General features: G+C 43.3%; 2 protein-coding genes across 2 annotated transcripts; both read left to right on the top strand.

Annotated features, from left to right (window-relative positions):
- The first annotated feature begins 20,981 nt into the window (after nt 1–20,981).
- LOC308117932 (integrin alpha-1-like) lies at nt 20,982–105,400 on the top strand. Its single transcript, XM_080477052.1, is given in 31 exon segments — nt 20,982–21,201; nt 46,904–47,024; nt 51,983–52,092; nt 59,916–60,004; nt 62,011–62,125; nt 64,001–64,128; nt 64,832–64,980; nt 66,147–66,297; nt 66,543–66,717; nt 67,929–67,993; nt 67,995–68,003; nt 70,050–70,197; nt 72,389–72,534; nt 74,234–74,377; nt 74,463–74,714; nt 77,111–77,238; nt 79,487–79,662; nt 79,823–79,974; nt 82,227–82,337; nt 92,277–92,353; nt 95,006–95,135; nt 95,214–95,291; nt 95,367–95,443; nt 95,567–95,656; nt 96,650–96,752; nt 96,849–96,965; nt 97,038–97,130; nt 97,838–97,942; nt 98,013–98,108; nt 101,417–101,530; nt 103,551–105,400. Coding segments are annotated over 31 exon segments (3,555 nt in total). The 5' UTR covers nt 20,982–21,152; the 3' UTR covers nt 103,608–105,400.
- Nucleotides 105,401–112,850: 7,450 nt separating this feature from the next.
- On the top strand, nt 112,851–129,553 carry kcmf1 (potassium channel modulatory factor 1). The gene is made up of 7 exons (XM_080476599.1): nt 112,851–113,045; nt 120,882–121,049; nt 121,138–121,277; nt 124,928–125,029; nt 125,110–125,293; nt 126,860–127,154; nt 127,911–129,553. The coding sequence occupies exons 1-7, from the start codon at nt 113,030–113,032 to the stop codon at nt 128,173–128,175; spliced, it is 1,170 nt and encodes a 389-aa protein (XP_080332725.1). The 5' UTR covers nt 112,851–113,029; the 3' UTR covers nt 128,176–129,553.
- The last annotated feature ends 2,034 nt before the right edge of the window (nt 129,554–131,587 follow it).

Genomic DNA, 131,587 nt, shown 5'->3' with positions numbered 1-131,587 from the left:
TGTTCCCCACTCGCCGAGTTTCGTGTTTCTGCTTCACTGACAAAATCCAGCTTCGCTGCATCTGACAACCGGTGATCAAACAGTTTCACAGAGCCCCTGGATGGTATTGCAGTAAAAGTCATGAGCACGTAGCTATAATGTTACACCGAATCCAGATGGAGGGAAAATACCATCAAGTCGCTGATCTGGAGCTTCAACAGAGGATACAGGATGTGGAATTTATGTGAATTTTGATGTGCAGTATAGCTGTATTTCATTATGAACTTATCAGTTTGTTAAAAGCCCTTTGTACAGTAAGCATGAGAAAAAACTGAACATGAATCAAGACAATCAAGCAGTTTGATTTTGCTTAATTTATTTTAGGCTTTTATTATGATCAATTGTTTGCAATATCTAGATCACAAATGTTGATATCCTGATTCATATAAGCTTTCAATCTACAAATTATATTAAATACAATACTAAATTTAAATAAATTAAACTCTCTTCCGGTGTCCTCCAGGGCCCTGTCCTTGGCCCCTTCCTCTTCATTATCTAGCTCCTCCCCCTTTGCTACATTTTTTCGTAAGTGTAATATTCCACTTTACGGCTATGCAGATGATACCCAACTCTACCTTTCCACCCGTCGATCCAATGCAATTCAGCATTATTCCAATGTTTTGTTTACTCTATTTTAACATCTTGATTGTGTTAACCATTAAAGTTACTTCTCCAAGTCACTGTGCGTTACTATTGTAGTGTCCCGCAAGATGAGTTTCTTGCTTGCAAAGCCGCTTTATTATTAAACAGAACTGGGCCACTCCTCCATTGTCCTCCAAACTGACACATCCAGTGTAAGCTCACCTGCCCCGCCCCCTTCTCCACTCTCAGCCAATTACAGGCCAACACACTCTAACACAAAAGAACCTGAACCAACAAACATCATCAATAAACCTTATCATGGCAACAAGAACACACCTGCAGAGATGTTACACTATTTTTGTAAATTTCCTGAGTAAAAAGACATATTGGCAGGAAGCCCCGCCCCTTCTTCAATCAATCAATCGATCAATGACAGACTTAATTTGTCCCCGGGGGCCAATTAAATGGTAGCTTACAGCAGGCAGTGCAAATGAATGAATAGATAAGTAATGTAACAACAGACTTCAACTACATCTCCGGGTAAATAAATACTAGTAATAGTAAAAATATGATTATGAAAGCGTGAGTCAGACATAAATACAACAAAGAATGAAGGTCAGAGGTTAAACTATCAACATGGTGCAGGAGGTCAGAGGTTAAAATATAAACATGGTGTAGGAGGTTAAAGGTTAAACTATAAACATGATGCAGGAGGTTAAACTATAAACATGGTGCAGGAGGTTAAAGGTTACAATATAAACATGGTGCAGGAGGTTAAAGGTTAAACTATAAACATGGTGCAGGAGGTTAAAGGTTAAACTATAAACATTGTGCAGGAGGTTAAAGGTTAAACTATAAACATGATGCAGGAGGTTAAAGGTTAAACTATAAACATGGTGCAGGAGGTTAAAGGTTAAACTATAAACATGGTGCAGGAGGTTAAAGGTTAAACTATAAACATGGTGCAGGAGGTTAAAGGTTAAACTTTAAACATGGTGCAGGACGCAGGGATCAGCAGAGGTTTCTCATTTTCATGTTGAGACGATGGGGGGTGTTGTCAGCAGCTGCTTAAAGTAACTCAAATATTACTTGTAATCTAACTTAGTTACTTTAAAAACAAGTCATCAGTAAAGTAACTAAGTTACGTTTTAATAGAATAACTAGTAATCAGTAACTGGATTACTTTTTCAATGTAACTGTGGCAACACTGGTCGTACCCACCAAATTTAAAAAGAATAAAAAGGAAGTTCGGAGTAACGTGATGCACCTGAACGCATCTCCCATGTATCGGTGGTATGAAGCTCATTAACTTGTAAAAATCCATAAAATAGCCGAGTCATTGTTTAAGCCAGAGTTCAAAGAGTGTGAAAAAAAGTAGTGGCTTATTGTCTGGAAATTCTGGTGGTATTATTATTGTTATTATTTTTTTTATTATTAAGTATCTAATGTAACTATGAACACTACAAAGACCTTCAAAGTTAATCTTCAAAGAATTTTGTGACTTTTTTCTGTTTAAATAACCTGTCATGTATTTCAAAACAATGACTGACTGTAGTCAAGGACTTTCCAAACACTGCTTACAACATCAATAAATTAATCAAGAAAAATGCGAGGCCTGTTCCCATGAACTTTCGGACTCATCCATCCGCCGCCGCCTCCCTCTCGCCGTTAGTTTGGGCGCTTTGCTGACTTCGTTGTTCTGCCTTACTGAGCTGATTGCGAAGGTAGAATTTAACAGCCGTAAAGAATGTTTACGTTGCATTCAGCTGATTGATGAAAGTAAGCAGCTCTTAAAGTTGATTTATAAGACGTTAAGCAGGCGCTGATGGGGAAAAGCAACATGTGTTACCAATACTGTTAATCATGACTAAGTCTTGTGTAACTTTCCCGTTCTATTTGCCCAATGAACATCTCTGCTCCTGTCCTCTGTTGTGTTTGAGCAATTGTCATCTCAGTAGTCGTAAAACTTAATGTGTGACTTTCTGTCATTATGATGAAGTGTTTGGTCTTGCAGGGTGTTTTTCTCGGGACATTTTGAAAACTTAATAGATCAGCGTCTCTGGTTGAGTGGGTGTGCTGCGAGTTCACAGGAAAAATGAATAAATGCACACTGCTTCTATAATGACTCGCAATAAATTATGAACATAACTTTGGGAATTCCCTCTTCGGGTCTGTCATGTCAGATGTCACGCTGAAAAAAACTCAAGCCAAACGAGTTGTCCTCCAATCACATTTCGTCTGTGTGACATGTCAAGAATGTGATGTAGCATGCGGGAAACAACTGTGTGTGTGTGTGTACACATGTCTATTAATATAAATCCATTCATGTCTGACTGCTGGCACAAGAGAAGATAGTTAATAAAGCAAATCCTCACAGTGTCGCGCTACAGCAGAAAGTAACTGCAGTCCTGTCACTTAATGAACGGTTCATTCTTCTGAGCGAAGGCCCAAACAAGTTTCCTGACACCACAGCGAGAGGGACAGATGGTAACGGAAATCACATTCCTGTCATTGTTGGGTAGCCACAGTCATAAAAAACCCCTAATATAACGGCCTCCACTTCCACCTCAATGCTGCTGCAGTTTTTCTTTATCAAGTATCTGTGATGAGAAAGTCTATATTTTCAAAGAATTAGAACCAAAAATGGCAATGATCTCAATAAGAAGCCAATTTTAATGAATGGGGGTGGGAGGGCTTCAAGCAAAATTGAGTAGGTTTTTTTTTTTTTCTGTCTTTTTTAAGGTAAAGCATCTTCCAAGCCCTTTCGAGGAGTGTCTGCACCTTGTTGGACCACCAGGGGGCAGTGCAGCGCGCCAACATTTCAATGAACTGAGTTAACAAAACAACCAGTGAGCACAAAGCAGCATATGTAAACAACAACGGGAGGGTTCACGGCAGATGAGCTATTTAAATATTGGGGGCTTGTTGAGAGTAACGTTGGTCACTACCAATCAGCAGACGGCAGTCTTGGAGACGCTCCTCATAGAACCATACTAATCTGCTCGGTACCCGTACGGAGGGGAAAATCGTAACCATTGGGTACGTTTCTATCCACAACTTTTGTCAGTGGCGGCACTCAAAAAGCCATGTGGTTCTGCCCCGTCGCAGCACATACTGCGCAGTAGACCCACAGCTGAAGAGATGAGGTGTGAGGTGGAGCCTGGGGATCAAGTGAAAACACGACAACGTTCCCAGTGACAACACTTATCTGTTTGGCCCTATTTACATGACAATGGAAATGAATGTAACTGCCAAACTTTTGGGGGAACCGCTTACACAACACCAGTGCTCGGATGCACTGCAACCGTAACTTTTTCATACCAGTGCCCAAGGAGGCACTTTTAGTCACAGTCCCACTGCGCTGTTTGTGCCAGGACAGGGCGGGACGGGTTTTCATGCAGCCGCACTGACAAAGGTTGTGGATGGTACTGAAACAACCGTCACCAGTGGTTTTGATTTTTTGAAACACCTCCATTGACGTACCCAGCATGACGGAACAGGTCTCATAAGGAGGAGTCTGCTGATTGGTAGTGACTATCATCGCGCTCGACAAGCCTCCAATATTTAAATATCTCATCTTTCATAAATAAACCCAATCGTCGGTTACTCTTGATTTTGTTTATGCTTATAGTGCATTTTTCTCGGAACACATGTATGTGTGGTTTCATTTCAAAAACCAGCAGCAGCACGAAGAAAGTTTTGCGGTTACACTTGTTTTTGTTGTGGTGTAAATGGAGCCTAAGAATCTACCATCCGAGGTGTGAGAATGTTAAAAGCAAGTTAAAATGTGAGGTAGTGCCCAGCCTCAAGTGGGAAGCTTGGTTTAGGCAGAAGTTGATGAGACAATTTCAAATTGTGAGCAGTTATGCAAGAAACCAACATGTGATGTGTATGACTTAGGAAAAACAGTGTGTACTTTTCATAAAGAAAGCTGTGTATATTAAACACCAGACCTGATGCGCACCGCACGTAAAATGCACACCACACAGAGACCCCCCCCCCCATAACACCCCTGAATTAAATGGAGCTTTTGGAAACGTTGAGGAGGAACTCAATAACTTTACTTTCAAAGTTAAGTAAACAGATCTGATGAGTTGTTTGATTGACCTGATGAGCTGAAAATTCCCAGTGTCTCAGGGTAAATGATGTCTGAGTGTGGCTCACACTGTGCAGGTTCATTTCTAAATGCCTGAGCTGAAGGTGATTTACTCCGGTTGAGTAATTACATTCAAGGTTTTATTTTCCTAAAAACCTACATACTATCTCGTATTCATTTTCTAGATCAGCAGTGTCAAGCACGTTGTAGTTCTGGGGCCACATATGGTCCAATTTTATTTTGAGTGAACTGGACAAGGAAAATCTTTGTCGTGGCACAGAGTATACATTATGAAAATTTCTAAATGTTCACAAAAAACTACAACGGAAAATGACTATAATACCAACACAACGTCAATTTTAATGAAACCTATTAGTGCACGTGTGTATAACTGTTGTATTCTGAGTGTTTTTACAAACTCCCCCTGGCAGCACGGCTTTAAGGCTAACGCTCGTGTGCAGCACCATTGTTATCTCCGCTCAGGTCTCAGTGTCGTGTCACAACTCATAAGAAATTAGTTATTTTTTAAATCAATGTTTTCTTTAAAATTTGTACAATCAACTTGGTGTTTTGGTCGGATTAGATTAGAGCCTCTTTATATATTTAATTATTTTATTTAGCCAGGAGAACCACATTGAGATTAATAATCTTACTAAGCTCTTTTACAAGTGAGTCCTGGAGAGCTGGGGGGCTGAGGGTCTTGCTCAGACAGAATTTTCCTCAATCTCCACTGTGGCTAGAGTTCTTAGGAATCATCGCTTATGCATAAATGCACGAAATACAAAGAAATCCGAACTGTTTACTTAAATACCCAGGTACGTTGAAACGTGGTCCGAGTTCATGTCATTCAATAACAATTGAAATATTTGCACCTGTTATACAAAACAAAAGCTAGAACCTGCAGATTTTTACTACAACTGCAGCTTTGTGAGTTTCTTAAGTGTAGTGCAAGCACGTAATTACACTGCAAGTGGATGATCATTTCTGAAATTTGCAAAGTTTTCATGTTTGGTAAGTTGCAGATGAACACACCCTCATGATTCAGGATGTCAATTTAAGTCATGCTGTAATTCACACGCTCGCTTCTGCAAAACACAGACAACGTCTGGGGGAATTTCATTGATTTATGACCTAAACTCAGAGACGAGTTCATCGGGAGCATAATGAAGCGCAGCAGCTTCAGCTGGGTTTTAGGTGGAGGACCAGCAGCTGAATGTGAAACTCTACCTCTGTTGACGGAGTCAAAAGGTGGTGACCCCGCGCGCGAGACCCTACACAATGAAGTGAAGGTCCAGCTCCTGTCACTAACCCAAAGGTGAAGAGGCAGAAAGAGAGCTCTAATTGTTCCCCACATGTGTCAGATTGCTGTTTTCCTCTGCCCAGGGGGGATTGGAGGATCGCTTTAAAGACAAAGTGCGTATTTAGACTCACGTGCTTCCAGTTAAGCAGCAGGATCAAACATGAATCAGCATGAGTTCACACTCCAACCTAATTGTTTTGTTTCTCTGTTCAAGAGAAATGCAACGTAATGAACTCCTAGATCACTGGAAGGTTAACAATTCGTACATATATTTACACAAACATCCACAGTATATGAATAAATAATAATCATCTGTTGCCCCCCAGGACTTTTACAAGAAAAAATAGTAATATAAATAATAAAACATCTTTACAGCCGTTTCTACAGTCCATCCTCCCTGTTCTTTGTGAGCACCATTGTTGTGTACTGAAGAATCTGTCACAAACGGGTTTGATTCTATTCGATTCATTTAAAGCAACTTTTACAGAGGAAAAAGCAACAATTCCTCTTGTCTTGATCAAGGCGCAAGAAGATGCTGAAAGGGAAGAACTCCTTTTTAAAAAGTGAAGAAACCGGCAGAACCAGGTTCAGAGGAGGAGACTTTCTGCTCAACCAGAGTCAGAGACTTTCAAGGCCTTGAGATTTTCACACTCAGTTCATCAACCCTGGAATCACTGTTTTCCCCCTGAACTGTGTCCCTTCGTACTGTTGACAAGTAGAACCTGTGAGGAGCGGACCCGGTCAGAGCTCCACCCTGTACTGGACACATCACTTTGCACAGAGACACATTTACCTGTTAACACACCTTAATGAGGACAACCTGCCTGATGAGGACAACAGACAGGTTCTCCTGGTAAATTTCAAGCTGAGCGACACTGAAACAGCCAAATTACTTGGGCTGGACCAGATTATTGGAACATTCAGGCCGCGGGTGATACATGATTGCATCCATACTCCACTCTGGACTCACTTCCTTAACGTTCCATAACGTAACGTTCCAGAAACTATCTCCACTTCTGCAGCCCGGTGGGGAAGATTCTACCTTGCTGACATGTTAACATGTCAGCAAGGTAGAATCTTTCCTGCATCTACCTGTTGTTAAAAAAGAGTCTATAATATATGAGGTTTATTGATGTGTACATTGACAACTGGAACTCTGTGCAGGATGCTCTTGTCCTGCGCAGATCCTCCATGTACCAGCAAGTACTGGCACCAGCTGGGTACTTTCTGCTGGGCGATGGAGGAAGTACTGTATCTACCAGGTACTTTCTGCTGGGTGACAGAGGAAGTACTATATCCATGCCTGCATGGATATAGCAGGACTGCACAGGTCCGTTTCGATGCGTCCTCGATAAAGTGGGCGGAGCGAGGATACATCCGGGTATTCCATGTGTACTCGGTGAGAAACGGCCTAAGAATTGGAACAGTACTTGGACTCCCACTGATGACGTTTCACGGGTACACGAGAGCACAAGTATGGACGAGTATGGGTACTGGAGAACGGCCTGACTTTTGAATCAGAGAGGCGGTTCTCCTTCCGTCTCTGTGAACCGCCACCTGTGACCACTTCCTGCTTACACTCTGCACCAATCACAATGGACTCTGTTCTCTGAGGCTCCAGTCTTAGGTCACTTCCTTGTTTACGCATCAACAGGTTGTTGTCTGAGTATCAATGAAACCAACATGGAGGAAAATGGAGGTAAAAACACATGGGAGTATGTAATCCTATTGTCTGTAACAGTGAAGCTGAAATGACTCCATAGAAGAATTCTATTGAAAATAATCTGACAGATGTATACAAGTTTTATTTTGACATTTCATTGCATTTTGCTCCAGAATGTTTCATTAAAATTGACTTTATGTGGAGATTGTAATCATTTTCAGTACTAACTGTTCGATCTTGCAAGAATGTAGACAAATCCATTACATAGACTGTGACCACAACAAAGAAAAACTTTGAAGTTCAATATCAGCTGGTCCTACAATTTGTCCTCGTGACCCGTCCCTCTGAAGAAAGAACGCCTGTCTTCAGGGGACACTTGCCCTTGAATTGTAGGGCGTCCCTACATCACAGGTTTTACCGAACTGTCTAATTAACCGTATAAGGAGAATTTCAACACTCGGGTGTTGTTAAACATATTTGTGTTTGTGTCTTTTTTAGAGACTTCTTAAAAAAAAACAAATATTGATATTTACATAAGCTAAAATTATCACTGAACCTTTTGAAAAGTGTTACACGCATGATGTCTGGTCCTAATCATCTAATTTCCAGCAAATAAATGTGAATTTATGAGACAGGTGATGTGTCATTAAGTTATTTAATAAGAAGCCAGCAAAGGTTAGGGAAGAAGTCTATGTTTACATTTGCGTGGATTTATTTATTTGTTGGTTTGTATATATGTATTTTACCGGCATTTCGCAAAAACTACTCAATCGAATTGCATGAAGGGAGGGATGATTTTTCATCATCCAAGGATCAATCCATCAGATTTTGAGACGTTAATGACTGTTTCTGAATAAATCCCCCAAAAACTGAAAACCTGTCCCATACAGAGTGGATGAGAGAGGTACCTCATAGAGGAGATCAAAGGAGAGCAGCGTCTGTTGCCATGGAGACGCTCTCTGCTCAGTGTTTCACAGTGATGTAGTGACCTGTCAGGCTCATTAGCATTGATATGAGCTAATGGCTATCATGCTAGTGATGCTAAGTTCCACAAACAAATGTGGCATTGGTGAAGGTCTGCGCTCTACCAAGTGTAGCTCTAGTTTATTTATCTACTCAGAAGCAAGAAAAAGCTGTCAGTGAACATATTTGGTTGCTTGTTCACTTCATTACTTCCCACCTCTGCAAAAGGGGAAGTTCTCAGGATTAGTGTACAAGTCAGGGCCACTGTGTCTCATCAAGGAAAGAAAGCTGCTGCTCCGTCTTGATACAAGCGTTTTCCCACGTGTGAGAGCTTTTAAAACACTGACAAATGGCCTGGATAAAGAAATACACAGAGGAGGAAGATAAGGAAAACACGGGACCCAGAAAACAAAGTGTTCGCTTCAAGACTCTGAACTCCACATGTACTTCCATCGACTCTGTTTCGCGTCAGAGTTCAAAACATATGGTCAAAAGCAGTTCTCAAAGAGGAATCAGTTCAGGATGGATCTGCTTTCTTTCACTCCAAGCTGCCACTGGTCTCACGTGTCCTCCCCCCGAGCTCGAGCTCGACCTCTGCGTTTTTGGCGAACGTGGAGCAGAGAAGGAGTAAAAAAATGAAGCTCTTATCGTAGATTATTTCTGTGGCTGTTTGCTGCAGATTACAGAACTAAAAGTCAAGCATACCCATATAAAGCTGCGAGCTGATGAGTGAAACCCCTCAAGAACCTCCTCGTTCTGTAGCTTCACATTCGTGTGGCTGAAATATCAGAGCAAAACCTTAAATGACCACTTGAAAGCAATACCACGTGTCGTGTTTTTCTATATTTAACAGGTTTCATACACTTCATATAAAGCATGTTTCATAACAGGCTCACTGCCTGCAGCTACTTTGTCACTTAAAAATCATCATAAGATGGTGGAGATGAATGTTTTGTCTTTGAGCATGAAGAAATCACAAAGCCGCGTCACCCTCGCCTCAATTCAGTTCAATTCATTTTAATTCAATTCCGTTTTATTCAATTAAATTCTATTTGGTGCAAAAGACAACATAGTCAAGTCACAATTCCACATGAGCAAGTAGAGGAGACTGTGGGAAGAAAAAAACTTTCATTTGTTTGTTTTGTTTTAACAGGAACAAACCTGCAGAACCAGACCTGCCTGGTAAACCTCGAAGGGGGCCCAGACCAACTCAACAGGCTCAATGCGGAGGAATAGCGGCTCCACTTTAAGGCCCAGTCCACTCAAGCCCAAACTATTTTTTGTTCTCCCTGGCGTTCTCAAACAAAAAGAAAAAAAACACAATTCCATCCACATGTCACTAAGAACACGGCTCAACTCGAGGCCTAAGGGTATGTAGTACATATGCCAGGCCTTTAGGGGTGCTGTGACTCACCAGATACACCAAGAAAAGCAGAAGATGTTGGATTATTTTCACTTGATAATTCTTTCATTTATTCTGCCAGTTTAGCCTCACTGTTACCGAAAAAATAACTTTGCATTCTACCATGTTGGTTTCATTGATACTCTCAGACAATAGCCTTCGTAAAAATGTAAACAAGGACCCACTGAAACCCGCCTCAGAGGACAGGAGTCCATTGTGATTGGCCAGAGTGGTCAAAGGGTCAAGGGTCACAGGGAGGACCCGGATAGAGGAAGTCCGCCTCGCTCATTCGAAAGTCTGTGTTTGTTTAGTTTCACCCTCTGTTGGTGAGAGTACGGCCGTTCTGCGCAAGCTACCACGTGGTGAGAATGTCTTTGTTTAATAAATAATTGTGTTACTCGGTAACTATCTCAGATCTGTTGTTTCCTCATCCAGCCACAGTACGGGAGTATGCAGAATCCAGAGAGAAAAGAATAAAAATATCTTATAAAGACACAGAACATGGAAAGAAGGTGACTCCTGCTCATAGACTTCTATATAACTCTGAGATATATAAGTCTATGCTTCTGGTCCTTCTGGTCCTTCTGGTCCTTCTGGTCCTTCTGGTCCTTCTGGTCCTCCAAAAATCCAACCTATCGCCTTATTAAAGTGACTAGTATCATTAGCTTCTGTTCTCGTCCAGAGGCCTGTACTACGAACCTGATCAACACATCCAGGATCTCTCTGTTTCCTGGTTGACTGATCCAGACACTTTGGATCCTGATCACCGTTTCTACCAAGCAGGTTATCGACTCGCTGGTTCAACCCAGACGTAGATGTGCATGTTCACATGAAAGGGGCGGAGTTTGCAGCGTCTGACCAATCACACACAGAGAAACTCTGCAGAGCAGTTTACAGATTACTGAAGGAGCAGTGAGCCCCCGGCCGGCTCAGTTGGTAGAGCATGAGACTCTCAATCTCAAGGTAGAGGGTTCATGTCCCACGCCGGGCGCCACCTTCACCTGCAGGAAAGGTTCTTAATGGTGCAATGTGATCTGGGTGACGGTGCTCAGACTGACGCCACCCGGGAAGGGAGAAGATGGATGGATGGATGGATGGATGGATGGATGGATGGATGGATGGATGACTGAAGGAGCTGTTATTCTGTGAGATTATGAAGAATTCAAACTCATCCAGCAGCTAAAAGCAACACTGCTGCTGCAGCCAAAGCCAGAACATTCCTGACTTGTTAATGCTGACTTGGTGAGATTATACCAGATTAATTTATCAGTGATATAAAGGAACAGCACTGTGATCACTCAGTTTCACTTTATTCCAGCAGAAAGGTTCCAGGCTGAACTTCCTCACTGATCTTCTTTTACTTTAGATTCTCCATCACTTGTTCTGAGGCTGAGTTTCTCTTGTGTTTTGTGTTGGAATATTAATTCATCACCGTGACGACACGAGTAGTTCTGGTTCCATAAATTCATGGTTCTGCAGTTCTGTCAGGTGTGATCATTCACCTCATTATTCCAGATAAACAGACCTTGAACAAGTCAAGAACAAGAACAAGAACCTCCTTCAGAGCCTCAGAGACCAGGATTTATTTTATTATGTCAAAAAGATTGTTCTGAATTAATTTATCATCTCCTCTCTGCTGCAGCTCAGAGCTGAGCCTGCCCACCAATCACCATCATTTAAGAATGGGCGGGGCCTTTTCCAAGAGATCTGATTATTCAGGAGGCGGAGCTCTGACCTCTTATCCAGAACATAACCTGCTCCGGAGCATGTTAGACTTTCAGTAGTACAGAAAACCAGAGTTAATCCTGAAGTCATCTGGATTTTTTTTCCTCGTTCTTTTCTCAACACAAAACATGTATGCATAAATAAAGACAATAACAACAAGGCAAATGGTAGACTGGTTCTAGTATTGATGAGATGAGGCTAGACAAAATAAAAAACTGGATGATGTTGAGAGGAAAAACATTCATGTATGGAAAGGAGGTAAGGAGCTCAATCCATTATTATAAGAACAGAGAGGATGTCATAATTCCTTAATTTTGTTATTGTTGAGAGACAAGCAGTCTTCGCCAGTTTTTATACGAGTTCAAAAGTGATCGCCCTCTTCTGTATTTGTCTGTTAAGCATAGATTCATTGGATGCATTCTCAATCGTTATATTTGTCCATTCCTTTATGTTAAGAGGTCCAGCTGTTTTCCAAAGTCTCAAATTAATTCTGGAAGCAGTAATCGGTCCAACCATAACAACAGGATTTTCACCTTTGGTGTATTTGGGATTTGGGCTGTGTCTCCCAGCAGGCAGAGTTCAGAGGTCTCCTCTTCACCGGGCCGGACCAGTAGCTCAGAACCTTCAGAACCTGAACCCAGAATGGTCTCACTAGTCTACATTCCCACAAACACTGGAGGAAAGTTCCAACCCCCGTCTTACACTTCCAACAAAAACTGTCCATCAACTTCATTCTATGAAGCCTTGATAGAGTATGGTAATATCTGTGTGTAACTTTATATTATGTGAACTTCCCATTTACTTCATTTATATACTTTCGAAAATCTGCCAGAATATTCAGTGCCTCACTTGGTTCAAAGTTTGTATTTAAGACCTATCTGCCATATCAGCTTCAAACTGGATAAATCACAGCTTACAAAATAAATGAGAAAAATGCGAAGCGGTTTGGCATTCTTGTGGAAAATCTATATATTCCAAAATATGGTTCTCTGCGTTGTCAGTTTTTAAAAAAATAAACAATCTTATTTGCAGATATGTCCAAAAGTTGTGTCGACCCTCTAGATTGAATCGACGAGCCAAATCCCCACAAGGCATTAGTTTATCATCTTGAGTCAAGTCCCCAATAGTATGTGTGCCATTCACACGCCACTATTTCCAACAAATGGGCTGTTTCCCAATACAAATAGCAGGGAACATACAATCCACAAAATGAAGAGGAAACTAACAGGACCCTTTCTTTCCTGGACATGAACATGGACATCACAGTATACAAGAAACCCACACACACAGACCAGAACCTCCTCTGGACATCAGAACTCCCCACAGGATACACAATTTCTGTTGTCAGGACACTTTATGAACGGACCGCCATCATAACACAAAAGACAAACAAAGAGGAGGACAAACATCAAGAACACACTCACACAGAGTCAATATCCAAAATGGGCCATAAACAAAGGAAAACAACAAATCAAGAATAAAGAAAAGAGAAAAGAAAGGAAAAGAAACCAGATAAGAGCAAAAACAAGATCACCATCCCATACATCCGGGGAATAACAGAACCCAGACTACAAACAACGAAAAAACACAACAGCACAGCAGTGAAACCACACAAAACTCTGACAGTTACTCGTATAGCCTAAAGACAAAATAGACCCTGAGAACAGATGTCTCACATGAAATCCATGTAAATCATGTAACAGAACGTACATTGGTGAAAGAGGCAGATCATTTCATATAAAGAAAGAAGAACATCAAACAGGATGTTAAAAAGAAACAGCAAGACGACTCACAAGATCAAACAACGACACTGCAGAAGAAGAAAATGCTAAATCAGTACCGCCGACCACTGCAGATGAAACGAGCACATCATGACCTGGAATGAGGGAAGCGTCAGAACATCGGAGGAGAACAAGTTCAAACGGTGGATAAAGGAGGCCGGCGAGATCAGGAAGCAGGAGATCATCAACCAGGACGAGGGCGCCTACATCCTGTCACACACCTGGGGCTCCATCCTCCAGAGACCACCGGACGGCAGGGAGCGTGGCCGGACGGCGGGGGCGTGGCCGTACGGCGGGGGGCGTGGCCGTCCTGACAGATTCTGACAGATCTGTCAGGACGGCCACCTGATAAAGACCAACACATCATCACACGTCAGATGAGGTTCTGAGGAAGACTGCAGTCACAGCCGAAACATGTCAGCAAGGTAAAAAACTCTTCCTGCATTTACCTGTCCTTAATAAAAAGAATCTCTACATTAATTGCAGAATTATGCCATATCGAAGAATATTTCTGCATATATTGTGATACCTTGTACATCTGATGCACCTTCGTCCATGCTTGTCTGGAGTGAATGAGGATTGGATCTTTTTATATTGTCGTGTTGAGACGACCTCTCTTTTGGACTGAATGCTGAGGATAACTAACTCAATATCTAGCCAGTCTGCTCTATTGTCTTTTATTTCTCAGTATTTAGTCAGTTTGCCATTTCAAATGATAAACAATATAGTTTCAGGTGTACCCCCTTTGTCAGTGGGAACACACAATTCACTTAATTTAATTCTTGGTTTTTTTCCCACTTCTCTAAATACTTTTACATTTTTTTGCAGTAATGGGTTAAAATTCAGAGATGGCAGTTCTCCCAGATCCTGACAGAGTTTAATTCCTAGGTATTTTAGACCTTCTGGAACCCACTTAGATTTAAAATTTTCAACCATGCTGGAAAAGCATGAGGCCGAAAGAGGCATAGCTTCAGATTTATTACAATTGACAGTGTAACCTGATAATTTTGAAAATGACTACAAGGTTTTCATCAAGGGAGGCAGAGATGTTAACGGGTTAGTTACTTCAGCTAGAATATCATCTGCATAAAGAAGTAATTTGTCTTACTGGCCACCAGCCTCAGCACCCCTTGTTTATTTTGATATGAATGCCTCATATTCCAATATAAGTATACATTCACCTTCTGACCACCACCAACCACTCACTCTCTCACTGCATTCACCATCTGACCACCCCCAACCACTCACTCTCTCACTGCATTCACCCTCTGACCACCACCAACCACTCATTCTCTCACTGCATTCACCATCTGACCACCACAAACCACTCACTCTCTCACCCTCTGACCACCACCAACCACTCACTCTCTCACTGCATTCACCCTCTTACCACCCAGGCTTCCTGGTGTTTCCTCATAGTCCATCATCCAGGTACTGACCAGCCCCTATGTCGCTTAGCTTACCAGATCTGATGGGATCGGGGATCCACAAGGTGTTATGTTTTAAATACTCCGAACATTCTAAGTGAGCGGTACAATCCAAGGACCAATCAGGATATTGTAAAAAAATAGGCAGGTCATTTTCAAGAGATCTGGTCAGGAGACGATGATTTTATGCTCTGCAGTTCGGCTGCAGGGTGATTTATCCTGGTAAGAAGTAAACCTGCCTAGCACTACGAAAATCCCAGGGTTAATCCTGAAGTTACCCTGATAAAAGAAAATCCTGACGCGTACTATAAATCAGAGGCTGATTTGTGGCAACATAGTTTAGCAATATATTTACATCCACAGGCCGTGTTTTACACTGAAGTCACGTTTGACTACACAGGATTTGGAATATTGAGTGTAAAGAACCTGACACTTTGCTGGAGAATCAAATATTATGGTGAGCTCCTGAGTCACACCACACAGTGTCAGTTCACAAGGGGAAAGGCTTGTGCGATCTGTCTTTTGTGATCATCAAGTGTGTGGGGTCTAAATCTGTGAAGATTTGAAAAATCCTGTAGTGTGTACCGGCCTTAACCAAGACAACACGAACAAAGTTGGCTTCTTCCTTTAAAGCTGTCTCACAATGATCTGCTGTACAGAGAAGAACTCCACAAGCCTGTTGAGATGCGATCCAGGGCTTTATTCACACGTGTGCTCCTTCACGACAGCCAATATTTGCATCAATACTGGCTTATATTTCCAGGTATCGCGTCTGACTTCGAGGAGACAACAGAGAATACCATACATAGTATATATTTACCGCGAGCTGTCATCTTTCACGTACAAGCATGACCCTTGTGTATACAGTACAGATTCCTCAGATTCTCCCAGTGCAAAGAAGATCTTTCACTAGATGAGACTTTGCCTGCAGAGAAATAGTCTCTTACATTTTTATTTAAGCGATTGACTTGGGCTAACATGCACATTATGTTTTTATTACGTTAGTACTCAGATTGTGGCGCATGGGGGAAAAAAAGCCTCTGATGCATTCAGGACGCAGGCAGACCTCAATGCCTTTTTCCTGTCTGCATGTGTACATGCAGTTAAAGTAAAACACATTAGAATAGACCTCCACGGCTAATCCAGGAACAGAGCATGTCGGGGTGAGAGGAGGAAACCGAGTCAGACGGTTAAAAATGAAAACGGAGAGCGCCATTAGTTCATACATTGTTAGCAGGGGGAACAAAAGCGCACGAGAGGATGAGGTGGGGAAGGTTATGTTGTATTGAGGAAGTGCATGGAAACTAATCAGTCTTCCTGAGTGTCGGTCCGACGTCTCGGGACACAGGATGGGCTCCAGTAAACCGTCTCAGATCCGATCGGGTTCAGACAGGGACACAACACCACACCGCCGCTCGCACACACAAAGGGATTGCGCTCGTTATGTCACACAGATGAAATGAGTCCCAACGTATAAACAGAGTGATGATATTTACACTCAGACGTGGAAGGGGATGTGTGTGCTGCTGCTGGAGAAATGGATTCAAGTGTGCAGGTTTGTGTGAGAGTTATCTTAAACTGAGTGAGTCAAACACAGCTGTTATACTCAAAGAAAAGGAACCTTGCAAAGAGGAAAGTGATTTACATCACAGCCTTTAGTCAGAACGACGTGTCTTCGTGATGATTTTCTACACTAGGCTTCATAAACAACTGGTTTCTACTGTTTTCCTGGAAATGGACATCATCTAAATGTAAAATCTTTCAGAAAAGAAAATGCAAAAACTATGCATTTTAATTTGAAATGGGCCTTATTCTCAAAAAAAAAGTAAATCATCAACTCCATCGTGCTTCCAGAACTGCTGGTTGCATGAATTCTTTTCATTTTTTCACTTGAATAAAATGCATTTTACCAATTTAAAAGGATGAAAAGTGAAAAAAAAAAAAGTTTTGCGTCTGTTGAAGTAATTGGATTCAACTGTCTAGGGTAACGCACATCTCTGCTGCTCACCCCACAAATGCATGTTCCCTACAGTTGAAAGCGATTAATGTTACTTGTAGTCAGTGTAAATATGTGCACAGGCGGTGCATTTTCTCTGTTTTCTGGTGAAAAGTGGTCTCTCAGGTGTCGGAAGAGGAACACCGGTGGTTTCTGAGCTGTAATCATGTGGCTGCCCACCGGTAATTACCAGCATGGGGTCTGATACCACTGCCTTTACCCCCCGGTAGCCCGACACGAGCCCAGCCTGTGAGGGACTTGTGGATGGTTTCAAGATGGGAATACCTGAGAAAATGCAGAGACGGACTTGGCTTTAGGAGCTGTGTGGTGATATTGGGTAACAAGGCTTTATTATGGGATTACGTGTGAGAATATGGCAGAGTGGGTGGTGAAAGTGGACCTGTTTGCCATTAGACAGTGTTTCTGGATCGGGGGGGGGGGGGGTAACTTTACACTTGGTTGGATGTCATCAAGCATCCAGCCGCTGCTCACCACCCTCAATGAAATAATCCTCTAATAATCTGACTGGGATTAGTGTGAGATCTCCACAGCTGTGCATCGCTGGAATTGTCATTCTGTAACTGGAGGCCCGATGTAATATAATAGGTCATCAGTGGCTTCGTTAGTTTCAACTCGGAGCTCCTCGGTAAACAAACGTGTCACTCACTTTCTGTTTTTCATACTTTATTTATTCCTTCAACTCTGAACCAAGCGGTGAAAAGTTTCCACTGCTGCATATAATGCTCTATATGTTGACCACAGCCAATCACTGCAAAGAGCTGCAGCACATTGTTTAGTCTATGGCTTTGTATATCGCATAGAGAAAGGACAAATAGGCAGTACATGAGAAATTGTACTATTTACTTAGTTTTCCCTCTATAAGGCAATGAGAAAGGGTTTTAGTTTTCCACTCAGTCTGAGATATATTTCAGTGACCACACAGAACCCGGGCAGGCTGCGAGACCACTCAGACCCCCAGGAAATGGATTATTTACAGGGAGAGTTGAGCATCACCAGGAGGTTCAGTGCAATTTTTGCTAAATTTACCCAAGAGGACCCCGAGAAGATGTCTGTTTACATTTCTCTCCTCGTTTTTCAGTTAGTTCACATGCTTTTTTTTTACTCTGGTCTCGTTCACTGTTATTCACAGCGATTACTGATAACAGCTTCCAGCCGGGGGAGTCGAACTTGAGGAAAGTGTGAAAATATATGAATATGTTATCAATAACGATCACATAGAATCCTTCTAATGCAGGAGTGTCAGTGACATTTTAGCTCAGGGGCCACATAATACAGACTTTTTTTTTTTTAAGTGAGCCAGACTGGTCGTATAGTCCTATAATAAGCTATGAATTTAGGCCAGGTTTACACGTACCCGGGCATTTAAAAAATTGGTGATAATTCTCTGCGTTTCTTGCATTTATACAAATTCAGTTACGAGACTCCACAAATGATGATTCCTGAAAACTCCGGCCACAGTGGAGATTCCAAAAAACTTGGTGTCTCTAGTTGCTTCTAAAGAGGGGAGGCGGATATTTACATCACAATTTGCGAAACCGTGTTCTTTCCAGCACACTGATTGGCTATCATGTCTTCATGCTTCTTGTTACACTTCCCCCTACAGGTTTGACTGCTCATAGTAGCTCTCAACCAGGTGGATATGCGGTCTGTGTAAATAAAGATTTTTTTTTGTAAATGTAGATGAGGAATATCCGTTTTTGCAAAAACCCGGGGATGTGTAAACGTGCCCTTAAATCTTCAGGTTTTTCTTGATGGAGTGTACACAATGAAAACGTCTAAATTTTTGCAAAACCAAACAATTACTAAGGACCCAGAACAGAACCCTGTGGTACACAACACACCAAAGAAACTGATTCAGATGTAAACAACACTACCAAGAACAGCGAATATTCTACAGAATTCTTAAGTAATGACACTTGATTGACAAAAAATTCACAAAAACCAAACAATTACTCCGGAAAATCGTATCTCAACATAAAGCCAATTTCAATGAAACATTCTGGTGCGAAATACAGTGAAACGCCCCTTAAAAAACTTCTCCTATAACTGTTGCATTCTTGGTGTTTTTATGAACTCCCTCTGACAGTATGATTTTGAGGCTAATGCTAGTTTGATAGATTTCATGACAGCTTCCCTGAAATCTCAGTGGGGTCTCAGTGTTGTGTGCTCGTCTTAAAAAATTGGTACAAAAATCCAGTGCTTTCTTTGATATTTTTACAAGTTGCCTGGTGGTTTGACTGGATTAGAGCCTCTTGGCCCATGGGCCTTATTTTTCACACCTCTAAATTAGGTGGACAACAATAACGGACCCAGAACAGAACCCTGTGGTACACCACATATCAAAGAAACTGATGCAGACTTTAGCAGTGGTCCCACCATGCAGTACGTGCCGCAGTGGGCCAGGACTCTGTCACACGGTCCCACCGCACAAAGTAAGGTTAAGGTAGGTGGGGTTGTGAACGGAGCAGGGACGTATCAGGCGAAGAACCAGGAAGTAGCCGGCGAGTAAAGCCTTGAGCCTCGTTCTCCGTGACTCAACTTAAATTTCTACTTGTTAGCAGCAGCATCCAGCTCCTGCTGAAGATCCGCCTCCTGTTACTGAGAGGAGCGTCTGAACCTCGCTGAAAAACCGCTGTGCTGTGCAGCGCCAATGTTTCAATAAACCATGTAAACAACAAGGGAGGGTTTACGGCCGATGAAATATTTAAATATTGTGGGCAAGTCGAGTGATGCTCAATACTGACCAATCAGAAGACGGCTGTGTTGTAGCTCCATCTTCTGAGACCCTTCCTCAGCGCTAGGTACCTCAATGGAGGGGTGACGGAAAATCATGGCTGGTGGTCGCAGTTTCTTTCCGTACCATCCATAACTTTTTCAGTGGGACCACATGAAAACCCGGACCCGAACCCTAACCCATCCCAGCACAGAAAGTACAGTGTGACCGTGGCTATAATCACCACTACCAGCGAGCAGGTTGTATTGAAATGCAAAATAATGACACTTATCTGCTAAGAATTTCACAAAAACCAAACAATTCCTCCAGAAAAGGACTTCAATGTCAAAATGAAGTCAAATTTTACTTTGAAATAGTTATAATTTGCTCGGTGGTTTGGCCAGATTAGAGCTTCTTTCGGGACAGTTTTGGCCCACGGGCCTTATATTTAACACCCTGCTCTTGCTTTATGTCTAATTATATCCGTCTATCACCTTAGTGAATAGAAATAGGGCCCTGAGCTCTTTGGTATTATTTTAGAAGAGCAACTCAGTAAATTCCGTTCCATCGCCTCTTCTACTTGCTCATGTGGAATTTTTTCTCTCTCTGTAAAATTGACTATTTGACCCTATACAAATAAAATAAAATTGATTTGACTAATTCTTGATTTTGTATCACGGGAAAAAATTCGAGGTAAAAAAAGTGAGGAATCAAACTGTGAATTCCTCACTGTGTGGAAATTATGCAGTCTAGCTAACCACTACATTGCGATAAGAAATCACAAATACCCATATTACTGTATTTAAGATGTGTTTTAGGGTTATTTTCAAAATCAGATGTCACTTGAGTGGCCGAATTGATGCTCAGATTAAAGTTTTTCATATATAAATATATATAAATATATATATATAAACTGCCTATTCTATTTGAGTAGAATATAGTGGTTTTAACTTGATTAGAAAGCTTCTTCCCTCCCCTGCCCGTCTGTAGACAGTCATAATGTGTCCTGGTGCAGCACTGAGGACATCAGCTGTCAAGCTTTTCTGGACTAATTGTCGCGTCTCCAGACGCCGCTGCGCTCGCTGTTATTGAGGCTGGTAAGATTTTCCCATGCGCTGCTGTGGCGAGCCAAGCACCACGAATGCAGCTTATAAGGTCCTGTGCATGAGTGAACTCCTCACAACTACCCCACCCGCCCCCTCTTTCCTCCTCTTCCTCCTCCTTCTGCCCCTCCCTGTTTTTGTCAGTCCCGCTCAGCTCAGCTCGGCTCATCAGACCCTGAGAGGATAGGAGCTTGAACACAGCTGTGGATGCTGCAGCGCATGATATGTGTGCCCGCTCTTGTTAGTCTTCTACAGATTACACTTCTCCGAGGATCTCCGCGCAGTTCGACGCGAGGTCAAGTGGAATTATTGAAGCCGCTGGGCACGCGTCGTGCTTCAGGATGTTCGTCGGGAGTCCACATTTCACTTTGACAGCACTGGCAGTTGCTGGTGAGTAATCTCTCAGATGTAATCTCATTATTTATGAGTACTTACGCATGGACAAAATGCCCTCTCCTCTCCACGTCAAAGTCTCCAGGCGCGTCTTTACGCACGGCTTGGATCGTGCGTAATTGCCGACTCGCGCTACTAAAAAGCACGCATTAGGTGCGTCACTCAGATTGCCCCTTTAGAAGGTGGTGGCACCACAGTGTCCTGACACAGCCCTGGAATACTTTTTTAATTCGCCCCTACTGCCCAGATGTCATTTATTATGACTGCAGAGGGAAACCGCAGAGGCACTGAATTGTTTCTCCGTGCAGCAGCAGCAGCAGCACGAGCAGCATAGCACATCACAGCAAAGCCTCACTGTCAAGCTGCTGCACTAATTGAATGTTGCGCATGCCACTGTTTACACAGCACTGCCAAGACTTCCTGGAAAAGTTTTGATCCTGCCTCAAAGAAACAAGCAAACAAACATCTGAAATCACCCTCTTCACTTGGCAAGTCACATACTTTCACAGAAACCATAGGTGTCAGCAGTTACTAATTTGTCAGGAGGTCAAAAGTGAGCCCAGAGAGACAGTCAGGGATATATGTCATGCTCAATCGGTTCAGACCTGAAGGAAAGGGAATGAAGAGAGGATGAAGAAGGAGAGCAAACCAAACAGTCCCCGCCTCGCTTCCATGTGATGCCGGCTTGTGACGGCCAGCAGAGAATCAAGTTAGGAATGAATGTGTGCAAGTCTGCAGGGATCAGTCAAATCTCAGATAGCGAGTAATTACCATCCTATCGGCACATTGGGAAACACAGTCATGTTCATTATTTAACCCTGAAGCCCCTGCGTTTAGCTCGATCAGCCCCCAGTCACTCGCTCCGGTTGGTGGATTTGTGTAGATTGAGCCGGCGGCGGATTAGAATCTGGGTTTGAGACCATACTGGGAGATCCCGCGTTGTGCCGTGGGAGCTGCCTCAGAGGCCCACATGCGGTTATTGTAGTGGCGGCATTTAATCTCCATAAATTCCATACGGAGATGAGGAGCCGCAGGTGGTTTGAGTTTGGTCCATCTGGCTTCCATCAGCAGCACACGTCAGACCGCAGTGGCCAAGCTGAAGACACCTACACTGTAAAACAGCGACAGCATGACGGGTCAGAAGTCGTGCTTCGTTCAAATCTGCTGTAAAACTTTTCCCTTTGGAAACGAACAAGGAATTCTGATTCCGAACAACATTTTCAAGTGAAACTGTCAACATTTTGTAATGTTTACAGGGGTCCGTTTACATGACGACAGTGCTTGAAGCCACTGATAAGGCCACTTTTCAAAAATGCTGGGACGCTATGTAAGCGGGCTCTCAACAACTATATGAAAGTTTTGTGTTTTCACATGAAAACATTGTGTGGAAACAGGACTTCCTTCTCAAACGGACACTTACCTCCCGGCTGAAGAGGCTATAGACGATGAAATTGCTAAAAAAAAATGGCTGAAACATTTTAGAATGACAAAGAAAAACGGCCAAAATGTCAAAAAGAATCAATACATAATATACATGATAAAGTCAACGGGCCGAAATGGCCAAAACAGTAAAATTCATTACAAAAAAAGGTTCTTGAAAACTGCACCTGAGGTGGACTCAGTTTCTATGGAAACGGGGGGAAAAACACAACTTTTGTGAAATGCCTCTTTAGGTCCTGGTCACCGCGGCCATAGTAACTAATACTTGTGCACATGCTCAGTAGCTGGACAATAAGAACAATCCAATCCCTCGACATTCCTTCAGAAACGCCGCGATGCTTTTACTTCCCGACACTTTCCCACATCTCGGATTGTGGAATCCTTCGTTTCTCGTTCACACGGGATGCTGCTGCAGATGAGCGGAGGAGGCGGCTCACTGAAAGCTTGTGGGGTGGGGGGGGGCACTTCTTCAAACATTAAAGCTCTGAATTGAATTTATGAGCTAGGCGAGACTTGGCGGTGGACCCAGCCATCTCCGTCATTAACAATACGTCTACTTCTCCTCCCCGGCTGCCCAGACAGTTTAACTTTAACCTCTTCAAACCTTTTGGGTCCAAGTTGACTCATTTTGAGATTTGAAAGCTTTAAAAATACCCAACATTTAAGTCTTTTTTTCCAGAAATATGATTACTTTCCATAACGTGACACAAAATACACGGTGATACTACAAATCTCTGAGAGCTCACTTCTGTGAAATTCGACTTTATATCCATGAATGCGGGTTAAATAAAGGGAACTATATTGTCCATTAATTGAGCCACTTAAAAAGTAGATTACAGCAAACGGTCAAGTTTAATGTACATGACAAAATGAAGTTTATTTTTCTTAAAAATGTAATTAAATACATGCAACTAATTAGTTTGTTTGACCTACATAATAAATTCCTGTTAGTTATACTTGTAAATTTTTATTCACAACATTTGACAAATTCAGTAATTTATACAAACTTTACTTTGGCTTCATTTTCTTGACATTACGTTCACTTTACTTGGATCCAATTTTTTATGGAAAAAAAAAAAAGTAGTTTTAACATCAACAATCATTCTTTATCAACAGAAAAAAAAAAACGTTGCCTCTTTTTTAGTGTATCTAGTAGGATATTTTTATCAGTGTAGTAGTTGAGTCAGACCTGAATGTCATCTGTTTTATTAGGGGTGCACGTTTGTATATTTATGTGTAAATATGTAGAGTGGGGAATTGGTGACTGGTTAAAACAGTGTATTGTATAAAGGTTGAATGTGATTATGATTTTTCTGTTTGCTTCGGTACTTTATTATTATAATTTTCAGTAATGTTAATTTAGGGTGGGTTACACACCCCTTGGGCATTTGTTTATCCCAACCTGTCCTGATTGGCCCCGTTCAGGGTGGGGCTGGGCTTATTTAAGGAGGCACACCTTCGGTGTCGGGGGGTCTGTGAGGTCTGTCTGACGCCACGACGTCACTTCCTTTAGTGAGCTACAAACAAACTGAGGTGATATTCGTTGTATTGAGATCATGTTCTCAGTCATTGGAATGGATTTCAAAACTATTGAAAAAGTTCAGCCAGTGTAAAACTGATGCCAAACAACAGTTTTCCGATTCCCGAAGAGGAAAAAACTAAACCAAGTCCACATTCTCCATCTTTGAGATTTTTTTGATTTACATAAATGATACAAGAGAAATTGATCAAGTCTTTGCTTTTAAAATTTTTTTTTTAATATTATTTTTAGTTTGGAGCTTCATTTCTGATTTGATGTTTACATAACCCCCCGGCTGGCTCAGCTGGTAGAGCATGAGACTCTCATGGTTCATGTCCCCCGCCGGGCGCCACCTTCCTGTGGGCTCACCACCTGCAGGAAGGTTCTTAATGGGTGCAATGTGATCTGGGTGACGGTGCTCAGACTGACACCCCCACCACCCGGGAACGGATAAGAGGGACAAGATGGAGGGATGGATGTTTACATAAATCATGTACAGGATTTTTTTATCTTAAACTTGGAGACCGACTGCATTGCGTTCAAACTCGGGCTCCGTTGACACAACAACGTTTTTTGCCAAGTTTTGGAAAGTGGCTTCCAAAGGTGGAACTTTTCAAAAAGGCTGCAACTCCATCCCCATGGAAACGGGGGTGAGATGCAACGGGCAAAGGCAACCATTTGAAAATGCTCCGTCTCCATCTCCTTGCCAACGAGGGAAAACGAATGTTGCAGTGCAAACGCAAAACTTTTCTGAAACCCAAAATGCAAAAGTGATGCCTTGAAATGTCGTAGCCAATATTGCAATAATGGCAGAAAATGTACAACCCCCCCCCCCCCCCCCCCCCCCCCCCTTCCCCCCGGAAATTTGATTAATGCTGCTTTAATGAATGTTGGACTGTTACTAGAAAATTGCCTCAGATATTATTTTCCACTTTTGGCAATTAAATATGTTACTGGTTTTATTACACTTATGCACCAGCTTAAGATGGATCCTTTACACGATGGGTGGAAGAGGGTCCCGGGCCGAGGTCATACTGTTCTCATATCAGCTCTTCTGCTGTATGTAAAGTGCTGAAGCCGCAGGGTTTTTACATCACTCCGGCTGAACACCACTAAGCTCATAGTTTATGTTTCCTGCCCGTCTGATGGCGTGTTTGGCTTCAGTAGCGCCGTCGTTCCTCAGTCATTTGTGAGATGAATGAGGCCAACTGTGAGGAAGGACGTCGGCACTGTGGTTTCTCTCTACATGTAAAAGTGAGTGTACACAGACGCTCTGCGGAGCGAAAATCAAGTCGGTGATAAGAGGCTGTGATGAACGTGTGACAGAGTGACCTCAGCTGAAGGTCCACTTAACTGCCTTTTCTTTATTTCTCTTCATCGGCGTGTGATGCGCTTGTCCATGTCCAGGGACAGATCTTGGCTTTGGATCTGAAGAAACGGGGTGGAGAAATGATTGAAGCGACTTCACGAGCAGACAAAAGACATCAAATAAATGTCTTTTGAAACCAAATAAAGCAGAACTGCCGATTCTGAAGTTTCCAGACAAACAACTGAGCTGTTGCCGCTAAGATCCTATCAAACTAACAATGTGAAGTGTTTAGCAAGTGGTGAGGATGTGCAATAAAAGGGTAGTTCATTTATTAGAACAGTGATATTTGGAGCTTCGGCTTCTAGTAAGTTGAAGCAGTTTCACACTGAATGACCTGAACTATGATGCCAGTTAAAACCAGAACGTCTCCCCAGCAGACCCGTGCAGAGTGAAAGTGGTTTGTCAATACTGAAACTAAGGCGCCTTTTTATTGGTCATTTCCAACTCGCTGTTGCAGGAAAACCTTTCACACAATGTGGTGACATTGAGCAAAGCAAGAAATTGGCAGAACTTGTCAAACATTTTTAAAAAGTCACATGCTTCTCTGTCTATAAAACTCTGTGCCTTCGGCTATGACTGCAAAAATCTCCCTTCTCAAATGTGGTTTCCTCCCATGTGATTGACTCGCTCTCTGCTCTGTGGAACCAGTTTTCACAGACGGTTGTAGCTTTAATCTGGAGGTTATTGGATTCTATGCTGGGTTACTTACCTGAACAGTGAGCTTTTATCCAACGCCGCTCACTGCTGAGAACAGATACATCACATGCACCGTACTAAGCTATGGGAATAAAATGGGACATTTGGTTAGTATTTTCTACAAACATGAAAGATAAGCGGCCAATTCTTCACTTCCACTGCCGACCAGCTCTCCTCTGCTGGTGACTCTTGTTTGGATCAGATGATGTGAAGCGCAGCAGTTTATTCATTTAACAGACACAAGCTCCGGGAGCTGGGAGAACCAAACCGACACAAAAGTCTCGCCTGCAACCCGTCCCCAAGCTTTCACACAATTACATGTAAATAAACATTTTCATCTCTTTTTTATACGTTTTTTTTTTTTTATTTGTCCACCAAATTTGAGCAAAAATTCAAGTGAATATGCTTCATTTTTGTATTTTCATTTCAGAAAAGTTGAGTCTCCACACGGTAATGTTTTGAAATACAATTTAAATGGAAATGGCAGAAATGCCATTGATAAGTGTCAACAGTTAATCTCTGGTACAGCAGACAAATAATTGAGTGAATTTCTTTCCAAATAAACCAGCCTAATGGGTCAGATTTCACACGGTCTTATCTAATAAAAAGTTGTGTTGGTGACTGTGAACGAGTCGGCAGACTGGATGGATTTCCAGCACCGAGGAACCAGACCAGAAACACGAGGCCTCGATGTGCCAACAACTTGAAGGTTTCCTGCCTTCACACGAGTTTCTCATAACTTTTCTACCCAGTTGGAGGTCACAGGGGACGAAACCCAGCATGTGGCGGGTAAAAGCTCTGTCATATGACACGCGACTGCAGGGTCCAGCATATCCAGCGCACCACATAATGACTGCATGTCACTGCCATACAGGGTCTCTGCAGTTTTGTTGGTTTTAGTGGCGCTGATGCAGAATCATTCAAGGACAAGAACACAAGTTGTTTTTCTTTCCTGGAAGGTTTTCATAAGTTCTGCTGAATGGAAATAGCTGCACGGTTCTGTAGCTTTGCCAGGAGCATGTTTTGGTGGTTTGTGTCAGAAAGTTTTGGCCTGCGGGAAGAAGTGGCAAATGTTTGTTAATGAATGACGGTGAAGAGCAACTGCAGACGGGAAGGATCTGTGCAGGTCAATAAGACCATGCGTACTGGATGTGCAGGATTAATGACAGCCTTGTGTTTCATTGGAATGACTTCTGGAAGCACGCTGAGCGCCACCTTCCTGTGGGCTCACCACCTGCAGGAAAAGGTTCTTAATGGGTGCAATGTGATCTGGGTGGCGGTGCTCAGACTGACACCCCCACCACCCAGGAATGGATAAGAGGGAGAAGATGGATGGATGGATAAACAGATGGATGGATGGACTTCTTGAAGCTCTTGTGCCTCTGTGGGGATGACATATGAAACACTTGTCTTTTGATTTTGATGTAAGAGGAACAAATGTCGAGCCAGAATCAGTTTCTCATTGTCAATTTGCTTTTGAAACTTATTTTTCAAGCAAAACTCTAAATATTTCTTTACTTTAGCTTCATAGAAGGAAAACAAATGTCATTTTGGACATTAGGTATAGTGTCTTATCTGCAGTGATGCTGATGTAGTATTGTATACGGACTCCCTACAAAAATGTGCTTATAATAAAAGCTCTTGACAAGGAAATGACCCCCACACAACACATTTATCAACATTTGATTGCGTTTTTATTTTCTTCTCCTCAGTTTCCCATTTCCATCCCGTTGAGATCCCAGAGTATAGCAGTGCTCATCATGGGTGTCTTGTTTCTTTTTTGCATTTCAAATGTTCTTGACCAAGAAATTGATCAATCCAAATATTTCTAACGTACACAACATCGTCAAGGATAAATATCACTGATTCTTTAGAGTTGGGACAAAACAGAGTTTTATAAATCTTTTTTATTAATTCAGACTATATTATTGTTCTGTAAAAATAAAAATGAGTTTCCCTTTTGAACTTGATTTGTCAGCTCGTCAGAAACACTAAGAAGACGCACTCATTTTAATTCTTCCAGGCCAACAAGGATCAAAAGGTCTTAATTGTGTTGTATTCGGGTTTAGTTACTCTGATATGTAACAAAATACATCATGTAAACTTAAGATGTGATTTCACACTATTCTGAAAAGTCTGAAAAAGATTTCTAAATATCTTCACTGGTCCTTTATTACATGAACAACATAAACTGAAGAAAGAATGAACACATCCTCACCAACACCAAACTCTAGTGGCCACTAACGTTGTCATTACATTTAAGAAGATTTGGATGAAAACTTTTCAAGATGCATCAATTCTAATGAAAAAGTTTGACCTGAGTTTTGCAGTAGAGGACCGAACAACTCACTCAGGTTTTATTTTCATGGGGTCATTTATGTATTCAACAAATAAACAAAATGATTGACACAAAAGCTTGGTCAGTAATGTCACCTAAATCATTTTCTGGAAGCAAATTGACGCTGAGGGTGAAGTCCTGTTCATGATGAACCTGTGTGAGCACTTTGAGCCTCTTGTTACTCTGTAATACAGATTTCTAATAAAAGTTTTATTCATTAACTTTTGTATGTTTGGTGTTCATGTGGTTAAAATCTATTAACATTTCAGTACAAATTCTATGAGGAGGGGGGGTCCATATTCTATAAGGGGGGGGGGGTCCATATTCTATGATGAGGGTCAAAGGTAGAAGGTCAAAGTTTAAATACATACCAGCAGGAGGTCAACGGTTAAATATGTACCAGCACAAGGTGTCAAAGGTTAACTATGTATCAGCAGGAGGTCAAAGGTTAAAGATGTACCAGTAGAAGGTCAGGCTGGGACCAGCAGAGTTTTTAGTAAAAGTAGTTGCAGTACCAGCATTGACCATGGGGGCAGTGTTTAGAATCAGATGTGATTGTGCCTCTTTTCCATTACCAATATTGGTGCTTCCTCTCCTGCAGTTGCCGTCATGGCTTTCACTGACTTCCATCTTGTTCTCTCTCTGATTCACCATTTACACAAGTCAGAACACATCATTATTGCATTTTTGTTTCAGAAAGGTTTTGCATTAACGCGGCAACATTTTGAAAACGGTCTCTGAAATTGTGAAAATGATGTAGTTTTCATGTTGGTCCAGAACATGTTGAGTTCTGTTTCTTTTTGTACTGAAACCACACACCCATGCAGCAGAGAACAACGAGCTGTAAACATTAACACTGTGAGAACACGGACATTCTAGTGGGCAGACCACCAAGTTGGACCGTTATTATGGTGACTGTCAAAATAAAACTACCAAGTTGGATTGTTCTTACAATGACTGTCAAAATAAAAGTACCAAGTCCCAGGAGAACATGGACTCGGAGTCATGACACCACGGAGGGAACATTGTTCTGATTGTCTCTACTGAGCATGTGCAAAACTAGTAGTTACTACGGCAGCGTTTCATAAAAGTTGGATTTTACCTCGTTTCCACAGAGATGGATTCAGAGCATTTTCAGAAAGTTCCACCTCAGGATCCCTTTTAGAAATTTTGCATTTTCAATCATTCCGAGCAACGTTGACGTAAACGAATCCCCAAAACGCTACAACTGACTTGAAAACGTTGTTGTGCAAGCGGTTTCTTAGAGTGAGAACTCGTGATTTTCCGTTGGCCTGTTGCCACGATGCTGATTTAAACTGGCGCCCTCTGGTGGATCTGTTGCCAAATGCTTAAACGTAATGGATGCGCAGAAGAAAGAAAGAAATGTGTTCACACCATTTGCAGCAAGTTGCATACTTTTATATTGTTCATGGTTGAACAAGGTGTTGGTATTAGAATCTACTAAATCCCTGACTTCCAGTCGTTTGCAGAGTCTTGCTCTAAAGCGATTGTAAACAGAGTTCCTCTGTTGTTTCAGCCGTGTTGCCCTTCAGTGTGTTCCAGGGTTGGGCTCGGCCACAGGACTGAGTCATCCTGAATCATTGTGTCTCGTCTCTTTGCCATCACTGCAGACGCAGAAATGAGCGAGGGAGGAAAAAGGAAAGTCTGGGGTTTCTGTTTGTGCCAACTCTTCCTGCCGTATGATTGAAAATGTCCAGTCCTGTGCAGAAGAGGCCTGGTTTTAGCAGCGACATGCAGAAAATGGTTTTCCCGGACCCGGTCCTAAAAGACGGCAGTTAGCAGCTGGTGTTTTCTGAGTGACGGTTGAGCGGCGGGGAGAATCTCCCTGAAGTGTTTAGAAGCCTGATCTTCCGATTAATGTCCTTCTAAAGCTTGTAAAATAAACAGAGCGCCCGACTCGATGACCAGGTCAGAGGCCGGTAATCCTCAAACCTAAGCTGATTGCTGTCAGGCACGGATGAGACGCCCGCGGAGGTGCAACATCACACGACATATCGGTTTACCAAAGGTCTTAAAGTTTGCGGCGGGTCACAGCCACACATGTGCAAACAGGCGTTCTGCATGTGTTTTCACACGTCATCACATCCTGATGCCACAAGTTGCAGTTCGGGAGCATCGTCTTAACCCCATTAGGACATGCGTGTAATTGTTTCCATACGGAGCAAATGTCCAAAAAAAAAGGCCTTTATACCCGTCGATTGGCTGCTCTTGCAGACATCTCAGGCACTCGGGTGTGTTTGTTGATCTTGTGACCCTTTGGCAGTTTTAGTGAGAGCATCAGGAGCACACAGCAGGAAGGCACAAACGGCAAGACGATCCAGTCAACAGGGAGGCCCGTTTCATGGAATTCACGGTGGGAGGAGGTTGCATTAACTGTAGTAAGAGCAACAACAAGAAGAAGAAGAAGAATGAGGAGGGCAGAGGTTAAAGGGAGAAGTGGAGAAATGGACGACCACAGCTTCTGCTTTTCACACACAGACGAGGGCCAGTCATCGCTGCAGCTCCTTTGTTTTTCTGTTGGAGCGTTCAAATCGTTCTCATGCTGCGACAAACATTCACAAAAATGTCTGAAGTGAAAACATAAAACTTTAGTTTTATTTTTGGGGATCTGTTTCGACGACAGCAGTGCTTGCAGCTACTAAAATGCAACTTGTTGAGAACAGCTACCAAAGTGGAACATTGTTCAAGCTCTGTCTACGTGTAGACCCAGAAATTCTGTTACTGCGCACCGCGGCCAGTCACTAGTTTTTCTGCACGTGCTCAGTAGGGACAATCAGAACAAAGTTTCCTCCGTGGTGTCATGATTTCCAGTCCCTATTCCCCTGGACTTGGCACTTTTATTCTGACAGTCACCGTAACAACAATCCAACTTGGTAGTTTTATTTTGACAGTCATCATAATAACAATCCAACTTGGTAGTTTTATTTTGACAGTCACCGTAATAACAATCCAACTTGGTAGTTTTATTTTGACAGTCACCATAATAACAATCTAACTTGGTGCTTTTATTTTGACAGTCACTATAATAACAATCTAACTTGGTGGTCTGTCCACTAGAATGTCCGTGTTCTCCCTGTGTTGATGTTTATATTGTTCTCTGCTCACCCCCGGCTAGCTCAGTAGGTAGAGCATGAGACTCTTAATCTCAAGGTAGAGGGTTCATGTCCCACGCCAGGCGCCACCTTCCTGTGGGCTCACCACCTGCAGGAAAGGTTCTTAATGGGTGCTATGTGATCTGGGTGACGGTGCTAAACGGGTGTGTGTGTGTGTGTGTGTGTGTGTGTGTGTGTGTGTGTGTGTGTGTCAGTACTAAAAATAACAACAGAGCCTGACATGGGAACTACATAGCAGCAGTGTTTCTGCTGGTTAAAGCTCTTCAGCATGTTTCATCTTGTGGGAAATCACACATTCAGGTGATTTACAACATAAAGCTACTGATCTGCATCTTTACATATTTGAAATATGAGACACTTTGTTTTATCAATGCTCACAGATAATTGTTCCACAGCTGCTGATAGTTTTCCACTTCTACAGATTCCAGTGTTACTGGAACAGATGCAGTATTAAACTTCCCAGTTTTGCTCTTGAAAGTTTGTTTTGTTTGTCGTTTGTGATCCAGTGATACTTTTTCTTGGGAAACCGGATTCAGGTTTGCATGGAGGGATTTCCTTGTTTTAGCCAACTGTGAGCGAACAAGAGAAATTAACATGTTGCCAGGAGAAACACACTCACACGCATACGTGTGTGTGTGTGTGTGTGTGTGTGTGTGTGTGTGTGTGTGTGTGTGTGTGTGTGTGTGTGTGTGTGTGTGTGTGTGTGTGCGTGTGTGCGTGTGTGCGTGTGTGCGTGTGTGTGTGCGCTCTTTTTGGAGGGGGCTGCAGTGTGGGCATTCATCTGTCCAACGAGAGGCCGGCGTGAACGGCCCCGCTAATCGTAGCGCTCCTGATAAAAACTTTCATTGGAGAAAAACAACTGGACTTTCCACAGAAAAGAAGAGCCAGAAGTCAACAGGCTGAACAGCTGCACCCAAATAACCAGCAGGACGTTCTCGTAAAGACGTCAAGACGCTATCTTCAGAAAGCCCCACGTTCATTTCTTCTCAGTTAACCCCATCGCTTCTGAGAGGAGCAGAGGGCTTCCCTAAAAACAACCAACAGTTTCCATGTAAACAGACATCGTTTTTAAAATGTTGCTGTGTAAACACAAAATGTCTCTGAGAGAAAAAAAACGCACAAGCAAAGCATTTTTCACTTGAATGGTTGTGTAAACTGGGCCTAAAATGAGTTTTGACACTTCTGATCCAGTCACCAGTGAGCCTTGAATTCATGTTTGTGTACTGTCGGAAAAAACTGTAGTAAATAGAGAAAACCCATGTATATTTGAAGGAACATGCAGACTCCACCCAAACTTCTCACCATAAGACAAGAGCTTTCAGCTGAGGACAACTTCATTAAAGGCAAAATGTCGACAAACCTGTACTGACCGAACAGATCATGATTCAAACCTCAGAATACGTTGAAACCAACAAAGAAAGAAGAATGAAGAGATACATCATCGCTCATCAACTCGTATCTTGTCACAGGAAATCGTAGAGAAGAACTGAGCCCCTGTGACATCGATTGGTGGCCGTGTCACTGGTAGGAAATACTTGTTTTTGTGTTATTCAGTGAGAGATGGCTGATTATGAAGCTGCTGTCTCTACCCTGACCAAGTAAAGTACCTGTATTTCGACTTGATGTAGTTGTTGTGAGTACTTTTGGAACTTCTGATGGTTTGTGGTCCTCTGGTGTGAGAAGAACAAGAGATCAAGTGTGTGTGTGTGTGTGTTTATCTTTGTGCATCTGTGGGGACCAACCTCTGGTGAAATGTTGACATGTGGATTGTTGTGAGGTCATTTGTCTATGTGTTGTTGTGACCACCAATGGATGATGACATCATGAGGTTATTTTTATTGTGAGGAAGTTTTTCCTGTGTGTGTGTGTGTGTGTGTGTGTGTGTGTGTGTGTGTGTGTGTGTGTGTGTGTGTGTGTGTGTGTGTGTGTGTGTGTGTGTGTGTGTGTGTGTGTGTGTGTGTGTGTGTGTGTGTGTGTGTGTGTGTGTGTGTGTGTGTGTGTGTGTGTGTCTCTCACTCGTTCACTCTCTAACCACCACCAACCACTCACTCTCACTCATTCACCCTCTGACCACCACCAACCACTCTCTCTCTCACTCATTCACCCTCTGACCACCACCAACCACTCTCTCTCTCACTCATTCACCCTCTGACCACCACCAACCACTCACTCTCTCACTCATTCACCCTCTGACCACCACCAACCACTCTCTCTCTCACTCATTCATCCTCTGACCACCACCAACCACTCACTCACTCATTCACCCTCTGACCACCACCAACCACTCTCTCTCTCACTCATTCATCCTCTGACCACCACCAACCACTCACTCTCACTCATTCACCCTCTGACCACCACCAACCACTCACTCTCTCACTCATTCACCCTGATTGGGAGACGACGGCTCTACCTACAGAGCCATATCCTGCCACAACAGACATGATTTGTGGCGTCTGAAAATATGATAATTTATAAATTGTCACTCATCTTCAACTTCCACTCGATTAAAGTACCTTGAGAATACCCAAATACACATGCACAGGGAAAACATGCAAAGTCCACATACTGTATATAGAATACAGAAGGTAACCACGACACCGCTGGAGGGTGTATAATTACGTCTTGTGTGTCAGCTCTTTGCTTTTAGTCCCTGATTTAACACCTCTAACCATCACTTGTGTAAATGTGCTGTTATTATCCAAACGGATCAGAGGTCTGGTGTCTCTCTGGAGGATTTAGCACAGATGGGTGTGTCTCACAATTCCGAGTCATGTTTGCTCCTTTGAGTTTCAAATGCTTTATCTCGCAGTAACCAAATTTGCTAACATCCGCATGTCCTGCTGCTTCCTCTGAGCTCACAGGAGATTGATAACGCCACTGAGAATATCATCAGATAGTTTCGGTTGTGCAGGACTTCTGAGCTTTGCAAAATGATGTCGATACGCCACAAATTCAGCTTGAAACAGCACAGTTATGCTTCCTCACTTTTGTTTCAGCTGAGCATGTTTTCCTAACATTTGCCACACCGAATTGATGGATTTTACTCCGAAATACACCCCAAACTTGTAAGCACCGGGTGAATATATGCACAGTACACAGAAAATTAGACTGTATTTCCACAATGCATTACGGACATCATATTTAAAGTTTACAACAATGTGTTACAAGGCAGCAGTACTGTCGATCTTAATGTGGCCGTAAGCACACCATGTTTTAAGTCTCCATGTGAAGCTCATTACCTCCCGGCTTTAATTTTCCCAACAAACCACTGCAAACAACACACCCATCCTATTCAGCTGCATAAAGCAGATAAAACTCGCTATGCACTGATTCATATTGTGTTTCTCCCCAATGAACTAATTGCATCAGTGCACCCATAGAGCAGACAGAGAGCGAGTCGCACTCTCTTTTTTGGATTGCTGATAAAGATTTAAACCACTTAATTGGTTAGGAATCAATGTCTGGTAAGTGGGAGTCCGGCAGGGAGATTAAGTGTCACTTTATTATTAAAAAAATAAACAAATAAAGCTAAAGATAGCACAGGTAAGTAGCGTTGTAAAACTTTAGCTACAGCTGTGAATTATGTTGAGTAACTGAAGAAGGCGAAGTACACCAAATTGTTCACGTTCATTATTCATGAGAAGGCCTATCAGTACATGATATGCCATTAAGACGGAACATATATAAAAACCACAGTCTGCCCATGTTTACTTCAGCCTCTGGAGGTCATTCTATCAGATGGTTTATCTGGGTTCTATAGTTATAGTTTCCTGTGATCTTGCCGCCTACAGGGTCATTACAAAGGGTTGAAACTGCACAGGAAACATCCATTTCAGAGTTGTGACCCCTTTTTCATTCATTCAATATTGAGAGAGGCATGTCGAAGGCTGCAAAACGCCTCAATTGGGAGCCTGTATTTTCTGCACAAGGCAAGTGGTTTTATGTTGAGATTTGACAGATTTTTCCAACTTGTAGGAGTTTTCCATCAATGTCTCCCGCTCATTTGCACTAAAGCAAGACTAAATTGTAAAATTGTCCCAAAATGTTTGTTCAAAGGTTATTATGCTGCCATTCCGCTGGTCCAGACGGCTCCAGATCAAATTGTGTTGAACTAAAATGAGTTTGACAGATGTAACGCCACACCGAGACCCGAGTAGAGAGATCTGTAATGCTGCAGTGTAGAACGAGCTGACTAAAGTTCTACTGCGAGGACATGCATGTTGAAGGTGGAAAATCCTACAATCCCACTTTTTTTTAAATATTTTTCACCAGTTGGCGTGTTTAAAAATGGATTCATGTTGAGATTATTTTCTTAAGAAATGATACCCTCCAAAGTAATTTGGAGGGTTTTTGCTATTGTTTTAGTTTTGGCCAATTTTGTTATAATTGGCGGTATGAAGCCCCATTTGTATGAACAAATTCTCTAAGGGGAGCGACACAATTCAACACTGGGACCCGAGCTGAGATATCGGCGATGCTGTAATGAAAAGCTGTCAAACAACGGGGAGTTTGTAAAAACACCCTGAATGCAACAGCTATAGGAGAATTAGTTTTTTTGGTGACATTTCATTCTATTTTGCACCAAAAGGTTTCATTAAAAATGGCTTCATGCTGAGTTTGTAGACTTTTTTTTCCTGTGGTAATTGTTTGAATATAGATATATATTTCACTACATTACATCTACTCTGCACCACAACAATGTAAAACTTTAACGTTTGAATCTAAAGCTTAATTATGGCACTATTTTACCGGTCCGACCCACTGAATGTGGCAAATTAACTCAAAAGAGTTTGACACCCTTGTTCCAGAGTGAACATGTCAGGTTTGGGTTTTTTTTATCTCGTCTTTGCCAAAGAAAATACTGAGGAAAAATGTGTTGAAAGAATAAAAACTCAAACCTAAAATATCAACATGTTATTCTTGCTTATTGCTAAATGTTATTGCACATCAGAATTTTTCTTAAATCTCTCCGACTCAAACAGCTTTCTGGGTGATAGTTCCCTATTTTCAATGTTTTCCTCATTCAAAGTCTCTTTACTTCCACTGACTTTGCTAAATAAACCTCCTTGACGTTGTGAGGCTGATTCAGAGTCGACCCACCACACAGAATTCTCTCTCTGTGTTTCCCTCATAACATGCATGATTATTGATTCTGGAACGAGGTCATTGTTTGACCCCCTGGGTGTGTGTATTTTTAGTTTGATGTAACCCAGGAGCCCTGCGTCCTTCCTCCCCCTCCTCCCCCTCCTCCTCCTCCTCCTCCTCCTCCCAGCCACTCCCTGTATGTTAAAACTGCTGTGATCAGCAGATTCAGTCTGCTAAAAGGACACGGATAGGAGAGTGTCAACCAGCGCTGCTTTACGGGGAGAGAAATGGCTGAGGGGTGATGAAAGCTTTGACAACCGTCGGGGGGGGATGATGATGTCATGTGTGGGTCTCAAGCTCGTAAACCCAGATGATTATCGGACCGGTGCGAAAAAAATCCCCCCAAACCGGACTCCTGATAATACATCTGGAAGTTTCACAAAGTGTAATCTGACACCAGCGGTGGGAAAACAAGAGGAGAGATGCTGGAGTGGGCGATAGGAAGGAGGGAGGCAGGGTGCGACGGAGATGAATGGATGGAGGGAGGGAGGAGCCGAGAGATGGATTGTGTCGGTGAAGGATGGACAGATGGTGGATGAAGTGATGAATGTGGAGAAGAGGAAGCCGATGAAAATAGCGGATGTGGATGAGAAGTGTGATTTCTCAGTGGAGGACGAATCCTCATAACTTGACCTTTCGGACGGGGCTTGATACTTTATCATTTCTTTAATTCTTTGGACTTAATACTCTTAAGGTTTGAACCTGATCCAGCCTCCCTTTCACCACCTCTGAAAACATTTCATATTTCAATGCCGGTGTTTAATACACAGAGATGTTGCTGTTGTTATGATGAGACGCATTTCCTCGGCTGGCTCACCACGACTTTCCTTTTGCCGGCTTGAGTAATAGACATTTTCTGTGTTGTACTTCAATTGTTCCACGTTGAAACTTTAAAATGAGACTGACACAACCTCTGAAGGTCCATATATAAAGTGGTTTTGACACAAAAAACTGTATTTGATGCTGAGTTTATGAAGTTGCACTTACAGATTCTGCTAAGTTGCTGACCCCCTGTCTTAGACCGAAAAGGTTTCAAGTGGAAACGAATCGTTTATGCAATTTCGTTTCGGAAAAGTTTCGATGAGGATTTCCGTCTACACAGACGGGACACATCTGATGTATTTTAGGCGTCTATGAAATGTATTTTTAAAGCTTAAACCTATTTTCTAAAGTGTTCCTCTTAAACTCTGGAGGGGCTCCACTGATGTGTTTCATACACTTTCTGTAAAGCTTCACCTCGCCGCTGGTGTGTTTTCAATCACACTTCATCTGGTCTCGTCCCTCCAATCCTCCTCTGCCTTCAGACCCAATCGCAAAGGAATTCAGCCTCTTGTGCTCGCCTCGCCATATGAAGACACAAACACCCCAGGAGGAAAGCAATGAGAACACCGAGGCTAAAGCCCGTCAGAAGTTCAGCTCATCATGGCCGTTCCTGCGCAAAACAATTTCGTACTAGAAAAAAATAGGTGAAATAAAAGAGCCAGAAAAAGAGGATGAAAAGAAGAAAGAGAGAAATCTGGAAGTGTTTGATATTCATAACCCTCTCGTGGCTGCAGGCTGCCTGAAGCGTCACTCCTTGGCCTGCGTTGTGTTAAATGCCAGCACATGGTGCAGAGAAGGTTCCAACCCCGTTTTGACCTCATTCTTCTGAAGGGTCAAAGTCCAACCCGTCACACATCCATTAGATCAGTCGGTCTTCACACCGCCCGCAGATGGTTGGATACTTTAATATTTCAGAGATCTGTTTTGTCTGTCATCGGCTGACTTTATAATACATTATTGTGGAGTTCCAGGGCGGTTTAATGACGCCGCTGCTCACAGGCTGTGTGGAGCCTTAAAGTGCTTTATAACTGCTTAGATATGTTACAGATGAGCAGGTGCCAGTCGGGTGTGTTTTCTTTTTTACTGTAGCTGAGCGATGCTTTGAAGCCGACAGGTGCTGAGTCGGATCTTTTTTTTATTCATTTATGTGGGGCATCTGGAAGGCCAAACAGGGGATGTTCTGAGATCCGGGTCAGGCTGTTCACTCCGATTCGGGGTCTCGTTGGGTTTCGATAAGCGTGGCTGGGAGGGTTCTTATTGTGGTCCTGATTGATGCTGGCACTCTGCCAGCATCAATCAGGACCACATGGAGCTGGACTGAAAGCAGACGCACTGCTGGGAGGGTTCAACCACTTTAGATGGGAAATTCCAAGATTTTGTTTACAGATTAATGATGTGTACGCACTTTAGATGTGTGCATTGGCCAGAGCACAGAACAGCATGTATTCTTTATTTATCTTTAATAATCTGTAAGCTTGGTCTCTGGTGTTCTGCTGAAGTTCAATTTGTTCCAATATTGGAACGAGTTCATGAAATGTACAACTGTAGAATCAATAGAGGTAGCAGTTTGGTGCAGAATGGGATTTTTTCTGTCAAAAGTGCTTTTCTTCCTTGATGATGCTGATTACTTCTGTTAAAACAAACAACAACAAAAAAAGCGTTTTCACATTGAAATGTGTTGGTTTTGTCTCGGTGAACACTGAGGCCCTCATTTACTGAGATCTTGTGCTGAACACAACGATAAACTTCACACACAAACAGCCGTGTTTCAATCCCAAAAGATGAATGTTTCAGAAAAGTTGCATTTCCCCCATTCCAGGAAAATCAAGGGTTTTTGAAAAGTTGCGGTTTTGTCCATTTCCATGGAGACAAAGTTGTAGCATTTCCCCAAAATTGTGTTTCCCTCCTTTTCCACTGAAACGGAGTCTGACTGTTTTCCAAAAGTTTAGTTTTCCCTCGTTTCAACTCGTTTTTAAAAGTTTCACCTTGGGAGCCATTTTCAGTGGCTCTGAACATGTAGTCACGTAAACAGACCTCCAAAATGCAAAGAAAGATTTTTTGGTTTCGATTTTTTTCTAACCATTCAAAACGACTTGTAAACTGGGCCCCGATTTTAAAATCATCATCATCAATATAAACCCATCACCAACAGGACTATTTCTTTTAAAAATGCAAATATTAGCCTATTTGTCGGTGTTAGAAAAAAGTGAGGGTCTGTTCATCCTACAGTCTCCAAACATCTATAAAATATTATGTACCTGTTGTTATTTTATTGCCTGAATGCCGGGAGTAAAGCCTCGTCTTGACCAAAGCCCGCAGCTTTCTTCCTCCCATGACTGTGAACGTCTGCTCAGATTCTCATGACCATCCATCAAGCACTTGTTGGGATATTTGAGGTACATGTTAAAACTCCTCCTCCTCCTCCTCGCCTGCTCCTCCTCCTCCTCGCCTGCTCCTGTCACACATGTGATTGAGTACAATATGAACCCTCCAGATGCTGATGGACAACTTTATATGCCAATCCCTCCGAGACTCGCGAGGCCATTTCCGTCCGGAGCGAACGAATCCACTTATTGGTTTTCCAGGGCAGATGTTCCCCGAGCTCTGGAAAATAGCCAGCTACGTAATTCACTGTTTCTGATTTGAGCGGAGGAGATCCAGTGAAACCAAATACAGGCAAATGACAGGGGTGTACATCGTGGCGTGTGCGTGCCGGGTCGTGAAGGACGTTCCCATGTGATTCACAGTGACTCCGAAGCAAAGTCAGCCGGTGATGAATGATAAAGGCTTCGCTGGCTCTAGGCCATCTGAGATCAGCTAAATTAGCTGAGTGTGTGTGTGAGTGTTTGAGTGTGTACCTGTGGATTTGAGGGGATGTCTATAATCAGGGTAATAGGAACAGGAAATGGAGCTTCCTTGGGAGATTGGGGGAGGGGTGGATGTCGCAGAGGAGGAACCAGAAAGGATTGTGGGAGAAACAGAGGGGCTATTATTTTCTTGGCTGGGGTTCCTGTGTGCGACTCTGCAGCTCTGGATGTCTGTGGGAATGCAAACGAACGCAATCATACATAAGATCTATGTGATCAACATCTAAACACGAATGTTTTTGTATATAAGGAGCAGGGGCATATGATTGTGTGCCTCTAAGCCTCTTTTAGTTGTTGCACTATATGCATGTTTGGATTGTTTTTCATCTGCTCAGTTTATTATTTGTTGTCATACACAAGAAACTATCAGGAGTGTGATTGTTTGGTGCTTGCAGGCAGGGACAGTGCAAGCTTTTAAAGTGTTTATTTTTTTTTATAAGGATCCAATAAAATTTTATTGATTCTGAAATAAATTATTGAATGGCTACTTTTCTTTTTTTAAGAGTGAAAACATTTTAAATACTATTGCCCAAATAAGTAGTTTAACAACATCCACACCAGTAACAGAAATCCAAGATGGCTTAACGTAGCATATCCATGATATTTTATAAAACTATTCCATCATATACAGTACCGTTCTATACCATGTTATACAATGTCGTGCCAAACCGTGCTATGCTTTGCCATGCCATAAACTTTTCATTTGCTTTTCGGTGTCCGTTTATACGACAACAGTGATCAGAGCAACTGAAACTGCAACTTTCTGAAAACGGCTCCCGACTTCTTTGCTCTGATTTTGTTTCCTTGGAAACGGGGGGGGAAACAACTTTTTGAAAACGCTACTCCTAAGCATGCACACTACGGCTATAGTAACTAGTTGTGCACACACTCAGTAGACGATTCCTCCGTGGTGTCATGACTACCAGCCCATATTCTCCTGGACTTGGTACTTTTATTTTGACAATCACCGTAATAACAATCCAACTTGGTCCTATACAAATATCTGTATGCTCCTATCAATTTATATGATATTTTTCTCTGCTGCATGTGTGTGTGATTTTATTGCAAAAACAACCAACAGCACCAACCCGTGGCCTGGCATGCTAACTTTCCAGTGATTCTGCCAATTTCATGTAAACAGACATCGCTTTTTAAAACGTTAGGATCATAAAGGATAGGATCATCTCTTGAAAGTTCTGAAAGGCATCTTTCAGTTATTTAATTAAAGAATCTGAAAATAAACTAAATATTGTGCCTCAGCACAATATTTTACACAACGTTTTCAAATGCATGCCAAAGATGTCAGTAAATTCAGGTCATTCTTAGACCGTGACGCTCAATGGCAGGTACCCCATAGTATTTGGAAAATGTATCTTATTTTAACACCTTTAAAGCTAGAAATTTGTACATACTTGTGAAACGTTGCTCTAACAAAAACGCAAAAGCCATGTGAACTCACTCAAAACGTTGTCGAAGGGGCCTTTGCCAAATTTTGAGGTACACCTGAGGGAATATCTTATAATGAAGCCGAGAAATAAAGGGCGTGGAGAGCCAGCTGAGGAAGTGCACCTTGCTGATTTGCACTCATTTTAAACATGTCAAAAACAGAGGATCAGATTCTATGTTGTATATTCATTAGTTTAAGGTACTTCAACAGTCTGTGTTATTTTGCAGGTCTATTAAGGCCCCTTCATGCTACTAATGTACGCAAATTACTTGCGTCTTCAAAATCGTCATCCACCCCCCTGCGCAAGTGTCTGCGCCGACCCCTGTGCGGTGGGCCGCGCGCAGCCCAAATTTTGTGACCGTGCGACCTTTGCACGTGGACTGCATGCGTCAGAGACTACCGGACGCTTGTGTGAGGAGATCCTCCGTCTCCCCGTCTGAACAATCACAATGTAAAAGCAAATAAAGATCCAGAGGCTCAGAACTCCTGAAGTGAAACATAAAGTACTTGAGGAAAGGTGGAAAACGCCGGGAGATAGTTTCGGGATTCTTACGTTATGTTATGGAACGCGCACAGAAGTGAGCCCAGAGTGAGCCCAGAGTGAAGCATGGCCACAATCATGTGCGCCCTGCGGACACTCCAGCACACTCGCGTAGGCCTGTCACGATAACAAATTTTGCTAGACGATAAATTGTCCCAAAAATTATTGGGATAAACGATAATATTGCCGTTTTGATACAATTTTTCCACTAATATATTAATAATGGAATAATAATGCAAGTATACCGTTTTAAAGATAAATAAACATTTTAAAATAGGAATTGTATTATGAAAAAAGAGATTGTAAATATCCAAAATAAAGAATCAAAACAACCTCATCTCTCCCTCTCCTCCTCACGGGTCTCATGCTGCTCTCAGGTGTGCCAGGTGCCCCCCCCCCCCCCCCCCCCCCCCACTAGAGTGATTGACAGGCAGTGTTGGGAAAGTTCAGTTTCTACATGAACCAGTTCAAAGTTCAGTTCACAAATTTTAATATGAACTAGTTCAGTTCATAGTTCTACATTCATAGTTCCAAAAATTATCGAGTTTATAATTCTTTTTTTTTTCAATATGTTGCTGCGAGCTTTGGAGTTACGTGATGCACCTGAACGCATCACCTGCTATTAACCCTTAAAAAGCCGAGTCGTCCTCGTCGAGTCGTTCGAAGCATGTAAAAAAAAAAAAAGTAGCTGCTTGTCGTCCAGAAAGTACGGTAACCATAGGAAGATGAAGTATTAATGGTGGAGACAGAGTCTGAGGTAGAGCTGCTGTCTTCTACTTGTTTTTGTCGTGATGCTTCACATTTTGATGACGTATGCGGCGGAGCCACTCTGGTGGCTGATGTTGCCAGATTGGCTGTTTTCCCCCTGACATGTTCAGGCCCGTTTACAGTGAGTCTTACTGGGTTTTCACTGGAAGGCTCAGAAATCTGGCAACTCTCTAAAACAACATTAAACTGTGAGAGCCGCTCACTAACACCAGAATGAGCTGCTCACAGTGACGTCTTTGGTAAATGAAACATTATCCAGCCTGGCAAACTGATCAAGCTCATTTATTGATTATCGCGACGGGCCGACACTCGCTGACACTGGTAGCATGAAGGGGCCTTCAGACTTGATCTTCCTTTATTAGCGGAAGCCTTAAAGCTTTTAAATGGTTCTTTGATGAAGCCTAATTTCTGAGTGAATTCGTCTCTCGGGATTTCACTGGCTTTTGAGACATTTCAGTCTGGCTCTGGAGTCTGAGTGGTGACTCAACTGACCAAACGACAAACCGTCATCATTTTCTCCGGTCTTTCATTATTTCAGTCTAGACTTCATATGGGACTTCACAGAGTTTGGGATCAGGCACATTAAGCTGCAAAGCATCCGCGTTATTATAATCAAAGGACAAATAGCTGCTTTTCATTAGCATTTCTCCATGTATGTGGTCTGTGTGTCTGTTTACAGCCTCCGACGCTGCAGCGATCCTCTGCACTCCCTCACAAGTCCAAGACTTGAATAAATGACAGTGGTTGAATTCACAGGCACAGTAAATATAAAGAGTGTCATTGTGGAGCCGGGCACAATGAGACAGGGATGGATTTATATAGTCTCTGTGATATACTCAGCTCAGTGACGGAGGGAGCCGAGCGCAGAGAAGAAGCCTTTGTCCTGCAGGTCAGAATCAACGCAGAGCAAAGTGCTTCACACTGATCTCCCAAATTCCTCCAACATCCTCCAGAATGACTGTGTGTGTGTGTGTGTGTGTGTGTGTGTGTGTGTGTGTGTGTGTGTGTGTGTGTGTGTGTGTGTGTGTGTGTGTGTGTGTGTGTGTGTGTGTGTGTGTGTGTGTGTGTGTGTGTGTGTGTGTGTGTGTGTGTGTGTGTGTGTGTGTGTGTGTGTGTGTGTGTGTGTGTGTGTGTGTGTGTGTGTGTGTGTGTGTGTGTGTGTGTGTGTGTGTGTGTGTGTGTGTGTGTGTGTGTGTGTGTGTGTGTGTGTGTGTGTGTGTGTGTGTGTGTGTGTGTGTGTGTGTGTGTGCGCCCTTGTTGGACGCTCCCTGGCCCGCCAGAGGGCCGCAGTGTGTAAAGCTTTCAGAATTTAGGAAAATTATATACTTGAATATAAAAAGTCTTTAACAATAATTTTAGTCAATACAAAAGCTTGATTCACTAACATCTTGATTTCCGAAGATCCTGAATTAGGCTACTGGGATTCTGATTCAGTAAGAACTTGATTTACTACAATCCTGATTTACTAAGATTCCGATTTACTAAGGCCACATCCACACGAGCCAAAACCATCTTTATCTCCCTGAGGTTCTCAAAAAAACTTCTGTCCACACGTCACCATGAACACGACTCAACATGAGGCTTTAGGGCATGTAGTACACATGCCAGGCCTTTAGGGGGCGCTGTGACTCACCAAACACACCAAAAATGCAAAAGAAGAGATGGAGCACATAGAAATTTAGAAGTACACTCCTATGTAATTCTGAGTTCTCTAGGTCTATGCTCCTGGTCCTCCTGCTGCTAGAGTCAGCAGCTTCTGCAGCGCCACCTAGAGCTTGTCGTACGTGATTGTTGCTGTTATTTGATGACATCACGGACCGCGGTGGGGGGGGAGAGGGGGGTGAGGACATCATCGCTTGTCCACAGATGATCGTCTTTGCCGTCCACACCTCGGGGTGTGAGCGACACACTTCTAAAACTCCTCGTGTGGACGATCGGCCAGAAACTGTTCGTTTACGTGAATCAGCGCCCTCGTGTGGACGGACCCTCAGCCACGTTTCCACCGCACAAAAAGTGCAGGGAAGGAACGGAGCGATTCGGAGTGGTACGGCAAAGCAGACCCCGACCGAAATTTGAGTGGTGTTTCCATCGCAGAGAGAGGGTTAAAATGTAGGCGGGGTTTAGAGCTCTGTAGATATGTGACGGTGTAACAGTGATCTCAGCCGGGGCGACAGACCTGGACCTTATGAATCCTCTGTTGTTGTTTACATCCTCCGCTTTGCTCCACTTGTTTAGTTCTTTTACTTTAATGTGTTGCAGCCACAGAGCTGCAGCTGAACTTCTATGTTGGTTCCTACAGAGCGAACGTCGCGGAGACCTTTGTGACCCCGGAGCCACTCCGGCGTCACAAAGGCGGTCGGTGCCGGTCTCGCTCCGCTGGTTGTGATGGCTGCTACTTCCACATGGAGGCAGAGATGGTGGAAGTGATGCCAGGACAGACACCGGGGCTCGGGGCTTGGACCAGCTCGTACCGTTAAGACACTTAAAAACTAATAAAAGAACCTTAAAATCGATCCTTTAGGGACCAACATGAAAGTTGAGCAGCAAAAAACTAAATTAAAAAACCAACCAGTGCAAAGCTGAGTCTGTTAACAACAGAGGATTCATACAGCCACATATTAAAATATTGAGGGCGGGTAGTAAATCACTGACCAATCAGCAAACGGCTCCTCAAAACTGGACCCGCTCCATGGTCCTGAGTACCCCGATGGAGGGGTGGCGGAAAAGCCTCCACCTTTGGAGCAGTTATTTCAGGAAAATCCCAAATTGTTGCGGTGGAAACCCGTACCGTACCGGACTGTACCGGACCATACCATACTGTACCGGACCGTACCGGACCGTACCGGACCGTACCGGACCTTACCATACTGTACCGGACCGTACCGGACCATACCATACTGTACCGGACCATACCGTACTGTACCGGACCGTACCGGACCATACCGTACTGTACCGGACCATACCGTAGCGGACCATACCAGTCCATTCCTGCACTGTTTGTGCTGTGGAAACACGCCTTAAGATTCTGATTTACTGTGATTCTGTTTTACTAGGATTCTGATTTAGTAACATTGAGTTACTGATTCAGATTTCTTCTGATCCTGATTTACTAGGATCCTGATGTACTAGGATTCTGATTTACTATGATCCTGATTTACTAGGATTCTGATTTACTAGGATTCTGATTTAGTAAGATCTTGACTTAAAAAGATCCTGATTAAGAAGATCCCAACTAACAAAGATCTTGTTTTCCTCAAAACCTGATTTAATTAGATCCAGATTCACTAAGAATCGGATTTATTAAGACCATGCATACATCATACTAAATTGCACAGTCACTCAAAAAAATGTCTTCTTTTTCAATTTATTTTGATCAACTTGTACAGTGTGAGTGACGTCACGTGCAAGCGGACAATTGGAAAGAGGTCTTTATGTGTATTTTAGCTTGATGATCAGATGGAGCACTGAGCCTCTTAAAGCACTAAAGATGTAATACTATGGACGTATCTGGGGAGAAAGTTATCAAACTTTTCAAGGCGGTAAATAAACTGTCCCACAACGCAATGCAGCTCTCACCAGTCTCACTCCCTGTGGCCTCTGCTTGTCTTTGCAGTGCTGCTGGCAGGCGTGTCGTCCTTCAACGTGGACCAGAAGAACAGCCTGTCCTTTAGCGGACCTCTGGAGGACATGTTCGGCTACACGGTCCAGCAGTTTGAGAACAGCGAGGGGAAATGGTGAGTGTCTGCAGCAGGGCATGTTCTTCAATCCGTGGTTATCAAGAGGCCGGATGTAGTGTGTCACGTTCACTCTGAACGGGCCTATTGAGCTACGTAAATGTAACGTAATCTTCCTATGTGTTTATAGTTCACTTAACAGTCACCAGGCATCTCATGAGGTCCTACACTCCTACTTTCAACATGGTGCCACTCTGAACTGAGTACAATCGAGACAATCTGAAGGCTGCAGCAGCACAAGGTTAAATTCCAACAGAAAAAAAACAAACTCTGATCACATTAAGAGAGTGCTGGTGAGACGTGGTCACTGTAAATGTACTACATGTCCACACTTATAGGCACCGTGTGCACATTTTTCTATTATATTGTGTTTTTATCTGCTTTTTTTTAGTTCCTGCTATGTGTGCTTCTTTCTCTGTACTATCCTGTTGTACCACTGCAAATTTCTCCACATGCGAGATAAATAAAGGGATATCTTATCTTATCTTATCTTACACCGGAGATAAACTAATAAGTGGTTGTAGTGAGTTTTGTGTATTTTACTAGACATCAAAGAGGCAAAACTGTTGTGGTTAGTGTTTCTGTCTTTGGTTTTTGAAGTTCCTTCCTTCCCCTCCCCGTGTCTGATTGCTGCTCCCTGGCCTGATGTGTTTCTATTGTTTCTACTGAGGGTGTGATTGTCTGCACCTGGTGGCTCTGGTAAATGTTGGGCATCTTCTGTGTGTTCTGGTTCTTGGTTTGTTCTGTTGCCTTTTCCTTGGAGGACGATTCAAGGTGGCAGACACAGACATTGGTGGTGCAAAAGTTTATTTTTTTATTCCAACACAAAATAAACCCAGTAAAATCCATTTGACCAAGATAACAAAGTCCTCGAGAAGACAGGGAGAGGAAAACTTTTGTTGTTCGTTTACATGACAATGGGGCTTGGAGCCAATGAAAACTCAACTTTTGGAAAACGGCTCCCAAGGTGTAACGTTTTGAAAATGCTTCGACGCCGTCTCTGTCGAAATGGGGGACAAACAGAACTTTTATGAAATGCTGCTACTGTCCTAGCGCACCACGGCTGTAGTAAATTGTTCTTTTGCACATGCTCAGTAGCTTCACAATAAGAACAAAGTTTCCTCCGGGGTGTCTTGACTCCCAGTCCATATTCTCCTGGGACTTGGTAGTTTTATTTTGACAGTCACCATAATAGCAATCCAACTTGGTAGTTTTATTTTGACAGTCACCATAATAACAATCCAACGTGGTAGTTTTATTTTGACAGTCACCATAATAACAATCTAACTTGGTGGTCTGTCCACTAGAATGTCCGTGTTCTCCCAGTGTTGATGTTTAGAGCTCATTGTTCTCTGCTCTGTGTGTGTGTGTGTGTGTGTGTGTGTGTGTGTGTGTGTGTGTGTGTGTGTGTGTGTGTGTGTGTGTGTGTGTGTGTGTGTGTGTGTGTGTGTGTGTGTGTGTGTGTGTGTGTGTGTGTGTGTGTGTGTGTGTGTGTGTGTGTGTGGTGTGTGTGTGTGTGTGTGTGTGTGTGTGTGTGTGTGTGTGTGTGTGTGTGTGTGTGTGTGTGTGTGTGTGTGTGTGTGTGTGTGTGTGTGTGGTTTCTTTACAAAAACAAACAACAGTACCCACTAGTGGCCCAACATGAAACTACATAATTTTCTGCATACTTGCCATTTCCGTTTAAACTAACATCATTTTCAAAACATTGCTGTGTAAAAGTGAATCTTTTCTGAACTGGAATTGAAAAGACGATGCATTTTCATTTGGAAGTATGTGTAAGCAAGTCCTTAGGGTTAGGGGATTTGAACACAAGCATTTGTTGCCATGAATCTGGTACTAAACAGTTGACAAACTGGTTCAATCGATAGTTTATGAGACGGTTATTTATTGCAGAGGCTTGTGGAGACGTGAAACCTGAGCAAAAAGAGAACAGTCACTCTGATGGCTGCAAACACAATTCAGCAGGAATATTGTTTTTTTCATATGTAGAGATTCTTTTTATTAAGGACAGGTAAATGCCGGAAGAGTTTTTTACCTTGCTGACATGTTTCGGCCGTGACTGCAGTCTTCCTCAGAACCTCATCTGACTCATCAGGTGGCCGTCCTGACAGATCTGTTCACAGTTTGTTCTTGCAGCTTTGATTTGGACAAAACAAAGTTTATCCAAAACCTTAAGTTATTCTAACCACAGCATTAAGAAATTGAAAAGTTTACCAGTAAAGGTGAGTGAAGGGGAGCACAGCAGCTGCTGCTGTAATGAGGATCCTTGCCTTTACTACTGGCTGTTAACCATAAACTGCTGGCCACAGAATCCACTTACCCGCCCTGTAAATCTGCTCTAGACCAAGCACCCATGGCTTCCTGCTGAACCCTGTTTTAAAAAAAAAAAAAACCCTGTTAAATGCTATTAGAGCGTGGTTTAATGCTTTTCTGTGTCTCGTTGTTTGGACATTTATTCTTCGGTTGCTTTAGTTTCAGCTCTTGGGGCTGCTTCCCGTCCAACCTGTTGCTGCTCCGTGTACCTGGTGATACCACAACGTTATCCAACTCATATGAGATCAGTTAGAGTAATTCACTCACGGCCAATCAGAGGAGCCGGCTGAGACTGAGCCTCCTCTGTTCTCTGAAAACACATCGGCTCTGCAGCCACTGCAAATAAAAATGTTGGCCAAATGTTTGAGCTAAAAGATGTGCTAAAAGAATCTGAAAGATGCAGCGAGACGCTGAGTTGTCAGATGCACTGTGTATACATGCTGAAGTTGCTCTGTACTTGGTAAAGCTAGTAATCTCAAAACAGAAGCCAGTAGTTAGCAGGACAGTGAGACAGTAGCAGTCGGGTTTCATGCTGGTACGGTAATGTTTGATTTTAATTAGGTACTGTTTGGACTGGGACCCCGTCCACACCACAACGCTGTGACTGCATCTTTTCTGTCCGATCATCAACATGACGCAGCGTTTCAGGAGCCTGAAGACGTTTCTTTTTAAAAAAAAAAAAAAAAACGGGTTTCAGAGAGGAGGAATTAGAAAATGCCGCCTCTGCTTTGACGTGTGGACGGACAAGACGCACATTAACTGAAAACGATGACGTCATGGCCCCGCCTCTCGACCTATAACCCCGCCTCCCTCTCCATGACGTCATTAACAACAACAACACGGCGGACTACCTGCTCTAGGTGGAGCTGCAGAAGCTGCTGATGCTCCTCTGAGATATGTTGGGTGTGTCGAATACAAGGATGAGCAGGAGTATTCGTTTTGTGTATTGAGTTACAACCCCACCTAAAGGCCTGGCATGTGTACTACATTGTTTTGAGCCGTGTTCATAGTGATGATGTGGATGGAAAACCTTGTTTTTCAGAATGATGAGGAGAACAAAGATAATTCTGGCTCATGTGGACAGGGCCTAAAACTATCGTTTATCAGAGCCTGCCAGAGTATCACAACTATTGCTAATGTAGAAAAAACTTGCAGCACTTACGTGAAAGCTCACAATGTCAATGCTAAAGCTAACAACTCAGCAGCAGTCAGGTTTGATCATACTATATAATATTTACTGGATCCTGCTCAAGCATCCAAACTATTGCTGATATACTATATATATATATATATAAAAGTTAGAATCCTCATGCTAAAGCTATCGGTGTCAAAGCTAAAGATAAGATAAGCTAAAGCTAACAGCTAAGTTGGCAGAACAGAAAGACACGACGGTGTTTAATTTTGATTGGGTGTTTTGAGCGAGGCCCCGTTCACGTGACATCTTCGACTAAAAACAGAAAAACAGTTAGTGATTTGGATCCGTTTTCACCACAGTGGCGGTTGGCGCCAATGAACATGCAACTTTCTGAAAAACGCTCCGAAGGTGTAGCTTTTTGTGAACGCTCCGTCTCCGTCTCCATGGAAACAGTAGAAAATGCAACTCTTCTGACACGCTGCTGTTGCCGATGTGCACCACAGCCATAGTTCTTGTGCACATGCTCAGTAGTTGACAAATCACAACCATGTTTCCTCCAGAGTGTCATGACTCCCAAGTCCATATTCCTCTGGAACTTGGTAATTTTATTTTGACAGTCACGTAATAACGATCAAACTTTGTCACCTGTATACTAAAATGTCCATGTTCTCCCATTAATGCTTGGACTGGAAACCGTGTAAACGACAAACTTTTTCTAAAATGTAGTTAAAAACGATAAATAAGTTTTGGAGGTAAAGCAGAGCAGAGACAGCAGCTCTCATGTTGTTACCGCTTTCACACGCAGCTGAAGCCACAACTTTCCCCAGAGAGCAGTGGTGCTCCATTACCGAGTGTCTTTATCCCCAACACTGGACACGCTGAACTATTTATATCTGTTTATCTTTTACTAACAGCCCTAATAAATGAAGGCGAAATATGTCACAGCGTCGTGACTGAAGGCAGTGTGTTGGTGTTTCTCACAGCGAGCCCAGTTCGGCTTGTTGTTCCCGTCTCTCTTCAGATGACCAGGGCCCATTAGATCTCAGGAATGTTAATAGGCCTAAGTGTTTAGAGGAAGGCAGATGACCGACTCTTTTTAGCATCACTTCGCCGCCGCAGTGACACAAAGTCATGAAACGACCACAGAGATGCTTAAACGTCCAGTTCAGACCTTCAGAACCAAACAGGCTGCCAACATCAGCCTTCACCAGGCTGCGGTATGGAGAGGTGTATAATAATAAAGCCACAGGGTCAGAAAGCAATCATAATGAAGTATAATGACTCTCCCAGCCTGTGTAAACCTGTGGTTTAGGTTTAATTGAACAGTGTCGGTATAATTGACCAGAGTCTAAATTAGTGTGAACCTCAACCTCAGTACCTGCCAGCCCCTCATTTTGGTAATAATGAGCGATCACTGCTTGTTATGATGATTGTAAAAACGTGACGTTGGCGTGTGTTGCTGGGTTGCCTTTCAAACCCGCTCCTAACTTGTTGTTTTTCTTCTTGTCAGGGTTCTGATTGGATCGCCGCTCTCGGGGCAGCCGGCAACACGGACGGGAGACGTGTACAAATGTCCCGTCGGGAAGGTGGACAACACGTGTGTCAAGCTGGAGCTGCCCAGTAAGAATTCCTCTGTCTGTCTCTTCATGCACTGCAGAGATCAGCAACTCATGAAATAATGCCGGTTTTATGAGTCTGGCTGCTGATTTTATAAAAAAAAATTTTTTTATAAGTTTATAAATTCAATCCACATACAATAATTTAATATTACTTAAATTAATACTCCCACTATTGGACTTTTTCAATGTATACCTCCTTCAATCGACAACGCTGTTTTATTTATTGGGCCTGTTTTAGCAGTTTTAGCTATTTTATTGGCTTTAGCAGTCTGAGCCATTTCAGTTACTAAAACAACCATCCGTCCCTCCATTTCCTCCTTCGACATTAGACAATTTAATAGTTTCACAAGTGATGGGAGCAGGAAAACCCGATTAACCATGAGAGTTGAGCACCATGAAATTGCTGAAATGATCACAGAATTATCAGGCTCTGGCTCCTAGAATAGCAGAGATTGCAACTTCACACGCTTAGGGTTGTTTAAGCGACGTTCCAAGTGAAAATGCATCGTTTTGGGGTTTTCATTTCAGAGAAGTTTTGCATTTAGATGGCAACGTTTTGAAAACAATCTCCTTTTCAATACAAACACGCTGAAAACAATTAGAACAGTGAGCTCTAAACATTAACAATGAGAGGACACGGACATTCTAGTGGACAGACCACCAATATGGATTGTTATTATGGTAACTGTCAAAATAAAACCACCAATATGGATTGTTATTATGGTGACTGTCAAAATAAAACCACCAAGTTGAATTGTTATTATGGTGACTGTCAAAATAAAACCACCAAGTGGGATTATTATTACGGTGACTGTCAAAATAAAACTACCAAGTGGAATCGTTATTACGGTGACTGTCAAAATAAAACCACCAAGTTGGATTGTTATTATGGTGACTGTCAAAATAAAACCACTAAGTTGGATTGTTATTACGGTGACTGTCAAAATAAAACTACCAAGTTGGATTGTTATTACGGTGACTGTCAAACTAAAAGTACCAAGTCCAGGAGAATCTGGACTGGGAGTCATGACACCACAGAGGAAATTTTGTTCCGATTGGCTCGACTGAGCATGTGCAGAAAAACTATTCACTTTGGCCATGAGGCAAATACACAGTAGCATCGTTTCAAAAGAAAGTTGCTAAAAAAGTGTTTTCAAAAAGTTCCACCTTGGGAACTGTTTTGAAAAAGTTGCATTTTCAGTAACTGTGCACGAAAACTTTCAGTTTTCACTTTGAAATTTTAAGGAGGCCTTTATAAATCTCCTTAAAATTTCAAAGTGAAAACTTTCAGTTTTCACTTTGAAATTTTAAGGAGGCCTTTATAAATCTAAAATAGCTATAAAACTTCATTTATAAAACACAGAAATGGGAGGAACAACTAGATCTGCTGGAACAACTTAAACTGCTAAAATGATTAATACAGCTAAAACAGCCAAATGGCTAAACCTTCTAAAATGGCTAAAATATTTTAAACTGGTAGGTTCGTTATTAAAATGTCAGCACCTCTTAATTCTTGTTTTCACATTTCGTTTTTGCGACATAAACTACAGATTTGGGTAAAGAAAACCTATACTATATAACGTATAAGCTGCGTTCTGCTTTTATTTTGAAAGCTTGCTGTCACCATATAAATTTATTGCAGAAGAGACAAACTCCATTAGAGTGAATTGTAAACAATCTAGCTTAAAAATAAAAATCATGTACAACATATTTTTGTATTTAACAGTCACTGTAGTGAGCACTGATTTCCAGCAGGCATTCCTTTCGGGCTCTTTCCAAAACCCTCCACCGATAGTTTAGGACCACCGTGGCTAAAAATAAAAAGTCAGTGAAGCTGTTTCTGCAGCGTGTTTACATTGTCATTATCACACGGCAATCATGACTGCTCTGAGCGGTGGTAATAATAACGCGACTCAGACGATTTTGTCAGCAGTTTTGCTCGTCCGGATTCATCCTTATCTGGATTTAGCGGCGAGACAGTCAGAAGACAGTGTTTACAGAGATTTCAGAGAGTGATGCAGAGTTCAGACTGCAAGCCGAAAAAGGAACGTGGAAGATGCACATTTAATCAGAGTCTCTTCCCTGCGTTCATCAGCTCTCACAGCTGTGTTTGTTTACAGTCTGGTTTTCAGATAGCCGGATTTTACTCACTCGTCTCGTCGATCTCACACAGGCTGCACAAGATGACAGTAAGGAATCCATGAGTCATCTTTAATGAGACTCGCTTGTGACTCGAAACTGAACTGACACTGTCTCCGTGTTATCGTTCAGAAATATCAGCTGCATCAGTCAAAAAGAGGAAATAGAAAAATGTGTAAAATGAGAAATATTCCCTTGAGCTGATGTGATCATGACTGAATGCACCACAGTGCTGCACGTGGTTAGATCATCCCATCTCGCACTGGCAGCGCGCAACACTGTCATTTCTCTAGAATGTATGGGACCAATAGAATGTTTGAGTTCTAGATGGTGTGAGGGTTCTAGAATGCGTTAGGGTTATCTGTTAGATTTCTACAATGTGGGAGAGCTCTAGATTTTGTGAGAGTTCTGGAATGTGTGAGAGCTCTAAAATGTGTTAGGGTTATGTGTGAGGGTTCTACAATATGTGAGAGTTCTATAATGTAGGAGAGTTATTTTTTAGGGTTCAAGAATATGGGAGGGTTCTAAAATGTGTGTGGGTTATCTGTGATGGTTCTAGAATGTGGGAGAGTTATGAAATTTGTGAGGGTTCTGGAATGTGTCAGAGTTCTAGATGGTGTAAGAGTTTTTGAATGTGTTAGAGTTCTCGAAGGTGTCACGGTTCTAGATTGTGTTAGGGTTATCTGTTAGGTTTCTAGAATGTGTGAGAGTTCTATAATGTTTTAGGGTTCTATAATGTGGGAGGACTATCAGTGAGCGTTCTAGAATGTGGGAGAGTTCTGGAATGTTTGAGGGTTCTAGAATATGTGAGGGTTTGAGAATGTGTAAAAGTTACCCATTAGGGTTCTAGAATGTGTGGGTTCTGGAATGTGTGAGAGTTCTAAAATGTGTTAGGGTTATCTGTGAGGGTTCTTCAATGTGTGAGAGTTCTATAATGTACAAGGGTTCTAGAATGTCGAAGGGCTATCAGTTATGGTTCTAGAATAGAAGAGATGTGGGAGAGAATGTGGGAGAGTTCTGGAATGTTTGAGAGTTCTAGAATGTGTCTGGGTTATCTGTTAGGGTTGGAGAGTGTGTCAGGGTTCTATAATGTGGGGGGGTTCTCGAATGTGCGAGGGTTCTGGAATGTGTCAGGGTTCTAGAATGTGTGAAAGTTCTAGAATGTGTTAGGGTTAACTGTTAGGGTTATATGTTAGGGTTCTAGAATATGGGAGGGTTCTAGAATCTAGAATGTGTAAGGTTTTCTGTGAGGGTTCTACAATGTGGGCGAGTTTTGGAATGTTTGAGGGTTCCAAAATGTGTCGGGGTTCTACAATGTGTGAGAGTATTAGAATGTGCTAGGGTTATCTGTTATGGTGCAAGAGTGTGAGGGTTCTGGAATTTGAGGATTCCAGAATATGTAACCATTCTGGAATGTGTGAGACTTCTAGAAGGTGTGAGGGTTCTAGAATGTTTTAGAGTTCTAAATATATGAGTGTTCTAGAATGTGTGGGGGTTCTAGAATGTGTGAGGGTTCTGGAATGTGTGCGAGTTCTAGTGGGTGGGACAGCTCTAGAATGTGTTAGGGTTATCTCTTGGGGTTCTGGAATGTGGGAGAGTTCTAGAATGTGGGAGAGTTCTGGGATTTCTGAGGGTTCTAGAATGTGTGAGGGTTCTAGAATGTGGGAGGGCTATCTGTTAGGGTTCTAGAATGTTGGAGAGTTCTGGAATGTGTGAGGGTTCTATAATGTGCTAGGGTTATCTGATAGGGTTCTAGAACGTGTGATGTTTCTGGAATGTGTAAGTGTTCTAGAATGTGTGAGAGTTCTCGAGTGTGTTCGGATTATCTGTTAAGGTTCTAGAATGTGTAAGGGTTCTAGAATGTGTTAGGGTTATCTGTGAGGGTTCTAGAATGTGTGAGAGTTCTGGAATGTGTTAGGGTTATCTATGAGGGTTCTAGAATGTATGAGAGTTCTGGAATGTGTTAGGGTTATCTATGAGGGTTCTAGAATGTGTGAGAGTTCTGGAATGTGTTAGGGTTATCTGTGAGGGTTGTAGAATGTGTGAGCGTTATCGGTTAGGTTTCTAGAACGTGTTAGGGTTATGTGTGAGAGTTCTAGAATGTGTGAGCGTTCTAGAATGTATAAAAGCTCTAACGTTTGCTCGGGTTTGAGAACGTCTGAGGTTCTGGAATGTGTGAAGGTTATAGAATGTCATGAACCGTCCCACAGAAAGTCTCTGAAAGGAAATATTCATTTTCAAGTATCTCAACGAGCCCCATATGGAGAGAAGACGTCTCTGGGCTTGAGAGTCTGAGTCTGTGTGGAGAACGCAAGCTTCAATCCACAATCTTTCTGAGTGAAAGTATTTGCTAATATCTGCACGTTACTGAAGGGAACGTCTTCTGGCTGTGGACTGTGGACTGAACCAGACGTGTCAAGCCGTGTTCAGGACACCGACGGATCGTTTAGGATCAATTTCTGATATTTTAAACGTCAAACAGCTTAGCCGAGAAGATAAACAAATAATCCTAATCACTTGTGTATATGCAAGTACTTTCTGTGGTATGTGGTGTGTGTGTACTTGTATTATCTGCCTGGTTCCCTGGGGCAGGAAGCTGGGCCCATCTGAACAGGAAGAGAGTCAATAAACAAGGTTTTAATGCTTCATCCTTCCAATTTATCTTCATTTAACAGATAAACACAACTGAGCTCCCGGTGAAAAGTCTGCGGAGCCGCGATTAGTGCCGCCTCTGTGTTCCGACAGAGAGCAAACCAGCGGCTCACTGGTTAATACGTCCCCAAAGCTGTTGATGCCCGTGAATTATCAAGGACCGTGAGGGACGGGTAGCCCGGTGACGGTGAATTCTGAGTTCGTGTGCTGATAATTTAAACTCCTCCTCTCACGAGTCGGGCAGAGCCGTGTTTGTTTTATGTGGGGTGAGTTAAAGATCTCACAAGTTTAGGCTGGAGCGCTTCCACCGGGAGTCGATTCGGGCTCGGAGTCGGAGCCCCTCGGCGATGAGTCGTTTTAATATGAGGCATGACTCAGCGGCCGCGTGTCCTCTTCCTCACCTCTGAGGAGGACGTTTAAAGTGATAGTTTTCAAATATCACAGAGTGGTAAATCCAGAACGATTTCCTACTCTGAGTCATTTCATCCATCCGTCGACGCCCCTCGTCTCACATCGCCAGGACTGCCTCCAGAGTTTAAACCATAGTGGCTGAACGTAAGCTGGTGTGGTCGTTGTGTTGGAGTTCTTAATCACGCTGCAAAGCAACCACCCAGGCTGAAGACGCCATGGCTCGACTGCCAAATGTGATGAGTTGTTGGTGCGAAAGACCCCCATCGGTCAGATTTGGGTTGTCGGCTGAACCGTTTCACAAAACTCTTCAGTCTGTTTGGAAAAACTGAGTCCGGAATAACAAACGTGAACTGTTGGCTCTGTGCCAGCAAACTGCGGCCTGACAGGACGAGGACACACGTCACAGTGGACATCGTCGTCTCCAGGACTCGGCTTATTATAGTCTTTTCATAAAAATCTAAACTGAAATACACAGATCAACATGTGTGTAGAATGTAAGTATGTAATGAAGAGTATTTCTGTGTTTGTAATATTTATACAGAGTTTGAATGAGTAACTTTAAACCCTGCTTGTTGTCACCAGATGTGTTGTGTCGCATTCAAATGGTTCATCCATCCATCTATCCATTAACACGTCCATCAATCAATTCTTTCTTTAATCTTCAACTATGTATCTATTCTTCTTCTTCCAACTCATCTATTCATCCAACTATTCATCATCTATCGTCACCTATTCATCCATCCACTGTTTCATCCATCCATCTACTGATTTATGTATTTTTCCATCCATCCACAATAGGAATAGTATATAATAGAGATACTTTTTTAATCTGAGTCATCCATCCATCCATTTTCTTTCCCACTTATCCAGTTCAGGGTCACAGGGTGCTGGTCCCAGCCTACCTTGGGCCAGGACAGGGTTCACCTGGCCTGGTGACCTGTCCAGGTGTACCTGTAGGGTTCACCTGCAGGGACACCTGGACAGGTCACCTGGCAAACAAAACTCACATTCACACCGAGGGACAATTCAGCATCACTAATTGATGTCCCTTGCATGTTTTTGGACTGTGGGAAGGAAACCCATGCACCCACACACACACACACACACACACACACACACACACACACACACACACACACACACACACACACACACACACACACACACACAGGGAGAACATGCAAAGTCCACACAGGAAGACTCCGGGTTAGACTTGAACCCAGAACGTTCTGGATGGGAGGCGAGAACACTAACCACTGCACCACTGTGCGGTCATTCATCTGTGTGTGTGTGTGTGTGTGTGTGTGTGTGTGTGTGTGTGTGTGTGTGTGTGTGTGTGTGTGTGTGTGTGTGTGTGTGTGTGTGTGTGTGTGTGTGTGTGTGTGTGTGTGTGTGTGTGTGTGTGTGTGTGTGTGTGTGTGTGTGTGTGTGTGTGTGTGTGTGTGTGTGTGTGTGTGTGTGTGTGTGTGTGTGTGTGTGTGTGTGTGTGTGTGTGTGTGTGTGTGTGGTTTCTTTACAAAAACAAACAACAGTACCCACTAGTGGCCCAACATGAAACTACATAATTTTCTGCATACTTGCCATTTCCGTTTAAACTAACATCATTTTCAAAACATTGCTGTGTAAAAGTGAATCTTTTCTGAACTGGAATTGCAAAGACGATGCATTTTCATTTGGAAGTATGTGTAAGCAAGTCCTTAGGGGATTTGAACACAAGCATTTGTTGCCATGAACCTGGTACTAAACAGTTGACAAACTGGTTCAATCGATAGGTTTCACGTCTCCACAAGCCTCTGCAATAAATAACCGTCTCATAAACTGAGCAAAAAGAGAACAGTCACTCTGATGGCTGCAAACACAATTCAGCATGTGTATATAAATGTGTCTATAAATATATATATATATAAATATATAAATCATGAGCCACAGGGTTTCTCTTCATGTCACTCACTCATCATCATCATTTTCTTCCCTCCCTCACAATATACTGCAGTTCCAAAGCCCCAGTAGGTTTGAGTAAAAGTAGAATGTGTTTTTATTGGGAGGTCAGGCGGGAGGCTTAAACAGCTCTGATCTGTGCTCCGCATCCACTTCGAGATGAAGAAAACCTTCTCTCACTAACTCCGGGCAGAACTAGTCAATGACCTGCTTGTGGGAGTCGTAACTTTAAAATGCTGTCCTGGGGGGTGGAGTGGGGGGGGGGGGGGGGGCTCCATCCAAGTGTTTGTGGGAACCTGTGGATTCAGAAGAAAATGACGAGCAGAGTGAAATTCAAAGCATTCCTCCAGCTGCTAATTTTAGCCACATGTTGAGATTGCTTCAAGAATCCCCTCGTTTTCTCGGCTGTTTCTCCACAAAATGCTGGTTTTGCAGATGAACGAAGGACAGAGAGAGCGAGAGAGAGAGGGAGAGAGAGAGAGAGACCGCCGAGCAAAACCAAAAGAAGCTGCTCTGAACCACATGTCAGAGGTTATTACATCTTCAGGTCGGGCGGAAGTGAGCGAGAAGCCCGAGCAGCTTTCTTCCTGTGGGAAAATGAAAAAGAGGAATTTGTCCAGCTGGTCATCCTCTACTGTTTGTCTCGCTCTGTTTATTCACCCCCCCCCTTTTCTTTTTTTCCAGAAAATACAACCATTCCCAACTTGCGTGAAGTGAAGGAGAACATGACCATGGGAACCACGCTGGTGACCAATCCCAACGGAGGATTTCTGGTACGAAGGAAGTGTCCTACATGTTCTATACCAAACCACAAAGATCTGATCTTTGCATATTTTTCCTGCAACACAACTGTCCTGAATGTATGCGTCCACTGAGTCTTTGGCCTCAGCGGCGACAGCAGGCCGGACACCGTCCAAATGTAGCTTCATGTCATGCGAATGGGAATTAACCGAAGCACCAAGTGTGTGAATATGGAGAGAAACTCCAACCGAATCACATTGTAACTTCACCTAAATTATGTTTACACCACATATACAGTTGTATATCTTCATTTAATTTAACCTTTCTTGGAACTGCAAGATACTGAAGCTCTTCACTGTGTCTGATCTGATCTGAATTATTATATATTATTATTATTGTTCCAATCTTGCAGATTGGACAGAAAGCGTCTTGTTTCAGACGGTGACGGTGGATCCTGTGCAGCTGCACATGTAACTGAAGCCTTGATGTGGTTAGAATGACGCGCTAACGTGACTCCTCGTGGCGGCCTGTGTGTTTACGCAGTAATCCAACGCTCAGCACAGCTCATAGGAAACATTTCATGGTTTTCAATCGGGCGGAAACCTCCCAGACGTTGCTGTGTTTCATGAGGAAAGTCCTCATCTAATAAGGCAGATAAACACAAGGGCCGTTTCTCACCTGGCGTACTGGCGAACAAGTACTGGTCCAGTTCAACGTACACTACTCGCCCAGTACGCACGGTGTGTTCTTGCTCCGCCCACCTTTTTCGAGGATGCACTAAGACAGGACTTGTGTGGACTTGTGTGTCCATACTTCTGAGTACGTACTCACCAAAGTATGCGAGTACGTGCTTGGGATTGAGAAATATTGTAACTAATAAGTTTAATGAAAGATTGAAGTCATACATGGAAGGAGGACAAACGAGGAGCACGGTTACATGACAGCGTGTGAAGTGAAAACGGAAAAAACTTCTCTTGTGTTTTCAGTGTCGGTTTACATGTCAACGGTGTGGAAACGGCAAAATGTCACTAATTCATATTCGACAAAGGAAAACTTGATATGTGAAGGCTTATGTGTTTCCCAGAAGCACCCCCGCACAGCCTCTGCCTCAGCGCTATACACACTTCCAGCAGTCTCGTGTCTCGCTACGTACTGCGTAGCACGTAGCATCCCTGGCGTTTGAGCACCGAAACTCTTTAGCGTGTAGCATGTAGCACAGCCCGGAGTAAGATCCTCCGGATCCACTGAGCAGTTACAGTAATGAGAGACATTGGGCCTGTGGTTAAGTCGCTGGTGGAGGAATTATCAGTCCCTCCTTAATTAAACCAGTCTAGTTTTACATTAGTTTTTTGGGGGAAATTGAGAAGGAACCTTGTTTTTCTGCCTCGTAAAGCTTCTGTAAGGCCCGTCCGTGTTGCTAAAACAATGTTTAGTATTTACAAGCAGCTCATTCATGAACACTACATTTCCTCCTCAAACGAAGACGAAAACCCTGATTTTAGCTTTAGTATCTGATGGAGGAGCTCAGCAGAGCCTCTCCTCTGACTGCCGGCTACGCCCTCATCAAAGAAGGAAAGCACTGTGGCTGTGGAACATGCAGGGACATTTAAGGAAATGAGGCCAAAAGATTAATAGATGTTATTCAATTTTCCAGTTATTGTTGGTAAATTTGAGATTCCTGCTTCCTATTGGGCCCTGTCTTCTGCAGACGAGCACACACTTCTTTTTTTTTTTTTAATGGTCGCCGCGTAATCCTCCGTTTGAGTCGTTCTTTCCTTTCGGTATTTGTCTTTATGGCTACGATCTCCTCTTGGCCCTGACTGTGTGTGTGTGTGTGTGTGTGTGTGTGTGTGTGTGTGTGTGTGTGTGTGTGTGTGTGTGTGTGTGTGTGTGTGTGTGTGTGTGTGTGTGTGTGTGTGTGTGTGTGTGTGTGTGTGTGTGTGTGTGTGTGTGTGTGTGTGTGTGTGTGTGTGTGTGTGTGTGTGTGTGTGTGTGTGTGTGTGTGTGTGTGTGTGTGTGTGTGTGTGTGTCTCCACAGGCGTGCGGTCCTCAGTACAGCTACATGTGCGGCCAGCAGCAGTACATCTCCGGGGTCTGTGCCAACGTCAGCGATTCCTTCCAGGTCCTCAACTCCATGGCTCCGGCGGCGCAAGGTACGCATCCCCACACCGGACATGACTCCAGATTGCCTGTCCGGGAGATAAACATCAACTATTCGGAGCGGTACCACCCAAGACCCTGACATGAAACCCACGCCGTGTCGGTGAAGAGGGAGATTAGAGCATTCTTCCTAATGTAAACCCGCCTGCCACCTCGTCCCTCTCCAGTCCGGCCCTGCAGCCGCGTCGCATGCCCAAGTTAGGAGACAGTTTATGGCGCCTGCAGGCCAGTTCCCCTGGAAGGAAACAGCCAGAGAGTAAACAAAGCTACAGCTACAGCTTCTTTTCTCTTCCAGGGGTAAACATTCAGAGGCTGCAAGCGCCACAAGAATGCTTTATGTTGAAGTAAATTGATCATAAATGAACTGATTTGAAGGGTGAGGGTGCGATCACGGGATCACTTTTATTTTGACAGTCACCGTAATAACAATCCAACTTGGTAGTTTTATTTTGACAGCCACCGTAATAACAATCCAACTTGGTGGTTTTATTTTGACAGTCACCATAATAACAATCCAACTTGGTAGTTTTATTTTGACAGTCACCATAATAACGATCCAACTTTTTTAATTTGAAAGTCACTGTAAAATCCTCTAAAATGTCCGTGGTCTCCTTGTTAATGTTTAGAGCTCATTGACCTCTGCTGTGTGTGTGTGTGTGTGTGTGTGTGTGTGTGTGTGTGTGTGTGTGTGTGTGTGTGTGTGTGTGTGTGTGTGTGTGTGTGTGTGTGTGTGTGTGTGTGTGTGTGTGTGTGTGTGTGTGTGTGTGTGTGTGTGTGTGTGCTTTCATTCCTAAAACTAACAACAGCGCCCACTAGTGCCCTGGCTTGCTCAGGACAGTTGTTCTTCCGTTTCCATGTAAACCAACATCTTTGTCAGATCGTTGCTGTTTAAACGTGAACATTTGTTCATGATGAAGCTTGAAAGCTTTGAATCACTCTGACCACTCTTCAGCTACTCCTCTTTAAAAAGCTCCACTGCCTTTCATTATTTCTATTTCTTTTTTTTCTTTTTCTTTTTCTTTTTCAACCTTGTTTCATTATCCTCTGCATCAGTGGTTGGAAATGTTTAGGTCTGGGGAAAAACTGTTCATTTCTGTGACTCGATGAGTCTGCTTCTTCAACCAAACACAGATTTTTGTGCTCGTGGGATTTCTTCTTTTTTTTAACGGCCTGTAATTAATTATCTAGTGAAAATAAACATGCTTATAATAAAACCCCAAATCTACAAAGATAGTTTTTTTAAATTTTCGTCTTCAGTGATAAATTGCTGTGGATTCCTCCAACAGCCTGTGTCCTTACAGTGGACACAGACAGCCTGTGTCCCTACAGTGGACACACACAGCCTGTGTCCCTACAGTGGACACAGACAGCCTGTGTCCTTACAGTGGACACAGACAGCCTGTGTCCTTACAGTGGACACAGACAGCCTGTGTCCCTACAGTGGACACACACAGCCTGTGTCCTTACAGTGGACACAGACAGCCTGTGTCCTTACAGTGGACACACACAGCCTGTGTCCTTACAGTGGACACAGACAGCCTGTGTCCCTACAGTGGACACAAACAGCCTGTGTCCCTACAGTGGACACAGACAGCCTGTGTCCTTACAGTGGACACACACAGCCTGTGTCCTTACAGTGGACACAGACAGCCTGTGTCCTTACAGTGGACACACACAGCCTGTGTCCTTACAGTGGACACAGACAGCCTGTGTCCTTACAGTGGACACAGACAGGAAGAAAACTGAACATATTATATAACCTTGTGTTTTCTGAGGATCTGGACTCAACAGTTTAGTATGTTTGTATCAGGACAAATGAAATGAGACTTGTGAAGCTTCAGGTGTCCTGTTGTGTGGCTGTGTTGCAGACTGTGGGAAAGAGCTGGACATTGTGATGGTTCTGGACGGATCCAACAGTATCTACCCCTGGTCCAGCATCACCGACTTTCTCATCCGCTTCCTGGAGAAAATGGAAATTGGACCGAAACTTTCACAAGTGAGTCACATGAAAATTACTGTGGTGGTTTTAAAATTCAATTCATTTCTACATCTATTCATTTTTCTATCCATCCATCCATCCATCCATCCATCCATCCATCCATCCATCCATCCATCTCTCCGTTGTGGGTAAACTTATGATTTTAAAACTAGATTACATTTTGTAAATTGGACCTACATTTGGTTCAACCTATAAAGAAAAAAGACCAATATAATTTGACTATTTGGAATTTCTGCTTCCACATCTGTAAATCATTACTTCCACATCTCTAAAGTGTAATACGGTGAGAGAGAGTGGGGTTTTTCAAAACAGTGCCAGCAGTGAGAGTAAAACATCTTGTGAAGAACTTCACAGATTTTGCAGTAATTTCAGGCCTCTGTCTCTCTGAGTTATACCTCGAGTGTATTTCTGTCCTCTCGGAGCGGACCGTTGGTTTTTATTGTGGTGAGGTTGCTCTGGCCTGGAGCGTGTGGAGTTTTCCACCGGGGGAGCCGCTGGAAAGTCGTCCCGCCGAGGAGCTCCGCGGTTGAAAGTCACATCTTCCATGACCGCTGGAGTCCTCAAGCCTTCTGTATAAAGAACATGGTGTCACACGGGCTCCCACCAGGCCCAGCCGCAGACCGTCCGGGAGGAGAAGAAGAAGCGAGGGGGGAAAAGATGTCGGGTAAAGTCTAGAAGACAAAGCGTGTGTGTTTTCCAGGTGGGCATCGTGTCTTACGGCGAGAGCGTGACTCACCGCGTCAACCTGAGCCAGTTCGACAACACCGCCGACCTGCTGGAGTTTGTGAACGACCTTCCTCAGCAGACCGGATTCAAGACCATGACCTTCCTGGGCATCGACACCGCCAGGTACCGGACTGAGCCGGCCTGTGGAGGCCCGGAGCACCAGGCGGCGGGCCCGCCACTGTGGTCTGGCTGTGGGTCACCAACCGCATTGTTCCATCCCTAGTCCCACACACAACAGACCGTCCTTTACTGGCTGTCACAGTTTCCCCCAACTAACCAGAGAAACAGGTTCCATCAACTCTGTGTGGTCATAACATCAGTGGAATATTTGGAGAGGAAGAAATATCCCCAAAATAGATTTAAGTATTGAGAATGAAATTGTATCGTCGACCAATAACTAAACCTGCTAATGACGTGAGACTTCCTGCCATTTCATGTCAGTTATATAAACTAGTTGGAAAAAATTACAACCTTCTCTTCCATTTCATTCATAACTTCAAAACTTTTGTTCTGTATTGAATTATTTTTGTTTGTTTGTTGTTTTGTCAAATAATTGAATAAAAACAAACAATAAACTTTATCTACAAGCATAACGCAATAAATTAGAATACATTCCTTATTCCTGTTTTTCATAAGCAGACTGCAGGAAACAATCTTAGTCCCAAGATATTCAGTCTTATTACTCGTTAGGCTTATTTAATTCATTCTTTGTAAAAAAAAGCAAAAATAGAAAAGCAGAAAGAATTCCATACGAAACAAAACAGAACAAAAGAAAGAAAGATTAACTTATATATTCTGCCTCATGATCTTAATTAATCCTTCTCATTGAAAATTCTAAACAAACAGCAAATATCAAACAAAAAGACTATAAAGTCTGAAAATATTACATTTCTAATGCTATTGTTTTAATGCTCTTATGATATTAGATGTAATATTCTGTTACCATTACATTTATTACATTTCTTGCTTTGCTAATTTTCCGTCACCTGATTTATCATTTTATCGGCAGGTATCGTGTTACTCGCTATTATTACATGATCAGTTGCTCCAACTCAGTTTTACTCTTCCAGACAAATCAAGAGTGCAGTAATGATCTCAGTATTTAGACTTTAACTCTGACATTTGTTTGTCATTTGGAGTCTTTTGCTGCCCTCCAGCATAGAATCTCAACCAGCTGCTCCCTCCATCATCCATAATCTTAATAAGTTCTTGACGTTTCGGCTCAATCTGACACCCAGTAGAGTTCCCACTTGACAATCCAACTTCATTCTTCCGATTGTGGAACTCAGGAAAGAGGCCTTCATGCCTGAGCGCGGCGCCCGCCCCGGAGTGAAGAAGGTCATGGTGATCGTGACGGACGGGGAGTCGCATGACTTCCACAATCTCAACAAGGTCATCAACGACTGCGAGGACGACGACATCGAGAGGTTTGGTATCGCCGTGAGTGTCTTCAGCCGTTTTCTTGTATCAGTTTAGGATTCTGTGCTTCAACCCGACGAGCCTGCTTGTTTCTGCTGACTCAGATATTTCAAGAATACCGATTAGACTAGATAAGCTGGAAAATCAAGCAGTAAATTGTGGGAACATGTATAACAAAACAACTATTCTCACAACGTTTGGGCAGAAATACGGGACTGTCTCTCTCTCTTTGTCACATGACGATGATATCTGGACGTGGTTTCCAGGTTCTGGGAGATTACAATCGTCAGAACAAGAGTGCAGAAGAACTGCACAAGTTCATCAAAGAGATCGAGTCCATCTCCAGTCAGCCGCTACGAGACCACTTCTTCAACGTGTCCGATGAGTTTGCTCTGCTGAACATCGTCGACACGCTGGGGAGCAAGATCTTCGCTCTGGAAGGTGAAAAACACAGAAAATCATCCATTCTACACTCTGATGAAAATGTCTTCTTTTTACTGTTGATCTGCCAAACAGCTGACTGATGATGAGCTTTGAACGAGTTATACTTCTCTTTTTCTTATTTATATCTTCTATCGTTCACATGAACCAACATAGATTGCAATGGAAAGGAAAACGTCCTTCTGACTGCGAGAACCCTGCAGAATCAGACTCAGAGCAATTAACAACAAACAATTTAAACTTGTCCTGTCCTCTAGTTCACCTCCTCCTCATCCTCCTGTTCATCTACTCCTCCTCCTCCTCCTCCAGTTCACCTCCTCCTCCTCCTCCTCCTCCTGGTCTGGTCGCTCCAGAAACCTTCAGTATTCTAAGTTTCTAGCTCCTCCTTGATTTTCCTCATTTGAATATTGGATCATAGGAGCTACATTCAGAATCTGCTGTGTCTGTGTGAGCTGGACTGGCTCCGCCCACACATGCCCATCTTGGGAAGAGGAGGAAGTACTTCCTCTCGTGGTGCCATGTACCAGAGCAGAGCTGCCTAATTGTGGGAGGAGTCAAAGGGAGGGCCTACCTTGATTGGGATTGGCTAAACCCCCAATGACACTATATAGGGTTTGATTTCTGATTGGCTGGTTGGAGCAACACACTTTTTAAAACCTGAAACCAGCCAGGGAGAGAGAGGACAGACTGTCTTCACTTCTGGGGCGTCAGTCCAGGTATGAGGACGATTAGTACTGATGGAAAACCTGTTCGTTCAGACAGACAGACAGACAGACAGACAGACAGACAGACAGACAGACAGACAGACAGACAGACAGACAGACAGACAGACAGACAGACAGACAGACAGACAGACAGACAGACAGACAGACAGACAGACAGACAGACAGAGAGAGAGAGAGAGAGAGAGAGAGAGAGAGAGAGAGAGAGAGAGAGAGAGAGAGAGAGAGAGAGAGAGAGAGAGAGAGAGAGAGAGAGAGAGAGAGAGAGAGAGAGAGAGAGAGAGAGAGAGAGAGAGAGAGAGAGAGAGAGAGAGAGAGAGAGAGAGAGAGAGAGAGAGAGAGAGAGAGAGAGAGAGAGAGAGAGAGAGAGAGAGAGAGAGAGAGAGAGAGAGAGAGAGAGAGAGAGACTACCACAACAAGACTACCACAACAAGGCTTTATATTCACAGTTTCTAGAAAGGAAGCTAAGCTGAATGTTTCTCTCGGCAGCTACAAGTGGAAACTTCACCTCTTCATTCGGGATGGAAATGTCTCAGACTGGGTTCAGTGCTCACTACGTCCAAAGTAAGTCCAGCTCCCAGCGAGTCGTATCTTCACATCAGTCTTACCCGTCTGGAGGCGTTTGACGTTGTTTATTTCAATGTGCTTGCGTGTGAGTGTGAGCATCAGCTGGAGAAGTCTGGTTTTGGAGTGAACCCACTCAGACAATGTCGCAGTGTGATCCAGAGCGTCTTCAGCCCTTCGGTGGTTCACCTCCACCAGTCGTCCTGAGCGGACACAGACGTCCTTCTGTCCCTCGCCGCGGACTGATCGCATGAGATTGAAAACCAGACACGAGACGCAAACGGCTGGAGAGGATGTCGGATGTCCTTTTTACCCTCTTCCTGCCCTCCTCTTACTCCTGACTCACGTTCTCGCCTCGCCCCACTTCACGAAGCCGGACGCGACTCAGAATTCCAACACCTGACGTCGTTCCTTCACGGAGCTTCAGAGGAAAGAGACACTTGACGCCGCTCATTGTGACTGATGACCCGTGTTATGTCCTGAGGGACCCCTCCCCTTACTATGACATAACTCCGTTCCCTGAGGACGGGGTTGGGGGGCTAGGGTTAGGGTTAGGGGGGTTATGGTTAGGGGGGTTAGGTTTAGGGTTGGGGGTTAGGGTGGGGTGGGTTAGGGTTAGGGTCCTTATCAAATTTTGATTTCTGATGATTCCACAAAAACAGAAACTACTTCATCAAATCATTAACTTCCATTTCTCCATGTACCCATTAACTGAGTGTAAATCACGAATACAGAAACAGCTGTCTAATGAAATGAAGTTGAAGACAAGGTGTCTGTTCAAAAAATGTAGAATACACACTTTTAACATTTGGTGGCATCAAATTCATTAAATTATGGGGTCCACATGCAGTCCAATTTAATCTGAAATATTCTTGAATATTGCCATAATGACTTTTACATTTAAACTTTAAACTTTGTGTTTGTTGTGGCGCAAAGTATATGTGATGAAAAGGTCTATATTTTCACAACTTGGTACAGAAAGTTACAATCTCAAAATAAAGGCTGATTTTAATGATGCAAAATACAGTGAAATGTCCAAAAACCTTGATTTATCTGCACAAGTGTGTGTGTAACATTTCTGCTGTTCTTCTATATTCCACATTAAGAATGGAAGAATGGAACGGATAATTAACATAATAAATGACAATGCAACTGTGGAATAAAATCTGTACAAACATGCTTAAATGTTGTGCCACCACGTTTTATTTATCTCAGTGACACATTCTTACTCCTATACCGGGGTGTCAAACATCAGGCCCGTGGGCCAAAACCGGCCCGAAAAAAAGCTCCAATCGGCCGAACCAGCAAGAAAATTTTGACGATTTCAAAGAAATTCCGTGTAACGACACAAGACAACCCTGAGACCTGAGCCGAGGTGTCGGTGATGCTGCTGTGAAAGTTATCAAACCAGCATGGGCCTCAAAGCCACGAGGTCAGCGGGAGTTTGTGAAAACACCCAGAATGCAATGCTGCAGGAGGAGTTTTTACATCAGACGTTCTCATTAAAATTGGCTTTATGTTGAGATTGTAGTCGTTTTCTGTACATTTGTGAAAATAGAGACGTTTCCCTCATGTACTCTTGTGTCACAACAGATGAAAAAGGTTAAAATTTAAAGGTTATTACGGCACTATCTTACCATTCAGGAGGAAATGTGGCTCCTGAACTAAATTAATTTGACACCTCAGCTCTACGCCATCAGTAACGCCTGGAAATAAAGGATATTTATTGATTCATGCAGAACATAGAGAATACTTTGGTGATCAATGAACAAACGACTGCAGTGATCTTCCTGTAAGAAATCTCAGATTAAAAGACTTTCACAAGCCATATGGAATAAACAACCTCATCCTCTCATTCCTGAGGAATTCATGCGGTTTTTATGCAGACCTCAGCAGAATCTATCGACCCAGTCACATGACTTTTCCACTACTTCCCGCCTGTTTCCAAAAACAAAAGGCTGCCTCATACTTGGACTAATGAGATACTCCCCTTATCGTAAACCCTGCGAGCTGCGACTCCTGATACCATCTGCGTGTCTCCTGCAGGATGTGGTGTTACTGGGCGCCGTGGGGGCGTACGACTGGAACGGGACGGTGGTGATGCACACTGCCAGAGATACCATCGTTCCAAGCAAAACGCAGTTCTACGACCCCGACGCCGAGGCTGGGTACGAGGGGCTGGCCGGCTACCTCGGTGAGTTGACCCTGCATTAGAGTATCTACCATGGGGGAAGCTTTAAAACATTATCATCTTTTCAGGACAAAAACTGGGTTCTATGAGATGTCCAAATGAAAAACTCCAAAGAGAGTATGAGAATCACTCAATCATGAAAAACAGCATGAATGCCAGTGAGTCAATCATTTTAAAACCATCTGTTTCATGTAGTTTCATTACCAAATTCAATAATACTACGACTCACTTTAAAAAATATAAAGCCTTCAGAGGCCCAAACAACTGGAAATATGAGACCAAGATAAACTTTCAGGCAAACGGATGTAAAATAGCAGTTCTTCTATAATCTGCTACATTTACAATTTGTGTACAAATTGTATTTGTGTATGATTGTTCTTTAATGTGCATTGTCCCGTTAAAATAAATAATAAATGACTGAAATGTTTATTCCACAAACAGAGTGATTCTATATGCACATGAACGAGAAAGAGCAAAACTCAAACAGCCATCGTTGCGTTAACGTTCCTGCTGCTGTTGTCTGAGTGACATAATACGCCATCTGGTGGTGAAAACTTGTATTGCAGGTCGAAGTAAAAACGCATAGTTTTTCCATTTTTGTTTCAGAAAAGTTTTGCATTTAGTTGGAAAGGATTTTAAAACAAAGTCTGTTTAGCATTTGGTTATTTCTACTGTTCGTTTCTTTCCTAGCATTGATTAGTTTTGATCGTCTAGCTTGTAGTGCCTGTGTGTATTGTTTTTGTGTATTGTTTGTGTGTATTGTGCTTGTATGGTACATGTAGATTTATATGTGGGACTGTACATGTGTAAATGGATGAATGTATTAGGCTATGTGTGTATGTTTATATGTAATAATGCATTTAGCATGAGTGTTTAATTAGGTGTGCATGTATTAAAGAATGTTAAGTACAGCTTACTCACAGCATCCGCGTTATGTATGATGTGTGTACTATGTGTGGATATAGGTGATTGTGTCTGTCTGTAGATATGTATGAATGGACGTGTATGTATATATATTCTATGTACTGCGCAGGACACGTGTGTGTGTGTGTGTGTGTGTGTGTGTGTGTGTGTGTGTGTGTGTGTGTGTGTGTGTGTGTGTGTGTGTGTGTGTGTGTGTGTGTGTGTGTGTGTGTGTGTGTGTGTGTGTGTGTGTGTGTGTGTGTGTGTGTGTGTGTGTGTGTGTGTGTGTGTGTGTGTGTGTGTGTGTGTGTGTGAGAGATGGAAGGAAGTCAATTATGCTATTTACTTTAGGACAAGAGGTGGGAGTAAATCATTTTTACTTCTTCTCACTCCGTTTTGTACCTTGATATTCGAAATAAACATTTAAAAAAAAGCAAAAAAAAAAAGCATGTCGGGCCACTAATGTTGTTTGTTTTTGAAATGAATGACTAAATGAATGCATGAATCACAAAACCAAGAATTCTCTAGACAAAATGCTGGCGAGTCTGATCAGTAATGAGGTGCAGGTGTCGTGAGAGAGAAAACAGGAAGTGACGCATTTTTGCCAATATCGATATATGATCTATGATATACGAGTCTTTTGAATGCTTCAAGGCGACAAAAATAGTTCAGTCTTTTTAAGGCATTAAATTCAATTTTACTGCTGCAGGATCAATCTGGCTGCATGGAGGAGAGAGATACTTCATTTGTCTTTGATAACAGATGTTTGTCTCTTTCTGTGTCACATTAATAATGAATCCACGCTTGTCTCCCCATCCCATTGCCTTTTATGGCTCGTGAAGCAACCGCAGCGTCTTAATATCAAACTATTTAAATCAACATGTCATCAGCCAGAGCACCAGAAGGTCTCGTACTGTAAACTCAACTCTCTGTGTGTGTGTGTGTGTGTGTGTGTGTGTGTGTGTGTGTGTGTGTGTGTGTGTGTGTGTGTGTGTGTGTGTGTGTGTGTGTGTGTGTGTGTGTGTGTGTGTGTGTGTGTGTGTGTGTGTGTGTGTGTGTGTGTGTGTGTGTGTGTGTGTGTGTGTGTGTGTGTGTGTGTGTGTGTGTGCGCGCCAGTTTCCACTAGTGTTTTATAGTTTCCTCCACACAGCGAGACATAAACAGTAGCCCGGGGAAGCGTTTAAAACTATAGTCCAAGCAGAGCCCGAGTGCGCGGTTGTAAATGACCGGCGCGTCTTCACACTTCTCCATGTGTGTTTGTGTCGTAATGCAGCGAGTTTCCCCTCCGCAGGTTATGATGTTCAGTCTGCGTCCACTCCCGATGGAACGCTGTACATCACCGGAGCGCCGCGGTACAACCACACGGGGCGCGTGGTTATCTACCGGCTGGATGAAGGCAACAGCATCTTCATCTCACAGATCCTGAAGGGAGAACAGGTGAGACTACAAGTTTGATGAAGACCGCGGTCGTAGTAACTTGTTCCTCTGCACATGCTCATTAGAGCCAATCAGAACTTAGTTTCCTCCGCGGTGTCATGACTCCCAGTCCATATTCTCCTGGACTTTATTTTATTTTGACAGTCACCATAATAACAATCCAACTTGGTACTTTTATTTTGACAGCCACCATAATAACAATCCAACTTGGTACTTTTATTTTGACAGTCACCATAATAACAATCCAACTTGGTAGTTTTATTTTGACAGTCGCCATAATAACGATCTAACTTGGTGGTTTTATTTTGACAGTCACCAAAACAATCCAACTAGGTGGTTTTATTTTAAAAGTCACTGGAATAACAATCCAACTTGGGTTTTTTATTTTGACAGTCACCATAATAACAATCCAACTTGGGTTTTTTATTTTGACAGTCACCATAATAACAATCCAACATGGTGGTATTATTTTGACAGTCACCATAATAACAATCCAACTTGGGTTTTTTATTTTGACAGTCACCATAATAACAATCTAACTTGGTGGGCTCTCCCTTGGAAAGGCTGATTATTTCTTTTCCACAATCTTTTATTTTTTTGGGTGTTTGTGTTTTCATTGCTCTTATTGTGTTAAAATCTAAACATTACTAATGAAATACAAACAAACAGCTCAGTTTACCAATATGCACATTGCATGCATAGACATCTACACACATACATATGCAAAGACGTCTTCCACATTATGTTGTTGCTTTTTATTTATCTTATATATTTCAATGCTTTTCTTTTTCTTTTTCAGTGTATAGATAGATAGATAGATAGATAGATGGATGTAACAGACCACACCCGATTACTTATCATTATCCTCATTGTGGGGGGGGGGGACAGGGGGACAGAGGACAGAAGGGAAGGAGCAGTAGCCTCCATCCACCTCATCCACCTCACCATCCTCCATCTCACATCCCATAATGCAAAACTGCAATATCTAATCGTCTCTTCACTGCAAATGATCCTCCAGGTTAATAATTCTGTCTGTAACCACCGAGCAGTTTAACCTCCGGCCACTTTCACTCCTAGATTCTGTTAGGAGTCTGATTCTTTTAGTCACTTCTATATCTAGCTAAGTTAACGTTAGTTAAGAGTTTATATTATTTTCTCTACTAAATGTTGGCAGGAGTTTTATTTACTCTTTTTGCCACTTATACATCGTATTTATTACGTATCATGTGTGTGGGTTCAAACAACAGCAACCACGAGTGGTTCACCATGCTCACCATGTTGTTTTCAGTGTTTCTGTGGAAACAGACATCGTCTTCAAACTCTTGGCATCGAAACGCAACAGTTTGCTGACATGAAAACGCTCAAATATGTGCAATAGCTGCATCATTTGCATTGTAGTGACTCTTCTGGGCCACCATAGTTGTTATTAGATTAAAATCTGCTGATCTACACTGCCCCCCCCCCCCCCCCCTCGACTCGCTCAGCTGGTAGAGCATGAGACTCTCAATCTCAAGGTAGAGGGTTCATGTCCCACGCCGGGCGCCACCTTCCTGTGGTCTCGGCACCTGCAGGAAGGTTCTTAATGGGTGCAATGTGATCTGGGTGACGGTGTTCAGACTGACACCCCCACCACCCGGGGATGGATAAGATGGATGGATGATCCAAACTGAACATTTTGATTTCTGGCTCCCGGGTGCAGATTGGTTCCTACTTTGGCAGCGTTCTGCAGACTCTGGACGTGGACGGAGATTCCTTCACAGACATCCTTCTGGTCGGCGCTCCGATGTACATGGGCTCCGACAAAGACGAGCAGGGACAAGTCTACGTCTACAAGCTCCACCAGGTAGGAAATGCTGAAACCGGAACTCAACCTGAGGAATGTGCAGTTCCACCACCGAGTTTTTTTTTTTGCTCTGCTTCGTCTTCAGAACGGCCAGTTTGTCCATGAGTTCACCTTGAAGCCCATCAACCAGTCGTGTTGCACCTCCCACTCAGCCAGCTGCACCAATAAGAACGAGCCCTGCGGCGCCCGCTTTGGCACCGCCATCGCCGCGGTGTCGGACCTCAACCTGGACGGGTTTAACGACGTGGCGATCGGCGCCCCTTTCGAGAACGATCACAGAGGGGGCGTCTACATCTACCACGGGGAAAAGACATCGCTGAAAGAGAAATTTGTCCAGGTGAGAACTAAAATCAAATTTCCCCCATGGATGTGGGCGAAACCATTGTGGCGGGACAGAAACCCCCATGGAACAGAGGACATGTCCTAGTTTCTAATTAGGACTCAAGCAGCCCGAGCAGATATTTGTGGTTCGCCATGCGTGATTGTTTTCCAAAGTCAGTGTGACCCACACAACAGCAAAGGACGTCCCCCACGCTAATGTGGTTCTTTCTTTTAAAATGTGTTTTCTTTTATTTTTTATTTTATAACTCTTTTGAACATTTTGACATTATATAGAACAAAATTAAAAAAAAAACACAAACCAAAAAGACAGAACAGACATGAGGATAGTATGGATACGCGTGTATTCATATTAAATTAAAAATAAATTAAGATAACCTTTATTGTCTGCCCCGAGCGGTGACAGAAAGTTTTCTTTAACAAGGTCGCAAACAATAAAATACAACATGTTTAAAACCCAAGTACAGACATAAAATGAATGTTAATTGGAAACAGAAAATGGTATATATATATATATATATATATATAAATTATTATTGATTATTTTTTTCCTGTAATTAATTGTGATTAATCACTTTGTTTTTCTCCTGAAGATTGACGCTTGTAATGGATGTTTCTGGATGGAAAACCTCAGAATTAATGTCGACTCGACACACAGAGACTATGTTTAAATTCAAAGACTATTTTTATTATATCCTTTTAGCTTTAGCTGCTGCCTGTTTAACAGTACGAGGGAGTTTAGTGGAGAGCAGCCGGACCAGGATGAAATGGTGACTATAATGTGATGAGTAAAGGCACCTTCATACTCCATAAGAACACGACGAAAGTTCAGCAGTGCGGGGTCCTGCCGACGAAATTTGTTTTGGCTGTGCCAACCACCCTGGCCGAACTATGCGGGAGCCGCACTTCCGAAACTTCTGCACTGCCGTGTGCTGCGCATGCATGTTCCAGTTCGCTCATGACTATCTGTCATATTTTAATCATATTTAGCTCGTAACATCGCTACTGTACGAGCTCCGCAGCTCATTAAAAAGTCGGAGTGCAGGCTTTTACATGATGCACCTGAACGCATCACGAACAGCTGTCATCTCCTGTAGTTAAAACTAGACCAACATGGCCCTCGGACAAAAACTCTCTTTTATTACTGAAACAGTTCAGAGAAATGTATTTCTGAAAGCACTGGAGGTGAGAAATAAACTGCAGTTGAAAAGTTTAAACGCCGCATCACAAAGGTGTGGCTGCTGCGAGGGGGCGTGGCCTGTTGTGAGGGGGCGTGGCCTGGAAGTTCGGCAGCTTGTTATCGGAGTATGAACAGTCCTGCCGAAAAAGCTTTTTTTTCAGCAGCTGACTGACGTCACTGACCAATTTTCTTCTTGGTCTTATGGGTTTAAAAAGGGAGTATGCAGGGGCCTTGAGGTGTAAACCAGAGTTAAAATGCCTCTGCTGGCAGTAAAAGTTCCCAGTTTCTTCAGCAGGCGGCGCTGTTGTGCTCCTCTTCCTTTAAAGAAACAGTAATCTACTTTTCCCATTTCAAACATTCTGTTCTAAGTCTCAGAGAGAAAGTAGTTTTTCCATTTGAATAGTACTTTAACCGCACCACTCCACCACTCCACCCCTCCACCCTACCAGTGTTTGAGGTTAGGAGCTTCACGGTTGTTCAGGTTCATCACCTTTTTTCAGGCAGCAAGCAAAGTTTCTCATAAATAGCAATCCCTCTCCGTGAGTACATTGTCTGTTGTTCTAGCTGGATATAGGAGTCTGACATCAAGGGGATATTATAGCCTTTTAATCTGGCACATTTTTCCCCAAAACAAATGGATTGTAGGACATGTCCAGAACATATGGGAGTGATGGGCGTTCAACTGTCCACTATGTCTCCAGCATTGCTTTTGTGTTTGAGTTTGCTTGAGTTTCATTTGAGGTGTAATGAAGTAGTGGATCAAATTCTTCCAGCCAAATATTCTTAACTGCCGTGAGTTAGTGGATGAGTGTTTGTTTTCGACATTGAAGTCCTCCTGTGTTATTTCTATGTTTAATTCTTTTTTCGCATTTTGTTTGAATGTATTCAGTGTTGGTAGAGACTGTCCATCTCTAGGTAGAGGGTTCATGTCCCACGCCGGGCGCCACCTTCCCCTCATCTGGGTGACAGTGGTCAGACTGCCACCCCCGCCACCTGGATACGGATAAGCGGGAGAAAATGGAGGGAAGGAGGGAGGGAGGGAGGGAGGGTATTCAGTGTTGTTACCTTTCAGTTTTTGGAGGCTCTGGTACAGTCCAGAAATTAGTTTCTTGCACCTTTTTTTCGAGGCTTCAATCAGAACTTCAATCACTGCTTTGCCCTCCTCCGATATTTTCGATCTTATCGGTTTTCTGACGTGTGTTCCGTCTCCTCAGCGGATCCCCGCCGGCGGCGATGGAGGGGTGAAGTTTTTCGGTCAGTCCATACACGGTGTCATGGACCTGAACGGAGACGGGATCACCGACGTGACCATCGGAGGTCTGGGCGGGGCCTCTCTGTTCTGGTGAGAACACGGCCCACCCTCGCATGTAAACACCCACTCCCAGAGCAAGGGAGTCCACATCCGCCGTTCCTCACCAGTGTCCTGCAGACACTCTTTACATGTTTCATTGTCTTATTGGGGTTTGGACAGCTGCTCGCGTCCCGCTGGGCTGGTGGGCTGAAGGCCAGCGACTTCCTAATGTCTGTGTTAAAAAAACCCGCCTCCACACTGACGTGAAGAGTCCAGCCCACAGCGTTCTGAAACGTCAGCCCACGCTCTGAATTATCTTTCCCAGGCAAAAAGCGTCTCCCACAGCTCCGATTGGCCGAGGCTCAACTCTGAGCTGTGTGAAAACTCCATCTCCCATGTGGCTTGCAGCTGAAATTGGATTTGGCAGCAGGCCACGGTTCTTCCAGGACCGTGGTCTGCTGGACAGAGGGAGCTGGAGCTGAGCTTTATGTGCATCCCATTCTTGTTCCTGCCTTCGAGGAAAGCTGATTCATGCACACAAACAGATGTATTTCATTAAAAATTAATGTATTCATTATGCAGAAACATGTTGCTTGACTCGCGTAGGCTTGACATGATGCATCAGTGTTTCAGCAAGCTGCGTTCAGAGACGTTTGTCTGGATAGAACTTCACATATTCATTTTTTTTTTTTAAAGCCATAAAGGTGTTTGATGAAAAGCCAGTCATTTCATCATTGTGCAATCCCCCCAAAATATTGGCTCCTTAGTGATATTTTAAGATTATTTAAAAGTGCTTGCTTAAAAAAAGTCAACATCGCTTTATTTGTCAGTTCAGCTACACATTTTCACACATATAGAGAAGCGAAATTGCTTTTTCCTTCTCGCACGACATTTAAAAAAAGATTTAAGAGAAGAAATGGGTGCAATGTGATCTGGGTGACGTTGCTCAGACTGACACCCCGCCACCCAGAAACAAATGAGCAGGAGAAGATGGATGGATGGATGGATGGATGAAAAAAGAGAAGTAGTCCAAACTGTGTCCTGCTCGTCCAGCGGGCTGGCGTTGGTTCTGTCCCTTGGGTCCACTTGGTGCTCTCTTCACCGTCCCGAGGCAGCAGAGACGTGTGTCCCTCTTGGTGGCTGAGATGAGAAGTGGAGGACAGTTGGTAGGAAAAGAGTCTCACCAAGTTGACTTTCGGACCCCTGTGGTGTCTGGGTCGGGTTCGACCATTACCATTGGTTGCCAACCTGGGGGGTTGGAGACTTCCTGGGGTCTTTGCCTTGCTCCCTGCTGTTTTATGGCCTGTTCCTGGTGTCTCTCCTCTGGGGGGAGGACTGCTGGAGGAGTTCACTGGATCTTGAGCCCAACACACTGAACCCCAAACTGCTCCAGTTGGATGGACTGAGCTCCTTGACAGCCTCCTGCATTGTGTGTGTGAATGGGTGAATGTGCTTAACAATGTAAAGTTCTTTGTGGGCTACTCAAGTAGTGGAAAAGTTCCATAGAAGAGAAAATCTAACACACAGAATAGAATACACAAACTTTATCAATCCCACAGAGAAATTCTTTAAGCCAATGGATGCAGCTGCTAGGTAACGTACACTATCCATCCAATTAGAGCTGTTTGATGTTCAGAGTCTTGCTCAAGGACACTTCAACATGTGTAAGATAGGTCATCAAACTTGCAACCTTCCAATTGAAAGATGGCCGCTCTGCCAACCGGGCCACAGCCGCCCATAAACCAGAAGCCCACACACTGTGATCACTCTTGCTTGATAGTGAGGAACTCACATAGTGAGGGTTTGAATCCAGACTGAGTCTTTCTGTGTCGAGAGTTTCTCCATGTGCTTCATTGGATTTTCTCCAGATTGTCAGGTTTCCTCCCACAGTCCAAAAACAAACATATATATGAAAATATATTGAAAATGAATGGATTGATCACGTAGACTGGATGACAAGTGAATATTTCCTCCTCAAAATTGGTGTGAGAAGCAGAAAAATTGGCAAGCATAAGGATTTGAATCAGTTATGACAATATTTGGAAATCTGTCGGTCGGAACGTGTCCAAAAGGTCCAAAACTGCAGCTGTAGTGGGGTGATCCTGCTCTGCAGAGCTCAGTATCAATCAGAAGTGGGCCAAGAAAGGGAAAACTGTTCGTTTGGGACCACACGTGCATGAATGATCCTGTTGGCAATTCACAACTGAGCTCCTGTCGCGCAAACCAGGAGCAGGAGCTGCTGGAGGACCTTCACACCACCCACCAGGAGGCAATAATGTTACGCTTTCATCTCCACCAGGTCCAGGGATGTTGCGGAGCTGCAGGCCAACATGACGTTCAACCCCGCTAAGATCAACCTGCAACAGGCTCAGCACCAGTGTGAACACGGCAGACGCAAATCCGTGTGCGTGCTGACCGAGGTGTGTTTCATCTACAGCGTGAAATCTGACAACCAGGACCTGTACTCTGAAGCAGGTGAGTTGTAAAGGCGTCTTGAAGCATTAAATGAAGGGACTCCGACCTTGGGCCCATTGATCTCCAGCCCCAGTCCTAGAAAACCTCCGTCCTGCAGGTTTTATACGTTTCCCTTTTCATCACCATGCTCCTCTGTGGCCTGTCGTGTTTCATCCATCAGGTATCGTCTACACTCTGACTCTGGATGCTCTGCGTGCTAAAGCCAGAGCTTCCTTTATTGGCACGGACGATAAAAACGAGCGCAAGATTACCAGGAGCTTCTCCATCAAAGACAGAGAGAGGAAGTGTGTGAACGAAACCTTCATGATGTCGGCAAGTACTCTGATCTTCATGATGTGCAGTTTCTCATCAAGCGGACACAATCTTTTGATCAAAATAGATGTGGGACATTTCTACGCTGCTCATTTTTGAAATGGCAAAGCGTGGCCGTCGGCCATGTTTAAACAAGACGAAGCTGTGAGGAGGAATTTGGCCTCGGCCGCAACATGAACCAGACCTGATCAAAGCCTGTCTCGTTCAGCCTGGAGTGATAAATGATCTGTAGGAAGGACGAACGAGCAACAGCTGACTGAGACAACACCAGAGGACCAATCAGGTGTTTGCTGAATGTGACCAAGCGGCATTCATGAGGAGAAACATTTGGACCTCAACCACCACCTTCTGTAAACCCAGCCCGTCTGTCTCTTCCGGGCCCTTGCTGCAGCCAGGCATTTCTGTGATTATTGTCCCACGGCGGGAGACAAAGGGAGACAGGGACACAGAGGAAGAGAGGGAGACACAAGGAGACACAGGGAGAGCGGGACACAGAGGGAGACAGAGGAAGAGAGGGAGACACAGGGAGAGAGAGGGAGAGACAGGGACACAGAGGGAGACAGAGGGAGAGAGGGACACAGAGGGAGACACAGGGAGAGAGAGGGAGACACAGGGAGAGAGGGAGACAGGGACACAGAGGGAGACAGAGGGAGAGAGGGGGAGAAAGGGAGACAGAGGGAGAGAGGGAGACACAGGGAGACAGGGAGAGAGAGGGAGACAGACAGAGGGAGAGAGGGACAGAGATACAGAGGGAGACAGACTGAGAGAGGGAGACAGGGAGAGACGGAGACAGAGGAAGAGAGGAGACGGGGAGACAGAGGGAGAGAGAGGAGAGACGGAGACAGGGAGACAGAGGGAGAGAGAAGGAGAGACGGAGACAGAGGGAGAGAGAAGGAGATGGGTAGACAGAGGGAGAGAGAGGAGAGACTGAGACAGAGGGAGAGAGAAGGAGAGACGGAGACAGAGGGAGAGAGGGCGAGAGACAGAGAGAAGGAGATGGGTAGACAGAGGGAGAGAGAGGAGAGACGGAGCCAGAGGGAGAGAGAGCAAGAGAGAGGGACACTAATCAGTGGAAACAGCTGTTGTGTTTGCTGGACATGAGTATCTGCTCTGTTCTCCTCTGCCAGTTTGTGCAGACACTTCTCACATATTCCAGGGCAGAGGCTCATAAAGGTCAGAGAATTTATGACCGACACAAACAGCAACACGTTTATCTCTGCTGGACCCAACGAGAGCTGGACTGGTCCCACAGCAGCTGTTTGAAGCAAGAGACTCATCAGGACTGATCGCATGTCCCAAAAGAATCAATAGTGTTTGTCTTCACTTTGCCTAACATATAGATCTCATTGTCAGGATGGTGTGCAGATGGAGCCAAACACAGACTCCCAAGTTTCCATAGAAAGAGTTTATTGTTTATAAAGTCCAAGGAACACAATGAAACGCAGCAGAAACAGAAGTGACAAGTTGAGCCGACCCAGACAACAGGAGGACAAGGTTACATCCACAGGGAAGACAGGGGACAGCAGGTGCTGCACATTCCCCTGGATGACATCACAGGATTCAGGAAAGGTGTTAGGAGGCTTCCTAAAGGAGTTACGAAAGGTGTTAGGAGGCTTCCTAAAGGAGTTAGGATTGGTGTTAGGATGCTTCCTAAAGGAGTTAGTGAAAGGTATTAGGAGGCTTCCTAAAGGAGTTAAGGAAAGGTGTTAGGAGACTTCCTAAAGGAGTTAAGGAAAGGTGTTAGGAGACTTCCTAAAGGAGTTAGGAATGGTGTTAGGATGGTTCCTAAAGGAGTTAGTGAAAGGTGTTAGGAGACTTCCTGAAGGAGTTAAGGAAAGATTTTCATTATGAAGCAACCCTTACTTGCAATGAATTGGAAACATTTTAGAAAAATAAACTACAAAATAAATTACAAGGCTTTACAGAAGAGCGCTACAGACTCACATGTAAGATTATAATGACATGATTTTAATAGGTGGTGATCTAAAGTGGGTCTGAGGTGTGACGCTCCAGGGCTGAACAGGAGTCCCACTCCGGCCCTGAGGGGAAACCTGGGGGACGCGTAAATGTGGTGTCAGTCAGTCAATCAGTCAGTTGGTCGGTTGGTCAATCACTTCAGATCAGACACTCCAACATGGTCCTCTACCAAGATTTAATCAGTATAAGTGAACTAATAATGAAGTCCTTTTTGTCCCCCTTTATCTTTAATCTCTCTCCCTTCATCTCCACTCCCTCCCCCCTCCCCCTCTCAGGCTCGGCTGGACTTCCGGGACCCCCTCATGGTGTCGTTGCAGTTTGAAAAGGCCGATAAGGACAAAGGTCCGGTCCTGGATGAAAGCCTCCCGAGATCCATCAACAAGACCGTAAGATCGTTTATAAGATTCATGAAATCATCGTGTGTCGTTACTACGGCAACCACTTATCGCCAGGAGGGTAGAGCTAATCCACCTCATCCGTAGTCTGAGATTACGTTACAGTGACTCATGACCCAGAAATTATGAGCAGTACATTAAAAGTCACAGAGCCCTTGTCAGAAACTGAAAACTCCATTTGTGTTTACTTGTAATCCCCGAGTGAGGAAGTGAGCCTGTCTCTTCTGGCTCCAAAACAAAAGCTGCTGTTCTGCTACGTTAACATCTGCAACAGCTGACTGCCATCCTTCAGCGTGCATTAATGTTTCAGCAGCCAGGCCAAGCTTCCCACGCTCCCACGTGCATATTTGTACGTGTAGGAGACCTTCCAGCTAATTGTCACAGTGAGTGATGTTTCCAAGCGGAGTGGGGCAATATCACAGGAGGCTTCAGTCCCGGCGTGCAGCCAGGGATCAAATGAAAGCCCGTGTGTGGGAAACACTCGGCCGCCGTCGCAGTAGCAGCTCCACTTCTGCCCAGGGTTGCGTTTAAAAGCGCCGACACATCCTGACTGCCGTTCTTATCTGTCGTTACATTGATGTACGCTGCACTTAGACGGCGAGGAGGCCTCAACAGGACCTGCCCTGTTATTGTTATTGAAAGGAAGAGAAGGGCCGCGCACACAAAGAGGAAGTCATCGAGCGGAAGCAGCCATTTTTCTTGCATTGAGCGCCGCATCCGAGTCTCTTTCTCAGGAGGGTCGAACACTATTTGTCTTAACGGCCCAGAAGGACGCCCAGACGAGAGAGAGTCCAAAAGGCGGAGGAAGTGACGGCCATCCGAACTCACTCTTCTTATGAGGCGTACAAACAAACACGCAGAAAGAACAGAAGCGGAACATGTTCTTTCTGGAGGTGAAACATTAATTAAAGGGTTCAGATTATCCAGCGTTTCAACACTTTCACATGAGTTTATTGGCCCAAATCCAGCTCCTCCTTAATTTTCCTCATTTGAATATTGGATCATAGGAGCTGCATTCAGGATCTGCTGTGTCTGTGTGAGCTGGACTGGCTCCGCCCACACATGCCCATCTTGGGAAGAGGAGGAAGTACTTCCTCTCGTGGTGCCATGTGCCAGAGCAGAGCTGCCTAATTGTGGGAGGAGTCAAAGGGAGGGCCTACATTGATTGGGATTGGCTAAACCCCCGATGACACTACGTAGTGAGCAAAAAGTCCAAAACGTCTAAAAGACGTCGTCTCTATACATCCAGAGGACGTCCTCAGAGGAGCCGGAATGAAAGTTTCGTCAACGTCTTCCTTGGATGTTGTATTTACAGCTTGTCTGGACGTCAATGAAAATACATTTCAAAAGAATAAGGACAAGTCATCAGTCTTACACAGACACACGCGGAGGCAATGTAGCATTACCAATTACAATCACATGAATGTTATTAGAATGTGGGAGGAATCCAGAAGAAACCCATGCACACATAAGGTAACTCCACAAACACCTCCAGCTGGATTTGAACCACCGACCTTCTCTCTGTGAGGCGAGAGCGCTACCCACTGCAACAATGAGACAATTGATAATGCTAACTGACAGTGCTGATGAAACATTTACTCATGTACATAGATGTATTCACCAGACGAAAGGTTCTCAACTCATTCTGTTTTCAAGTAGACGTCCAGATTACAGTCTGGTTAAAACGTCTATTTCCAACTAGTTCTGGTGTCAAATAGCCGTCTAGATTACGGCCTGGGCGGACAGACGTGTTTTGGAGGTCTATGGACGTTGCTCGCTCAGTGGGTGAATAGGGTTTGATTTCTGATTGGCTGGTTGGAGCAACAGACTTTTTAAAACCTGAAACAAGCCAGAGAGAGAGAGGACAGACTGTCTTCATTCCAGATATGGGGACGATTAGTACTGTTGGAGAACCTTTAGGATGTAGATTTGCATAATATGAGCCCTTTAATCCATCCGTGACACCCACTTTATCAACGCCAGGTTCCAGGAGATGAGTCTCAGCTGAAAATGGGACAGAAGCAGGTGATTGTTTAAGTGATGACAGCAACTTTAGAGTCACCAATTAGCCTCAGTTGCCAGAAGAAGCCAGGATAGTTGACGAAAACCCAGAGGACAGGCAAATTCACCCCAGATAAAAACGCATGGGTGCGTTTTGCTGTGAGGCCTGAATGCTAATCACTCCTCCACCGCACCACCTTCTTAAAATTCTCATTTCACAGGTTTTAAAACCGTTCGGTCAGATAAATGGGTTTATTATGTCAGTGTTGCAGTTTATTATTCAACTGCTGCTTTAAGGAAAACTATTTAAACAAAGTTCAAGATTATTCGGGAGATTTCTTCTGCAGATTCTGTGATGCCTTTGGCATATCGTAACAACAAACACACAACGAAGCAGACAGATACCCGGTCGAGCAACGAAGACAAACAAAGCAAGCAAGTCAAGTTCTCAGTGTCCTTCCCTTTCCAGCTAAATAAGATAAGATCAAATAAATGAGATCAAAATAGATAAAAACACGCCACAATAAAAATAAAACCTCAGGAAAATAAAAGCAGTCGCTGACTGTAACCGGGATAAGAACATACAATAAAATAAGTGTTTTAAAAAGTTCAAGAGAATTTTATTACATTATTCTTGCAAGAAGAGACAAAGTCACAGTCCAACCTCTGCATGATTGTCCAGCAGTTTGTCTCACTCTGAAGCCAGACAGCGCCCCCTAAAGGCTAAATTGTTTTGAGTCTGCATTGAAGGACACCAAAAGTAGCACAGAGGTTCTAACAGTACTGACACAGGTCATCCTGGAACACAGACTGAACATTACACATCGTTCTTTATGAGACTAAAGACTTCTCTGACAGTTACTCGTTGGTTTCCTTTGAAGTTTTTAAACTTTGCTTGGTGGATTGGCCGGATTGGAGCAGCTTTGCTCCACTCGCCTTATGTTTGACACCCTGATATAGTTTAACAAAAACAAAAAGAAGCCAGAAAATAAGGGAGCACATGCAATCTCCAGTTCCAGCGTGAGATGGGAAAAGAGTGCAAAACAGTGCTGCACTATCCTGTCTGGCTCTGTCTAAAGCAGATCGGATGAAAAGTTTCCAAACTGTTAGGTGAGTTAAAATGTATGATGACACTACTTTTACACTCAAACATGCAAACTCCACCCGAGATTAACTCCAGATTATAGAACTTTGAACCACACATTTGATCTCAACTCAACTTTATTTCTACAGCAGATTCTCTTGTTAATGAAATATGTCACATAAACTGTCAATGCAGTAACCGTATAGTATTTATGAATGGAGCTTTTGTCACTAATCCACACGTGTGAAAACATCTGGCAGCATTTCTGCAGCATCAGGTGAAAAGAAGGTTCACATTTGCTGGTGACAGTTTTCAGGAGTGCATCGCTTCACTGAAAGGACCACGGTAGGCTTCTGGCAACGACCGCAAGAGGCAGACTGAGCTGTAGTTATAGTCCAGAAAGCTCCGAGAGCCCATTTAGCTCATGTACTTAAACTTTACTGCCCTCTGGTGGTGCATCTTGAGTGTGGAGGGAACTGGGTTGCTGCAGGAAGAGTATACATGTATATACAGTTGTGCTCATAAGTTTACATACCCTGGGAGAATTTATGATTTCTTGGCTGTTCTTCAGAGAATATGAATGATAACACAAAAACCTTTCTTCCACACATGGTTGATGGTTGGGTGAAGCTATTTATTGGCAAACAACTGTGTTTACTCTTTTTAAATCAAAATGACAAAAGAAAGTATCCAAATGACCCGGATCAAAAGTTTACATACCCCAGTTGTTAATACCATGCATTGCCCACTTTAACATCAATGACAGCTTCAAGTCTTTAGTGGTCGTTGTGGATAAGGTTCTTTATTTTCTCAGATGGCAAAGCTGCCCATTCTTCTTGGCAAAAAGCCTCCAGTTCCTCTAAGTTCTTGGACTGTCTTGCATGAACTGCATGTTTGAGATCTCCCCAGAGTGGCTCAATGATATTGAGGTCAGGAGATTGAGATGGCCACTCCAGAACCTTCCCTTTGTTCTGCTGTAGCCAATGACAGGTCGACTTGGCCTTGTGTTTTGGATCATTGTCATGTTGGAACCCCCATAAACGTCCCATGTGCAGCTTCCAGGCAGATGAGTGCAAAGTTTCCTCCAGTATTTTCTGATAACATGCTGCAATGATCTTGCCATAAATTTTGGACAAGTTCCATGTGCCTCTGTAGCTCACAGATCCCAAAAACATCAGTGATGCACCTCCGTGTTTCACAGTAGGAATGGTGTTCCTTTCATCATAGGCCTTGTTGACTCCTCTCCAAATGTAATGTTTATGGTTGTGGCCAAAAAGTTCAGTTTTGGTCTCATCACTCCAAAGGACTTTGTTCCAGAAGTTTTGAGGCTTGTCTCTGTGCTGTTTGGCGTAATGGAAGCGGGATACTTTGTGACATTTGCGCAGCAATGGCTTTCTTCTGGCGACTCGACCATGCAGCCCATTTTTCTTCAAGTGCCTCCTTATTGTGCATCTTGAAACAGCCACACCACAATTTTCCAGAGAGTCCTGTATTTCAGCTGAAGTTATTTATAGATATTTCTTTGCATCTCGAACAATTTTCCTGGCAGTTGTGGCTGAAATCTTTGCTGGTCTACCTGACCATGGTTTGGTTTCAACTAATTTTCTTCTTCTTAATCAGCGTTTGAACACTGCTGATTGGCATTCTCAATTCCTTGGATATCTTTTTATACCCCTGTCCTGTTTTATGCAGTTCCATTACCTTTTCTCGCAGATCCTTTGACAATTCTTTTGCTTTCCCCATGACTCAGAATCCAGAAACGTCTGTGCAGCACTGGATGAAAGATGAATGGTCTGTCAGAAGCCCAGAAACTCACTGACCTTTTATACACACACACTAATTACAAACAAAAAGGTCAAAGGTGAGGGTGGGAACCTTGATTAGCCATTCAAACCTGTTTGTGTCAACTTTTGTGCATGTTATCAGGTCAAAGTCACTGGGGTATGTAAACTTTTGATCCGGGTCATTTGGATACTTTCTTTTGTCATTTTGATTTAAAAAGAGTAAACACCATTGTTTGCCAATGAATAGCTTCACCCAACAATTAACCATGAGTGGAAGAAAGATTTTTGTGTTATCATTCATATTTTCTGAAGAATGGCCAAGAAATCATAAATTCTCCCGGGGTATGTAAACTTATGAGCACAACTGTATGTCGGGGTGAAATGTGAAATTCCCCGAGGGGAAGTTGTGAATGGAAGTTACCCCAGGGCAATTTAAAATTGGACCAAGGCCAATTTTAAGGATAAAGCGTGAAATGATCAAGAACACAAGACCTATCCACCATATTACAGACAGTACATAGAAAACAATCTTCACATCTCAATTACAGACAATCTCAATTAAATAAGAAAAAAAGAAAAAACAACAACACTAAAAGCACTTATTAAAATTAAAACAATAAAATAGAGAAAAGCAACATACCCTTTTTGTATCACATGACAAAACCTCGATCAATCAAATAATCAAGATTGTATTCTGGTGTTGAGAATAAAATACATTCTTAGTCTCTTTTTAAAACCAGTTGTTCCTTAATATGACGGAGCACAACTGGTAGATTGTTCCAGAGCACAGTTGTTCTGTAGCATACAGTCCTCTTCATGAGGTAAAGTCATCTGTCCACTGTTCGCCCCTCCAGGGGAATATGAATGTGTATTTAAGCAGTAAATGATAGTATCATAGAGAAATGTAGGACTCTGAGTGTTGATAATTCTGTGAACGTATATTAATATATTAGCAGATCGTCTATGATTGGCAGTCAGCCAAGCGTTTCTACAACAGCCGTTCTCGCAGAACCACCAAGAACCCGTCTTGCAGCCTTGTTTTGAGCCACTTGTAATTCCATCAGAAGACAGTTGGATGCAGCAACCCATACAACTGAACAGTACTGTAAATAACATCAAACCAATGAAAACACCACAGTGCACATTGACGCCTTTATGGCAACAGCTCCACCCATTTGGACAGCAACTTTGTTGATGCGATCAGACCATGACAATGAGCAATCAAGCCAAAGTCCAAGAAGCTTCACTGTTTCTACTTCCTGTAGAGTTCGACCATTTACTCGTATATTCAATTATGTGATAATCTATACTTGGAACCAAATATTATTCTCATTGGTTTTGATATATTTAGAATTAGTTTATTTGTTTTGATCCAGTTAAATCATTTGCTGATGGCACAAGACAGAACCTGGTGAAGCTTTGAACGTGGAGGGACTGCATAATAAAGAGTAGAATTATCTGCAAACAGTCAATGCAGCCTTACTGAGTACATACAGCAAATCATTAGTAAAAACTGAAAATAACAGAGGTCCGAGGCAGCTTCCTTGAGGGACTCCACAGCCCAGGGACTTACTACAAGATCATGCACCATGAAAATAAACTCTCTGCGACCTCTCAGACAGATAGCTCCTAAACACCTTGATAGCAGAAGAAGTAAAACCATAACTCAGAAGTTGCTGGTGGATCACATGGAATGCAGTACTGGAGTCCAGTAATATTGATCATCAATCGATGGTAACCAGCTGTCGGACATTTGCGTCACTGCAGTGCAGGAGCAACGAGCAGACCCGTAAGCATGTTGGAACATTGGAGTGAAATCATCTTCACGTGCTCAAATACAATCTGTTCCAATCACTGACTGAGAATAGGCAGAATGCTGAAAGGCCCACCAGTCCAACCACAGACAGTAGTGTTTGTGTCTTTGGTAAAGGAATGATCTTTCCCTCCTTCCAAAGCTTTGGACACACTCCACTGATCAGACTTCTGTTGAATATGTGACAGATTGGTTTAGAAATACGTACGGCCCACGATTCCAACAGCAGGATGTCAGTCCCAGCAGCTCCACCAACAGTCAAAGAGCTCAGCAGCATTTCCAGCTGCGCAACATCAACCTGATGAAAGTCAGAATCACAGTTTATCCTTCAGAATACATTTTTTCATCAGCTCATGGGAGTTGGAATCAACAGGATAATCCGTTTTCTCTCTAAGTTTGGAATCTTTGTAAACAAAATAATCATTGAAATCATTTGCGGTCTGTGATGGTTTAGTCAAATAAACTCCTTCACTTCAACCAAGGAAGTGCAGGTCGGGAGTTTCCCAGGACTTCATAGAGTACATTCCACATCCTCCTACTATCTGTACCACGAGCAGAGATTCTCTTTTCCCCTCTGTTCACCTTGGTCACATGATTCCTTAAAGTATAATAAAGTGTTCTGCCTTCCAGAGAACCAGACAGAACAGCGACCTGTTTGGCTCTTTAAGTCAGTGTCAACCCAGGAGCACTTTACTTTAACAGAACATGTCTGTAACGGGGCCTGCTTCTTAAAGCTCTCATGAGAAGATCCAGAAATAAATCAAGGGAGATATCCACTTCATCAGTGGCACACACCATATCCCATTTAATGTTGTCCAGTTCATTTAGGAAACTCTCCTGGTTAAAGGCCCTCTAAGTTCTTTGGGTAATGACTTTAGGACAGGCTCTAGGTCGCTCTGTTCTCCTGGAGACAGCAACACAGGGGTGGTGACTGAAACCAACAGCTAGAGAATCGGGTGTTGAGCCCAGATCAGGGTTACTAGTGTAAATATGATCAATACATTTAGATGTTAAACATCCTATACTATTACTAGAAATTCTTGTGGGTTGATACATTAATTGAGATAACCCACAGGTGTCTGTCATAGATTGAAGCTTATTCTTCATTATCAGATAGCCAATCAATATTTAGTTCCTCCAGCCAGCATCGCTCTGTTTTCCTCGGTCACTTTGTCTAGCATATTACATAAACCTTTTAATTACCCTCTCCTGGCACGAGGTGGCCGATAAGAACTATTGGTTTCTAAATATGGAAGTTGTACGTGAAAGCCGAACACTTCATTAAGTCACATCTCAGGTTCACAGGAAAAGAATTCGGTATGTAAACGACCACGCCGCCTCCAAACCTGTTTGCATCGTGTCTATAGATTGAAACACCCTATATCAGCATCAGAATGCTCTATGAAGCTGTCCTGGCGGGTTTCAGAAATCATAAGGATGTTTATTTTGTTTAATAGCTAAAATGCAAGGAGCTCTATTGTCATTTCAACACATGTAAACATGAGGTGAAGAGAAAGCGTTAACTCTGGTCCCGGTGAATGGATTCCTCAGACTACATATATTAATATGTGCAAGGATTAAACTTTAGGTAGTTGATTTATACTGGTCATCTTAGTTTTGATGGTGAATACGTCAGATATTAGAATAAAGTGTAAAATCAATTTGAATATCTTGTACCATAAGTTGTTTTGTCATCATCAAGCAGGCTACATCAGACTGGTTTGTCCAGCACACAGACATATACAGCAACACTCCACTCACCAAAAGACAAAAAGAAGTTTGAAGCTCATGACTGTCCAGGCCTGCGGGACGATGATCAGCTGATCAGACTTCCAGCTGGCTTCATCACCTCTCTCCCTCTGGCAGCTTCAACTTGGGCCACAGCTCGTTGCTCCTCAGCTGCACAGCTTCAGAGAAACCTTCCTCATGTAGACCTTAGTGCCCTTTCATTTCCGTCAGAAGAAAGAATCAGCTCTCTGTCCTTCATACGAAGAAGTTGGACAGCAATTCTTCTTGGTCTTCTGCTCTCCTGGTACTGACCGAGTCTCTGGGCACGCTCAATGGCCATCTTTGTTCCGTCTAAGTCCCAGTCTTTAGAAAGCATTTGTGGGACCTTTTTTCTCTGAATCGCTCCAGTGCTCTCCTCTCTCGTCTGCAACGCCATCGATTCAAATGTTCGCTCTCCTGCTCTGCTTTTCGATGTCGTCCAGCTTAGCGAACATTGCATCCAATTCCCGCTTGGAAGTAGTGATGGTCGTCTCAAACGCCTTCATCTTTTCCTTCAATCTTATTCTCATCAAACTTTGCTTGGGTGAATTCCAAGCTTGTCTTCTGCTGCTGTACATCTCTGATAACGCCATCCGACCTGGAGCTGGTACCATCCACGATCAGCTGAATGAAACGTTTGAAGTTGTCCTGCTGCTGCAGGAACATATCTTTAAAGATCTCTCTCTGCTGCTCCATTAACTGGGAGAGTACACTCATTGTGACCACATCCTCCCCACAAGGGGATGTTTTAACATTTTTAGGAGGCATGATATATCTCACCAGGATGTACCGGAAGTTGATGGTGACGGTCTGTTTGGTCAGAGGCCCAGTAGGCCCAGGAGCCCATCAACTTGGGCTACAGCCACAAGCTCAGCAAATAGACGAGACATCTTCTTCAATGTTGAGACGATGTATGAATAAAGGTCCGTAGACAACTGGATTTGAGAGTACCACAAAGGATTCCACAGATTTGTGTTCGATTCTAAGAGGCCAGACTCTCGGAGGAAACGCCTGGCAGCCATCTTGTTAGAATTCATTTCTCATCACCATGTATTTAACATACTTTGTCAACCATGCATCATCTTTTTCTACCATGTTATTACCATTTATTTTTCATGTATTATTCATGTATATCAATTACATATTTTACATACCATTTTATTATTTTAATATTGACCATGCATGTTATTTGACATATTTTGTCACGTTTATTTTACATACTGCTTTTACATTACAGATCAAATATTTTGAACTTGGTCAGAACCTGTAAATGGTGATTATTTGGTTACATTAAATCATTCCAAATCTGTTTTGGCAGGTCCTACTTAAACTTTAAAGTTTAAATTTGAAGGTCATGGTGGCACCGTTTTACCCACTGAAGATGAAATTGGGCTGAATGTGGCCTCTGAATTCAAATCAAGCACATCTGAAAGAAACATTTAAGTGCCTTTGCACGTCTTTTGTTTGTTTGTTACTTGCAGATTCCTTTGGTTGACTGTGGAAGTGATGAGAAGTGTATTGCTGACCTCTCCCTCAGAGCAGAGCCCAGCGTTAAAAGGTGAGTGGAATCAGCAGTGAAGGTGTCTGTAGAGGCAAACCGATGCTTTAATCCATTCAGGATGAACATCATGTTTCTCAAGATCATTTCTATGGTTGGAATAGATTGAATTCACATAGTTTACAAGTAGTTGTTGATAATCAATGTATTTTCCATAGCAACCCTTTAAAGGCCCAAATCCAGAGCCATGACTTTCTTTATCATTATGTGACATGGAGATGTCCTTCCGCCTTATGAACATGGTAAATGGACTCCACTTATATCTCACCTTACAGCTGCATCAGCAGTCCTCAAAAAGCTTTACATAGCTCATCACATTCACTCATTCACACACACATTCACACATCAATTGAGGCTACAGCCATGCACTGCGCTGTCACTCCAATGGCAGCAGTTTGGGGTTCAGTGTCTTGCCCAAGGACACTTCAGCATGTAGACAGGTGGAGATGGAAATCAAACCTGCGACCTTCTGGTTGTCAGACGACCGCTCTACCAAGTGAGGCATGCCGCCCCTACATGTAAAACTAGTGCCAAATGTGCTATTGCTAACAAAATGAATAAAAAATAAAAACTATTTAATTTTTACTTTACCTATTTTGATGCTTTTCTTTTTTACTTTGTTTCTTTTTTTTTACATGTTCGAAATAAAAATTCATTCATTCATTCATTCATTCATTCATTCATTCATTCATTCCAAAAATAATAACTAACACAAGTCTGGGAAATCCTCAAACATCAACAGTCAGACTGCAACAGAAAAAGATTCCCCACATTCAGGCCCTGTTTACACGACAGCGTTTCACATGACAACACCTAATCCGCAAAAAAAAAAAAGGAGTGTTTTTACACTGCAGCAGCGGACACAGAGACAACGGTGTAGTTACTATGCGGGGCCACTGGAGGGCGCTGTTGCTTGATTTTGTTATGAAACTACACAGACGTGTGTGCAGAGAACAATATAACTATAAATGTGAGGAAAATGGAGAGAACCTGACATCCGTATTTATTGATGACACATCGGATGCTATCAGGGGGGAGTCTCAACTATTAAACTACTGATCTGGACGATAAAACTAGAATATAGACCGCGGGTCGTACCACTATGCTGCCGCCATGTTTGTTTACAACTGGATGAGCAGGAGGGAGGGGGAGAGATGTGCATGCGCAGTGACAGGCTCTGTAGCCTCCATCAGTCTCCGCAGGAGGGATTTGCACTGTGAAAGAATCTTTCCACCTTGGGAGCCGGATTAAAAACTTTGCAGATACAGTGGATCCACACACTGGTGTCGTGTAAACGGACCCCCCAAAAGTGAAGAAAGTTTTGCAGATACACTCTAATTCGTTGTCGTGTAAACGGGTCCTTAGTGCACCTCATAATTACCTTGTGACACCCAGAACTAGAAATAGTCATATTACTGTTATTAAGTAGTATTTTTGGCAACTTTCTCGAATATTTGTTTGGCAATGTGCGATTTTTTGAAACGAAAACACAAGACGGTTTTCACTTGAAATGTTGAGCTTCTGTTTAAAAAAACCTGATTATTTCATTTATAAATAATGGATATTTGCTGATCTGCTGTTGGTTGAAAGTGACACAGGAAGGATTTTAAGGCAAACTTTGGTGTTTGTTCAGCAGGATTTACAATAATATCATGTGATTTGCACAAAGCAAAGTTCCCTTCTTAACCAAACGCAATCCTTCAGAGCCAAAAGGATTTACAGTGTTAGTTTTTATTCACATTTTTACTCCAAATTAGAATTATTTGCCACATAACATGTTATATGCACTTTTCTGTCACAGTCTTAAACACTTAATTTGATCGTGTAATATTTCATATGTAAGATAATTAGTGCTGCCAAAAATAACTTGTTCATTTAATTAATTGATTTGAAATGTTTAATTCATTAAAACATTTTAAGTAATTAACGCAGTTGTGTTTCCTTCCGGCGTTTTTTTTGTTTTTTTAACTCCCTTGCCAGAGCAGCAGCATGAGCAGCATCTCTGTATGCAGCTCCGTGACCACAGAGCAGCACAATATGAGTGGAATAATATTAGGGCAGAAAGTTTCACCTTAAAAATTTCCCTGACGGCTGATTGAGAAAGTGAAAGTCATTAGTTTTACTTTGAAAAGCTGAACAGCTAAGTGACTACCTTTGTATACTTTTTGTGTTATTGATTCTCTTTATATTTCCACATTTATTTCATTTTCATTTTGGCACTGCTGTGATTCCATAATAAAAGTCCCTCATAATTTAACACCAACAATTGTCCAGAAGATTGTGATAAACTGTGGTACTCTTAACGCAGTATTCTCTAGTAAACCAGCAGACCACCACAAAGGTAAACGGCTATATTATAGTATATTTCCACATTTATTTAATATTCATTTTGGCACTCCTGTGATTCCATACTTTATCACTGAGTGTTGGAGGGGTAGGAGTTAATACGTTTTTTACTTCTTCCTTTTCTTTTTCGACATACAAATGTGAGCAAGTGGGATGTGTTGTTTTGTTTAGTTTTTTTTTTTGTTTAGGTTTTACCCATTTAAATTTAATTTTTCCTTTCTATCTTTTGTATTTTATTTGTACGTTCAAAATCAAGTTTCATTCATTCATTCATGAATCACAATCACTTTCTCCTCATTTCTCCAGCATATTAATCAAAGTGAACAAGAAAGACAAGCTTGTCGTGAACATCGACGTCAGGAACAGCAAAGACAACGCCTACAACACCAAAGTCATCGTCAGCTTCTCACCCAACATCAACTACGTTAAAGTGGAGGTGAGGCTGCTTCCGCACCATCCGGACCGGCCTCTGCATCGACTGCAGTCTTAATGATGTTTTCTTTGTGGTAAACAGCCAGACATGACGTGCACGCTGAACAACACCAAAGTGGAGTGTGCTGTTGGATATCCATTTCTGGGAAACAATGTAGAGGTGAGTTTCAGTTTGTTGGATTCGATAAATCCTGCTGCTGATCGAAGCCGAGTAACGATTTAACAATATCCACAGGAAAACTTCAAAATGAGGTTTGAGGTGAATCCCGAACATATTCAGAAGGAAATTCATATCAATGTGACAGCAACAAGGTGAGAGTCTCCAACATGCTCATAAATCTGATTAAGTGGTTATTGTGCTGCAGAAAGAAATCAATTAAATGAGTTTTCTTGTCATAATTACATCCTTTGCATCATTGTTGTTTTTCCCCACAGTGACAGTGAAGAGTTAGCCTCCACTCTGGGTGACAACAACGTCCAAATCTCCATTCCAGTGAAATATGAGGCCGGGCTCATCTTCAGAGTGTAAGTAAATAGAAACATGAGTGAATGAAAATGATACTTCACCCAGACTCAACAACATGCAATGGCATTGCTTTTAATGTTCTTTTCTCTTGCACTGCATAAAACATCATAGCGTAGGATTGCATAACAATACGTGATATCGCACAGCATAACAGAGATCAACAGTATTGCATCGCATAACATAACATAGCATAACATGTCCTGACACGCATAACCGTATGATAACATAACACAGTACAACCTATATCTTTACATAACATAACACAGTATAACCTATATCTTGACATGACATGACTTAATGTTACCCAGCATAACATATCATGACTTTTCATAACATAACACAACATTAGCCATTAGAACACATAACTTCGCTCAGCTTGCCATAATTTAAAATATCATAATGTAATGTAATATAATATAATGTAATGTAATAGTACTGTCAATCAATTAAAAAAAAGACTAATTAATTGCACAATTTTCTGTAATTAATTGTGATTAATCACATTGTTTTTCGACCGAAGATTGAAGCTTGTAATGGATATTTATTGAGGGAAAACCACAGAATTAATGTCGACTCTACACGCAGAGACGATATTTATATTTAAAGACTATTTTTATAACGTCATTTTAGCTTTGCGTGAAACTGTTTCTCTCTAAGATCCGCAAAATAATAAAAACATAAACATTGCTCCAAAACTAATGTGTGAATGACAGATTCAAAAAGACCAGAAGCTGAATACTAAACTTGGTGAGAGACTAGTTTAGTACTAACCATAGTGGTAATAAACTCAACAATTTATTTGAAATTCATATGGTCTAGCATACCATAGCCTTGCTTACATTGACAAACAATGTTTCACACTGGCAGTTTAGTTTTATACGTTGTTCTCACGACGTACACTTCTGCAATCTTCTGAGGGAAACGCACAACTCAACTGTTTGGTTGATCAACAGGAACTGCTCTTTTGATCTGAACACTAAAATGTCTTCCAGGTCTAATTTTGACGAGCACATCGTGGTCAAAGAGGGTGAACAGTACGTCAGCGTGTTCAATGACACCAGGGTGATCGGAGAGGAGGTCAACATCAGCTACACGGTAACACACAGAGCTTTGTGGATTTGGTCACGTGTGTGTGGTATCCTGGGGTGTTGTCAGCGAGATGAACGGCTCCTCTCTTAAACCTGCCCTCAGCTGGAGAAGTCGGGCGACATGGCGACGCCGCCGCTCAGCCTCATCGTGACGTATCCTCGCCTGTCCCCTCTGAAGAACAGGCTGCTCTACCTGACCGGCATCGCCACCAGCCCACAGGTGGTCGTCCACACAAACACACACATTATCCAACGCGATGCACCTTCGTCACGCAACGTCTCTGCTCCGCAGGTTAAATGTAACGTCAGGACCAACCCTGATAACATAAACCCAGGCATGGTGAAGCCTGATCCGAAGAAAGAGTCACTCAGTACCTTCCTCCTGGTGAGTCTTATCTGTTTATGGTCTTTGTCCTTATTAGTAAAACTATACAGTATTGCATAACATTGCATTAGGTAGTGTGTTACGACTCGACTCTGCTAAGAGGTGGAAGTAGGTGTAGGCAGTAACATTAAGCAGGTGAGTTTGGGTGATCCATCCATCTTCTCCCTCTTATCCGTTCCCGGGTGGCGGGGGTGTCAGTCTGAGCACCGTCACCCAGATCACATTGCACCCATTAAGAACCTTTCCTGCAGGTGGTGAGCCCACAGGAAACCAATCGTGACTGGCTGAGTGCATGGGGGGGGCAGTCAGTCTCCTTTGATAAGAAGCGGGGGGGGGGGGGGGTTGCATGCATGGGACTGCAGTGGCAACAGGACCCCCCTGCATTGAGATGCTCAGGGACAAATGAAGATTGTTTTTCATTAGAAATGAACCAACTGTCTGTGGTCTTATCAGATCCCAACATACGTATGTGTTAACCTGTAAAATGAAAAATCTATAAATAGTCTTGAAAAAAACAAAAGCTCCTTGAAATGACTGTGTTGTATTTGGTGCTATATAAATAAAGTTGACTTGAATTGAATTATGGGAGAATTTATTGAAACCTCGATTGAGTTGTGGACTGACATGGGAGCTGCCCTCCTTTACTTTTCAGTGAATATTTCTTTAATCCTTCTCTTTTATGACCGTGTACTCCGTTTTCCCTGCAGCGCTGCGAACAATCCGACTGTGCCATCTTTTTCTGCTCCATCCCCGAGTCTACGGCCGGTCAGGTCAACATCACCTTCAGAGTGTGGAAGCCCACGTTCATCAGGGTATGTGCAGGAGGACTGACGCTGTTCTGTCGGCAGAAACACAAACATTTACAGGAGGTTTGTCCTACAGGGCGACTTCTCCAGTCTGCACATGAACGTGAACGGCACTCTGGAGATCCAACAGTCCGACCTGTTTGAACTGAACAGCAACGACAGGACCAGAAGTGTAAGTCTTCCACTTTGACGACCACATGCATGTATCTAACATCACTTCTTTATTATTACTACTAGGGATGTCCCGGTCACACTTTTTTGTCCCCGATACCGATCCGATTTTTCAGAATTGAGTATCGGCCGATACCGATACTTTCCCGATCCGATACTTACATTGCTATTGCAATTATACTCAATATTCTATTTTTGGAGCAACTAAGATGTCTGAAGCTAAAAGCACTATTGGCAGAAGCTTTGTTTAGCTAGAAATTATTTTAAAACTCACTTATTGAATCAAAATTCTTCTCAGAATGACTTAAACATAAATGTTCTTAGGCAATGTAACTTCTTTGTGTATTAAATTTCAGTTTCCCTTAAAGCAGTATGAGAGGTTTGACCTGAATTGTCACAAAACTTTTACATTTCAATGTGAATTATAAAAACTTAATTCCTCTTCAAAGTGGTAAAACCTGTTTGACAAAAGTATTCTGAACATAGTTCTCTCAAAGACTTATTCAGAATATCCCAGTCTCCCTTCAAACTAGAGTAACCTTCTGGGTTATTTTTTTCACCATATCGCTCCCTAGTGGGTACTTATCCTTTATTTTAAAATCCTTTACTTTAAAGCTTTTTAAGTTGTTGTTGTAAACTGAGGTACATCCACACGACGAAAAAACAATCTTTTTCCTCCCTGGCTTTCTCACAAAAAACCATCCACACCTCACTATGAACACGGCTCAACACGAGGCTTCAGGGCATGTAGTACACATGCCAGGCCTTTAGAGGCGCCGTGACTCACCAAACACAATAAAAACGCAGAAGAAGACAGACCACATAGAAATTTAGAAGTAGACTTCTGCCCATAAACACATAAACCACTAAATATAACTCTAGTTTTATAGGTCTATGGCCCCGCTCCGCCTGCTTCTAGCTTCTGCAGCTTGACTGGAGCTTCTAGTCCCTGATCGTTGTGGTTATTAGAAACGTTGTGGATCGTGTTTTTTTTGTTTTTTTTTAGATCGGCGGGGTGATCGGCTGGATTTGCCGATCCCCGATCACTCACAAATCACCAATATCGGCCCCGATCCGATATCTACCGATCTGATCGGGACATCCCTAATTACTAATATTATGATAACCATTGGTATTGTCACTATCAGTTGTAGTATTCTTACATTATTATTATCAAATCAAATCCAACTTTTTTATTCACATCACTTTTCATACAAAGGCTGTAGCACAAAGTGCTCCACATACTGTTAGAAAAATAATAAAAACACACACACACATAGGCATGCACACGATTATGATTATTAGGTTATTATCATTATTTTAATCTTGTATTTAATAGTTATAATCATAGCTTTGTGTTATTATTTTTTTAACAACTATTTATTTCTTTTTATCAGAATATTTATTGTGTTTTTTCAACAAAATGTTTTAGTTAATTTGTATTACATAACATGTTAATTACGGGCTGATAACTCGATGACGCACATTTAAATCACAAAAAATGTTTAATGATTTTATTGTTTGGTTAAAAATATAATTGCATTATTAAATAATACAATATAACATATAACCTTGCTTAGCTGAACATCACATTATATAACAATTGTATAACATGACATAAAATGACCTTAAAAGATATAACGTTCAGCTTTTCACAGTATAACATGACAAACTTTGTTATTGTGGCAAAGCGTATAATAAAATAACATAACGCAAGATAGCCTACAACTTAAAATAACGCTCCATAGAATAACCTTGCGCAGCATAAAAACAGAACCTAACATGACACAACATGGCTTAATAACATAACCTAAAGGATATAACCTACAACATAACACAAGTTATGTTAGGGTAATCCCAAACATAAAGTAGCACAACACCAGATAGCCTAGAAGAGGGCTCTGCAACCTTTTTCACCAAAAGAGCCATTTTCCCCACCAAATCAAATATAACAGGACCCGCAAAACACATTTAATCCTTAAAATGAGGCCGACTCAGCTTCTACAGTTTTGATATAGAAACATCAGCTGTATCTTATGTTGCAGTTTGGATGAGCTAGAAGAGCTTTATTGACATGAGAAGATCATTTGGCGCCCAGACTGGCGGAAGACTGCGAACAAAGTTATGAATGCATGAACCCGCTGATCTGGTATAAGTCTTGGCACTGGTGGGGATGAGGATGAGGATGAGGATGAGGATGAGGATGAGGATGAGGATGAGCAGGGGATTCCATTCCACTTTAAGTATGTGGCACCGGAACGACACGGTCGTTTCTTGGTGCTTTTGAACGGAGTGAAACCCAACAGATCCACGAGAGCGACGGTGGAAAGGGACACTTCCCTCTTAACAGGAAGGAACCTTTGGAGAACCAGACGCAGAGGTGGAGGCTTTCTGCTGACTGGTTGGGGGGAGGGGATAGAGGAGAGGAGGAGGGGATGGACAGATTGTGGTTCAGGTAAGATGTGGATACCACTGGGTGATGACGTTGGTGGCAGTTTAGACAAGAGACCGGGTGGAGGAGGGGTGGAGGTGGGGGACAACACGGCTGGCATATGAACGAGGCTTGAACGTGGGACTTAAGAGGCAAAGCCTGGGCGATGATTGGCTGAGGCGGAGACGCATGGGGGCGTGCCTGGAGACGAGCTGTGATTGGATGATGGCCGGAGGTAGAATTGGGGCTCTGAGCTCCATTTGGTAAACATTTCATTACATTTTCAGCAGTTTTTGGACCTCATTTTAGAGTCTTCAACCTTCTTTTTCAGCATTATTTTTTAGAAAATGTTGTCATTTCTGCAGTTTTAACCATTTTGGCTCTTTATTAAGTAGTTGTGTGTATTTCCCCCATTTTTAAGCTTTTTCTTGTCCCAGTCTTTTGTTTTTTTTTTAATGCTGTTTTAGCTGCTTTTTTCCGATCTCTTGTTGTTTTAGCTATTTACCCCCCTCTCCTCCTTTATTTATTTATTTTTTATGACGTTCAGGGGAACCACTATAGAGGGGTCAAAGAGCCACATGTGGCTCCAGAGCCGCAGGTTGCAGACCGTTGGCCTATAACCTTGCACAGCATAACATACCCTCACTTAAAATGACATTGCATAGCATAATAACATAACTTAACTTATTGTAAAGTAACATCATTTTGCATGGCACAGCATTCCATAGCTTTGAATAGCGTTCCTGACATTGGAAAAAAAAAAGAATCATAATTGCACCTGACGCTCATGGTAAATAGATAATACCACTTCTAGTATTTCTATTTATTACTGTTTCATCTGGAGCTTGACTGTATTGATGTGTGTTTCCGTCCACCAGGTGAAGATCCAAGTCTCAAAAGAGACTGTCGGAGGAATCCCCATCTGGATCATCATCATCAGCATCCTCATCGGACTGCTCATCTTAGCACTCGTCATCTTCATCCTCTGGAGGGTAAGAAGTGTTTGTTTTTACAATGTAAAATAAAATATGTTGAATTGATCTGCGACAACAACATCATTGTTTAAATCAGGTGTTCAAACATGAAACATGAAACCTGAAGTAGGGAAGCACTGATCCACTTTCTTTCACTTCTGATCCGATCCCGATACCTGAATTTGATATCTGCTGATACGATTCTGTTTGCTTTAATATTATTATTATCATTATTGTTGATTTTAAATGAGGCTGTAATAAACTCCTCTCTACAGTAAAGTATGAAATGTACTAATGTATATTACAAAGTATTGTTGTTCCATGTGGACAATGTGGGGGTCTGCATGACGTCATCATCTCATAATAAACTAGTTTTAGCTTTAGAACCTCAGAATGACTTTATTAATCCCGGGGGAAACTCTTTAGCAAGGCAGCACCAACAGCAGTGTTTCCAGCTCGAACAACACAAATGATTGGGACTATTTTCAGGGAGTTTAGCGAGGAGTAGGACGCAGCTTCACAGAGGTGTGAATCGTCTGCTCCAGCGGAGGAGCTGCTGTTCATTGTTTAGATGTCAGTGCCGTTCTCCTCGGAGAGATGGAGTTTTAAAACGCTGACGTCTGGCTGCAGAGCGCCGCCTCGCTGGACTACGGCTTTGCTAACATCCACGTTGCTGCGTTGCTTTGTTAACATCCATGTTGCTGCGTTGCTTTGTGAACATTGCTAGTTGCTGCGTTGCTTTGCGAACATTGCACGTTGCTGCGTTGCTTTGCTAACATCCACGTTGCTGTGTTGCTTTGCCAACATCCTCGTTGCTGTGTTGCTTTGTGGTGTTTTGAGATTCAAATCTGTCCAAACAGCAACATGTTGCCATGAAAAGTTGGACAGCACAGTGCTACTTCCCTAGCCTGCTCGCTGGCTGCAAACTGTGGACTGGATTTCCCGACTCATTCCTCCTGGTCTCATTGAGACCCGCCTCCCTTCAGGAAATCCAGTCCACAGTTTGCAGCCAGCGAGCAGAGCAGCAGCAGGGAAACACTGTGGAGTCGTTTCAGCAACAGTGAATCAGATGAAGATGGATCAGAAATCTCTGCAGGTTGGATCGGAAATTTCCGATCCGTGAATTATGTTGATATCGGAACCTGATCCTGATCCTGTATCGGATCGGACCCATCCCGAGATTGAAGCCACAACCAGAAGACAGTTAATCTAATGCAGGAGTGTCAAATAGATGCTAAAAAAATGCTAAATTGCAAAAGAGGCCAAGGTGTATAAATTCGCGAAAGCGGGAAAATCTATGACAAAATGAACCTTTATAAATGTCCACACCTCTTTTCTATAATGTTAAATGACATGCCTCTTCTCTCATGTTCCTACCAGGTTTACTTCATTGGTCATCAATAAGTCTTCCTGTTCTAGGAAGTTAATTCTTTAGTTCCTATCTTGTATTAATATTGTTTTATAATATGGTGGAAGGACCAATCATTCATCTCTGTACCACATTTATTTGGACACATTGTGGTGATTGAGCTCTAATGTACAGACGAACAGATGACAAAGACAAAATATCATGTTGAAGAACATGTGAACCGTGTAAAATACTCATAAGAAGAAAAACCTAAAAAATTCAAAATTAAAATGGCCGGCCATCGATCAATCAGTCCATCCATCACCTCCACCACCCGGAAATGGACAGGAGGGAGCACCGTCACCCAGATCACAAATGGCCACAATGGCTGAAAATGTCATAAAGTATTTCTAAATTAAACCTAATGACACTTCATTAATGTAACCTTGTTTTTTTTATGTTCAGCTATTTTTGGTTTCTTCCTGATCATTTTCATGTTTTGTGCCTCCAGACAAATTTCATCTCATGGGAAAATTGTGAAATCAGCTCTTTTTGGTGATAAATGTTGCAGAGTCACTCTGACCGAAGTGACTTTTCTAGTTATAACTAATGCATGTAATTCCCAGAATGTCAAATCCAACGATTTCTCATTTGTGAAGTCGTTTTAACTCCCGTCCTCTGCTCTTCCAGCTGGGCTTCTTCAAGAGAAAATCTCGAGACTTCTCGAAGGACGAGATGCCGAACTGAGAAAGACGAACCCCACCGCACGACACCTGGGTGTGACCAGGAAACTCCGGCTCCCGCTGGCACGCACCACGTAATGTTTGCAAACACTTCTGGGACTGTTCTTGGGACGCGCTGCGCTGAAACACCGGGGCCATTGAGACGCTCTCCTGTCCAGAGACAAAGACGCCCGCTGTTCACCTTTTACGTGAAGTATTTGCAAATACTATTTGTTTCGCATCAGCGTCGAGATGCACGGTATCCATGGAGCCGCGCAGCCGGAGGAAGAGAGAAGCCATCGCTCGGCTTCAGAGTGCCGTCACTGCACTCCAGCTCCAGAGCAGAAGTACTCAGGTTTTGTTTCTTTCACTTTAAGGATCCAAAGTTGCCTAAAACAAAAAACAAAAACAAAACAAAAAAAATGCCTGAAACAACAACAATCTGTGAACTTCACATCTTGGAGCTCGCTCTCTGATAGATTTAGTCTCCGTTTACACGACGCTTCAAGTCAAAACGCATCATTTTCAGAAAGGTTTCAAATTTACACGGCAACGGCAGAAACGCTGAAAACTGGTTAGCATGTCGGGCCACGAGTTGTTTTGTTTTAGTACTGAAACCACACACACACACACACACACACACACACACACACACACACGCAGCAGAGAACAATGAGCTCTAAACATTAACAAGGAGAACACGGACATTTTAGTGGACGGACCACCAAGTTGGCTTGTTATTATAGTGACTGTCAAAATAAAACCGCCAAGTTGGATTGTTATTACGGTGACTGTCAAAATAAAACCGCCAAGTTGGATTGTTATTATGGTGACTGTCAAAATAAAACCGCCAAGTTGGATTGTTATTACGGTGACTGTCAACATAAAACCACCAAGTTGGATTGTTATTACGGTGACTGTCAAAATAAAACCACCAAGTTGGATTGTTATTACGGTGACTGTCAAAATAAAACCACCAAGTTGGATTGTTATTACGGTGACTGTCAAATTAAAACCACCAAGTTGGATTGTTATTACAGTGACTGTCAAAATAAAAGTACCAAGTCCATTAGAACATGGACTGGGAGTCATGACACCACGGAGGAAACTTTGTTCTGATGGGCTTTACTGAGCATGTGCAGAACAATCATTTATAACTGCTGTGGTGCGCAGGCGCAGTAGCAGCATTTCAGAGTTTTCCTCGTTGTGTTTTCCCAGCACCGTTGTCATGGAAACAGACCTTCATAACACCAAGAAAGTTTTGCGTCTTCACTTGAACACGTCGTCGTGTAAACGGGTCCTGAGTTTAAACCCACCGCTTTGTGAAACACTGTATCCTTTAGCGTTTTTTTTCCTGATTCTTGGTGAATTTTTTTTCACACAAAATAACGAGGCACATTCTTCATTTCCAACCAGTGCAGAGCTGATGTTAAATGTTTGGTGCTGCCGTCACCTCGGCTTGTTGGAGGAAAACACAAATCTGCACCTTCAAACGCTGAAAGTCTTGATTGTACTGTAAATACGGATGCTCACAAATGTAAAGCTTTAAAAATGTACAGAACTCTGTTGTAATTTAAAGCGATCAGCGGAGGAGTGACGTTGCCCGGGCGCTTCTAGTATCACGAACCAAAACGACCTGGCTCGCGTTACTCCTCCACCGCTGACGCACATATTGTACAAAACTGCTATATTTTACCGAAAAACCAAATTATAACTGTTGTGAAGTGAGAGCGCCTCAGAGGAGGGTTTGGACCCACTAGTTTGGCTTAATTTGATAGAAAATTTCCTGTCGAATGATTGTTTTGAATGATCAAGTTTAAAAAAAAAAAGCACCAAAGAGTATTTTTATTCGATAGAAGACGACGCCTCCGTCTCTTAGAAATCCAGCGTCTCACTTCACCCCGTAAGCGGTACACAGTACCTCGTTCATTCAGGTTCTCTGCCTTGCTTTTGTTTCTAGAAGTTGCACAGCGACACAGTATGTTAGAGGAGATTATCCTGTATATGGGGGCGGGGGGTGGGGGGGAGGGGACAATGAGAGAAGCTTTGGATTATCTGAGGAGTGTCAACCTCATTTCAGTTCAGGCCCAGTTTCATTTCGACTGGGCCAGTCTGGTAAAATAGTGCCACAATCGCCTTTAAATTTAAACTTCAAAGTTTGTCTAAACTTGTTCTTTGTCGTGGTGCAGAGTATACGTGATGAAAATGTCTATATTTTTTACAAAAAGAACTAAAAAAAAATTGCTACGGCAAATGCCTACAATCACAACATAAAGCCGGTTTTACAGTGAATGACACCCCGGAGTTATACCACGTTGACATGTACCCGGGTATTTTGAAAAAACTGATATTTCTCTAACCAGAACCTTTGCATTCACACATAAACCAGCGATGATTCCTGAAAACTCCGGCCACACTGGAGATCTGGAGAAACTCCGTGTCTCCGGTTGCATCTAAAGGGGTGGAAGAGGAGATTTACATCACAATTCATGGTGTTTTTTGTTTCTTTTCCTGGGCTCTGATTGGCTTTCATGGCTTAATGTTTCTCGTTACACTGCCCCCTACAGGTGTGGCTGCTCATAGCAGCTCTGAACCAGGCGGATATGCAGGTCTGTGTAAATGTTTTGTGAACGTAGAGGGGAAATATCTGTTTTTGTAAAAACCCAGGCCCGTGTGAACGTGGCCTGAGACACACAATACCACAAACTGTTGCAGACATAAACGCCGCTGCCAAGGAGCGAGTGGATCGTGTTGACTCAGACAGAAATGGCACTTTGCTGCTAGAATGTCAATGCTAACTCACAAAGGCTTTGTGGCGAATGCTAGTCCCATGGCTGATATCTCCACTCTCGGCGTTGTGTCGCTATTTTTAAGAAATTTGTTTTAAAAAAAAGAAAAAATCTATATTTTCTTGGCCGATTATGTTTGACACTTTTGGACGATTTGAAAGCTCCTCACTGTTGACATGAAGTACATGTTGTATATTGTCATTACTCATTGTATGTCCAGGAGGGAGTAGAGCTCAACCTTCTACACTGCTGTGAAGTCTTCATTGTAATGCACTGGTTTGTCCTCATCAGCACAGAAACTGAATCTTATGTACAAAAAAAAATAAAGACTTTTTACAAACACACGATGACTCAACCTGTCGAGAGTCGTTCTCCAACTGTTTGATTCAATCTCGGGTTTGAACTTCTTCTGTGAGACTTTTCTACCTTTCGGTCTGAAACCTAGTTTCACTACCGTCTGTCAGCAGGAGAGAGCTGCAGGAGACGTCCTCATGCTTAGTTTGCTCTCATTCACAGACCTAGTTTCCATAATCAAGTGAAATGCTTGTTTTCGGCCGTGGGTTCACAGTGGATGGAGTCTCTATTGGAAGGTTGCAGGTTCAGCTCCCGATTTATTTTTCTCAAAAAGAAAAGTCTCCTTGAGCAAGACTAAGATAAGATAAGATATCCCTTTATTTATCTCGCATGTGGAGAAATTTGCAGTGGTACAACAGGATAGTACAGAGAAAGAAGCACACATAGCAGGAACTAAAAAAAAAGCAGATAAAAATACAATATAATAGAAAAATATGCACACGGTGCCTATAAGTGTGGACATGTACAGAATATGGGGGTGGATGTATTTTACATAGTAAATACGTTCCTATAGATTATTATAGTTATAGCACAAATTTTTATAGTTATAGCACGAACCCCAAACTGTTCCTACTGGATGGTTCAGTCCCGGGCATGGCAGCCACCTCCATTGGTTTGGCTCAGAGGTGGCCTGGAGGCCAAAGAAGCAAATTTGTGATCGGGAGTTTGCAGGTTTGAAACCCACAGGCTGACCTGTCACTGAGCAAAAAGACCCTTGACCCCCATCAGCTCCCTGGAGAAGAGGGGAAAAAAAGAATTTTGGACTGTAGAAGGAAACCAGAGCACCCATCTCACAGCAAGAAGGTCCAGGTTCAAAAACCAGCCAGGCCTTTCTGGGTGGAGTTTGCATGTTCTCTCCGTGTGTGGAAGTTTTCTCCCACAGTCCAAAAAAATATGGATATGCAATGCATATGATGTTAATTGGTGAATAAATTGCCTAGGAGACCTGCTCAGGTACCCACAGGTAGCTGGGATTAGCACCAGCAACCCTCCTCAGGTTAAATCTGAGTAAAAGATGGATAATGGATTTCCTATCGATCCCAACAGTCTCCCCATCTCATAAAAGTAATGTTTGTTATCTTTTCATGTAAAATAAAAAATCTGGTCCAGCAACCAGGGTCGGCAACCTGCAGCTCTGGAGCCGCATGTGGCTCTTCAGCTCCTCTGTCGTGGCTTCATAAAATCTTTTTCAAGAAACATTTTATCTTATTTAATCTACACACCACTCTCAGCTGGTGGCGAACAGGGGCTTTAAAGAAAGGCACCATGAATAAATGTCTTAAAAGAGAATAAATAGTTGAAATCACAAGAAATGGCTAAACATCGCCAAAACAACTTAAAAAATTTTTTTTGAAATAAAATGAATTGAAAAAAGGCTTAAAAAAACATGGAAAACTGCTTAGAAAATGAGCTAAAAAGGTTGAAACAGCTAAAATGTTAAATGTGTCTTAAAAGCTCATATTCTGCTAAATCCACTTCTAAAGGTTCTCCAGCAGTACTAATCGTCCCCATACCTGGACTGACGTCCCAGAAGTGAAGACAGTCTGTCCTCTCTCTCCCTGGCTTGTTTCAGGTTTTAAAAAGTGTGTTGCTCCAACCAGCCAATCAGAAATCAAACCCTATATAGTGTCATCGGGGGTTTAGCCAATCCCAATCAAGGTAGGCCCTCCATTTGACTCCTCCCACAATTAGGCAGCTCTGCTCTGGCACATGGCACCACGACAGGAAGTACTTCCTCCTCTTCCCAAGATGGGCATGTGTGGGCGGAGCCAGTCCAGCTCACACAGACACAGCAGATTCTGAATGTAGCTCCTATGATCCAATATTCAAATGAGGAAAATCAAGGAGGAGCTAGAAACTTAGAATACTGAAGGTTTCTGGAGCGACCAGACCAGGAGGACGAGGTGAACAGGAGGATAGGAGAAGTTTAATAATGCTGAAAAAAGAATGTAAACCCGCTCGTGGTGCAATGGATCATCCGTGATCCGTTCGGATCAATATCTTTGGTTCGGCACACACATGATCCACGGATTGATTTATGGGGAAAAAAAGTTGTGCGCCGGTTCAGTCCCCACACAGCGTGGTCATGGCGAGCGGAGGAACGGAGGAGCTTGAACGCCCCGCGTCATTTAAATCCCCTGTGTGGGAACATTTTGGCTTCCCTGTCAAATTTACTGATGAAGGAAAGAGGGTTAGTGGAAAAACCGTGACGGTGTGTCGGCACCGTGGCACGAGAAAGCCATGTGACAGTGGAAACACGTCGAGCATGGCCACGCATTTGAAGCGACATCACCCCGGTGTTTCACTGACGGGAGTGAAAACGAAGCCTGCTCAACAACCGCTTATCGCCGCGGCATTTAGGCAGCTCCTTGCTGCACAATCCGAGCGGGCTAAAGCCATCGCAAACGGTACCGGTGTGTTTCTAGGTGCATGCATCAGGCCCATATTCAGTTGTGCACAACGAGGGCTTTAAACACGTGGACATGAACTGTCCCGACCATCCTCTGTTGTGCTCAGGACAGACGGGTGGACAGACGGGTGGACGTCCGGGGGAACGGAGAGCTCCGGGACAATCAGCGCTCACTTCATCACAGCAGACTGGGAGATTAGAAGTCCGGAGCTGCAGACCCGCCGCCTCTACCAGAGTCACACAGGCACTCATCTTGCGCAGGTCAGTGCCTGCACACAAGCAGTGGAGGAATGGACGATAAAGAGGCGCAGTACTAATATCCCAGTCACAACTGATAATGCAAAAAAATCTAATAAATGCAGCGACTGAGGCAGGACTGGGCCCACAGACAGGGGGCTTTGCACGTGGAGTGAATTTAGCATCTCAGTCGATGGGGGAGGATCCGGAAGGTGGTTTCATACTTCCACCGAAGCACAACAGCTGCTCACGTGCTTGAGACAAAGCAAGAAATGCCAAAGCTGCCTACTCATCAGCTCATTCATGATGTCCCAACAAGGTGGAACTCCACTTATGATATGTTGGAGCGTTATCTGGAGCAGCAGGCAGCTATACACTCTCCATTGACCGACAAGACCCTGAAGAACAAGGTCAAAGACATCCTCACCTGTCTGATGAGGATGTGGGAGTGGCAGAGGAGGTCCTCCAGGTGCTTCAACCCCTCTAGACTGTTACGTCTCTGCTGACCACTGAACCTTCACCATCTGTGTCAATGATCCCGCCGCTGAAAGCAAGGATTCTACAATCCATGGCTCCAAGTCTGGAAGACAGCACCATCACTCAAGAAGTCAAGACTGCCATTAGAGAGGACTTGAAGCCCCCTACTCTACAGGACTACCTTCACAGATCTGCTGCCCCGGATCCGAGGTTCAAGTCCTTGTCTCACATAGACCCTGACCGACGCCAGAGGACATACAGCGACCTCACCACTGAGACAGTGAGCAGTCTGGGCACTGAAGACTCTGATGAGGTTGTAGTTTGATTAAACCTCTATTAAATCAACCAACTATATTTTTGTTCATGCAGCTGCTCCAGATGCAGTCAGAGAGTTCACTCATCCAATCAGAGGGCTTGAATATGCTGACGTCACCCGAGGCCTTCTAGAAGGTCCCGAGTCGTCAATATCTAAATCTGATTGGTTGAAGCAGCAGCGTCACCGACTCTTATTTTACACTGCAGACGTTTGCAGAACTGAATCTGAAGGCCTCAGGCAGATTTCTTTACCCGGCAACAGGTGATGGCTGAACTGTGACTAGTTCAAAGCTTTGATATGGAAGTTGAGTCTGGAAGCAGCAGTCAGGGGAGAAACTATGAGAGGAAGCAGACAGACAGTTTGGAATTATTTAAGAAGTATTCATGGACGAAATAAGATCAACATCAGTCTGATTCAGATCTTTTTCTTATTCGTGCAGAGAAGCCTTCAGGCCCTGACGGGCCGCCACTGTACTGTAGGGGTGGGGAGCTGCAGCTGCTACTAGTGTGGACTGAACGGGTGCAACAATGGGGACATGCCAGTATTCTGAGGGTAATAGCTCACAGCAACATATTGAAAAAAACAACTATGAACGGGTTCATTTTTGGAACTGTGAATGTAGAACTATGAACTGAAGTACTTCATTTTAAAATTTGTGAACTGAACTTTGAACTAGTTCATGTAGAAACTGAACTTTCCCAACACTGCGGCAGGGACACTCAAAGTTTCAAGCAAAATGTTGTAGTTAGTTTAATGTTCAAGTCATCTAGGGAAAAGTGTCAGTACTGAGTTGAACGGGGTGTTGTTTTAACGCACAGCGCCCTCTGCCGGTCACTCACTGTGTTGCGCTGAATTGAGTAATCTGAGCGCTCACCGCCCTCTGCTGGTCACAAGCAGTATACTCGGCTACAGCACCCTCTGTTGGTCACCGGCAGTATTGGGTCACAGCACCCTCTGTTGGTCACCGGCAGTATTGGGTCACAGCGTTCTCTGTTGGTCACCGGCAGCATAGACATAAACACTAGACGCCGCGCAGCCTGTGTCCGCCCACCGCTCCCATACGTCAGAGCGGCCGCCATCTTGTGAGGGGCAAGTCTGACCCGTCAGCCTAAACAAGTCTATGTGACAGCGAAGTGTTTTCTGAAGAAAACCACGCAAATATACATTTACATGACTGTGAAGAATCATTGCTTTCATTTTTAATTTATTAAATCAAAAATTATTTCATTTATTTATTTATTTATTTAATGTAGCGTACTTATAGAACGTATTGAGAGGAAATGGAAGAAGTTTGCAGACGGGACATTGGGACGCTGTCCTCTCCTTTTAGAGCAGCAACATGATGGAGCCATGACAAATATATGGAAAAGAGTTTATTTACACACAATGAGACATTTATGTACAATGAACATGTACATTAGGGCACAAGTTAGAACTTTTTTGTGTAACAAATTTAGATTTTTTTTTTTTACATATTTACACACAATAACATATTTACCTATTATACTTTCATATATTTTTACAGTTATCTTTAATGTTACATAGAAAATAATTGTTAGATATTTACCTATTACATATTTATTTATTGTGACACATTTATCTATTATTACATATTATATGACATATTCTCTTTCAGCTCTTCATTTATTAGATTTTTCCCTCTCAGTTCCTTCAGAAGACCCCCCACTGTGCTCTTTGTCCTCCGTTCTCCATCTTTTCATTCCTCCTCTCTCTCCTCAGACTCTCCACCTCGGCCATGGCTTCACTGAGTCTGGCTGTCAAAGCATCAGGACATGTGGGCAGTACATAGGAGAGGTCCTAGTGAGGAAAAAGGATTTACATGTTCAGAGTCCTGTGTTATCACATTAATTCACTGCTTGTGCAACGTGCAATCAATTGATCTGCTATCCTAATCAATATATATAATAATAATGTTTGTGTACATGTCAGTATGTCTAAAAGGAGTGAGGTGTGACATGTTGCTCACAGCTGTTTGAGCACAGCCAGACAGAACTTCCTACTGGGATCAGGCTGAGGTTCTCCTGCTGGAACAGGCGGGGAACAGTACACTGACTGGTTCTGAGCAACTCATTTCTTTTGAAATGTAATATTCTACACACTGCAACTAAAATAGCCTCCGTTAGATGAACCCAATAGACATTGATATTGTTTGAGGGCGAGCTTAAGCCAGGGAATAGAGAGCATTTCCCACGGCTCCAGCTCATCTATGTCCCAAGTTAATGTTATATGAGCTAAACACAACGACAACAACAAAAAATGTGTTTTTCCTACCTGTGGAAGGTAATCCCACGCTGTCCATTGTCCTGATTTTGTACAGCTTTTGTCTGTTTGTACAACCAAAAGCAGAACAGTGATGCTGTATTGTTGCTGAAGTCCTGACAAATGCCCCTCACAAGATGGCGGACACACTGACGTATGTTCCTGTCATTCGTGAGGCGTCTAGTGTATACGTCTATGACCGGCAGTACTCAGCCACAGCGCCCTCTGTTGGTCACTGGCAGTACTCGGCCACAGCGCCCTGTGTTGGTCACCGGCAGTACTCGGCCACAGCGCCCTATGTTGGTCACCGGCAGTACTCGGCCACAGCGCCCTCTGTTGGTCACCGGCAGTACTCGGCCACAGCGCCCTCTGCTTGTCATCCGCAGCACTCGGCCAGAAGTGACACTCTGGGAAGGGAAGCAGAACAAACTGTATGCTGCTGCTGCTGCTGCTGGAGGATCCATCTTTGCTGGAAAAACACTCGGCGGCGGAGGCTGTACTCACTCCAGCGCCTCGGAATCGATCCCGCTGCCCGTCGAGCGCGCTGGGGAACCCGAGGCGGGGCTGTGCCTCTGCTTTGTAGGATGTCCCGACATGAGGGTGAGTGGATAAACAGCTCGGCGGCTACCGGAGCGGCTAGCCGCGCGGCTAGCTCCGCTAACTGCCGCTCCAAGTCCCGGCGGGGGCTGCCGCGCTGCTCCGGGGCTTCCCTCCGGGCTCGTCCCCTGCTGGCTCTGTCCGCTGTCACCACAGGGGTCCCGGGGCCCGTGAATGAACCAGTACCGGCTCGTAGCTCCGCGGCGCTCCGAGCTTTAGCCGTTAGCCGCCGCTGGGAACTGCGTTGGCTTCACGTTAGCCTGCGAGCTAACCAGGAGCTAGTTCTTCCAACTAGTTGGGGACTTTATTTATCCTCTTTCTGGCACTCGTAGCCTAATGTATTTCATTCTTCAGTGTACGGCAGCACATCTCGTGTAGCTTCCGGTTTTCTGTTGGGGATATTTGGTGATTTCAGCAGGTAATTTAGCGCCACACTGTCCCGTCCAGTCGCACTGTTGTTGGCTAATGCACTGTCATCAAGAAGCAGAAACTAAGTCTGCGGCCTCTCCTCCTCAAATCCCTCACTAACCGAGAGTTTAACCGAGCAGGGGGAACGCGTGTCCGCATTGTCACTGTCATTTTAGCCCCCACTGGACGGTTACAGCAGGCTGGCCAGGTGTTTGTCCCCTTTTACCCCCTTCAGCAGTCACCGGGCTGTGTTGTAATCCACTCAGGCTGTCGTCTCGGTCCTGCACAGGCACAACTTTCTTCTTCTTCTTCTTCTTCGCGGTATTATAAAAGTACCCTGAAAGCTAGAACCTACTACCAAAAGTTACTGTTGCACGAAGGACTTTAGGATGCTGTGGGCAGCCACAAGGTGCTCCTGGGAGCAGATTGGGGTCAAAGGTCATGCTCGGGGGACCTCGGTCAGTCTGTTTTAACCCCTCCAGAAGTTACCTCCATGTGTTCTAATCCACACAGGAGGGATTGTAATCCAGAGGCTACACAGACACAACTTTCTTCTTCTCTTTCTGAGGGGAGCAACGGCCCACCGTGACCTGTAACGTGACCAACCCCCATTGAAATACTTATTTACCCATTACTGAACTAACTAGGGGGTACACGTTCCTGACAGTCTAGTAATCTTGGGTGTTTATGATTATTCTGACTATTATGTCATTAGACCCTGTTTATTCAGTGTTTGAAACGAAAACGCATTGTTTTTTCGTTTTAGAAAAGTTTCACGTTCATCCACCATTTTGAAAACAAAGTCCATTTCCATGGCGATGGCAGAGACTACGTCATCAAGGCATGTTGGTCCAGGAGCGGGTGCTGTCGCTTGTTGCACATGTGAAGTAGCAACGTTTCAGAAAAGTTGTGTTTTCCCCCCCGTTTCCACGGAGACAGAGTCGGAGAAGTTCCACCTTGGGATCCGTTTTCAAAGAGTTGTGTTTTCTTTTTGTTTGTTTGTTTGTTTTCAGTGACCGTTGTCGGGTAATCGGACGCCCCAAAACCAATGTTTTGCGTTTATTCACTTGAGAGCACTGTCGTGTGAATTGGCTGTTCGACGGCGCTCTTTATTAATGTCGAAACCTCGGCTGTTCCTCGCCACAGCAGATGTTTGTTTAATTTAACTCCCTCAGAAGTTCTTAAAGTGTCTCATCATCTTAATAGCAGAGTTGTTTGAACGCTGGTCCCACTGGAAAGAGCAGGACAGAACCAAGACAATGACACCAGAACCATTCAGATATTTTAACAAATAAGGAATTTATAGGCCAAAGAAGTTTACGAATTAGTGCAGTTTTCTTAAAGGTAATTAGTACACAAATCTGTGACCAAAAACTTTATAGTCAATAGTCAAGATGTCTCAATGAAGCTTTCAGGGAAGGTGTAGCTCTGTATACTCTTCAATCTGAAGCAATAATAATATATATTTTAAGTTTGTTCTTGGTCTGAAATAGTTTTGATAATATTAAGATTGGAGCCGCCACACCCTACTACCATACTACTACATACTACCTACTCCCACACCATATTTATTGTATTACTCACTTTTTATCCATATACATGTTTTTTTTAATAATCTGGTAAATGTGTGTCATGTATTTTTGTTATATTGGTCAATAACAAATCAAATCCTGTCACTTATTTCTCCTCCTCCTCCTCTTCCTCCTCCTCCTCTTCCTCCTCAGTCAACTTTTTTTCTGAACCATCAAAAGTTATGAAACTTCAGGATTAGAAAGTCAAAATAATAACAAATACGTTGTTTTACCTTTCAAAAGCGTCACTTAATCCGTTGAAGTTGTTTTTATGTGTTGAAGTCCAGTGAGTTTTTAATACGTTCTGGAGCATTGTGGACTACTAAATACTACACTGGACTACTAAATACTGCATTGTGGACTACTAAATACTACAGTCTGGACTACTAAATACTACATTGTGGACTACTAAATACTACCTTGTGGACTACTAAACAATACACTGTGGACCACTAAATACAGCACTGTGGACTACTAAATAATACACTGGACTACTAAATACTACACTGTGGACTGCTAAATACTACACTGTGGACTACTAAATAGTACACTGTGGACTACATTGTGGATTACTAAATACTACACTGTGGACTACTAAATACTACATTGTGGACTACTAAATACTACACTGTGGACTACTAAATACAGCACTGTGGACTACTAAATACTACACTGTGGACTACTAAATACTTCATTGTGACATGATAAATTACAGTTAAAACCTCTGTGCTCGACTGTTTGTCTGCTATTGGTCCCAGGTTCTACTGAACACATAAATTAGAATCTTTCTGCAGGCTGGGTGGTATTTTTTCGGCCGTCTTTTTCAAAGATTGACCCTCCAACTGATGTCTGGAGGCTCGTTGCCTTAAACTGTGCAGTGACATGGAGCTGCTGCTACTTCAACTGGCTTGAGCAGCAAAAATACTGCCTGTGTTCAGTCTGTTCCACCAAGCCCCCCTACCCACCCTATCGGAGGATGAGCTGGCGAGTACTGGACCCAGTCTAGGACTTCTGTGAAGGTGGAGACTTGGGGTAGTCGAGGATTTGCGTCTATTGAAAAAAAAAAAATGTAAAAAACCATTCAAGCTTTAACCGTGTATAAGCAAAAGTGCAACAGCAACAACGGAAACCCACAAGGATTGGTAGAACAGAATGCGAAAAATTTGCACAATGAAAATCGATTTGAACTACAAATTCGATAAATCAATTGAATAGATCTTTTGCCCTTTGCTCGTGCTATTCTAACTTTTCTCACCACAGTTTTCTGCACCACTATTGTCGTGTCAATCAGTCACAAACTTGGCTTGTCAAACCACAAGAATAAAGTGTTCCGCTTGTAATGTTTGGCTGTTTTGACTCTGGAGCCGAGCAGCCAGGTGTTTGGAAGTTACCAAGGTGTCCCATAATGCAAACTGCAGCGTCACGGTATCTACTAAAGAACGATGTTAAAGGTGACCCAATGTCTCTGTTGTCCTTTCATGGAGGATAAGTCAGGTTTTATTTTTCCGATTCAGTTCCGACTGTTAACGCTGGATTATGGCAAGCTGCTCTGTTGTTTTAACTTTGTGGCTTTTATAGCGTACGTTGGTCAGAGAATTAGATTGTGACAAACCAGTGGATAACTTGAGTTAATACTGTGTCTAACGTGTCATTTTGGCTGTTTTAGTCGCAACATAATCTCACTTGCAGCAGTCAGGTGTCTGGTTCGTCTTCCAATCCCAGTGTTAGTGCTTTGGTTTCCCACGTCCTTCGGAAAGACAAGTGGTCCACATCGAGGTTTTAACACCTCGCATGGAGCCAACACCGTGAAGTGTGATGAACCTGACTAAAATGTGTCATTTCCATCTCATTTCATCGCTCAAAGGAAAGCGGAGACATATTTGTCACGTTTGTCTCCCGTTTGAACATATTTGTCCAGGCATTTTGAGGAGTTCTCACCTGAGGACGGCTGAGGACTCGTTTGAGTGAAAACTGAAGGCTTTTGTAGGGTTTTGAGTGTCTGTTTACACGGCAACGGTGCTTGGGGACACTGAAAACACAAGTTTTTGAAAAAGCTCTGACTCTGGAAACGGGGAAAACACAACTTTCCTGAAACACTGCTCCTGCGTATTTGCACCACGGTCGTAGTAAATAGTTCTTCTGCACATGCTCAGTAGAGCCAGTCAAAACAAAGTTTTCTCTGTGGTGGCATGACTCAGTCCATATTCTCCTGGACTTAGTACTTTTATTTTGACAGTCACTGTAATGACAATCCAACTTGGTAGTTTTATTTTGACAGTCACCGTAATAACAATCCAACTTGGTGGTTTTATTTTGACAGTCACCATAATAACAATCCAACTTGGTGGTTTTATTTTGACAGTCCCCATAATAACAATCTAACTTGGTGGTTTTATTTTGACAGTCACCATAATAACAATCTAACTTGGTGGTTTTATTTTGACAGTCACCATAATAACAATCCAACTTGGTGGTTTTATTTTGACAGTCCCCATAATAACAATCCAACTTGATGGTTTTATTTTGACAGTCGCCATAATAACAATCTAACTTGGTGGTTTTATTTTGACAGTCCCCATAATAACAATCTAACTTGGTGGTCTGTCCACTAAAATGTCCGCGTTCTCCCAGTGTTGATGTTTAGAGCTCATTGTTCTCTGCTGTGTGTGCGTGTGTGTGTGATTTCATTACAAAAACAATCAACAGCAACAACGAGTGGACCAACATGCTAACTACTAGTCCGTCCACATGACGACGCCGTTTCATGTAACCGCATCGTTCTTGTCCGATCGTCCACGCAGCATTTTAGAAGCCTGCAAATTTTAGTTTTTTACGAACGGGGTTCCAGAGAGGAGGAATTAGAAAACGCCGCCTCGGCTTTGACGTGTGGACAGAGAAGACGCACATTAGCTGAAACGATGATGTCATGGCCCCGCCTCTTGACCTATAACCCCGCCTCCCTCTCCCTAACGTCACTGAACAACAACAGCATGGCGGACTACCTGCTCCAGGTGGAGCTGCAGAAGCTGCTGATGACACCTGCTGGATTTGTCCTTGTCTATGTTATTTCATGCTCCATGTCTTCTTCTCTGTTTCTGCTGGATTTCTGTGGCAGCGCCACCTATAGGCCTGACATGTGTACTACATCGTGTTCAGGAGTTTTCATGGTGTCATGTGGACGGGAAACTTTCTAAGAACGATGGGATTTGGGCTCGTGTGGACAGAGACTCCGTGTTTTTCAGTGTTTCTGCCAATTCAGCGTAAGCAGACGTCGTTTTCAAAACGTTGCCATGTAAACTCAAAAGATTTCTGAAACGAAAACACAAAAACGATGCGTTTTCACTTGAAACACAGGCATGTAAATGGGGCCTAATTAGTTTTTCTATTTGAACCTATAAGTCGAGGTACTATAAGAAAGTCAGGCCAGAGGCTTTGACTTGTGTAAATCACTACATCACTTTAGCTCTCACCCTGACAGGATTCAGCATGAATATCTAGAAGTCATGTTTACAAAAAGACTTCAGGATATTCATGCTGAATCCTAAATAAAAACGCAGGAGCACTCACTAATGCACATTTCTATGGACAATTCAAAAACAATCTCGGGTAAAGGAAACAGTAGAATTAGTAAGACCGAGACTACTTCCTTTACACATGAAGAACTTCTGTCTGACTAATTATATTTGAAGCTGAAAAGGGTGTTTATTTAATTTGGTAAATCAGTGCATCGTCGGTACAGAGCTCCTCTGAAATTATCTGAATGGAACATCTGAGCTTATTTAAACAAACAACTCCACCGTTGACTGATGTGTCCATAAAGTGGTAGTACTTGTCGTTGTTTTCCAAGTGGATCAAGGTGATTACTAATCTATGTAATAGTCGTCTTGTGTTTGTCCAGGTTAACTGGGGTTTAATTGTGTTGGTCCTGTAATGTCAGAGGACCGCCCCTCCCTGCTTGTTTACCCGGATCAATGTTTGCCAAGTAAAGAAGTTTTTTTCTTTCTTTTTTCAACCATGTAGGGAAAATGTCAGTGTGACAGAAAGTAGGTGTGAGTGCAGAGCAGTGAGCCAGGCATTCAACGACTTTAACACAACAGCATTTTCCAGAGAGGATGCAAACTAGGGCTGGGCAAAAAATCGATTCAATCGATTTATCAAATTTGTAGCTAAAAAAGATTTTATTTTGGTAATTCAAGTCGCCACACACACAAACACACAGTTTTTCTACATTTTCCGCGTTCCGTTCTACCGTTCTTCGTGGGTTTCGGTATTTGCTGTTGCACTTTTGCTTAAACCTTGAATTTGTTGAATGACTGAGCCTCATTTACGTTTTATTTGGGGATTGTTTATATGCATTTTATCTCCAAGGACAATCACAGCAATAAAGTTGCACTTTTGACAATATATCTGATGTCCGCAGTCAAGTGCATTGAGAAGAAAATCTAATCAAAATTCTAATTTTGCTTCAAAAATTCATAGATTTTTACTTTAGGCCAAATCACCCAGCCCTAATGCAAACCCTTAATTACATTTTAGGAGTCAGATTTCACGACATCGGTGCTCAGAGCCACTGAATACAGTCCAAGTCATTGTAAGAAAACCATAAAAGTCACTTTCTAATCTAGAAAAGTCTTCACGTACGAGTCGTGAGTCCTTTTAGCCGTCTGGTACAGCCCCCGACCTGCTCTTTATCCCTTCCCCTCTGTGGTTTTGGAGCATATTTACCTTCCTGTTTGCTCAACATGTGTAAGACAACACTGTTCAGGCTGTTTCTTTATTCGACTGCTGCTTTTTTTTTTTTTTACTATGTGAGAACAACTTCCATAGCATCCAAATGCACACTTTCTGGAATGCACGCACTAGAGATGTACTGATCCAGCATTTTCAGTTTTGATACCGATCCAAACGCAGTGCCTTTGAGTATCAGCCGATACTTGATACTGTTCCGATGCTATTTTCTGAGAAGTCTTTATAGCTTTTGAGCTACTACTGTGAAATATCTCTGTTCTTTGCAGTGTGTCTGCTAATGATTCTGTCCTTTGCTCCATGACGTAGCTGCCATCGCAGTAGATTCAAAGAGAAAGGATTGCCCCAGGTATAGAGTAGATCGCATTTTCCATCCCCAGTCCATCTCCTTTGATGATATTGGGCCGATATTCGATCCAAATATTGTATTGGTGCATCACTAGTGCGCACTACGGTTTGCAGTCACCAGGACCCCCTTTATATGACAGTGTTCTCAAGTGATGGCCCCCGGCCAGCTCAGTTGGTAGAGCATGAGACTCTCAATCCCAAGGTAGAGGGTTCATGTCCCACACTGGGCGCCACATTCCTGTGGGCTCACCACCTGTAGGAAAGGTTCTTAATGGGTGCAGTGTGATCTGGGTGACGGTGCTCAGACTGCCACCCCCACCACCCGGAAATGGGTAAGAGGGAGAAGATGGATGGATGGATGTTTTCAAGTGAAAATGGAAAACGTTCGTAGCTTTCGTGGGGGGTGGGGGGTCTGTTTACATGACGACATTGCTCAAAAAGTACTGAACGTGTAACTTTCCTCACCCCTCCTTGTTTTGTCTCATTCTGCTCGTCTTCAGTGGAGCATTAATAGTACGTTGTGAATAAGGTTTAATGGATTGATAAGGCTGATCGGATGAAACAAGTAATCATGCAGAGGCTCCTGTAACTGTTGTTGTAAGAACAGTTTTCTGTGTGCAGGAAAAGTTCTTCTTCTGTGGCTGTGGTGCTGCTCCACACCTCATGCTGGAGAACGAGAGACAGGCCATGTCTCTTCGCCCCGCAGACGCTCTTATAAGAAAGTTATAGCCGAAGTGTCAGATTCATGTGCTCTCTCTCTCCGCAGGTGTAAGCTGCGACGCGTGTTTGAAAGGCAACTTCAGAGGACGACGGTTCAAGTGTTTAATCTGCTACGACTACGACCTGTGTGCGTCGTGCTACGAGAGCGGCGCCACCACCACGAGACACACCACAGAGCACCCCATGCAGTGTATATTGACCCGGGTAGACTACGGTAAGGACGCCAGCGAAACCCGCGTGGACGGAAAGATAATAAGTGGAAACGACCTGAATGGCTTCTCTCTGCTTCTTTCACCGGTCAGACTTGTATTATGGAGGAGACACGTTTTCAGTAGAGCAGCCACAGTCCTTCACGTGTCCTTACTGTGGCAAGATGGGCTTCACAGAGACGTCCTTACAGGATCACGTCACCTCGGAGCATTCAGAGACCTCCACGGAGGTGGTGAGTAGTGCATTCATGTTTTCACCGTCGTCTGCCGCTGTGGATCACTGCTGTCCTTTTCAGGGTGTCTTCGGGACAACGGCGTCTACTATATGAAGGCTTGAAATAAAGAAACTGGGAAATTGAGGTTTATCAACAAAAAATTTATAAGAATTCCAATGCAGTTAATGGAACTATTTTTCTAAGTTACACTTTAAATCTCTCCTGCAATAATTCGTTAACGCTCGTGGAAATTCAGTGTCACTCAAAGCTTTGGCCACTTCATAGCAAATTTCAGATTTGTTCCATGGAAACCATCTGCTGAAAGTAGTTTTTTATTAATTTTACAAAAGCAACACATGCAGACAGCAACGTTTTGATAATCACCGTCAGAAATGTGAAGCGCTGTAAATGTAGATCACTAGTTGGCGTTGTGTTTTTGGTAACGCACCAGCACCTGCATGTGTTGTTATTGGTTGAAGAAATGATTGGGCGTGTTTGGGGATCTGACGTCTGCCTCCACGAGTTTGTGCCGTTACAGTTTACCCGTCATGACAGTGAGATGTGAACAGAAAAGCTAAACCGCGTTAGGGCTGCATTTGCGATAATATCGCGATATGATAAAACGGGATGTTCTCTCGCAAGGGCTGCGATTTGACTGCTCATGTGATCTGGTCACGTGACGACTTGCGTGTCCTGCGTGTGTCCTGCGTGTGTCCTGCGTGTGTCCTGCGTGTGTCCTGCGTGTGTCCTGCTTGTCCTGCGCCCACATATATGTGGTGAGTGAGCAGAGCAGAGCAGCAGTATTACTCCTTATGGACATAATTCGAAGCGGCAGGTGGAAATACCTCAGGCCATAATGGAGTTCATAGTGAAAGATATGATGCCCATTTAATGGGCTGGACATTAAGGACTGTCCGACCGTCTGGGGCTGGTAAAAGCTTTGCTCGGGCAAGTGAATCATCTGCCCACCTTGTCTGAACGGGCTCCTGGTTTTTAGGGATGGATCCGATCCGGGATCGGGTTCTGATATCAACGTAATTCACTGATCAGAGATTTCTGATCCATGATCCTCGTCTGCTTCACTGTTACTGAAATGACTCCACAGTGTTTCCCTGCTGCTGCTCTGCTTGCTGGCTGCAAACTGTGGACTGGATTTCCTGAAGGGAGGCGGGTCTCAATGAGACGAGGAGGAATGAGTCAGGAAATCCATTCCACAGTTTGCTGGCTCGCTGGCTACTTCCCTAGCCAGCGAGCAGGCTAGGGAAGTAGCATTGTGCTATCCAACTTTTCATGACAACATGTTGCTGTTTGGACGGATTTTACACTCAAAACACCACAAAGCAACGCAGCAACGTGGATGTTAGCAAAGCAACGCAGAAACGTGGATGTTTGCAAAGCAACGCAGCAACGTGGATGTTAGCAAAGCAACACAGCCCTGTGCAATGTTAGCTAAGCAACGTGGCAATGTTAGCTAAGCAATGTGGCAATGTTAGCAAAGCAACGTGGCAACGTGGACGTTATCAAAGCAACGCGGCAACGTGGATGTCAGCAAAGCAACGCAGCAACGTGGATGTTTGCAAAGCAACGCAGCAACGTGCAATGTTAGCAAAGCAACGCAGCAACGTGGATGTTAGCAAAGCAACGCAGCAACGTGGATGTTAGCAAAGCAACGCAGCAATGTGCAATGTTAGCCAAGAAACGTGCAATGTTAGCAAAGCAACGCAGCAACATGGATGTTAGCAAAGCAACGCAGCAACGTGCAATGTTAGCAAAGCAACGCGGCAACGTGGATGTTAGCAAAGCAACGCAGCAACGTGGATGTTATCAAAGCAACGCAGCAACGTGGATGTTAGCAAAGCAACGCAGCAAGGTGGATGTTAGCAAAGCCGTAGTCCAGCGAGGCGGCGCTCTGCAGCCAGACGTCAGCGTTTTAAAACTCCATCTCTCCGAGGAGAACGGCACTGACATCTAAACAATGAACAGCAGCTCCTCCGCTGGAGCAGACGATTCACACCTCTGTGAAGCTGCGTCCTACTCCTCGCTAAACTCCCTGAAAATAGTCCCAATCATTTGTGTTGCGTTCCAGCTGGAAACACTGCTGTTGGTGCTGCCTTGCTAAAGAATTTCCCCCGGGATTAATAAAGTCATTCTGAGGTTCTAAAGCTAGAACTAGTTTATTATGAGATGATGACGTCACTCAGACCCCCTCATTGTCCACATGGAACACAAATACTTTGATCCTTAATGTCCAGCCCTGCATTAGTATAGTGACCCAGCCTGGTTTAGGGTTTTGATCAGCACAATGGACAAGCGGTTGGCTTGTTGTGATGAACACTTACAAGACTGCAAGTTACAGTATTTAGTAAGTTTTCTATGTAATTGAAGTAGAAGATAAATAAACTGTCTTTCATATTAATACATGCTTCATTTGAGTTTATCTTAATATGAGCCTCGACTATAAGAAAGAACAATTTATGTAGAATAAATCTGATATTGTTTATTATAATACACATTGATATATTGCATGTGTTTGTTGAAAAATACACGAGAAGACCTTGAAAAAATAATCGCATATTAAATCGCAATCGCAATATTGAGGGAATAAATAGCAATTAGATTATTTTCCAAAATCGTTCAGCCCTAAACCGCGTCTACATGGCCAAGTTTCAAGTGAAAATCCTTTGCTTTTTTTGTTTCTGAGAAGTTTTGCATTTTCACTGCAGCTTTTTGAAAACAATACCATTTACATGGAAATGGCAAACGTTTCAATCGCTGCAATCGACGACCGAATTGGATTGTTTTTACAGTGACTGTCAAAATAAAACTACCAAGGTGGGTTGTTATTACGGTGACTGTCAAAAATAAAACCACCAAGTTGGATTGTTATTACGGTGATTGTCAAAATAAAACCACCAAGTTGGATTGTTATTGCTATGACTGTCAAAATAAAACCACCAAGTTGGATTGTTATTACTATAACTGTCAAAATAAAAGTACTGAGTTGGATTGTTATTACTATGACTGTCAAAATAAAAGTACAAAGTTGGATTGTTATTACTGTGATTGTCAAACTAAAACCACCAAGTTGGATTGTTATTACGGTGATTGTCAAAATAAAACCACCAAGTTGGATTGTTATTGCTATGACTGTCAAAATAAAAGTACCAAGTCCAGGAGAATATGAACGGGGCGTCATGACATCATGGAGGAAACTTTGTTCTGATGTCTCTAATGAGCATGTGCAGACGAACTGTTTACTACAGCCGTGGTGTGCAATAGCAATGTTTCACCAAAGTTGCACTTTCCCTGTTTCCACAGAGAGAAAGTTTTTGAAAAATTCCCCCATGGGAGCCCTTTTTTTTCTTCAAAAAGTTGTGTTTTCAGTGACTCCATGAACTGTTGTTGGACGCTCAAAACATTACTAAAGATTTTTGTTTTTTTGTAAACAAGGCCCAACGCCTCTTGATCTAGTTGAGCTTTTGAAAAGTTCTCTAATGGAACCAAAGTGACACCATAGATGGCAACAACGGGCCTGATGGTGATGTACAGAAATCACGGGGGCCCCAGGATCCAGCCCTGAGGCACACCACGTTGATTTGTTGGACTCCTGAGGAACATTTACTGCTGCTGCTGCTTCCTGTGAATGATCTCTGCCGCTCTCCTTTCAGATCTGTCCGATATGCGCTGCCTTGCCAGGAGGGGACCCGAACCACGTCACAGATGACTTCACAGCTCACCTCACCCTCGAACACAGAGCGCCGCGAGACCTAATATCCTTTCCTGTCTTTCTGGCATGCGTTACATCACGAGCGGCGAGTTTTGAGTCTTAACGTTTGTTCCCCCCGTTCACGATGAGTCCAGCAGCGTCCGGCACGTCCGCAGGATGTTTCACCCGGGGCGAGGACTGGGCGGCCCAAGAGCACGGCGGACTAATATGCACTTTACCAGCGGCTCCACGGGGGGGCTTTCCTCCTCCTCGTCACAGAGCTCCACTTATACCCCCAGTAATAGAGAAGCAATGGACCCCATCGCAGGTGAGACACATCAAGTTTCAGAGTTTCTGGTTCGGCAACGAGCAACACAGACCCGCTCTCGCGAAGCCCGAGCTGCCACCAAAACTAATGTTTGTCCTTTTAAAGAATGATTCCCAAACGTAGTAAATCAGGGTTACACTTCACCGTGACAGACTCCGTGGGTGGAACTCTCAGTAACCTGAGTAAGACCGTTGGATCACGTCTCTGTTTCTGTCGTCACTCTTCCTCCGCTGATGATTAAAAGCTCCAACTTGAGCCCAGACGGGTGGAGTTTTCTACTTTTCTTAAATGTTTGTGATGTGTGGCGTCGCTCAGGGGATCCCAGGCCTCAGGTTGGGAACCGTTGCTGTCGTGTTTATCTTACAATAATAATACATGATTCCTCTTTGAACAAAACACTTTATGAAATTAAAATCTGTTTTTCAAAAGGGTGTTATACACATTTATGTCCTTTTGTTTCTATATATATTTATATATATATTGCTCGTTTTTGTTTTGGGGAGACGACTTCTTCGGCGACTTTGAGCTTTCATTGCTTGTACACCGTGAAAAAGGCCGTCCTCTTTATTTTATCCCCCGTGAACACGGTTCACATCGTTTTTGATTTGGAAAAACTTTCCGCATTTACACGGCAACGTTTTCAAAACAAAACTGTTTCCACGGAAACGGCAGAAATGCTGAAAACGATGTAGTGAGCTTGCCGGGCAGCGAGGGGGCGCTGCGGTTTGTTTTTCGAAGTGAAAGCAGCCGCACCCGTAGCAGACAACAATCCGCTCTAAGCACTGACGTTGGGAGAACGTGGACATTCGGCCGTAGCGCACATGTGCAGTAGCAGCGTTTTCCTCGTTCCCATGGAGACGGAGTCGCAGTGTTTTCAAAAAGTTGTGTTTTTTGTGGCTCTGGGCATCGTTTAAACCCTTTCCACACCAGCCTGAACCACCTGTTTTCTCCCCGTCGTTCTTTTTTGCCCGTCACTGAGCATGTGCACTATTTCCTGTGGCTGTGGCGTGCATTGGCAGCGTTTCAGAAGAGCAATGCTTTCCTCATTTCCACTGAGATGAAAAGTTGCGTTTCCATGAAAATGGGGCAATGTTTGAAAACCTCCATGGGGACGGAGCGTTTCCGAAGAATTTTCAGCGTCTCCGAGCAGCGTTGTGTCCTGTGCTCACTTGTTTTCACTCCTGTCCACACCAAACCGTTTCATGTAACCACATCGTTTTTAGCCGATCATCCACACGGAACCCGAAGAACCTGAATTTGTTTTAAATTTAATTTAAATCAGTTTCCTGAGTGGAGAAATTTTTTAAAAAGGCCGCCTCGGCTTTGGACGATGCTCCGTGTCTCTTCCTCTGTTTTTGGTGTATTTCTGTGGCAGTGTTACAGCGCCACCTACAGGTTTGGCGTATGTACTACATCGTTTTCAGTAGTTCTCGTGGTGTCGTATGGACGCAAAAGTTTCCCGTGTGGACGGGAAACTTTTTAAGACAGTTGGGAGAAAAGAGATGGTTTTTGCTGAGCTCTATCCTCTCGGGGGCGTCAATGTTTTCTGTTTCCTGTCTCCTGCAGAGTTGTTGTCCCAGTTGTCAGGGGTGCGGCGTGCAGCAGGGGGGCAGATCAACTCGTCGGGGCCGTCAGCCTCCCAACTCCAGCAGCTCCAGATGCAACTGCAGCTAGAGCGGCAGCAGGCGCAGGCGGCACGGCAGCAGGTGGAAACGGGCCGCCACACCACGCGGCGTGGAAACAACCCGGGGAACGCCGGCACCGCCATCCCCCCGCCAAGCACAGCCACTGCCAACAGCGTCCCGGCGGGAGAGAGCAACCCCGCCTCCTCGTCCCACAGCTCCCAGTTCCTATTAGCACGGTGAGCGAGGCCGAGGACATGGTACCAATCGAAATGTGTTTGTATGATCAGTTCTTTAAAAACCAAAGGCGGGATTGTTCACCAACAAGCCACAACATCATAACCACCTACCCAGTACAGTGTACGCTCCCCCACGTCACCAACACACCACCCCCACACGCCTCCCCCACGTCACCAACACACCACCCCCACACGCCTCCCCCACGTCACCAACACACCACCCCCACACGTCTCCGACACACCACCCCCACACGTCCCTGACACACCCCAACACGTCTCTGACACCCCCCCACACGTCCCTGACACACCCCCACACGTCTCCGACACCCCCCCCCCCCCCCACACACGTCACTGAAATACCCCCACACGTCATCGACACACCCCCACACGTCCCCGACACACCACCACACGTCCCTGACACACCCCCGCACGTCACTGACACCCCCCCCCCCCCCCCCCCCCCCCCCCCCACACACGTCACTGAAACACCCCCACACGTCATTGACACACCCCCACACGTCCCCGACACACCACCACACGTCCCTGACACACCCCCACACGTCACTGACACCCCCCCCCTCACACGTCACTGACACCCCTCCACACATCATCGACACACCCCCACACGTCTCCCAATAACAACATTTCATACACTGCCACCACAACAAAGGAAAAGTTTCTTTTCATAGTTCCAGGTTATTTGGGCCTGATTTTACCCACTGGAGCTGAAGCTGTGCTGTATGTTATCGTTTCCAGGTTGAACGAGCCGAAGATGTCGGAGGCGGAGCGGCAGTTCCTGGAGGGCGAGCGCGCCGACCGCAGCCTGTTCGTGCAGGAGCTGCTGCTCTCCACACTCATGCGTGAGGAGAGCTCCTCCTCCGACGAGGACGAGAGGCGGGACTTCGCCGACTTTGGGGCCATGGGCTGCGTGGAGATCATGCCCCTGGACGTGGCGCTGGAGAACCTGCAGCTCCGCGAGCGCAGCTCTACGGGGAAGGAGCCTCCGCCGCCGCCTCTTTGATGTCCGAGCGACGGGCAGACTGTGTCCTCTGTGCTGCAACTGTCAGTGATGGACAGCAAAACGGCAGCAGTCCTCCTCTTCCTCTTCCTCCTCCTCCTCCTCCTCCCTCCATTTTCTGAGTTTGTTTTTCCGGTGATTGTAATTTCAGGCCTGTCACCATCTTTGTTACACTGTAAACAAAAAATAAATGAGAGCAAGTGGAATAAATGTGCGAGTGAGCAAGACAAGAGAAATATATGAAATATATATAAAATCTATATATATGAAGTTGATAATCAGTCCACATAGCGTTTTTTTTTTTTTTTTTCTTTTCCCAGAATGTTACAGGCGGCTGTGGCAGACCGTTGCTTCCTGTGACACGCAAACGGCGGCGTAGAAATACTTCACGTTGAGAAAGTGGAGGCGGCGCTGGCTCCTCCCACCCAGCTGCTGTGTGTTCATGAATTATAATTAATAAAAAGTGCTTCAGTGGGTTACCATAACTGCTGCATGCAGTTCTTTGCGGCGTGCATGACCTTTATTGACCTCTTTGTTTTGAGAAAATAAGTAAAAATCCCAAAGCTGACCCCTTATTTTTTTTCTTAAAGGTTAAACATGCAGGATTATTGACGTAGTTCGTGAAACTGACACACGGAATTTTAACTAACAGATCTATTTTGTGAAGTTTTCTTTGAAGGAGTATTAAAATGAAACCGAAGATCAGCTGCAGTGCGTTCGCCGGCGGCTGTTTTTTTGGTGGTTTTTTTTTCTGCCACGACTATTGATTTTTTTCGAAGCTGAAGATTCATTAAGCTTAAAGGTACAGTATGTATGGTTAGTGAGTCGCTGTTTCTTAGTTGTTGGAATTTCTCATTTCTTGACTCACTGTACCATCTTGTGGAATAAAGTGGTACTACAAGGATAATCAAGCTATGGCTAGCTGTTTGTTTTTTGGTTTTTTTTTTAGATAAAATTAAGAACTCTCTTCTAAAGACAAGATGTTCATATTTAGTTCCACGAAACGGCTTCGTCTATAGACGAGTACTCATCGCCGCGCTCCGCATCTCACCAAATGGTTTTTCTTCTCAATCTGCGATTCTTTTGCTTTTAGGACAAGATATTCGTTTTTTGTTTTTTTTTGTCTTGCTAAAGCTAGCACTTTCTATTTATTCATGTTTGATTTCTTGATTCTTTGGAGCCTTGATGTGCCACCTTCATGCCTATACTTTAACCCTCTTTGTAAAAAAAAAAAATACAATGACATGTATATTGATTTTTTTTTTCTGTGCGTGAACTTTCATAATGGTTTAAAGACATGGACTTTTTTTTTTTTTTTTTAATTGTAAATTTAGATTACAATAAATATAAACTGCACAGCTTTTGATGTGAGCGAGACATCACGGCGGTTCGTGCAGCCTGTGTGTTTGTTTCAGAAACAATCTGTCGATGCAAATGGCGGCGTTTTGCCACGTCTGACCTTCTTTTATTGAAGTGTTGCTGATTTAGACCAAATATAATCTGTTAAAGCTTCAATTTTCGAGCTTATTCAGAAGAAGCGACTTGATTTGTGTCATTAAAGGTCATCAAAATTAACTGTGGAAATCCTAGTTAACCCAATATGTCCTGTTGTTCCCCGGCAGTGGTTCAATTTGATTTTGTTTTTAAAGAAACTGTTATTCTTTTCAATTAATGATTTGATCCAAACACAAATAAATACAAAACCATCGACGTGACAGGTTGCATATTGTCACCTTCTTAAAATAATGGACTGTCATTTTTTGAGAAAAGAGATTTTTTTTGCCTAGATCAACAGATCGTTAAACAGATCATAATCTGTTGTCATTCTCTTGTTGAGTTAAAGAATTAGAAAAATATCATGTATTCAACATGCGGCTCGTTTATTTGTGTATCCTGGGAAAAAAATGACTTGGGCGATTATTTTAAGAAGGCGACGATCTGGAGAATAGTTTTTAAGATGGTGCAAGGTCATTACAGTGAAAGATGATCATTTTGGGATTGTTGAACTGATTCTGACATGAAAACATTATTCCTTGTTTTACCCCAGAAAAGCAAATTATAAAAGATATTAATTATTTTGGTGCCACAGATTGTACATTTTCTATTTTTTGCTGTAAACACATTTTTTTTCCGTTGCCTTAAGTTAACTTACCAAACCACTTCCCGAGAAGCCGCAGTCAAAGCTGAGTTGTTTCTAATGAAGTAGTACTCGTATGAATTTGCTCTGAGGTGCTGAAACTACGTCCTGCGGATGAACTGGGCCGGTATTGATAACTGATTGGTTGTGTACCGTGGAGTATTTGGCCACACCAGAGATTTTAACACCAGGCCGAGCTTGAATAAGACCTTGTTTATGCAACAGCAGTGTCAAGTGAAAACGTAAAACTTTCCGTCGCGTTTTTGAGTCCCTGTTCACAGGACAACGGCGCTTGAAGCATTTTTTGAAAATGCTTCGACTTGGTCTCCATGGAAACGGGGGGGGGGGAAACGCTCAGGCTCGGTCTCGGTGGAAACAGGGAGAACTTACCGTTTCAAAAATGCTCAAACTTTGTGGGAATGGGGAGAGAAGCAACTTTCAGAAAACACATCACGAAAAGGGGGAAAAAACTGAACTTTTTGAAAATGATCAGACTCCGTCTCCATAGAAACGAAGATATCGCAGCTTTTCGAAAACACTCGCTCCGTGGAAATTGGACTTCACCGTTGACAGTCACCGTAATATTTAATAATCCAACTTGGTCCGTCCACTAGAATGTCCGTGTTCTCCCACTGTGCTGGGTGTGTGTGTGCTTTCATGACTAAACAGCACCTACTAGTGGCCAGACATGCTAACTACATTGTTTTCTGCAAAATGCGAAACTTTTTGAAACGAAAATTTTGCGTTTTCACTTGACATGTTGTCATGTAAACATGTTGGCGAGTATTGCCACGTGACTCGCGATAAAACCAAGGTGATTGTGCAGGATTTGTGTTTCTGCATAACGGTGCTCTTTCTCTTATCAGACGCACATTTTAGAAAATACTCGATTAATTCCAGAGCGGACTTCTTGTCCAGTCCTTCTGCTTCTCATCACTTCAGTTCAGCGGCTGATCCAGAAACACACAGACGAGACGAATCGTCTATAATGATGGTAAAGACTTGAATCTTTTAAAACCTGCTCGTCAGCCCTGTCTTCGCGACGGGGGACTTGACCTTACCTCACCTCACCTTACTTCACTCTACAATAGGGAACCGTGGGGCGGTGCCTCGGGTGGGGGGTCCAGGCTACTTAACTGCGGTCTGGGTCCTCCCCCGACTTCGCACCACCCACAATTTTAACCACACCTAGTCACGCAGGGTCTTGAGGGGGTAAGCCGCTTTCGGCGTTCTACCACTTGGCAGCGGTAGAACGCCCCGGCCCCACTATCCCCCAAT

This window comes from Lipophrys pholis, assembly GCF_963383615.2.
Source record: "Lipophrys pholis genome assembly, chromosome: 12".
Taxonomy (NCBI): Eukaryota; Metazoa; Chordata; class Actinopteri; order Blenniiformes; family Blenniidae; genus Lipophrys; species Lipophrys pholis.
Note: the sequence above shows the minus strand (reverse complement) of the source record. Positions and strands in the feature narration are given on the sequence as shown.

Excerpts from the sequence above, each read along its gene's own strand:
- kcmf1 (XM_080476599.1), top strand. Across the intron at positions 125,030-125,109 it reads ACAGAGCGCCGCGAGACCTA|GATGAGTCCAGCAGCGTCCG; the intron begins ATATCCTTTCCT and ends CCCCCCGTTCAC. Across the intron at positions 125,294-126,859 it reads AGCAATGGACCCCATCGCAG|AGTTGTTGTCCCAGTTGTCA; the intron begins GTGAGACACATC and ends TGTCTCCTGCAG.